Below are 142,078 nucleotides of genomic sequence, written 5' to 3' on the forward strand. Positions count from 1 at the left end.
TCATATAATAAAACTGTAATGGACAGGTCTTCTGCTGGTTCTTTACTTTCTCCCTTCCCAATATATAAATGACCAGTAAAATAATCTTACAGAAAGCATCACTTCGTCCCCCACCCACCCTCCCCTCTTAGGTGTTATTACTTTCCTTTCTTTCAGCACATACATCACTGTTATCACAATTCATACTGGTTTTTATAAATTCATAACATGAGATAGATGTGCTTACAATCAATCCTTCATCTGGAAAGTCAGATCCAAAGTCAGCCTGACGGTCAGCAAAACTTGAAATAGTTTGGTTGGTCTTCATATCAATCTGAGTTGAAAAATGGAATTGTAATGACATCCAGAAAGCAGAATACACATCATCCAGAAAACAAGTATCTACATTCATGTGACACTATCTAAATTATAACAACAAATTTTAAGCAGTTTATCCTCAGGTTCATCTCAGATTTCATGCTCTAAAGTTTGTTTCTTTTTATTCCAACTCTCTCTGCTTTAAAACTTTTCAACTTTAAAAAGTCAACATTTTTTAAAAAGAGTGCAACACACAAACAGCTATACAATGTAGAAAATTAATTTTGACCACAGTATACTTACCACACTCACTTCAGCATTCACAAGGCTATGGAACATGACCATAAGGTTGAGGACTGCAAAAATATACAGACCAGTGATGTGGCCTGGGATTCGACACTCACCCACCATTCTACAAACGTACTGTATGGTTCAGACCTGCAAACAAAATGGAATTTGCAAACACACTAGATTTCACTAATGTCCTATGCAGTGCAGAACTTCAAGCAGGATTTTACTGATATTGGGAGTAAAAAACAAGCTGTATTTTTATTTTAGAGCCAGTTGACTGCATAAAAACACATATAAAATGTATCAATCATTCTACTTGTATACAATAATAAATGCAAAATTTGTAAGGAGCATACTCACACTCCTAAGGAGCATGCTGTTAGTGCTTAAGAACAAGAACAAAACATGGACAGCATACGAGGGATAGGAAAACAAATAATATATGAACTATTAAAAAAATCAACAACCATACTAAATGAAGAATAAAATCAAATACATAAACCACAAAGAGGAAACAAGAGTAATGTTTATACACATTGAGCTTTTCTCGTCTAAAAATTCATAAAATATATATATATATTTTCCACTGATCGAATTTTGCAGAAAATCCACAAAGAAGCTAAGATCATGAATCATTTTTCCCATTAACTTCTTATAAAAACCCGCTAAAGGTGGGGGATTACTGCATATGCTGACTGAGCATTGGGGATGAGCTGGTGCTCTTGTAAGCAGGGCCAGAGCTGTGTCAAAACTACTTTCTCTTTGACCCTTGAGAGTAAAGACACTGGGCGATAAATGTTCAACACATTGACATTAAGCATGGATTTTTTAAGGAGTGGCTTCACCAGGGCATTTTTAAACAAAGACGGGGAAAACACCTGATGACAAGCTGATATTTATAATGTTTGTGATGGAAGGAAGTAAAATATCTAAGCACTCAAGAAAGCCTGTGGGTATTGGGTCTAACTGGTATGTTGTTGGCTTGGCTTTCAGAAAAATCGCCTTTATATCAGTATGAGACTGGTCAAAATTTGATCAGAGAGCATCCAAGAAGAATATCACAGGAGACGCTGGCAGGCACTGATATCAAGTCCAAGAATGACAGAATGTCCGAAATCTTGTTAGCAAAATAGTCACAAAACACTTGCAGCAGCTGTGAAGCAGGATAGGCAGTGGGCAGCGGCATCCAGTCATTCGATAGCATATGTGAAAAAGATTTCTGGAGGAGGTGCAATTATTTATTTGGGCCTGAATGTCTTCACCTTGTTGACACATTTTGCAACGCTTTGCTTGGTGTTCTGATAAATCTCTGTGGATGGCGAGTCCAGTCTTCCACCAAACACGATAAGCTTGCTGGCGAGTACATACAGGTCATGGATCTAAATACGGACCTGTTTTCCTTCCCCCCTCCTCCCCCCGTTTCTTTTTAGTGGAAATGTAAACTGAAAGACTATGTACATAAAGGGAAATGGTTCCCCTTTCACAAGTTTTGCTTCCAGTCTTCATGCAGTAATTTAGGTTGAAAGATTTTAAAATCATTTTTAAATGACACATCGTTTATAAATTGTAAACATAATCATTTCTTGATTAACTGTCACTCTCAAATGACTTACCGCGATCTTTGAACTGTACGGCAAGCCTCTGTTTTTCCTGTCTACTGACAGTTTATCAAGATTGTCTACCGCGTAGTAGTAATGCATTGTATCACTATTATCGTGTGACCTTTCTGATACAAACAACTGCTATAATTGTCATGATTACTTCTGCGTTGCGTTCTCTAGTAATCTTCTGATATCGGTACTACCTGTTACTGTTACCAGTCGACGAAGTCCAAGCAAATCGAATATCACGACAAAATAGTATTAGTAACATCTCAGCGATAGTAACAATAAAGAGTATCACATGCAATGTCACAAAAATGAATTTGAAATGTCCATAAAACCAAGAAAACGAGACGAAAATAAAAACCGGAAGCAAGAAACGTGCAAACAACACGTTAACACAACGGAATCGCAATCTGGACACATTATCATCAGTAGGTATCACCTCAGCGTATTAAATTGACTGTGTTTGAAGCATCTTCTTCAAAAAAAGCTTCTTACCTTTTTATAGCAGGAAGGACGAACCTAATCCTGTGTAGGAGCGATACAGAACAGGTCTTACAGCTCAGACTACGGTGACAAACAGTAAACAGGTTCGACGCCCAGTTAGAAATTGTAGCTCCATGATGGCGGAGACTGTGATCACGTGACCATAACACAGCGACACTATTGGGAGTGCTCTCCCTTTCTTCTTGGCGCGAAGAGTTGTTGTGGTGAGGAGGAGGAGGCAGCTGTTTACATTAAGTGACGTGCGGAACTTATTGTGGGCGTTTTTTAAAATGGTTTCGTCCGTTCGAGGGAAGGTACACATGCTGACTTTTACAAGCGGTCAGTTTTCCCTAATTGCTACCCTGACCCTGAAGCAGGGTGGAGATCACAGGTGGTGTCTACTATATCTTAGCAATAAAACGTCTTTCTCAGCCGAGTACTACTTGCTGTTGGAATTTAGAAAGCTGAGGTGAAACGGTTTACAACTGAACATTCTGTCAGGGTTAGGACCGACAAATGAATGTATTCTCCATAAACTATAGAGAGAGAAAAATAAGGGAGAAAAAGACGAACAGTGGAAATGACACAAACATAAAGACAACTGAATTTTAAAACTTATGTTTCATTGCTTTCGTCGGTCCTTATACGTATATCTTTCTATACTCATAAGGGATGATAATATTCAATATTTTCAGTTTACTCCCCTGCATGGTGACTGACAAAAAGTACACGTACATCTGTTTTTGGGTGCAATGTTCGTACCCAGCGGCGGCGTTTTGGGGGTGGCAAATGGGCCCTCTGGCCCCGCTCTCGAAGGGGCCCCGCGCTTCAGCCCCGAGGTCATCTTTATGACTTATTGCTAGCTGTGTTAAACAAGTTGTGACAAAAAAATTGACGTTCAGAAAACACCTTCTAAGTTCTTATTAAGCAAATTATTGAACCCATGTCTTCACATTAAACCCGACAATAATAACAAGCAGTTTATTAAGTTATCGTCACCTAAAAACCTCTACTGTAACAAATGGTGGGAAAGGTTACGAACAATTAAAACACTAAATTCGTGCATTATTTCGCGAAATGGATCCAGCCTATCTAACTGTATATCAATCAGTGCTTCCAGCTTCATATCAATAGGGATATTGATACACGTACTCCATTACCCCGGCCCCGAGCGGATGGTCTGCCCCAGGCCCCGCGTGTTCCTAACGCCGCCATTACAAATGGGCAACAATTATTCACACCTGTAAAACAGGCCCATTCACCATCTACAATAGCGGCCCCAGGGTCCTTTTTGTGTGTGTGAGCACGATAAGATGATCAGACATTGTAGATCACTTTCACATTCAGTCTCGTGCACCTATAGCTCTTCGCTCCAAGTGAAGATTTCAAAAAATGGGTGGACATGTGCTGATCATCTTTGGTTGTCCTAACGGGCATAATATCGTCTGGATTGTGTAACCGATGTGTGACAGTTATTCGAGATCTGTAAGCGACTTCTGCACCTTGTACGTACCAGAATGTACATCAGGGATTCTCCCCATTCAATATAGAAAATTTGCTAAGTTTGCCAATTTGGGACATGCAAATGATACATTTTTGAGAAAACGGCTGCCACGGATCTGCAGTCGTTGACTTCTTGAAGCACCAGTCTGTCGCAGTTTCGCTTCAAGCAGCACAGTCTCCTCTGACCAAAGGGATCAGTGTGATGACAGATGCAAGGCACGCGCGTGTACTCCTACTTTCCCTCGAACGGGTGAAACCATTTAAAAAAAAAAAAAACGACCACAAGAAGTTCCAGAAAAGTTTGAAGCCCTCTAGTATTACGTACTTTATAGTTACTTCGATCTTTGGTTGTAAAGGGTAGGGATGGAACAGCTCCCAGGACTTCCCTTGTATACTGAATTATGTCTTTGTTTGTAGAGGGTAGGGGTCGACAGCTCGTGTAGCCCAGACCCTTCAATCAGTTGCTCTATTTTTCGCTAATTATAATATTTATTATCATCTGTGTATCATTCCTTTCATTTACGCTATTCAAATGCTTCATCGCCTGGACACAGTATAACATGGTTTCTTGAAAGTAGGAGGGAAATGATCCCATAGGCACAATTTTACTTAACATTTTAATTCATCCAGCTTATTCATTTCAACCTGTATTTTTATAAGAATTGGTGCGCGTATAGTTGGATCATTATTGTAAAGCGCCTTGACCCTTCCTTTGTTGGTGGGGATGGTGCTTATAAATTAACTATTATTATTAAAGGGAGTGTGTATTTTTAGTCTTGACCAAGATTTCAATGTTTGCTTGTTGCAAGATAAGAGGCTACCAAAAATACCCCGCTTTGTTGAATGTTGTTATTTTGTTTTAATTCATTGTATAATAGAGACGTGTTTCACGAAGACTAATTTGTATTTCACTCCCCCAACAGGTTACTGTGCTCTTAGCTTCGACGCCGTCACATTAACTTACAATGATTTATCTGTGTTTTCTGCTGGTTCCGGTTTGTGGACAAATAATTTCGAATACTCGATCTTATGTCCTGTCCGAATTTAAATTTCACGCTATAATTCCGGGTGAGTCATTGTCAAATGGTATCTGAACTTCCCTTTTCCCAGAAGTCACATCCACCACTGTGCATGAAATGAATAATGAAACTAAAAAAAACTACATATACTGGTTTTAAAAAAAAATAGCGAGCACATGGTCCCCCGTCGCCCCACGTACGTGAGCGCCATTGACCTTCTGCACCTTGCAATGAACTTGTTCTACTTTTTTTTTTTTTTACTGTAACTAGAGCACCTTCCCATGTTTAAATTGCCCACTGGGACAATAAAGTTTGTCATTGTCATTGTCATTGCCTTTCTAAGTCCTGTTTCTAATCTCCATTTTCAGTACACATTTGTACAGTGCTGATTTGAGTGGTGCGCTGTACTAAAGTTCTTGGACAGCATACGATACTTCACTCCCTGATACTTCATTCCCAACGACCTGAAAAAGGTTATGGAACGACCTCTACCTTTACATTACATTCATCCACATAATTAAGCCATCTGCCTTTTGCGCCTGCAGTATCACATGTTTGCTGATGATACACAGTTGCTGGCTTCGTTTCCCAGGTCCAGCAGGTCTGCACTACCACATAGCACGCAAAAGATTTTGTGAAAGCTGGGATGGTCATTGGCAAAATAGAACATTGATGACGAAGGAGGTTGGGAGGGGAATCGGTATTTTACGCTGAACCAGCAACTAAAGATATATCATGGCAAGGCAGCCAACCCTGTAAACAGATGTCACATACAGAAAAAGAACTGCGTGCCCGAGACGAGAGCTGAACTCAGGACAGCCAGCCTTTACTGTGTTGCGACACCGGGCACCCGAATGGCGAAGGAGGTCCTTCCAATAGCCTCTGAAAATAAATTGTGTGTGCTGTCCACTACTGCCTTTACTTTCTAAAGAGGTTAATATCTCTCTCTCACACACACACACACAAGCTGGTTTGTCTTCCTTTCTTTTTCCTCCGAGTTCCACACTTGGGTAATCACCTGGAATACAGTCTCGTGACGATCACATGCCCTTACGCGCATTAACGAGATGATAAAGGAAAATCCATCCAAAACACATTAGGAGAGACACTTGGCGGAAGGAGGAAATCTCCTCAAAAAGAAAAAAAAAAACAATCGATGACGTGCGTGAGAAGATCACGCGCTGACGCGTGACTTCATAAATAAATACGTTGTAAGTGCACGTGCCGTCAGGTATCCAAGTCAGCAGTTCCAGATTATAGCCATCTGCCACACTTTTATTGAACGGTTTTCAAAGGGGCTTCTATAAGAGCAAAAGTTTTCATCTGTGGAGGAGGGGGGATAGCAAACATCTTGTTTCAGTCGTGGGAGGGATTGGTGTTTTATGCCGAGCCAGCAACTAAAGCTATATCCCGGCAAGGCAGCGAGCCCTGCAGATGCCACATGCAGAAAAAGAACAGCGTGCCCGAGACGAGAGCTGAACCCAGAACAGCCAACCTTCACAGTATTTGTGACAGGCGCTAACCGTTGCGCCACCAATAACGGACTTGCTCTGCATCCTTTGTGTGTGTGTCCTGTAATGAGGTATTTGCGTGAGCATGACAATTATGTTTTCATTACGGCGATGCTGTGAATCATAACCAGGATACAAATGGCTGACCCCCGCGCACCAGCAAATATTAAACAATAAAAGGTCAAGGTTGTCCGGACCTAACGGTCCTGGGACTGGGAGAAGGAGGTAAGGGAGAGGGGGTGAGGCCTTACTTATCCGGGGATCAGATATTGGAAAAGGGCGGTGTCTATCCTTTCTTCCTTGCTGCATGACCAATCCTCTGCCAGAAACGATGTTCTATTGTTTATGCCTCTGCGGAATGAGGTATCCACTCCACAGCTGAGCCAAATAAAAGTGCAAAACTGCGTCGCATAAGTTTCGAACCGGCTAGTTCGAATGCCGTTGCTCTAGTCACTACGCCATCTGCTGATTGTAAACATGGACGCTCTATCAAAGATGACTCAGCTGTCAAAAATTTGCTTAATCTGAAGTCTTAAAACACGACAGAATAATGGATTTGGCTACTACGAGACTAGTCAACTTTGTTTATAACAATAACAGGATTGCTCGAATAGCTCCGAATCCCAGCGTGTAGCCAGACACTTCGCATTACAAGTAAGCATCAGAAATACACAAATAGATGGCGGGGGAAGGCTCTTCTCAGATGTAGTCTTCTTCTCACTATGACAGAGACAGCGAGACATGAGAGACTCGCACCCACTCAAAGGTGGTGTGTTTGGTGTTCCTAGCGCTAGAACCACTGCATATCCGGGATATGACACACACTTTAATGAAGACAGCAATACTACTCGCTCTCTTTCCTCTCTACATATTATATTTTTACATACGTGATATTTACCGTTTTCCTATTTTGAGTGGTAACATGGATGTGTACAAATTGTTACTGATTGCGAGAGACTGCATGTGCCAGCGTTACGAATTGGATGTAGCTAGTGTACTTTAAAAAAAATAAATTGTCGATATTTTAGCAAAGTCATATTCTCATCTTACCGTTGACGGACAACATTGATTTCCTGGAAATGAATAATTAATAAAGATATTTTGTATTTGTAAGAAAATGGAAGTAGAAAAGAGGTCAATTTACTGTCAGACGTTGATGACGGTAACTAACACTAACTGAAAACGTGCTCAAAATGCCACAGAAATTGAGTGAGTGGAATTTATTAAGAATAATAGAGAATACAGTAATAGAGATTAAGTGTAATCTATAAAGATTAGTTGCCAGATGAAGGACATTTCAATGAGCAGTTTTAACAAACACACAAAAACGTTGAGCACATTATATTGAAAAAAGTAGATTTTATTATTTCTTTTTTTTAAGCACACTGTTACACATGCACACATACCACTCACAACTTTACTCTTACTCAATCCATGAAATTAGTTATCAAAAGCACAGAAATACACCTATGATGTTGAAGGTGTTTATGGAGAGGCTTTTAAAAAAAACAGTCAGCTTGGAACCAAAAAAGATGTAAATCTGTAACGTGTCACAACTGTGACAGATTTCTAGAAAAAAAAATTCAACCAGTTCTCCACAATGCCTATTTATTCTACCAGAGTAACTTCACACCATGCCTCCTTATGTTGTATGCTTGTCCAGATGATCTTTGGCTTCATTAATCTTTGCTGCTAGGTATGGTGAGCCACCTGAAAATAATCAGCTAGATAATTTAAAATGTCCACAGTCAATTAAACAGGTAATATTTTCTCTGCTCCATTTAACAATTGATTTATAACATAAACAAAATATTTACTCAGACTATATTTTTCACAAAAGCAACAAAAGGGAAAATAGAGCCTGGGTGCAATTAAGATCTGAAAAATTATTTCAAACATTTTACACAAGCAAAAATGATAGAAGAAAAACTAAACAGCCATCAAAACATTACAGCTCTTATTCATTGTTATGTTTGTTTACAGTGTTTGTCCACAGATAATCTAATTAGCACTTTAGTTTCTATGACATGCCTGTGAGGCAAAGAAATATTTCTACTTGCCTCTGTCAGGATGATTAAGCAACATTATTCGCTTGTGAGCCTCTTTTATTTTTGTCTTGCTGGCTGAAGGACTGCAAAAAAAAACCAAAAAAACCATTCGTTAAAATGCAGTTTTGTGATAAATCTGGTTATAGCAGGTGCAATAGGATGGATGCAATGTACTAAAACATGATCAGCCAGAAACTGAAGTGGATTGTCATGCAAAGCAACAAGCAGCAAAGTTTAAAACAGATGAGAAGAATACTCTCAATGTAAATCAGCGATGAACAAACAAAAAGTGAGAGAGAGAAAAGAAAAGGCAAACACTCAATATTAAAACATATTTAAATGCAATGCAGATCGCTGCAGCCACCTTTTCCCATTGTATTTAATAAAGAAGGATTTTTTAATAGAGAAAGAATAAAGAAATTAATTAAAAGAGATGGGCAAACCAACACAACTTTAACTCTTTAACAGAATGTAAGAGGATACATACCTCACACCAAGAATAAGGCCTGCTTCACGTTTGCTCATCTTTGGCTCAAACCCACCTTTGTAATATTTACTGAACGCCTGAAATATAATTAGAGATAGCTAAAACTTTAAATTGCGTTTTAATATTACTGAGAAGATTATTATAGAAAATTTCCTTCACAGTGAAATGAGACCTTTATAAAAACAAATTGAAGGAAAAGAAATTGCATTTATTATTATCCACACTTTCAGGTTTTCAAGGCCAATTATCAAAAATGTTAAAACTCATCTTTAAGGGCTTACCCCATTTGAAGGAAGTGCATCGATTTGCTGTCTGAATGCTGTCTGGGCTATTTTTCCATATCGAAGGGCATACCTTCCTGCAGATCAATTTATAAGTGATATAGCACAAGCCTAAAATAAAGTAAGCAGGCAAACACTTTAAAAAACTATAATGTATTGCTTGTTTACAATTTTAGCTCCTCTGTTCAAAAAAGAAACATTACATGACAATAATTTAAATTTGTTTGTGCTTTTATCAAGTTCATAGCTTGCTGACATCCTTGGCGTTCCTGCTCCTAGCAAAAGAATGAAATTAAAAAGTTCTAGGGCAAAGTAATTAAATTACATGTATTAGATGCAACTAAATCCGTCAATTACATACACATACATTTTATGATAACAAAATCTTTGGTCTTGAGAAATCATTTTGCAAATCTTTCAACACTACTCAAGACATACAAGATGAATTAGTCCTCTTACTTTTATAATACAGTCAAATCTCCCTACTATGCCACCTACCGGGACCGAGCAAAAGTGGCATAGTAGCGAGAGTGGCATAATACGGAGGGTTCGTAAAAACGGCTTTATTTGCTCAAGTTACTTGTCAGTCCAAAGCTCTCAAGAATAGTCGGCTGGCGCTAGCTGTCTCCTCTCATTCTCCCCCTCACCTCTTCATCCTCCACTCCTCCCAACCACATCCGCACACCTGCATCCTGTCGCTAGTCGACCCCCTCCCGCTCTCCCTCTGTCACGTGACTGTCACCCGGCCAGCGACCTACCCCCATCGCCACCCTCCACCCTCCCTGTGTGCTTGCTAGGTTCCACCCACCTAACTGCCATGTCCCACACTACCATACAGTATAATAATCAAGCACTGCGCGGAATTTCACAACTTGTGCCTTTTAACAGTCACACAAAAGTGGCATAGTAGCGAGAGTAGGGGTGGCATAGTAATTTTTTTTTTACATTGAATTTATAGTCAGGACCGAGCAAAAGTGGCATAATACCGAGAGTGGCATAGTAGAGGGGTGGCATAGTAGGGAGATTTGACTGTATATGTATAAAAATTGCTCTCTCTCATGCATGCATGCACTCACACACACAGCCTGGTCATGCTTTGTTTACCAGAATTATGGACAGAAGAATGAAACGTCTATTTGCCCTTCAAGTTAATAACCTGGTTACCCAAAGTTTACAACCTGTTAGGAGTAGCTGATAATTGCTGGCTAATACACTAGAGTAATGGCAACGTTTGTTGTCCTCCTACATTCACACAATGTACTCGTGGTTTTCTGCCTCATTCCTGCAACTCTCACACACATTCGCCACCTACACATGTTCCTCACACTTAGACCCCTATATCAACCTACAAAACCACAGTTTATCATGGATTCAATAAGTTTAGTTTTAGTTTAGATTATTCTTTGTTACTTCTTGAGGAGCATATGGTTGCATGGATTGAATAAAGGTGGTGTAAAATGATCTTAAAATCATCGCAATTACATTGGCTAACCATTTCTTTGTATGCATAGACTTGATCTTTATCCAAATGTACACTTACTGTCTATAACATTTCTGTGGTACTTATATTCTGAAACTATTTCAATCTTTGTATCATCAATCATTAGGTCAAGGATAGATGAAGGTTCTTTAAAAAAAATTACCTGCAAATCCAGCAACTGCAAGCCCCAAGCCAGCAAGGATAACCCCAGTGGCCTGCACAAGATCAATACCTTAGTTATTTTACATCAAGAAGCATTCCAAATGCTAATTTTGTAAATATATTATTTAAGTATGCTTGCTTGTAATACCAATGTTTAAATCTTAATGTGTATGATGCAAAAATGTCTTTGGTATTTATGTTTGAATGTTATTTAGGGTTGTGGATTAGGACCTTATACTTTACCAGGCACATTAATTTTTGGTGAGGATAATTGAATGCATTGACAAAATTCTTTCCATAATTTCAGTATTGTGCACAGTCGCTACTGCCATGACAAAACTGTAGAGCAGGAGGCAGAATTATGGTTATTATGTGATGTAACAATTTCAGTCAGTAACTAATCCTATCCTTTGAGGCTGAACTTCCACTGCCTGGCAGCAAAGAATGGTTCAACCCAGAAGAGGGTGGTGAGGGTACTTTTTGGGTCAGGTATTGTATTTACGAAGCAAGGGTAGCTGTTATCCATGGGTAAAATAAATAACAAATATTGACTCCATTTTACTTTACTTCTGGGAACCTTTGCCATTAATAACCATGGTTCCATACAGCAAAATCCATGTAAACTGGACACATCTTTGTAACTCGACAGACAAGACACCTGCTCTTGATGTACTTGGGGATGATGATTTATCTTTGATTCCTAAATATGGCTCCAGGTCAAAGTAAATAGCAAAGCAGGCATGCATGTAATCCTCAAACCTTCCTCCCCCCCACCCCACCGGCCTTAAAAGGATTGAAGCAGTCTTTCCCATTTTACTGCTTTAACCTTATACCATAACCATAAATCCTAACCCTAAACCCTAACTTTAAATAATACCTTGTCAGCTACTTAACGGATAGCTTGTGAATCGTTGTCCATTCTCAGTCATGAGCATCGACGGTGATGCTGTACTTAAATCGCATTAAAAAAAAGTTACAAAGCCGCCTGGAAAAAGTATAAAACGTATGGCGCACTGCTTACATGACCTGTTGTGATAATTAGTGCAATAATGAGGGAAAAGAGCAGAGAACAACTGTTCCAATGAGAAATTTGCTTCAAAGGTTACAAGAAAAATAAATGTGTGCTTCCAAATAATATTTTCACTTACCATTTTGGGCTTCTTTTCGTTTGGATTTGGCGGAGAATCGAAACTTTCCAGTGTGAAATGTATGTAGTTTTCAGTAAATGTTATAAGTAAAAATTAAACTGCCTTTGATCCATTCACGAACTTGTATTAACGTCGGTGATCCATCCGAATGACGAAAGTTCTCGAGTAGTTACCCTTACGGGGAAAAAAAAATACGTTTTAGCAGTACACGTATATTGGTGACGTCACTTTTACTCAATTACTATGCCCATGGAACATTTGCGACTTTATGTTTATATTTCTCTTTATTTGATTATGTCTTTAATCGGCAGACTGTAACCTGCAACATTTTATATTATATCTAGTTCAACACGACGTTGACGTCAGAGATCTGTGGCTATGACCTTACATAGAGCTCTTTAGCTGGAAAGAGCAGTCAAAGATATTAGAGATAAAAGTCATGGCAGCTGTTCGAAAGATATGCTACTTACATAAATGGCAATTGATATGTTATTTTGGTAGACGACACAGTTCTACAGATCAGTTTAAAAAAAATATAAGGGTTCGTTTTGCACCTAGTCCAACAGGCTCTCTGCATCTCGGTGGCCTTCGGACAGCCTTGTACAATTATTTATTTGCAAAATCCCAAAATGGAACTTTCATTTTGAGGATCGAAGATACAGACCAGGTTAGCTAAAATTTGTCATAAAACAAGCATGTATGGGGATGGGAGAGAGAGACACACACACAAAGAAAACAAATGGTTTTAGTCGTCTTTTAGAGGCAGTAACTGCTTGGTGGGTCCACAAGAAGCTATATACCTGTATTTGCAAAAATATAGCATTATGCATCAGGGTTTTTTTTTTTAAAATTAGTTTAGTTTTTATTGCAGAACACTTGGATTGTTATTGTAAAATTAAATGAGTAGATTAAATAATCTGTAAAAAAAAAAAGACTACATGTGTTGGCATGTTTTATAATCACACTACTTCCTGTAGTCTGTAGAGAGATATTTAATGATGAAGATGTACATGCACTGGTTTCAGACCCGCACAGTATCCGGGGCTATAGAAAGGCTTCAGGATATGTTACAGTGGACAGGGATTGTACCCGATGAAGGTTTGTATTAAGCACATCATTATAATGACAAACCCGATGTTTGCGGCAGTGACACAGGGAGAGAGAAAGGAAGATGTTATTTGTTGATGGTTAATAATATAAAACTATATGCCTGATAATTATATTATTTTATTTGAAGTGTGACTTGCAACACCTAGCACAGCATCACAGCACAAAATACATTCAAGTAACAAAATCTGAAATATCACATAAAAATCAAAAGATACAGGACCAAGAGAGAAGGAGAAACAGCCCGCCTATTGTGAAAAGTCTTTACAAAGAAATGTTTCTTATGACCCAGTTTAAGTGTTTGTTGCTTTGTGGCTTTTAAGTTCTAAATGCTGTAAATCATAGGCCTAAAGTTGCTGTTCTAAAGCCTTGGTTTATGGCTTAACTAACAAGGATGCTTGAACAGAGATATAGTGCGCATTATCCTTTTAACACATAGCAACTAAAATTGTTTACAAAATTTAACTACAACCATTTAGTTAGCAGAGTACAACACACCCTGTTCCTGCTAAAGGATTTGTTAGGAGGAAAAATTTAAAATGTGTTTAGCATTTTTCACATACAATGTATATGTGCAGGTCCAAGTCAAGGTGGAAACTATGGACCATATATTCAGGTACATATCAGTGAACACAACCTGATGACACTAGCCCACACAACTAATAGTGTACAAACAGCATGACAGATTATTTAGCCTATACTTTTAACAGACAGGATAGCAATGGTGTTCCAGATTATTTAACCTGCACTATAACTGTTAGGGTTCAAACAGGTTTAACATATTTAGCTATATCATCCAGGTCACATGGGTGGAGACTGTGCTATAACTATGCATACAGTATTTAAGAGTTTTGTAATAAATGTTCAAATTGGGAGTATTTTTGATGCTTTTGGTTAATTTTCTGTTGCTTTTCTTCTACTTTTGTTGCTGCTTATTTTTCTTCATCATTCTGCATGATCTTCTTTTTATGTGCTTTATTAATGAGCAGACAGAAAATATAGATAGGGTAAGCTTGGTACAGAAGTGAACTAATAAAATCAACATAAATTTTTTCTTTTTAGTCTCAAAGACTGGAGCTCTACCGTGAAAACATTAAAACCTTGCTTCAGGTATGGCATATAAAAGCATTCTCTTTTCGCTCCTTTTTCTCTATGTCCATCTACCCTTTCTACCTTTCAGGTGGTATTAGTTTATTCCTTGTTGCTCCTTTGAGGAGCTTAGGGCCGCAACAACACCTTGCCAGCGTACCTGGTTTTGGGCAGCCCCCTTCAGTTGGGCTTCAGGTGGTATGGCATCTACAAACTTTTATCAAGACAGTGAGATTTGGGGGCTGTAGGCTTAGCTGTAGTTTACAGGGCTGGACAATCTTATTATGATGTAGCCCCTCTTGTGACAGCATAAAATGATCATAACCTTCTCATTCTTGCTCTCTCTCACACACACACCTCCCCCTTTCATGCACCATAGGGAGGGTGGTATGTGTAGATGTATGTGCATTTAAGGGAGGCGGGATAAGTAAGTCAGTATGAATTAATGTTACTACTATGAATACTTGATGAAATATTTCAGAATGAGACATCATATTACTGTTTCTGCACACCTTTGCGTCTTGACTTGCTAAGACGAGATGCTGCTCGAAATAGGGAAGTACCAGGCTATGACAACAGGTGTCGACACTTAACAAAAGATGAAGTGCAAGAGAAGCTGGCAAGGAAAACTCCATATGTTATTCGCCTAAAGGCAAGGAAAATTCTGAAAAGTTTTACATCTCTCAAGTGAATTATGACTTCAATTCTGTAATTATTTTGAAGTAATTTTTCTTGTTTATGTCCAGATAAAATTTTAAGTTCTTTAATTAGTTCAGACTGCATGCAAAAGTGTAAGCAGACAACTAGCAGTATTCTAAATGCAGTATTTCTATTATTATTCCATACAGCATGGTTAAAAACAGCTTCAGTCCTAAATGATTGTAGAACTCTGTAACAGGCAGTGTCTAATGCTGGTGTGGAAGCTTTTTAAGTTATCTTTAAGATACCTCTAAACACAGACGTTTTTCTCGCCCCTCCACCTTCTGCTTTTTCATAACTTTTGCGTATTTCTTTATCTGCTTTTTATCTGACAAACTTTGCTCTTCTACAGAAGGAACAACTTTAAGTCACAGGCAATTTCACAAAATTTTGTCACCCAACACATCTTTCCCATACAATGTATCTACACTATTTTCAGCTGGAACCAACCACAGATCCATGGGATGACCTGATCAAAGGGCCAGTGACATCTAACGTTGCAGAGATCGAGGGTGACCCGGTAAGAGCTATATCCCATTATATGTGATTATGGTGGCTCATTGAATGCACAAGTTTGAAAAAAAATCATCACATGATACTTTAAGGCAGCTGTTACCTTTGCTAATGGTGTTGCTGATAAGGGTAATATTTCTGCCTAACCCTAACCCTAACCCTGCATATTCATTTTTGTTTTAAACAGATTGCTTACTGGTACTGATCCTGTCTCATTTAGATTTGGGTATATGGACTCAAGATTATCTCTCTCACTATCTCCCAGTCCTCTCTAGTCATTTCTCTCTTTGGCATGGATATAGCAGGAGGGCATCTGCATGCACACATGTAAATATAAAATCATACATGTTCTTCTATGCACTGCTTCATATGGTGAAATACTTATGCACACTTATCACAGGCCACATAAGTGATCATTTTTCCATGGTTCTTATGACAGTTTGTATTCTTTTAGGTTCTTCTTAAGTCTGATGGGTTCCCCACATACCACTTTGCAAATGTTGTTGATGACCACTACATGGAGGTCACTCATGTTCTTCGTGGTGATGTAAGTGTTATGTTAAAATTAATTTCTTCATAGTTCAATACATTTAATTTGCATACATTTTCTTTGCTTAATCTTTGTAAAGAAAAACAATATTTTCTTTGATCCTTGAACATCTATAGAATATGCACAACACAGAAAATTTGGTGCTTTTGTATGCGTATAGAATTTTTGTGATAGGTAATTAATCACTGAGATATATGTAAATATGCCTTATACATGTACGCTTTGCAGGAGTGGCGAGCTTCCACTCCAAAACACTTGCTCCTGTACAAAGCATTTGGATGGCATCCTCCACAGTTTGGTCATCTTCCACTTATCTTGAATAAGTGAGTTTTAATGTTCTCAGGTCAGGGATACAACACTCTTTCATCTTGTATCTGACTGCTCAGCACACTGCAATAACAACGTAGAAAAATCGAAAGCCATCAGTAATAATATGCAGGCTAACTAAAATACTGAAATTTCAGTAATAATAATAATGAACATTTATATAGTGCTTTTCCAACGATTTGCTCAAAGTGCTTTACATAAATGATATAAAGAAGTAAGCTGAATCACCAACAACTGAGCTCCCATATTAATATTTAAGAGACACACACTTTTCTACTGAAATACCTGCTCATGCACAAAGTAAATAAAGACATGGTGGGCATGCTCATGATCAGGAAATGGTTGCAGTAAAGTCACTGTTCTGAAAAGATGCATCTTAAGTTTAGACTTAGAGGTGGTAAGAGAATCAGAGTGATGAAGGCTGACAGGCAATCTGTTCCATGTTGATGGGGCTTGGTAGGAGAAAGTAATGTGTTATAATTAGAGATGGAAACATCTGTAATTATTGTACAGAGAAGAGTTTTCATTTTATAGAGGTATATTTTAGTGAAAGTCCACCACATAGGTTTAATATCAAAAGAGGTCTTGAAGTTATAGTATATTTCACATGATATGAGATCCAAGATAGATCAGTTGATTATGTTGTGATTTTGTTTTTTTATCTGCAGAGATGGAACAAAGCTTTCTAAAAGACAAGGTGACATCCATGTAGAACATTTTAGGGTAAGATATCTGAAGTCACATTTCATGTCCCTGACATGGGTTCTTTGTTACTGTAGTAGTTATATCAGCAGTTTATCTGATGTCATTTATCTTCATTGTGCTATCTGTTGTGAAAACGCATTATTTGAGCACTGTTGTTATTTTGTTGTATATATTGTTGTAATAGGAGGAGTACCTTCACACCACGGGTGTCAGCATATGGGGAAATATCCATTTTTGTACAAGGAGAGAAAGGTTTCACGTTTTATAGTAATAGGACTAAAGTAATGAGATATGAAGGTAAAATAACTTCAAGATAACTTACATTATCACTTAGAACCTGGGGGTGGTCATCAAGAGTACTAGGAGTGCTTTACGACTGTCACATTACCATTCACAAAAATTTTGACTGTCATTATCTCAGGTTTATTATACTTTGGTGGGTTTGGCAGAATTGTGACCATAAATTAGCTGATCTTATGAACTTGGTCTTCCTTTCTGGGATACCTAATTATCTCTTTTTAACTTGTCATAATTGCAATGACATTTTCAGAACAGTAGATACCTCCCAGAAGCCGTGGTCAGCTATGTGACAACTGTTGGAAGTGGTTTTGGTGTAGACACATCTAGCATGACTCTAGAACAACTAGTGCAACAAGTAGGTATGGCTAACAAGCATCAAATTCCAATAATAATATTTTTAGCTGCCGCATATGTCACAGCTAGGTTTAATATGTAGCTACATGAGTGAATGAAGGTTCTGTGTACAAATTTTGTCCATACATGATGAAGTTACAAAACTTAGCACAAAAGCAAGTAATCAGTTGCTTTTGTTTGCATTGTACTAAAGATTTTCTGCAGATGCAGTCAGTGTTCAACAATCAAAATATAAATAGCTTGGTGACAAACATATTTTTAGATATATATATAAAATTATAGTTATCATTAACTTTTTTTAAAAAGGGAATATGATTTCAGTTCAAGCTAGAAAAAGTGAGACGAAATAACAGCCGTTTGGACCCATTGTTTCTTGAGGAGTCAAATAAAGCCCATCTCAAGAGACTGCTGCATTCATCAAAGAGAAATGACTTGGTTTCTTCTCTTCACAGTATTGTTGCAGAAGCTTATACAAATAGGTAGTGATGTGATGAGTTGTGTCTATGCATGTGTGTTTGTGTAGAAAAAAAAAAACCAAGCCCATCTACACTAGACAATGAATATTTCCATGATTTTTTTTTTTTTATAATGTTGAAGAGCACAGAAATAAGAAAGATATAACTAATCTTGCATCAATGTGACAGTGGCGTGTAAATCATGCTGAAAGTTTGAGAAAGAACACATTCCTGCAAATGAAATAATACATCTGTTGATGAGGTGAGCATGTACTTTATTAATCACAGTGATAAATAGGCCCTCTTTCTTATGTGAAAGGAACCTGTCACTTTTTCTCCACAGGTTAGACAGGTTACATCAGGACGCCTTGAGCGTGGAGTATCTTATGCGCATACTGGACTGGAGCATGACAGAGGTAGCTGTTGAATGATCTGAAGTTAAATCTTTAGTCAGGAGAACTATATTTTTCAACCACGTTTCGCAAAAAACTGAAAACCCATCTGTTTCTTTCAAACCAGTCTTAAACTACCAAGAAACACTTCTGTCTATATTTTTTACTTTCCTGGTGTTTTATATATTTGTTCACTTTATTTTTTCTTCTTTTGTTTTTTTTTCTGCGCAATGAGCATTCTTCGGAATGGATACCTGCGCATTACAAATCGACTTATTATTATTATTACAAGCAGATTATCGATCTGGACTGATTTATATATACTTTTTAAGGTAGTAATAGTGTTTCATTTATATGGCTAATTCTTATGGTGTTGAGTAAATTGAGCAGTCTTTAATTGTTAAAAAAAAATTAAATTGAAAAAGATTGTTAATTTTAGTTCAACCTAGAAGAAATTGTAATGAAAGGAATTTTTTGTCAAATCCACATTATATACTGTGAGAATCGTTTTTAGCAGAACATTTGAGAAGGCAGTTTTAACAAAAGAAGTTTTCTGCTGCAGGACAGGATTTGCAAGCTGACAGATTTGTTGCTGCCCAGCTTTGCTTTCCTGTGGGAGATACCCCAACATAGCTTGCTGCAGTCTTTGCAGGCACAACATCCTCATATTGTACAGGCTCTGGGCTTATGTACACAGAGGCTCCAAGAAATTCCAGATTTTGAAAAAGACACGGTGTCTCAAGTGTTAAAGAGAAGTGCCAAAGAGTCTCAGATCAAATTTAATGTTTATATGCTTCTATTGCGGCAGGTTCTGAGCGGCCTGAAGGTGAGAAATGTTCAATATCTTAAATATACCTTCTTAAAATTACCAGATTACTCATATAGTATGTAACTAGAAATAATAGAAATGTGGATCCTAGATCGTTGGGGGGGAAAAAACCATCAGTAGTAGATTAGTATGATCTTGGTCAAAGAATGTGTATGCACCATATGTACAGTAAAATAGCATTATAAATCAGGAATTATGGAATATGGTCAGCAGAAAATGAAAAGGATTCGAGCTTTTGTTCTTCTCCTTTACTTAATCTGTTCGTTTATTATTCTCATGGTACCATTAACAAACTTTTTTTTTAATGTAAACATCATTTCCACAATATTCCAAAAGCATACGACAGTCTTAACGAAAAAAAGTTATGACACTTGGTATTAACACAGGTATTTGATGTAATTTCTTTATCTTACTTTTTCATCACTAGATCAGCATCTTTCAATACTAAGCAATAATGGTTTATCATGTAAGTCTGATATATCTGCTAGGCCTGGGGGTTTCTTTGATCAGCATACCCTGGTCATCTTTCTCTTTCCTGTGTAAGGCTCCAGAAGCTTGGGTATTGTTTTGTTGTTTTTTTTGTTTTTTTTTGTCGAGGTTGAAAGTTTGAAATTCCTTTTCCCTTTTCCTTTTTGATGTATCATTTGCTGTTTTTGTAAAAACAGGTTTTAAAACATTTCTTCCACCAATTTTTCTGGGAACTTATGCCTAGGTGGAGTTTCTTATCCCCCAACTAATTTTTCTGTGCACAACCTTTCTTGCTCACACTTTGTCTTCATGTATTCGTGTTTTCCTTTCCTGGGTTATTATCAGTGGCGTAGGAAGATGTTCGGCGTTGGGGGGGCAAACTCCCTGCTGACAGTGAACGGCCTTCGCACGGTTGATGACCGTACGTTCCCCTACCTTTCTTCTGTTCTTTGCTCTTTGTGAGGTATTACGTCTCAAATATTGGGGGGCCAAAGGATATTCCTGCCCTCCCTGTATTTTCCTTGGGGGGGCGGCTGCCCCTGCTGCCCCCCTGGTTCCTACGCCACTGATTATTTATTGTAGTACATCATTTGGCAGTTCTACTACAAAAGACCTATTTAAAATCTAGTTTATTGTCGTAAGCACTATCATTCATCTTGTTTTATGGATTTGTATATGGGGAGGTCCATGTCCTAAGGTCCTTTTTCCATTTGCTTCTTAAACCTTTGTCCATTTTACCTATGCAGGAGGGACCCCCTGTTGCAGAAATGATGACACTACTGGGCAGACAAAATACACTGCGGCGCATTGAGTATTCCATCAAACTCATGACGTCTTGTCAAGCTGTACCTTTTGCGGTGTAAAGTCTTCAGAACTCTATGGTTCATTATCCTTATAATTCATTAACTAATGCTGCACAGAGTTGAAAGCTGTTGTACAAGAACACGTGTGAGACCAAAAAAGGCTTTTTTTTTGTCAGAATCACAGTATCCATTCTGGGTTTCAGTCCTAGATCTTACCTTTGTTCCCTTGTAAACTGGAGATAGTCATTTTTTAAAACAAATATAAATAAAAAGGACAAGTGGATGTAAGTCAAAAGTATATTATGTCTCAATACAGAATGATTGTTTTGAATTTATTTTTTTTTTTTTTTTAGTTTTCTTATAAATAGCAGGTTAGCATAGGATTTCGTACAACTGTGAACCAAATAATATCATCACGAGGAATCAAAAATTAAAAGCTCTTTGTTTGCTCCAAATAGAAAACTAAGGAAAACAAAAGGGCAATGCCTCAGATTCAGTATTCATGATGCCATCTCCCTGAATAATCACTAACTTAATGTTAACCAAACGAAGCCAAACAGATAAACTAGCGATCACAAGTTCTGTCATAAGTATTCTGTTTTAGTTTGTTAAACCATCATCTATGCTGGCTTTAGTCTCATAGCAGTACATGCAGAAATTAAACATCTTTCTGAAAACACACACACACACAAACTATTCACATAGACATCACATTTATACACAAAGTCAAATTTGGCACAAGATTCTAACTTTTGAAAGAAATTTATTTTTGATGTTCAACAATTCCCTCCTCTCAAAGTCAACAGCAAAACTTGAAAATGTTCCATCGTGTACACCAGGTCAGTCAAAAATATATTTCTCAGTACCAAACACAAAACCAATGAAAAGTTAGGTACTTTTTCTTAAGTAGTTGGTTACTTCTAAGTAACAATTCATCAGAAGTTTGGTCTAATTAACACTTACCAGCCCATAAATAACTCATTGTTTTGAAAGTTACAGACCATCCATTTGATCCAAAACAGCTTAGTCTAGAGTATAAATCAAAATTTCATTGCTGTCCAGAAATGTACAAGATTTAAACTGTGTAACCCATTTCATTATTGCAAGTATTCTGCGATTTTCATTCTCAGAATGCCACAATATGAGCAGCTGTATGCAAAACAAATGTTTGTTAACTCAAAACAAATTCTGATTTTAAAAAACATTTATCATTGCACAGAAGCCAATGAAATTAAATAATTAAAATGTTTAAAGGTTAGACCTTCCTAAAAAATATAACACCTGAAACTATGTGCACAAGAGTGTGATAAATAACAAAAAAAATCTTAATAATGATAATAAATGCAAAATTTGTAAAACCCAATCTCACACTCCTAAGGAGTATGCTTTTAGCGCTTAACAAGAACGAAACATGGATCACATACGAGGTACAGGAAAACAACACATGAACTATAAAAGAATAAACAACAGTACTAATGAAAAATAAAATCAAATAGAGAAAACACAAAAAGGAACTCAAGAACAAGAGTTGAGAGTAACATGATATTGCAAAAGGGTGTGAAAAACGACTAGCATTATGGAAAAGGTTGTTAGGAGTAATGTTTTCGGAAGAGGTGCGTTTTCAATGCACATTTAAAGGATTCAATAGTGGGTACATGGCGGATACTGAAAGGGAGAGTTCAATTATTTTGCAGCACAATAACTAAAAATCCTTTGGCCTTATGTTGTTTTGGTGACAGGAAGAGTAAGGAGACGATCATCAGACGAGGAGTGGATTGTCTAGCTGGGATGTAAGGGAGAAAGAGCAAGTTCAGAGAAATAATCAGAGCAGGTGCCAGCAAAGAAATGAAAACACAGCATGGCCAGTTTATGCTGGATGCAAGAACAGATGGGAAGCTAGAAAACGAAGTAGAAGGGAGGTGTGGTCCTGTTTCCTAGCTCTAAGCACAAGATGTGTGATGGATTTCTGGAGTTTGTGAAGAAGGTATGCAAGACACCCAGCAAGCAAGGTGTTGCAGTAATCAAGCCTGGATAGATCAAATGCACAGACAATAGTGTTGGTAGCTCACATAGACAGAATTTGATGGCGCTGTGTAGCTCGTAATAGGCAGACTGACAGATGTAGCTTGTTTAGCAAGAGTCGATCGTGTCTGCAGGTTCCTGACAGAAGATGCCAAGAAGATGGTTTCTCCCACCTTGATGTGATTTGGTGGACAAACGAGTGAAGATGGATTTCTTCTTCTCGAACATAAAAGGGCTTCCGTTTTATCATCGCTGAGTTTAAGTTTGTTTGACTTACAGGCTTTAATTCACATTAAATACATAATAAGATTAAACTAAATCCAGAATCTGTTTAATCTCTGATTTACAGAACAACAAACAAATTTCATACAAAAATTCAGACCCTTCATAAAAGACAGTGTGAGAAGATGAACAAGCAATAAGGCTTCTTAAGGCCTTAAAAGAATTATCCAAATGTCTTCTGAATGCTCATATAAGTGTTAAATATGATCTAAAAAAATAAAGACCTTAAGTAACACCATGTGACAGAATAAAGTATTCACTCTTTATACACATAACATACACAAGAAATTTTTTTTAAGGTAATCTATCTTCACCCCAGCTAGTGTAAAGACACAAAAGCAAGTATGGTTTACTAAGAGGTGACGAAAGTAGTTGACTGGTTGACCGTTGGCATCTGCTTAGCAACAGATTCTTTACACTGCAAAATGTTCATAATTTTAAAAGCTAATTTTCTCTGAAAAATTCAAATTTCATATAGCTGGTTTTTTTGCCTTTGGCCCAGTTTTAGGCTGGTCCTCTCGCAGTGATAAATGATGGAACACTGAACATTTTGTTTAGTTGTTCACCAGTTTCAAACATTGTACTCCTATATCGAGTGCATCAAACAGACATGCAAAAGCAAAAGCCTTGTTATGAAGCTGACATTTGAAATTGAGCATCTAGCTACAAAACATATTCTAGCTTCAGTGCTCGCTGCTGGATAACAAAGGTTTAAAAAAAAAAAAAACAAGACTCAAAACACTGTCATAAAACATTTAATAAAATATTAAAGACAGAGATGCTAGCACTTGAATACAAATATAGCACAGACTTATCTCTAGCTAAGGCCAAAACAAACCATTGGTTTATATTCCATACCAAAATGGTCAGTAGATCTGAAACTCTTTCTTAACACAATTCTGCTTCATTTCCTTGTAAAACACTAGATTGTAACATGGAAGCAAAGTGTCAAGTTTTCCCAGCAAGAATACAAGGCAGAGAGGCTACAGGCTAGAAATTAATAAAACAATAAAATGCTGACTTCAACACAGATAAAATCTGACAAACAGCTTTTACAAGGATTTTGATCAGGATACTTCATGAAAACCATGAAAACCATGGGATGATTTACCTAAAGTAAATGCACTCTAAAACCTAATATACTTTTGTTCTCCAAAATTACACCTTCAGCAAGCATTAAGGTGTGATTATGTTTCAAAAACACACTTGTATTTATGTATCATGATCACAAAATAACCTTAATTGCTAAACAAAGTTGAAGTAGCTAAACAAAATGATGCAGCTGTTCTAGCAGAAAATATTAACTGATGATGACGTTGTCATGGTATGATGGTAAAATATTAGCAGCAGGGTACAAATGGCTTTACAATTCAATACAATGCAATGCAGATACCCTGCATTGACGCAAAACTTATATTGGTCATGATTTGAATTGAAAGGATATTCATCTCCATTTTTTGCATGCCACCGTTAACAAATTTAACAAAGAAGAAAACTTTCCTGAACTGCTGGTGAAGCAGCCTGGCTACTTGTGCATATTAAATGATAAATGCAGATTGGCTCTTGTAAAACTGCACTGAAATCTCTAGCACAAAATTTTGCAGACATCACAATAATCTGTACAGTATTTTTTAACAATGCCTACCAAAAATATCACAACAAAACTACACTTGTCTGCATTTGTGATTTGTGTAGATGCAACCAAGCATTCACATATGTGTGCATTCAGGCATTTATTGTAATACATTAATACATGACTATCAAGCTCTTTGAATGGGACACTGTTCATTTCCTCCAAAAAAAGAAACTGTTTCATCTGCCAGGATTTTCAAATCAACTTCATGCATTTTCTGACTGCTCTTGAAAGCACAACTTGAAAAATGAAAGGGATCAAGAAAAGATGAAGATAGCTTGAAAGAATACCTACTTTTTTCCTCAGCATATTACAGAACATCCTAAAAGTCCAAAAAAGATCATTAACTCATAATCAAAGGAGATAATGCTTGTAATTAAAGTCACAATTTCTGCAGGATTTTGGTGAGATGGAAAAACATATTTTCTTACACAAAAATCCCAGAGAATAATATACATTTTATATCAATATCAAAACATTTTAAAAAGAAAAAACATTTAAGGTATATCCTTTTAAACGCCAATCAGAGATTTAAATTGATTCCTTTTTTTTTAAACAGCATTCTTGTTGCTGAATATTCCATGTTGGTTTTTTTTAACCCGCTTTATATCATATCATGCCTTCATGTTACTGAGACAATATGTAAAAAAATGAAGTAATGAGCATATAATACCCAGTAATTCCATCTACATGTACCTTGCTTTTGTCTCCCACAAATTTTGTACCTTAGCCATTGCTTGACCTCTATATTACTTTTTAATTTTGTTGTTGTAACAAGAAATTGTGCATACACACATTTCAAGAGCACACTAAAGGAACTGTCTCAAATCTACACAACAATCTGTGTTACAATGCACTCTGCTAATGTTCATGCACTCTAGACCAAAACTAAGAGGTTTAGGACGTCAAAACTAATTTTGAAGGGGCTGCATATGTAGCACATTTATAAATGATGTACAATCCCAACATAGCTCACTGCCATCTGTTCAACACAAACGTTGGGTGAGAGGCATGGGTTGTGTCTTAAAGAAGTTGTATGACCTGTAAGGGGAAATAGTTCTAGGGTAAATCCATTCTGGAATGAGGCATGGTTAGTGAGATAGTCAACACTGTAAGTACAATATGAGAGCACCATACTTCAAACAATACTTAGGCATGCAGTTCAAAATGTCACATGCTAGGGAAAGAGAAGTGAACTTACAAAAATGTCTAGGTAATACAATAACTGAACACTTTCCAAAATGATGTTAATTATCTACAATGTAATTGAGGTACCATTATATAAAACAATTTGTTCAACTCCATCTACAGCCACTAAATAATGACAGCACAGATTACGTCATGCAAGAGGAAACAAAAATCTTTATATTTCTTCTGCCATCGATTCTACACCAAAGTGTACCCCTTCTTCCCCAGAAAAAAAAAAAATTTAAAAAGCTTTCCCCGCAAAAAAGCAGCTGCCTAAATTTCTGCTTTCAATTCTTGGCTTCTCCTATGTATATCTTCTTGTAGCTCACATCAACCCAACCTACCAGTAAATTGTAGATATCATGCAACTTACTTTCCTTAACACTAACAAAATTTAAAACTTTGTGTCTAATTCAAAATATACATTAAAGCTGCAGATGAAACTATATACAAATGTGGGCCATCACGATGAGTCACTTCATTTGCCCACTGATTTACATCCGTGGTTCCGGAGAAAGTCGAGGCATAGGAGGATCATGTTCACCATCTGATTTCTCTTTGTCATCATCTCGATGGTGATTTGAAGGCCCCTTACAAGGGTTTCTGCAACCACGGCACATGCAATCTGTACATGGGAGATGATTACTATAGCATGGGCATCGCTGTCCAAAGCATGTCAGACGAGAGGGAGCGTTCAGACGGGCACATTTACAAGTTTTTTGTTTCGCGATACGCATTACACTGTCTGATGTAGTCATACTAGATGCAAGGCGTGTTCTTTTACAAGGTGGCTCGAAGTCAATCTCATGCTTAAAGGTTTTTTTTTTTCTCTGGTATTTCCCTTTAATTTTTAATTTTGTCTGCCGCATCAGCAATCCATTTTTCAGCTTAGATTTTGACTTCAGATGAGACTGTCCATTTCCAGTTGTCCTCACACCTGTTAAACCTTTCGGTTTGACAGTCGAGCGCTTAAATGCAACAGTTAAGGGCTTGCTGAAATTCTGACCCCTGCCTCTTCTACTGAGACCTGACCAGGAGCTGTTTCCTTGGAACTCATGGGCTTCTGCTCGCTGTGTCCCAGGCAGTGGAGGAGAAAGTTTTTCTTGTGAATCCATCCCTCTTGTACATGGAGCCAGTAAAGCAGGCATCTTCTCATACTCATCTTCAACCTTTGCCAGCTTCAAAGGCCCATTGCTTGAAGCTGGCTTCTCTTTATCGTGGGCCTTGTGTACCACTTCGTGTGCAAGAGGTGTGGTGCTATCCTTCTCAGAATGGCTGGTCGCAGAGGCTCCGCTGTCACTACGCATGCGCCCACCTGCTGTACGACCCCCGCCGCTACTTGAACCCGGGGTCAAATGACCCCTCGGAAGAGACACAAGTTTTGGTTCTGGGGCCATGCCATAAGTAGGAACGCACGTTGGCATCACCTTGTTATTGATGACGTAATCGTCTTCGAAGGCTGCTGCTTCATCGAGAATTTTAATCAGAGTGTTTGTATGCGCGCCGTTCGTCGCAGATTTACGAATTTCTTGCCCGATTGGACTGCTGTTAATGTACTCACACATTCTTTTAAAACAAAGAATAAGAAGACGCATACCAGGATTTTCGACGAAACCCTCGTGCGTTCGGCACCAACTGCACGCGGGTCGAAGCCGCATTTTGCCGCCGATACACGATGCGCAGACATGATGTAAACAAATGCCATGGCTCGGACCTTTTGGTTTCAGCATGATGTTTCCACAAACACAGCAAGACAGCATCTGTCGCAGACATGGAAGGTAGCCATAGAGGTCAGCCCATGTACTTTTCTTAGATGGATCTGCCAAAAGCACATATTTGCAAGTCGACAAGTAAAATTCGTACGCATTCATGATGGTTTCCTTTTAGCTTTGAGTTGCAATGCGATGTTTGCGCACTTCCGCACGCCATCGATGAAGCTTTGTGATTGGTGGAGACTGAGTCATTGCTGACGCCATAAGCGTCTGCTATGTCTAATCATACAAAACTACAGGTAGTTAGCGTTTAAATCACCAATTGAAAAGAAAAATCTTTTGTTTTCAACAGTATTCATGCACATGAAGCCTGCAAATGTAAAGATTAAAGTCATTATAATAGAGAATAACGTTTTGTTCTTAATCAACACGAGTTATGGATGGGCTGAATACGTCACTGCACTCACATGCTTGCACTGAATGGTAGTGAATGGCAACCATGTGCGCTGCAGGTGATTCGTTGGACGAATTAAGTCGAACTTCTCAACCTTTCTCGATTACTCTTTAATGTTTGTGCTTTGTCTGGTAAGCTCACTGGCAACGATAAAATAAAAAGTTGATTTCCCTACATCTATGGAAGATTAAAGTTTGTAGATCAGTGTTGAACATTAGAGGAAAATAATCGACGTGTTCCTCAAAACTTCTCAAAAGACATTATATGTATACATAAAATTGAAATTATTTTATACCCAACATTTTGCAACTGTAATCAGAAGAGATAGACGTGATACTGAAACTGGGGGTCGTAAAACCCGTAGTATTGCCATACAATGCCCACGATCGATCGAGGTCCTCATAATTAAGGCCGCACGTGCTAATAGATTCTGTGTGTTATTTATAGATGATGATGATATAATAGTTATATATATACATGTATAGGCTACAATTAAGTCTGTCGATCGTTTTTCGGGCATGGCATGTGGTGACCCAAGGAACCCGTAGGCAAGAGGACAACGAGATATAGAAAGGACAAAGATTAAGGAACGGAAAGCATTCGTAGGCGTGGCGAGTTATATTCTTTAAAGTTCATTAATTTCCTAATTAATTGTGATGCCATTTCGATCATACCTTTGGGAGATTAAATGAAAAGGGGATAAACACTTCAGTGGGATAGCGGATGCCAAGAGGCGCCTATTTACGTAGTCTGCCTTCCAGATCCTGATTTATGTTTTAGCTGGCTCCGTCTATCGAATTTTTTCTCTATAGCTATACGTACAATGCATTTTATACTTATACGATTCATTTTATAGTTATACAATTCATTCTATATGTATATAAGATATTCTATATATTATATACATTTCAACTCTATAAGTGTAGATCGAATGCATTCTATATAGTATATACATTTTATTCTGTACTTACAGAATGCATTGCAGCTATACATGTATATATATATAAAAATAGAGAAAAACTCGATCAAAACCAATTGTTTGACCATAGGTGGTCAAAACCTCAAGCAAAGGAAAGGTACGTGCCTCCAAATGTCATTTTACGAAAATGGTGTTTTTCCCTAACATATATTATTCATCTTAAAACGTGACTGTGCACTATATATATATAGCAGATTCGATCGCGGCGCCCTGCCCACCTGCAGCTCGACAACAATTAATTAACTTCCATATCGCTGGGCTGCTATGAACCATATATTGTAAGACTATCGGTTCGAGCTACATCGTCGTCCAGCATCTTCGAGACAGTTTCTTGTGCCGCTGCGCCGGCATGAACCACAAATGAGTGACAGAAAACACGAGAATATGTTCTCTGAGGAGTTCCATCAAATAATCCTCATCCATATTTTAGTAAATTAGTTTTAGTTCGATGTGAAATGTGTTAATCGTTTTCCTGCCCTTTTTGTATTTAGCATCGAAAGATTATTGTGAGCGTGGTTACAATATATTAAGATCCATCCATTCGCGCTTAGCAGACATCCCCAATTAATTGAATTTAAATTCCATTATTGCTGATTAACGTTGGCTAAATAGATAGTATCATAACTGCCTTCCGATAATAGTTGCGAAATTTGTAAACCGATACTTTTTAGACACAATTTTAATTATCAGTTCTCGCTGCTTTTCCTTTACAAAAAACGCGAGATGCAGCAACTATTAAGGGAAAGATAAACAGTCTCTTGAGTATGTAGTTGTCTCCCCTACCTTATAACCAAGATGGCCGCGTCCTTGTGTGTGCGTGCCCGCTATGGTCTTTCTGCACATTTCCTTCGGCTGCGAGGACAATCGGCGTCTTCGCATTCTCAGCAGCTTACTAGTCCTTCACCAGTTCAGAATTCTGTAAACGTTAGCCAAACAGAAAACATCGTTATCCCGCTTAAGAAAAAGCGAAGTGCCACAGCGATACTGCAAGCGCTTGCTTCTACTGTTAAGAGAGACCCGAACAGCCCTCATTACAAGTACATCGATGATCCGTTCTTAATCCCTGCATCAGCTTTGTCAAAACGGACCTATGCTCTGTCAAAGGAATCTGGTCAGAAAGCCGCTCGCTTCGTGCTTGAAAACTATTCGATGTATTTCAACACGAATCCTGCGGAACCACCCATAAAAGATTTCATGCCACCAAAGGTGTCTTACAACTACAATGAACCGAGTGAATCGGCACTTCTAGAACGCATCGAGAGACGTAGAGTTAACGATGCCGTTGATGTATACAAACAGATAAAACAAAAGCGTCTGGATCTCTCAGAAGAAACATGCTTAAAATTTTTAGAGCTCCTGTGTGTCTATAATGCAGAGGACCCACCCAAAATTATGATGCAGGAGGAATTCTTCTTTCGAAGAGAATTGGGATTAGAAAACAAAAAACCAGTCAAGACTTGGAAAGATAATGGCTTAGCAGAGAGGGTCTTTGATGACCTCAAAACAAAAACTCCCCAGTCATATGAACATTTAATACGAGGCATGGCCAGACATCTACAAACGGACAAAGCCTTTCAGTTGTATGATGAAATGAAGGAGAAGAAAATGACCGTTGGTGTGTTAACATACAATGAACTCATATGTGCAGCATCTTTTCATAAAGATACTTATGATACCAAGTGGCAGCAGGTAAGATTTTAGAAAATTTGTTGTCATATGAGATTAGTATTTCTTTAAAGAATTAGGATGGAGGTTTTCTAACACTTCTCAGACCTCTAAATGTTTCAGAGGTGTACAACTTACTTGAACTGTATTGATATAAAGGTTATGCTCCCTAGCTATAAAGTTTGCATTTTATTTAAAAAGATGACTCAGTTTTTAAATACACTGTTGAATAAATTATAAATGTTAAACTATAGCCTACAAATAATAAACCAGCAGGCCAAGATTTTAATAAAATCACAAAATGTGTGCTTAAGTTTTGATGACTAAGTATTTAGCAAGTGAAATTATGGAGAAATTAGTGTAATAATCACCTACACTGTATAATATATTATTCTTTAAAAATAAGGCATCTGTGTTACATAGCTATGTGGGTAGTCTTAAAAATCACATAGTTTATTTTATTCTTTGATGCCACTCTCTTTCAGGTGCAGCATATCCTAATGGACATGCAACTGGCAGGAGTTCGTCCAGATCTTGCCACATTCAATGGTGTTCTATATACTTTAAACCGCATGAATATGTACAACCAGTCTCCCATCCTTGCCATGCAGACACTTTGTGAGATGAGGAAGGTTGGGATTGAACCAAGCCTTGCCTCCTGGAATTACATGCTTTTTCTTTTCTACCCTAAAGAATCATCAGAGTCTAATATGTTGCACAAGATCATGGATGAATTAGAAGGTGATTAGACTGTAATGTAAAAAATTTGATTAATACTATTAACTTCTACAGATGTATTTTAGTACATATATTAGTACATAGTTGCCAAGCGTTTTTAAAAAAAGACAAAAAATCCTGTTTTCTGTGTCTAGTAAGTTCAACATATGTTTTTTCAACTCCCAACTGGTGATCAAGAAAACAGATATGATTTGTGACTTTATTTCGGAGCATGAAACTTTGTCACACCAATGTAGTGATAAGCATTTAATCATCTCTGATGGTTACAGGCATGTATCCTCCCCTCATCTTACTGTAGGTGAAAAAAATATATACAGCCATGTCACTTCTTCTCAGACTCTACCTTTTTTGCATCAGTCTTTTGAGTTTGTGGAAACTACTCCTATATTAGTTTCTGTCCAGTGTTTCCTTGTTTTTACTGACCTCCTCCCAGCCAAGCAAATGAGCAAATGGTTCTTCATCAGTTCAGTACTCACCTCTCTGCTAACAATCCCTTTCAGAAATTTCTTTCAGATTCTGAACAAACCTGCTATTAACTGATTCATGAAAAGTCTCCTTGCTCACCGTCTTGGATGCCTTCACTGCTTCTGACACCACTGACCATTCCATCTTTCTCAGCACACTTCTTTATTCATTTGGCATCACTGACAGCTCTCTCTCTCTTTTGGTCTCTTTCCTACTTTTTCAGTACCTTGCAGACTACAGACTGTTCTCATCCATAACTTGCGGTCTGACCCTTTTCTTTTTGCTCTGTAACCACTCTTTCCTCTGCCATAAATCACTTTGCATCAAATCAGAAACTATCTCTAAGCAGATAACAACTCCAGGACAGTGAAAAACCAGACAGTGTAAAGACACTCTTCACTTGAACATCCACCTGCTATAGACATTAAAAACACAAACACCTGTATGGAGATTAGGAATACGGGAAAATTGTATTTTTCCCTATATGTTGTTTTCTCAATGGGATAATCACAAATGCATATCCTCATGGTGGTACTCTCAGAACACTCAAATGTGCAAAAGATTGAAAAAAAGCAACAACCTTTCCTTCTTCTGGTGACAATTGTAACATGTCCCTTGGTAGTTTATAGTCTTTGCCTGACCATTCAAGTTACCAGTTTTATTTCTTTCAGGCCGCACATTTGAAATGAGAGACCCGAAAGATGAAGAGTTTTTTTTCAATGCCATGAAACGATGCTATCTCAATCTGCATGACCTGGAGCTGGCCTACCGCGTTGACAACCTTGTCAATACTGGCAACAACGCTCAGCTGCTTGGGGACAGTCGACTTCAGAGCTTCTACTATTCCTTCTTCGTGAGGCTAGTCTGCATGTTTGAGACAATGGACAGAGTGATGGAAGTGTACCAGCGCGTGACACCACACCTGTTCACTCCAAATCACCTGGTCCTCCATGAGCTGCTCAAAGCCATAGAGCTGCAGGATGGTTTTCAGCATCTGCCACTCATTTGGACAGACTTCATTTTGTTTGAGTTCATGCAGAACCATGACCTTCTGGAAAAACTGCTGGAGCTGATGGCCAAGCGAAAGCAGGAGGTAAAATTATTTTAGCCTTGATTGATAAGATAACACTTTATTTATCCCAGTGGACAATTTGGGACAAAGTGATGGATTGTGCATTGTTAAGGTCTCAACACATAGCTGAGTGAATGAGTGACTGCATGTCCATGCTTGTACAAGAATCATAGGCTGCTCTAATCCTGATGGTATTGCTGCATAGTGATAAACAAGCACAAACAGCAAGTCATGCAATAACCACATTTGCCCTTTCGTTCTCATAACTATTAATAAACTAGTGATGGGAGAGTTAGGAAAAGCAAGATTTTCTTCTATATTTTTAACATCTGTGGAGAAAGAGAAATGTGAGGCATTGCCTCCCTTTACAGCTTTTTTTAGTAAGTGGCTGCAAAACTACCCACAATGTCAAGCTGACACCCAGCACTCTTAAAACAATGGAAGTGTTAATAAATGTGCTGCTTCTGGTTGCTCAGGATTAGCTTATAGCAGCTTCCAGTTCAGCGCACGATTCTTCCTCCCGAGTTCCATTGATGATGAAATGCTTAGCTTTTCAAGGCTAGAAAAAAGTGCAGTTTAATTTTTACGTAGAAGATTTGTCATAAATTAGACATTAATGTAATTAATGATTTCAAAATTTTTCTAAAAGTCTTGCTCATGGTTTCAGTTGATTGCTGCTCTATATATTTTTTTTTGTTGAAAACTGTAGTTTAAACCAGTGAACATAATTGTGAGCAATTGTGACCGAATGCCTGATTTGTTTTCCAGCCTGAATTGCAGTCTCAGTATGTACACATAGCTGGTCAGTTCATTGAACGCTGGAAAGATGAACAAGAGGAAGGGAGACCAGCATCTCTGTCGACTGCTACGATGATCAGCCATATTATTACCATTGCTGAAAATGGCGACAACCACGACTTGGCATGGGAAGCCTTTGATATTTATCACAACAACAAAAACATGTTTGCTGGTTCTGTGTCTGATGATGCTATTCAAAAACTCGTGAAGTGCTCAATCAAGTTAAACAAAGGCGATCAAGTAGTGACTGCCCTGCAGTTCATGGAGGCAACAGAAATGCCAGGTGTGTCAGATCTCAGTAGCTTTGCTCTAGAAAATGATAAGCTAACGCTTACTCAGTCCCAAAAGGACACTTTGTCGAGGTTTTAAGACAAGAATTTAAAAATATATACATGTTGTGACCAAAGTTTTGTAAAAACAGGCAACAGACTTTTGCTGGATTTCAACATCCTTGGGAATCAGATTCTGCTAAAACATGCCTGGTTTAGCTGTTCATAAAAACCATTGTGACGAATGCCAAAACTTGTAACCTGTGTTAAAAAAATGCATTTCTTAATAGCTACATTGTTCATAAGAAAAAAACTTATGGTGGCATAATTCGATGGTGGTGTTTTGCATAGCATTGTCATAACCCAAACCACAAATACGGAGAAAATAAAGTCAAAACTTTTGAATGCTTGTGTTTTTTTAATTCCAATAAAATGTTGATTGGGATGTCTTACTTAGCTTTGTTTCTGCTTCCTTGTCACACATGGTTTATTGAGATCCAGCACAGGCTTTAGGGATTGAAATCGCAAAAATATTAGTACTTGTACATTGAGATGTACTTTTAAGGGCGCGAAAAAAAATCCAACAATCTGAATCTGAACCTTTCATCTTCCTTTCCACACCAATTTTAAGTGGAGCCCTGACATTTTATCGACGGGAAAACACCAATTCAGCTTTGTGCTTACTTCAGAGCTATCAAAAAAGACTGGCCAGCAGGATTAACCAAAGTCTTTTTCTTCCTGAGATGAGTTCCATCATAGAAAAGTTACCACTTGTGAAAAATTCAATTCTGTAAAGTCAGAATTGGCAGAAAAAGGAAGTTGAATCTAAACCAGTGCTTCAGCTCCACATCTGAGCTGAGGTGAACTGTAGCCAGTTGATTAAATGGGAGAAATAGTCTTCTGACTCAATTCGCTTTCTGTCCAACTCACATTTTTGGCGAGAGACGCATGCGTGGGTATGTTTGGTTGAAGTAGGGTAGGAGGGAATAAAGAGGGTGTGGTGTTCTATTCAGGTTGAGACAACAAATGCATATCAATTTGAGGTCCGTCCGAACATGGCAAGAAAACGAGTTGAATGTGCTGCTTGGCTTTCTCTGCGCTGTTAGTTTTAGCGGTTTTTCAATGACATCTAGCCAAAATCATAGAACAAGAATGTCAATGTTATTACTCTTTACTAATTAAGACTTAAATACAAGGCTAAGCGGCTAAATAAATAAAGATATAGGTGGTTTTTTAATCGTTGATAAAGTCATTATAGATACTAGTCACCAATCTCAGAACCAGGTTTTTTTGTGTGAAAGTAGTGCCCCTCTCTTCGAAGTTACTGCCTTGCCTTCTCCAACCCTCTTCGAAGCTAGCTACCCATTCCACAGCTGGGGTATCGAACCGGCTAATGTGTGAACCTTCGGGTTCGTAGAACTTTGCTGCAACAACTCGGCTGTCCATTCCTAACACTCTTTTACCCTTTACAATGTGAACATCATGCTGTTCAATAAAATTTAAAATTCACAAGATAGCCATTGCGCCAGGAGAAAAAGTCTTCAAGTTAACAATTTACTGGATAAATAAAGAAATAATATAACTGAATTTGATATGCAGCTCAAAATTCTCATAATTTCTTAATTTTGTTTTTTTAGCTGAAACGATCATGACTAGACCCGATACCGTTGTCTAATTATTTTTTCAAAATGTTATACATTCACATTTTCAACTTCATCTTCTAATTGTTATTTAGATAAGAAATTAAAAAAACAGCTTCTGTTGAAACAACCATTAAGCACTGATTATAAGATGAAGCTTGATGGGATAACATTATTGAGAAACTATCCCATTTAAAACAAAAATGGTTTTAAAAAACCTTTATTGGAAAGAATTATATTTGAGCATTTCTTGGTAAACACAGCAACATCCATTTGTAAAAAGCTTTTTCTCGTTAACAACGATTTTTTTAATGTCTTGTACTCTGTACTATGGTATCTATTTATTCTGCTTTCTTGTCTGTTGGTGAAGGATCGGGGTGTGGTGGTTAATGAACCCGTCCATGCGAAACATTTCTTGCACGGAACCTTGTCAATATTTTCGTATTATCAATGTAATCAGAAGCGTGAATGCGCGCACGAGCATAAGTTGTTTGCCATTTCGCTATTTTTTTTTTGTTGCTTCATTTCATATTCATATTTTTGCAAGAGGAAACACGTATTTACCACTTAATTGCTATGTAAGTTCTAAACTATTGATTCATGCACGTCTCACCTTGCAGATCCGTTCTGATTATACAAATAAATATACGGGCTCACCTCTGAAAGCATACACACTTAGAAAAAAATGTCTGCAAAATATTTTAAAACCTAGCTGGTGCTCAAGGGTTTCAAAGAATAATTTCCTCCCTGTAGCACCCACCCCAACCCCTATACTATTATTATCTTAATATACGTCTGGTCTTACGCAGTCTTTATATTTTTAAATCGTAGAATGTGAAGTGAAGAGGGTTATCGAGCTGCCATCTGGGATTTAAGCAGTCAGCCTGATTGCTGGTTCTTGCAGTAACAAAAGTTTGGTGAAACGTTGTTTCTTTCACAGGAAGCCACCAGAATGTAGCGACCATGTCGGTGGACATCTTTGCAGGTCTCGATGGCAAGAAGAGTGGGACATGTGAGGCTCATGCCAATCCGGCTGCTTGCTTGGTTTCTTTGATAGAGCATGCACAATGGCAGACAAATGGGTGGGGGATAAAATCAGGGAAGGGTGAAGACGAGAACCGGAGCATCCAGAGAAGAAAATCTGCCTGTCCTATCAACAGAAGCAGGCGTGCGCGATTTGAACCTCGTTGTAGTGCCGGACCGTCTATAGTACCCACATAACCAACGCAAACTTTAGTCCTGATAGCCTCGCTTTGTTATCCCTAGTCAGGTGTTTAAAAACAAACAAGTAAGTATTTTACTACAACTGATTCTATCTTTAGATTTTCTAGTGTTTGTGGCATGCGAATTTGATTTTCTTTAGCAATGCCCCCAAAATTATTTTTCGATAAATATCGTTTACAAAGATGAAAAAGCACCTGAGATTGTTGCAGGCAGACAATACAAAATAAATATAAGGACACGATCGACTGCTTCACGGCATGGAAGGATCAGTGACTCTAGTGATAGTGTTGTAAATTTGTGTGGGTTTCTTTGGAGAAGCAACTATAGATACGATATTTACACCAGGAAACAACTGACGTGTAATGTGAGTTATCAAGTTTTTAGATATATTGAAAAGGGTTCCCTACTCATTCATCAGGCATTTTATTTGTAGGTTTCAGGGGGGTTTTGTTTTTGTTTTGTTTTTTCCATTGGAACAATGCAATGTCTTCGCGGCTCAATAAAAGGCTTCAGTGAGTGGCAATTGCTCGTTATTGCTACATACAGCTGGTAAACCTTTGATAAACCTTCAAACGTAAAGTGTCAGAAAAGGTGACAAGAGACACTGGAGATTATGGAAAGTACTGCACGTTGCTTAGTTACGCACCTGAACCGTTTCGACGGAAAACATAGTCTTCTTTGACCTCGACCTGTGATCATCACACCCTACCCCGTTCGGAAAGAGAATCATCGGTAATAATCTCTCACCTGCACTTCTCTCATTATCGAGGTGATGAGTTATCAGCGATAAATGGCACGAGCCCATTATTATTTTAACGCTAACATAAAACTGAATGTCGTAGATTGCTCGCGCCAACAAGCAACCATCCTCTCTCTCACCCACACACACACACCCTTATCTCCTACCACCCACCCACCCAAACACACTCACAGAAGTTTGTCAGTCTTTATTCTGCGACTGGTCGCGGAAACAACGAACAATTGATTTTCACGAACCTTGCAAACAACTTTAGAGATACCCTCATAAATATGCAGACAAGTCCTGATGAGCAATAAACAGAGTGGAATATGTCGGACAGAGCATTACCTTCAGAGGATGGAAAACAAAATAAAAAATTTCGTAGAATAATGATGGTGTGGAGAGATCTATAAACAGAACATTGCTTGATCATTCTATGAGATAACCGCTCCAGCGGTACTCCCACCTACCCCTACCCCCAAAAACAACAAAATTCAATGATTCTGTGCCCGACGATTCTAGTGAAAACAGGAATCTGGTCAGAACTGTTAAGAGTATTATGAACTATGAGTGAGTATCTTTCTTCTATATAAGATAACCACCCAAGTCTGGAACTAACAAAGACCTTCTGGTCACTGTAAAAGGAGTACAGGATAGGGTAAAGGTCTGTAGGAACAGGTGCAGACAAAAAGTCAAAAGAGAGGAATGTCTTATCATTCAGCACATCCCAGAGAAAGATTGACAGAGTTGGCGATAATAACATCAGGTGCCCCTATGGCCAATTAATGCAAAAGGACTGATGAGGTTTGATGGCTTTGAGAACTCAAAACTCGTTAGTCACAATTTTTAAAATCCAAGCTTTAAGGTGCTCAAAAATGACTGGGTAAAATTCAGTTGACCTTTTATCTGTTTCCGAAATCAGATTACTAAGTCATTAAAACAAAATTACTCAGTGTCTTTCACGAACTCTCCTTTTCGAGAATCGGGTAATAACTGAAAGTGGTTGTAGGTCTTTTTATCTGCTCTTTTCATTTTTATTAACCAACCCTCAATAACTTTACAACTACAAAATAAGAATCCCAGATGCGCACTCTGTTTAATAACACATTCTAGGCATCTAATATTTCCTCCGTTTTTTTTCTCCTTATCCGACTCCATTCGACCCACATACTCCCGCAAGGCACAGTTTGAAATACAAATATCTGGACAGCGTGTGTTGAAATCTGTTCACAGACTCCTGCAGTGTTGTGTAAGTCCTTGAAGTTCTCACGAAAGTAGTTATAAAGGAAAAGAAAATCTGTCTATTGAAGCCCTTCATATTTCCAGCCAAGGTGCCAGATGTTTAAGCGTACTAAAGAGATGAGGAAGTTAAGTTCCAGTTGCTTCAGCAACAGCATTCTGCCAAAAGTGGCCAAAGTCTGCAGTTTTATCTTTTCTTCAAATCCATGGTGAAAGGTGTCTTCTACACGGCTCTCCATCGTCTGCCAGAGGTACAGATCGAAAGATTGTAAAATATCCTTTTTTTATTTTTAATTTGCTTTTTTGCTTTTTTAAGTTTGGTTGTTTTTTTTTTTTGTTGTTGTTGTTTTTTTTTTTTGGGGGGGGTTCTATTTTTTAAATTACTTTGATTATTTTTAATGATTCTTTCCTTTAATGTTTTTTTTTTTTTGTTTCATTCTTTCATTTTTTCTTCTTTTTTTCTTGTCATTCCTTCTTGATTAACAATTTTTTTTTTATTTCTTTCAAGATTTTGTGCACGATTGTTGATTACTTTTAAGAACAAGTATTTTATCTACGGATTTTCTCCCTTCTAGATTGAACAGTGTTAATGGTCACAACGGGCCGGCAGCAGGGACAGAAAACGAGACACACCGAGAGGAAGAGAGAGAGATCTGTTGACAGAACTGAATAACTGGCAATAACAGAATATCGTCTGTGTCGTTTCATGCCAAATGCCCTCCGTTTGCATTTCAATATATCGAGCAGTATTCTTTGCAGGGGATTTGTTTTAAGAAACGCACATCTTTAAAATTGAAAGAATTAAAACAAACTGAGAAAATTTACGACAAAAGACCACAGCCCAATCCCACATACCACCCACTCTTCCTCCAGAGATGGAAGTCACAAATCCCGCAATAATGACAAAGCTCTTATTGACTTCTGATGAGATAACGGCGATGTATGACGAGGTGACGGACGTCCCAGCAAGTAACGATGTAGAGTCAGAACCGCTTTACCAAGCTTCTGTCTGGCTTTGGAAGATTGGTTTCCCCGTTATCCTGGCGGCTGGCACTTTTGGTAACGTGATGGTCATTGTCATGCACCGCCGCCTGGCGGCCACCCAGGACTCCAGCATTTCCGTCTACTTCACGGCGCTTGCGGTCTCCGACCTCCTGTCTCTCTGGTTCGACCCGGTCTTCTGGTGCTTACAAGCGTTCGGCTTCACCGTCGTCAACGATGGCGTCTGCAAAGTCCGTGTCTTCCTGGCTTACCTGACAGGCCATACTTCTGCCGCCATTTTGGTGGCCATGACCTTCCAGCGCGCGGCCTCCATCTTGTGGCCGCATCGGGTGAATGACATGTGTAACCATGGCACTGCACGGGTTGTCACTTGTCTCGTGTACCTTCTCCTGGTTGTTTTAAACGCTCACATCCTGTTCGGCCACCGGATGGAACCCACGGACACCCAGCCCGAGGCGGTTTGTTTCTACGGTTATGTCGCCTCGGATTATGAAATCTTTTTCCGGCACGTGTGGGGCTGGATCGACACGCTTCTCTGCGCCATCTTGCCTTTCTTCCTTCTCCTGGCTTCCAATGCTGTTCCTCATCCACAAAGTGGCCCAGTCGCTACGAAGAGCTCGAAGCAAGCTCTCCGCCGGCAGTGCCGACCAATTCGGTTCTCGCGAAAAGGCGGTGGTTTCCATGACGATCACCTTGATCAGCATCTCCGTGGCGTTCTTCGTGCTGGTCCTCCCGGTGTCCGTCTACCTGATGCTGGAGGAGACCTTCTCGCAAGGCGCGGAAGAGGACGTCAGCGTGAAGGCAGCCAATGAGCTGGTTATGGCCATGGGCAGCATCCTATGGCACACCAGCAATGCTATCAACTTCTACGTGTACTGCCTGACAGGAGTGAAGTATCGAGAAGAGTTCATGAACTTGGTCTGCCGCAAGCAAAAGGGAAGGTCTCGACCTAAAGTCTTCAGCACCATTTCCACTGTCACTGAATCGGTATAATAATAATAATAATAATAATAATAATAATAATAATAATAATAATAATATAATAATAATAATAATACAGTATTCAGTACCTGGACTAAAAAGTCTCATAGTGTGAAACCACCTCGAGGTGGAAGCACTTTCCCGTTAATGCAAGGAAGCAGCCAATTATTTTTTTCTTCGCTCCAAGCACACCATTATAAAATAATCTAATTCGGGTTTGCTCAATGTACTTGCGACACATATGTTATCACCCTTCCCTCCCAATGCGGTTATTAACACCTGTTTTGAGAGACCTAGATTGGTTCGTTGACTCTGTCGCGCACGTGACAATCGCTCGATGATGACACTATTAAGAAAGCTTATTTATGCTTCCTGTCTGTAAAGGGATGGCATGTGTAAAACTTTTTACAGTGTAGCAGGACCACGTGATCACCTACTATAATGAAAGCGTATGACATTTTTGTTTCAGTAATGCTCCATTCTTTGCCATATTCGTCTTTGATATTAATGAGTTTAAGAGTTAATGTCGATATCTTAGAAAGCTTGCTTCGAGTGGACTCCAGAAACTTAACCACTTATCTGATGTTTTGCTTCTTGTTCACAGGATATTTTGTTAAATCGAAATGAAAGCACCGCTGAAAACGGAATAGATCGCTAATTAGTTTATATTTAGTAACGCTTATGGACGTGCAAAACTTTAGCTTCAGAAATGTGGCGAAAATTATGAAACTGATCTTGTCTTTCCAGACTTCTCCGTCGATTGTACACGGCATCAACAACGTTAACGAATGATGGTGATCATGATGATTATGGTGGTGGTGAGGGTGGTGGTGGTGGCGGCGTTATGATAATCATTATCATGAAAACGAAATAAAAGAACTTAGCTTTACTATTAAATGCACATATATTATGTTAAAAAGTATTATATCACCGCTGTGTTGTGTTTATCAGGAAATATGCTCCCAGAAATTCTTGCCGCTGGGGACACTGCATTGCTGACATTACCTATTACCTCAGATGGTAAAGTTTAACTCGTCCAATCAGAAGCTGGTTTGAGAAAGCGTGTATTAGACTAAAAGATGCATTGTCCTCTGATTTCAAGCCTGCAGTGGGACCTTCTTAGCCGGGCAGTCGCTTGCTCGCCTTAGGAGTCCACTGTCCGGTCCTCGGCTGTGATTTAGGCAAAAGAAGTTTGTTAAATTTCTTTCCCTGAATTGTTGTGATTTGGACTGTTAAACAGTCGCCTTCAAGCTTGTCATCGCACAGTCGCTGATGTATCAAGGTCTCTACGCTTACAATGACCGTTGGCGTTATAATCAAAAAGAGTCGCTTTTGTTTGTTTGTTTGTTTGTTTGTTTGTTTGTTTGTTTGTTTGTTTGTTTTTTGCGCGATATTTCTGTCTGCAAAGTGTAGGTCACTGTAGCAGCTGAGCTTCAGTAGAAACTTCATAATAAGGTTAACATACTTTCAGAAGAACTTTACTAGCTTGTGGGTGATGGCAAGGTTGCAGACTGTATCCGAGTTGATGGCTTCTCATCATCAGTAGTGGCTACGCAATACTTTAATTTTGTGAGAGGAGGAGTAAAACGCTTTTAGCCTGCCTTTGAAGGCAAATTTATTTATATTTATTTATTATCTGGTTCACAATTACTGATTTCCTGGTTGTCGGTGCTAAAACAGAATAATTTTGATTTAAAGAAACTCGTTTAGTAGACACTGTAAAGCGGGTGACGTTTCGGTTACGAATTTTTTATGTTAGGGGAAAAAATTACCCTTGTCCTCCATTGTCTCCATCGTTATGTTTTGCCTGTCGGTTATTCGTGACTAATCACGATCAATTGAAGTGTATAGCCACTTTGATCACTTGCTGGTGCAATAGCTCCGATATAACCAGTGGATGACTGTTTGTTGGTGTGCTAAACATGTATCAGGTCATTACGATAGAATCTATGTACTTAGGGAAGTACTAATCCCCAAAAGTCGAAAAACCTGTTCATTTGTCTAGGTTCCGCCCATTATGTTCTAGGATACTGGCAAAATCTGTCGATTTGTAGGAAATATTATCGTTTTAAAATTTCAGAGTAGCCAGCTCCTGGAGCCGTCGTACAGTGGCTTGATGGTGGTTTCGGATCACCTTCAACATAACTTTACTTGGGTAAAATTAATGATCAGACTCATCCTGCAATAGTTCTTACACTGCTCCACTCTGCTTCTCTTAGGCAGGGGTGCGACTAGTGACTGCGTCCATTCTTGAGCCACTGCTTGCCCAGATCTTCCGATACAATGTGGAACCTTCACTATGTCTTCTTCGCCACCTTTGATCAACTCCGCTGGAGTATTGTCCATCACGAGGGATTTTCCTCCCTTCAGGCTCAAAATAGCCTGGTTGATCCTCTTCACATAGGACTTGCAGGTCTTCTGGGTCAGCGTTCGTTTCGTGCCTGAGGCGTCTTTTTTCGTCCGATTAGGAGATGAAGATAAAATTAGGTGAAGAAAAATATGAGAAGAAACGGCTTGCAACATACTGTCAGGATTAGGAATGCTTCTGTTCTCAATAATAATAATAAAACAGGTAAAGAGAAGCATGCACAAAGCAATGACAAACAAAGCAACTGAATTTTTAAGCTTTATTTTATTTGGTCTCTTTTCCCTTTACCCTTCGTTCTCTAATTTTAAAGCGAGGATAATAATATTGAATATTTTCAGTTCATTGCCTCTGGTGACCGACATACGGTACTCCATCTGGTTTTGGGCATAATGTTCTTACTTTTCAAACGATGCAAATGGACATCAGCCTGTGACACAATGCCATTTACATCGCAAAGCCGATTTTCGTTGCAGCTTTCTACTGCCCCTCCAAAGTGCAACAAAATCTAGCATTTTTCAGAATTGCATGTATATCTTGATTCTGTGGACAAGCTGCCTGTCCATTTCTACGACAGCCGAGCTGTTAAAATATATCCGTAACAAAAGACATACTTGTCTTTTAAAGACGAAGAAGCAAGAAAAGTATTTCATGATAATTTTTGAACTTTGACAACAAAATTATGGTGTAAATACCTGTCTTTTTTCTTCTGGATTAATCATTTCTTGAGCTGTGACAAAAATCTTAATTCTTCTAGTACAGATAGTGGAACTGATAATGCACCAATATCCCCCACCCTAAAAAAAAGGTAATCATCAATTCCATGTCGGTTTGTTGATGAACATGACAAGTTGAAGGACATGGCGGATTACATTCACGCACATTTAATATTTGTGTGTGTGTGTGTGTTTTCCATTGTCACACTCGTGATTTTGGAATGTTACATATCGGTGTAAAGTATATGACAGTGCTTATAGACACTGATATTGAATTTATTATTATTTATTATTTAATTATATTTCTTGCAGTGCAGTTCTTTGTTGTGTGGCTGTGAATGATTCGGTTGGTGTGTGGTAACCTCTGCAAAATAGACCATTATGCGAACAGGTTCATCACAGAAAGAAGCAGGAGTGGAAAGGTCCAACCTACGACTCATACTCTCGACTCTTGATTACCAGGCAAACATAAACATCTTTATGAAAATATCAAGCAGCAATGAAAAATATTACGCGAAAATATCTTTAAATTTTTGTATGTAAAGCTCTTTGAGTCTGGTTGGTGCTGGATAAATTGCTGGATGATCATGGTGATGATTATAATGATTATGATGATTATTATTAAAACAATGAAAATTTACAATGCATTTTTGCCATAAATTTATTCGATTGGGCTGGTTTGCTTGTTTTGCTGCTTAAATGTTTAAGATAACATGCGGGTAATTTCCAGGATATTTTTTACACTTTAAAAGCTATATACATCGCTTTCTATTAATTCATATGTTTAAATCGAGGGTAGATATAAAGTACATACCTCACCGCTTTAGTCATGCATTGGCTACACAAGAATTCATTTCACCTAGATAGCTCTGAGTAGTATATTAGACAACTCTGTGAGCGGCATACTCGCTGTTTATGCTTTCCACTGTCTGTATATCTCGAGTGTCCTGGCTGCTACTCTTCACAGCAGGAGGCGTGTTTTTGTTACTCAAGGCCATAATAACAGCGGCGACAAAAGCGACAACGCAGCCGATGAGATCCAAGGCAAAGCTCCAGGAGAAATGGAAGATGACGGTTCCCTCCTCTTTCGGGGTCTTCCCCACAAAGACGAGCAGCCCGATGAATCCCACGACGCTGGCGATGCAAGCGACCACTTCCGGTATGCGCGAGAAGCTCCAGAGACACGTCAGCAGGACGACAAAGCCAGCGGAAAACGCCAACCCGACCACAGCGAGGCACTGCAGGGCCACCACCGCTTTCAGCCATTCCGGAGGGTCGCCGAGACTAGAGGCGCAGGCCACTGACCCCGCGTGACCGTGGCAGACGTGCCAGAGCCCTCGGTGAATGACGATGGTGTCGTCTACCGTCGTCTTGGAGCCGTACGTCCAGTAAGGAGACACCATCCCCGCCGTCAAGCAGGCAAAGCCGAAGTACAGGAGGACGATGCTGATTTTGTACCACGTGATCTTTCGAACCGGAAGTAACGCCATGATTCTGCGAACACTTTTATGGATTAGAATTTATTTATTATCATGTGATCACTTTGTCAGTAACAGCTGTCAACTATTAATCAAAAGAACTGATTTTTTTTTTTGGAAGGGTAAGGAGGGGGAAACATCATTCTTTTCGTTTTTAGGAAATTTCCATGCCCATGATATGCACTAGAAAATATTACCAGCCCCAAGTATAGGAATGAATACATGTTAAGCATTAAACTGAAGAGGAGAAACTTGTCATTCCACCTGTAACTGAGATTAATGCTCCACTTTGTGATTATAAAGGCTAAAGCAGGAACAAGGGCGAATGGGCGTTGTTAACGGCGAAAGAGAAAAAGGAGGAACCAGTCTGCCTCACGGATAAACAGAACGAAGACAACGTTGTGTTGACAGTATAAACATTATTTACAGTACAGAAACATGCAGTATAACATTCATCAAAAACACTTCCCTTTCTTCTCTCCATTGGCAAAAATCTTGGATAAAATAAACATCTAATACATCAAAAATAAATCCTTTTACACAAATAATCTTATGCTATTCGGGTTCGACTGTTCATGCTATTTATGTTTTCTAGCCACCAAAGAAACATTGCATTTCATCAATGAGAAAGCTAAATATATTTCACTAAAAGATAATGGTAATTTATCAATACGAAAGCATGGCCTTTGGTCAGTGCTGAAACAACATGACTCTCCTGACTGCAATATTTACATCTCAGACAGCTAGATACCAGCTATGAATTGAAAGAATTGACCTACCATATGGTTGCTGCATATGGTCGAGGCAGCTGTAAGTCTTTGTAAGCTGTTGCCTCTTTGTTTTGCTTCGAAGCTCAAGCTTGCAAGTGTCCCTCAGACAGAGGGCAATGACGATGTAGGGCGGTGCAGGCGCCAGCGGCAGAAATCCATGAATTAATGCCGCGGATCGAGACTGGAAAAGCCGGTTTTCGAATTTCCATAAAAATTTCGGTCTCTGCCAGGTAGGCTGTTAAAAACAAAGCAATTAAAAAACTCAATAGTTCTGAGAACACCGCAGCTATAATCGTCGTCCATCTGACAACAACACGGGACATAATGGCAAGTGTTGTTTACGGCGTAGGCATTATGTTTGGGTAGGAACTTTTGTTGGTTTATCACTAAGTTAACAAAGGACGGCATTAACTGTCTACAGTAAATAGTGTACATTAGCCAATAAATGAAATTTAAAGTCCAAGGTAATTTAAAAAAGTTTAATTTCTCAACAAAATTTAATAACAAGAGCTTTTTTTTTCATCGTTAAATTTTAGTTTATTTTGAACCACCCATAATTTTATCTCCAATGTGCACGTATCTAAAATGTGAAAGAGGGTGCATGCTGAGAAGAGGTAAAAATGTTAAGCTGAGTAATTTATGCATTGAATTGACTAGAAATACCCTTTGACTGAAATAATAGCGAGAAAGGCTTGGTGTGTAAAATAAACAAAATCGGCCATAGCACTGACCCCCCGGGTCAAAGGTGTTACTGCTGGTCAACCAATTTGGTCTGAGTTCTACCCAGAATGTAAGACTCCAACCGTGGTAGGGCATAAACAAACGGCAGTGAGACGACAGAACAAGAGTGAATAATGTTGCCAAAGGCTGCTCATTGGCCTGACAAGGCGAGTATCGACACTTGCTCCTTATCCGCTGAACTCAAAATCACATTAATCACTTTCAACAAATCCATTTCTGTGTTGTGGAATGGTCGATAGGCAGACTATTGAGGGATGTTAACTGTTGTTTCAATGCGATTGTTTTCCTACCCTTAGGAGAAGAAGACCAAAATCGAAAACTGGTGACTGTGATTTTTCAAATTGTTTACTCCAAGGGAAGACCTTCGGAAGGGGTCTTGCCATTCCAGTTTTGAAGGAGGTAGAGAACACGCCTGATATTGAATTTTTATTGATGATTTGAGTCATGGACGTGTAGACCAGATCGACACACACAGAAGGTTGGTCGGGATAGGGTCAGTGACCTGTTTTAACCTGAGAACAATGTTCTTAGAATCATTTTGAGACACCGGTCTGATTTGATGAATGCACATTGTGAAAACGGGACACTGTTATGAAAGGGCAACGACTACAACTTTTGCAGAAATCACACTTTGAGATTTCCTCGTATAAAACCGTGGATTTGGCTTTTATATAAGATGCAACTTGGTTGCAGTACGTTTCCCAATATCATAATCTACTTGTAGACAGGCGAGAATTATACCAGGCAGACTCGAACCTGTCGCACTTTGCCTTCAAAAACAAGTCGCTATACCTGATAGATACATGTTCTTTGGTGAGTAGGTATGATTTGAATGATGGTGAATGAATCTGCTAACCCATGTGACGGCCATTTAACACTGATAGCTGTATTCTTGTACAAATTCGTGCATGCGAGTGCCTCAAACCCATTTTTGTTGGTAAGACGCTGTTAAGAGATGAGGACCTGGCAGAGCTGTTAGCCATCTCCTCTCCAGAAGAACTGTCCGAATACTTCTACATTTCCAAACAAAACATGATATTGTAGCTTACATTACTAATTATAATGTGATGATATTACTGTTGACTGGCATCGCTGAAAACATTGCTTTGGTGTGTAAATAATAGCATGTGAGATCACAGCACATGTTTCACTCTTTTGTAAATAAAGACTGTATTATTTCTTGAAAATAAGCATTTAATCATTTATGTAAATGGCCAAAGTGAAATAAAAAAACATTAATTTTGCTCACATTTAGATCTTTATTAAAGGAACAATGATGAGGTGTTGTTATTAGTCAGTTGCTCAAAAAGTGAACCTCTGCATAAATCACACACCTCTGAGGACACATTCATAATATCAGTTTATCATTTAACATTAAAACTGGCGAAAAAAAGCTGGACTAAAATAAAATACAACTACAAACACAATGATCCAAAAATAGCATCTACAAAAAGAATGGCATCTGTGACCATCTTGTGTGCGCATGGAATTATTATATATGTTGTGTGCATGTTCGGCTCTATCCTTACCAACCTTCTGTTTGACTAATACATTCTTGCCTCAGCAAAACCATGTTTTATGATTGTGTGCATGCAAGTGTATTCTATGTACTTTTCTTTCATCTCTTTATCTTCCTTTCCATGTATTATATTGCAGTAAACAAATATGCAAATACTAAACTCGTGACAAATGTAAAAATGAAAGTATGAAACCAGAACAAACTTAAAATTTTAAAGAGCGTGTCCCAAGTCATTTTATTAGGTAAACTGGGAAAAAAATAAGTTACTTGGGCAGAAATGTATCAAACAAATGTACATGCTCAAACAAATATTGCATAACAACATATACTCTTGCATGGAACAGGCTGAGCAATGAAGACAGCTAGCTAAGGTACACAGCTGCTTGTTTAGCTGAATGTTTCATGAAGGAAATAGTCTTTATGAGGTCTTAGCTTCAAGACAGCCCCCTCCCCCAACCCGACTGCAATATAAAATTTACACAGATGTCAATGAAAGAGAGTAATAAATGTGTCATCACATGAGAAATGGACAAAAAACATAACTCTGGTCAGTTGATGTTGTCTCTTGTTCTTTTCAGTGTCTCAAATTTTTTACATGCCTATAGCCTATAAACATGCAAACATGCATAATTATACACTAAGACTTTTTATTGGTTTTTTAATATTAAAGATTCTGATTCCTCTCTCAGTCTCATCATCAAATCCAAAATAATTTAACAAGTTGCAATTTTCATAACAATATTTAATAATAATGTTAATAGCTTTACCCCACCACCATTTGTAACACTAATTAATGCCCATAACACAAAATCACTTAAAGGAAAATGGTTTTCTCAAATTTGAGATCTGCTGTGGCTGTTCATGTCCTGTCTGTTGTAAGCAATGTCCCATCAGGCCATTTCCTCAATGATATTCTAACTCAGATACAAATAACATTCCAAGTTGAACTACTTTATATAATGATGTTAATAAAACCTGCTTATTGTTACACTTTCTACACACCACAACTATTGCAAATATAACAAAGCAGAAACAAGCAGAAACGCTTGCAACATTTCTATGATCTGTTGAGATCCTTGGAATGTATGGCAATTGATCCAAATAATAATAATGGTGTGAGCTTTTATAGCACTGTATCACAGCAAAAGCCAGGCTTTACATACATTACAAACAAAAAAAACACAAGACAGACAAAATCCCCGTGGCTCTGTTAAGTTTACAGGAATGCCAGGTTGTTGTTCTGCTGGATGCAATGTAATGCTTAAAATTATCCAAGAATTATAGGAACATTTTGTATTCCAAGTGGTATTTAACAGCATTAATTCTACTATTTTCACACACAAGTTTTCATAAGACAGGCTATACTGATAGGGACTGATCATTTTGTGGTATTTAACAGCATTAATTCTGTTTCCAACCCAGTATTACAACAAACTGAATTATTCAGCTGAACATTTTGGACAAATGTGATTTATCACATTACGTTAATACTTACATTAATGCTTCTGTGATTACTGGCATCTGTGTACACTATCAAAATTACCAACAGCAAAAAAGTTCATGCTTAAGAAAAAGAGAGAGAGAGAGAGTGTGTGCGCTTCAGACACTATGACAGATGAACAGGAATGAAGACTATGAGGTAAAGAAGAGAAGTACACTAAATATTAAGAATCATTCACCTGGATCAAACGTGTTACATCAAAACAGTTATTTACTTGATATACAAATAAACAAGCAAATCTTGATCTGATATGTAAGTGTTCGTGCTTTCACTTCAAAACCTTAATTTAAAAGAATGTTAGGAAGTGGTAAATACATTAATTAAGCAATTACATTCTGATGTGTAAAGTGCATCAAGAAGTATAAGTTAATATTTACAAAAACTAGTATTTTGACAAACCCACCAGTGCAGTTTCTGAAAAAAACCATATCGACATCTTCACATGTAATTAATTTATAGTCTCTCAAAATTCCCCTGCACTTGTATAAAAACTAAAATGCTGCGGAACCCGCCCCCTCCCCCCACCCAACAGGTGGCCATAGTCCATGAAAGGCGCCAATTAAGTAGTTAGGTAGGCTAATGATCATTACCTATATCATTTGTCCTTCCACAAAAAAGCTGCCACTAATTACATTGGCTGAACCATACCAAATTTTATATTTGAATGTGAGCAGTTTACTAGGATATGTACAATGTTGTCTTTTTTAAATTTTGAAAAGGGACACAAAAGTAGCATGACAATAAGTGTAAGCATTCAGTTTTCTCAAACAAAAACAGAAACCACCTGTTCTTACAACCAACAGATTGTGCTATGATCAATGCAATTCATTTTAAGTGGTAGAAATTCTTCCTAAAAACTCATCATTTCTTCATGTCATTAACCTCCATGCTAAGGCACTTCAACTGTGCCACATCTCAGCTATTTTTAGGAGCTGAAAAAATAATAGATTTTTAGTCTCGAATAAAGTATTTTTAATATTGCTTCAGAAGTTGAAGGAAAAGGATAAAGCTAATGTTTTCAAATTGACAAAAAAACAAATTCAGTTTTTCATCTTGTAAATTAAAAAAAATGCATACTTCTAAAAACTGCATATTTTAGAAAGATGCAAATTTTCAGCATACATGACGTAAAAGTGATTTCAAACTGACCAGAATTATGCTACACTTGAATGTTTAAAGAGGTCTTCAAGAGGATAATGAAATTTCAAATGCTATAAAAATATAACTGGCTGATAGATCAGAGAATATTTGGAAAAATATACTGACATTTTAAGCATTATAATATTACACAATGCATAGAAATTTAAGTTTACAAAAGAAATCACTATACCTGGAATGCATTTTATGAAATGGGTGGACAAAAAATCCACTACTGGGGTGAATACAATTTTTACTAAGTGAACAGATTTAGAAATACACAGCACGTGAAAAAAGTGTTGGATAACTTAAATATTTTAAGATCATCTAAGTAAAAAGAAGTTTATGTCATGTGTTATGCCAAAACAATCAACAGGCCTGTACTTTTAGCCTGTTTTGCATCATTTTTCCATGGTAGCTTACTGGTCACCTTTATCCTGCCTGAGTTTTGTTGTCACAACCATGGTTATATATGGACGTTCACTCCCGTCTCTTGATCCTGTTCACTAGTACTGAAGGTCACTGGCTCCTGGGAGTTGCGGAATAATTTGTATGACCATGCCACATGGCGAAGGTAGCCATTTCTCACTCCCCAGCGAAGGATAATGATGGCAATAGAAACACAGATAACGAGCAGGCCCAGAGAGATTCCCACTGGTAAACCAACTGACATGGCGCTGGAGCCAGATACTATACGAAATTTAGATCCTGCTGAAGAAATTAATATTAAACAGATGAGTTTCCCTGCATGAGTCAATAGCATGCATCCGTAAATATGCAAATATATGGGTGTGTGTAGAAAAAAATTAATCAGCGCTGATTCGAACAGGACATTATACAGGACACTTTATACAGTTTTTAAAAGCGTATTTCCCTAAAATTTAAAATTTACATCACAATTTCTTACAAGTTATTAAAAAAACTGGTTCATGGCAGCTTTATAGTCTGCTAAAATCAAAGCATTTAAAATATACAGTTCACATTCCTATGTTTTAATGCCGAAACATATGCTAGAAGTGGTCATAAGTGGTCTGAAGACAGAATATTTGGCATATTTCTCTTATTCTACTAGCTAGTATGTGGCTAAAATGTTAATTATTTTATCAAATAAATTACTTTTTTCTTTCTCAATTACTATTTCTAAATTCACAAACTTAGTTCCTAAAACTACTAAAATTAGCATGATTATGCAAAAAGGAAATATAAAAGGTTCTCCTACCCTGTGGTCGAAAATAGATATCACGAAAATCAGTGCCATTTGGTTTGGTGATGTTCCCAGACAAATAATACAAATTCCCTGATGGCACCATTGTTGCATGAAACTCAAACCCATCAGATCCAAAAAAGTGTTCACTGGACTGATATGAAGCCTCAGTCCTAAATGTTACCCAGACATCGTCAATAGAAGTGGCTGCCAAAACAAAAATAATTAAAAATGAAGTATATATATGTATACATTCTCTGCTATCTGTGCTATGAAAACTAAAAGCAGTGGTGGGAAGTTCCTTGTTTAAGAAAGTATGTGGTGTATAATTTGTCTTGCCTTGTTTCAATATTTCAAAAATTCCTCATCATCCATGCATACACAGTCTCTTCCTCCCCCCTGCCCCCTCACAACTCTCTCTGTCTTACTGCTAAACAACTACTCAGTATTTTAATCAGTGAGTTAAGTGAAGATCATACCTAACATATCAAAATGAGTACTATTAGCCTTAAATGTAAGTGATGCACCACGATTCCTGTCAGGCTGAACAGAAAGAATCTTTAAACTGCATGCGTAGCTTCTTTCCCTGTATAAGTAGTTGCCGTTCCAATCTGTATAATTAATTAACTGCATCTTCCACAATGGTAGTGACTGCTGTCCGCCTGTATATAAACAGTAAATAATTTCTTTTACACATCACATAATTCTAAATATCACCATAATAATTACTCACTTATTCAACACCCTACATCATCTGATGTCATGAGCTTCTGCACATAAGCTGATCCAAAAACAAATTTACTTTTTACCTTTAAAAGTGAAATAGGCCATGTTGATATAGTTGTGACATAATAAATAAAAGCTCAGTAGATATTATTGAGACATTAAGTGAAAATTCAATTACTCCCAATTATTCTTAGTAGCACTCCCAATTATTCTTCATTACACCAAAAGAATAATTAAAATACTGCAAATATTAACACACAAAAAATAAGAAACTTGCATATGCATGTCACAAGCAGCAATAGTCCTGCCATGTTTGTGGTGCTGGATAAAGGGAAGTGCCATCCACCTGACTTAGCTTCCATCTTCCCAGTGTTGCAGGCAACTACAGAGTACTCAGTTTTGCTTTGTAACAGAACACATACTGATCCGGTAAATGTGAACTTTCGTATTTTGTGATCCAGATTTCTAAAAATAACAGCACATAAAAATCACAAGTTTTATGAGCATTGCCTAAAATATTATGACTCAGGGTTTAAATATTACTACTTAAGCCAAATACATGTACACTCAAATAACATATACAGTACCACAACTTTAGCATCCAATGAATCAATGTAAATTCATAGTTCTTTCCTATTATTATATGTATATATCATGTTATGCGAGTAGAAAGGATCAGGCTGCATCAGACAATGTACATGTCTGATTTATTTTTCACTGGCTACTCCTATTTTTCATCTAACAAGACTGTTTCTGCCACAGTGTCATCTGTTGGCTGACATTTAAGTCTCTAGTATAGTTGAGTGACAGGTAGTTTTGGGTGTGCTGTGCACTGAAATCACCTCCAGATGGGAAAATGGGCTTACAAATTCAGTTCCTATTATCTACACCTGTCACTTTTAAAAACTCTCCATAATATTCCAAAATGCATAACATAAATCTGTTTTACAGTTTTGATGGATATTAATATATGTATGTGAAACTCTGATCCAGAATATTAAAGTGACATTATAAGAGGACATTGCCGGCGTAGCCAAGAGAATTATAGCCAGGTCCTACATGAGAAAGTATCACACAGTTCAGACAGCTGTTTGCTTTCCCTATTGTCTCATACAAACTCCTCCAAAAATCATACTTTAATTAAATTTAGTTAATGTCTTAAGATGATCAATTTAACTGTTTTTGCTGGATAATTATACATGGTTTTATTAATTTCATTATCATTTGTTAGGATTTCACTGCATGGCTAAACCGAGTCTGCCACAAAGGTAACCTGCCATGCTTGACTTTTAATTTTAGGAGTAGAAATTACCTTAGGATGTAAAACGCACTTTTCTACACCGTTTTGAGATGGCTAGTCACACTTTCGCAAACCTGTGCAGGCTGCTTGGTGTTTATGGTTACACGCAGAGTGAAGCAGCCATGCAGACTGAGCAAGTCGTCATTTCTCAGCCTAACCTCCTTTAATTGTAAACTTGATTTTATCGAATATCAACGTATCCGTAATGCATATAAATTACGTTAGGTGAAAATTGTATGGTGCATGGTAGTCCAAATAGTTTTTGCAAATATTTCTTTACAGCCGTTGGCTTCGTCCACTGTGAACGTGCTTTTTTTTTTCTTTTTTTTTAAAATAATAAACGCTCCGCCCGACCGTCTGAGAATCAAGCGATATCGGGACTTAAAAAATATCAGACTAAAACCAAAGTCAGCGCTCAAGCGATAAAAACGATAAATGAAACGTTCAGAACACAATTATAGGGACTGGTCGTCCTCATCGGCTTAAAATTTTGCTTAATGAGTTAATCACTTCCTCTCGTCTTATCAATGGTTGACGGGACGCCGATCGAGCCAGCAACTATAGGCCATCACGAACTTAATTGTATTACTGGACTGCTGCCAGCTCGAGTTTTCTTTTTTACAGTTAGCTACTAAAACGAGGCAGGTGTTACAAAGGCTCCGGTTAAGTCACATTAATAATAATAAATGCAAAATTGTTAAAGCGCATACTCAACACTCCTAAGATCGAGTAAGAATGAAATATGGACAGCATACGAGGGACAGGAAAACAAATAACATATGAGCAATAAAAGAATGAACAACCGTACTAAACGAAGAATAAAATGAAATACGTAACATGTACAAAGAGGAACCAAAGAACAAGAACAAGAGCTGAGAGTAACATATATGATATTGCAAAGGACGACTAGCATTATGGGAAAGGTTGTTACGAGAAATGTTTGGGGAAGAGTTAATTGCACGTTTTCAATGCACGTTTAAAGGATTCAGTAGCGGGTAGGTGGCGGATATGGAGAGGGAGAAAGTTTCATTCTTTCACTTCACAATAACAAAAAATCGTGTGGCCATATGTTAATTGTTGTTTTGGTGACAGGATCGAAGAGTAAGATCGAGACGATCATCAGACGATCAGTTGTCTATAGCCGGGACATTATTAAGACTTTTTTGCTTTTAATTGTTTCCTTGCCTCTGAAATAAATCTGTTTGTGTACTTGCTTCATTTAAAATTCTTGTTCAGTCGTGATAGATGTATCTTCTTTTGTGTGTGTGTTTAACTGTTGCTGCATAAAACGTTGTTTGTTTTGGGAAAGGAGACGATATCATATAAGGAGAGAGCGATCAGTTGTCGAGCCTTAAGGGACATTATATATTAGCTTTTTTGGTTTCCTTAGAGCGGTGGTGCGTGTGTTAAAGATACGCCTGTCATTTCAATTTAACATCTGCCAGAGTCATTAAATCTGTGTCCGTTTCTGCTGTTCTTTCTCTGCGCGATGGCATCTGTTTACAGGGCTGACTGACTCCGTATATAGAGGGTTGCTGACAGCGAGGGAGACGAAAACAACAATTCCCCCCCCCCCCCGCCCACGCCTCTGAATAAATCTGGTTTGTGAGAAAAGTAATATTGCTTCTTAAAATTCTTGTTCCCAACGTGACAAGGCCTTTTTGACGAACCTTTTTTTGCTTTAGTTTTTGTTGAATTTCGTTGCTGCATAAAACGTGTTAATGTTTGTTTCAGCGTTTCTATAGTGATCTGTGCCCTATAGCTCTTTTCCGTTAATTGTTGTACTTATGTGCGTGTGCATTGAAAGATCTCACATGAGTACATTTATAGCGGAATGTAACGTCTGCTGCTCAGTCAAAAACAGAAAATACGTGTGTCCCTCTCCGTGTGTGTGCTAGGTCTAGGATATGACGCCGACGTATAAGCTCACTGTATAATTATTAATGGCTGCCTGACTCCATATTATCTAGGGTTGGAGAAGGTAAGACAGCGAGGAAGACGAGATGGACACACCTAATCCCCCTCGATAATTGTCACTACTGCAGTTAAAGGTCTCGATTTCAAATCTCGTCTCTGTGACACCTGTTCATAGGAATGGGAAGCAAGATCTCATCCTATGAGCGACTATATTCGGAGGATATAGGCAGATTATCTTTCGCCCTCGCTGGCATCACCAATCGGCACAGGCCCGGAATAAAATACCTGGATCTCTAACGTCTTCTGATGAGTCATTGAGAAGTGCAAGCATCCCAACCTCTCCTGTTATAGCTGTCACCCCTGCATCCTCTGATAGTCGACTTTGAACCCCTCGTCCTATAAATAAATGTCTCAGATGGCAATTTAAAGATTTTGTAGCAGCTTCATGGAAGTTCACGACTCCGGGACACTGTTCAGAAACCGAAAAATAGGTTTAGGATTGAGGCTAGGATCACATACTTCTACACTGTTGGACCATATGTGCTCAAGTTTTATTGCGATTTTAGGGTGTATAAGTGACGTCCATAACAATTTGTAATAAATACGTAATCAACGCTCCTGAAGTATGTACAGTTAGTCCAAGATGCCTGTTCCTTTTTCCTCCATGTAACTATATATAATGCACTAAGCCAGGCACAGTTCACAAATCATTACATATGGACAGGTTTGATTTTGCCTCCGTTAAAGAGGCAGATTTTTGAATTTTGAATGTCGCATAATACTGTTAGCTTGGGTATAGGTTCTTGAATGATGGAACTTAGAATATTTTGAAGTCAGTTTTCTGTATGTTCTGCTGCAGCTGTCGCCTGTTTGGATCCCAGGCACTCATCTGTTGTACGCAATGTCTGCCGTCAGCACTTGACGACATTACGATTCTTCAGCAATACACTGCAACACAAAATACCAAGTCTATTTTATTGGCAAGTAGTGGGAAAGGAGATGTAATCAATCGCAGAGCAATAACTGGTGTCCACATCAATCTGCGCGCACACGCATTCTTCCATATGCAAGTGTGCATGAGGTTCCCTTCCATCCCTCCTATAAGCTCTGCTGTTTCCAGACAATGTATTTTTTAAACATCAGCTGCTTCAAGTCTGCTTCCTTTCCATCCAAACCCACGCCATTTTTTTTGAAAAAAAAGCAAATTTAATGCAATCCACCCAAAATACAAAATGACTAAATGCGTATGCATTAAACTACACACTTACCAGAATGATCCACACTATCACCCAAGGCCAGAAGAAAAGAGAGATTATCAAATGAAGAGCATGGTTAACCCCTTTACTGCAGAGAAAAAGGGAAAAATGTTATTTAAAATGTAGCCTAATGAACTTCTATGTGGAGCGTGCATCAACACTTTACATGTCATTGCCTTTTGTTAGATGATAACACTTATGGATAGCAGATAATATCACGCGCACATAAGAACCTATTTTTCATGAGTAGTGTATGTGAACACAATGGAGATTAGAGTCGTCTGAACAAAATTACAAACGTTTGTGAACTTCTGTTGGGCTTTTCTGTATCTTGAATCTTACATTTTTTTTTATTTCTGATCATGTGGACCCAATGGTGGTCGTTATGTGTTTATCTTTTCTAAGATCTCCCAGTAACCCCGGCCAACATTTTCGCAACGCAACTTACTTTTGTTGAACGACTGTCGTAGGTTGTTGGGTCCCAACCATCACTACATTCGGCATCTGCAGATGGGAGGTAGTTCTTAATTATCATTAGCTCATGTATACTGTCGGATTAAAAAGGGCATGACCTTTATCATCTTACTTAATGAAACTGCTTGCGATTTTTTGTTTGAAGTGAGCGAATGACTGTCACTAATCACCCAACGGAAAGTTATTCAATATCTTTTAAAAGTGCAGCAAGTGAACTGACAAACCAAGGGGGCGCTGACAGTCTAATGGTTAAAACACTTGCTTGTAACCGCTGTGGTTTGAGGCTCTGGGTTCAGATCTCGTCTCGATACACCATCTTTATGCGACAGGCTATTCGCAGAGCTTCTTCTATCTGCCCGAAGCATAGGGCATGCGTGAGGCCCTCGACGCCACGGTTTTTTCAACAGCGCGATGCCCAAGATGACTATCAAAAGCGCGGGACCCCAGGGAGATGCTTCGCCTGCTTGCCCAAGGGTCCTGCTTGTGGATGTTAGACTTCAAATTTTCCCAAATTACAAGGGACCCTAATCCCCCAAAACTTACCGGTTGTCCAGCAACGTAGCCAGGTTGAGGTGGTGGGTATGCTCCAGGAGGATAGCCACCCTGTGGCTGACTGTAGCCGGCTGGGGGATAGCCTGGCGGTGGTGGAGCGTAGCCACCTTGATAGCCTGGCTGGGGCGGGGGATAGCCCCCAGCAGCAGGATAGACGGCGCCTGCTGGTGTTGGCTGCACGACGTATGCTGGTGGTGGCTGCACCAAGGTGGCCGGCTCATGTTTTCCGTGCACCGGCTCGATCCCGCTGATGACACATTAATTATTTGTGATTCTTTTGCTATAAAAACGCGTCCAACAGGTTTTTTCAGTCTTTTCTTGTTACCACCGTTATTATAGCCACCCCTACTTATATCAAAATCAACGGAGACATGTCTGAACCAGCGCGCTGTGATATAACCTCCGTTGCTTGAGTAGTTATAACAATAACAATAATAAAAATAAAATCAACCAGCCAACCTACTCCCCGCTTTTTTTTTTCTTTGTGCATGCGAAAAAAATATAACACACCACTTTTCAGTTCACAGTCACCAAGAAATGTCCCTTCTAACCTGTCAGCCATCGTGTGCAGAAAAGTTCTCCGTGGGTCTGTAAGAGAAAGTTGTTAAAGAGCTGTCGGCTGGACTCAGGCTCAGTAGACGCCGCTCATCTTGCTGTCACAACTACCGGTGAGACTAAAGATTTCCGACAGACGCATCTGCCTAAATCACAGCTCCTCCTGCTTGACCCTCTACCCCTGCAAATGACCCGGAGTCAGACGGTGACGATTGTCATGTCATACCTGCTGCACTTGCAGGATGCCGCGGGACCGGAACACGGATGCTGTTTGCAGCGCGGGAACAGGACGCAACAAGTCCACGGAAGCCCAAGCGGCTGGCAGGTCACCGGTTTTGAGTGGGAATGTCAACGGAATCTCGTCTTCCACGCACTGTACCTTCGGAACAATGAACGTCATAGCGACCCGGACGTCTAGCCAATCTTACCTCCGGCACTTGATTGCCGCTTACGTCGAAGCGTCCGGCACGAACCCTCTTGTACTTAGTCCCTATGTGTGTGCAGTTCACAGTAAAGACAAATTACTCTTAAATTCAATATATAATTGAGAAATTTGATATTTCAATTCTGATGGCCACTCCATCTCTTATCTACTTCGTTTTTCTTCACCAGTCTTTTTGTTTCAATGGTAAATTAGACCAAAATGCATTTTTTTAAACAGAAAATTTTTTCATTAAATGACACACATGAAAAAGACGAGTGTCTTTGGAAGTGTGAACCAAGAAACTTTCATACTTAACAAACTTTATGACCATCATTTGGTCCAAAGAATCAAAGAGCTCAAAAATAATAAACTACTTGACTGAAATACCTGACAGAACAACAGAAACACTCAAAGACAAGTACAATTTCCACTCCCTTACCCCACTCTGTCCATCACAAACACGAAGAAACTTAAAAACACTTTTTCCCTTTCTTTCCAAACTGGTACAATGAAAGTATGATACAGATCATCGAGTACATAACTTCATACTACTGTTACTGGGGGACTAATATAATTTATCTGTATTAACAACAGCAGGATATGTAAAGCCATGTCATGCTAAGAAACCATTATGTGATCTTAACCTAATGACAATAGTTTGATATTTATATATTTACAGACATTATCAATGTATGGGGCTGTACAATTTTGTGGTGCATGCAAATGTATGTGTAACACTATTTTAGTCAGTAATGATTTGCTGAAAATCTGTTCTCTTGCTGTAGACAACAATGCAAATAGTGAACGATCTGCACAGGTTAAAAGATAATTTCATTTCACAAACAGGATCTGGATACAACCTATGACATGCATCACCTTATACAGCAAATGTTTATATAAAACTCATCCACATATATGCTTACATAGATGTTTCAGAGCAGCTTCAATAAAGTCTCACCAATGGTGATCCAACATGAAACATAATTGTGAGTTCATGTGATAACATAACTGGATCGTATATTTATAATACATGATGATACTAAGGCTTGGACACAAATATGTGGTTAACTCACCCTGATGTAATTCCTAACCTTGTCAAAGGGTTAAGAGGTCTTCGACACATGTCAAGAGATTACACTCCTAAAAAATTATCTTTTTAGCACAATGCATTTTTAAATGTCAAAAACATATTAAACTGTGATATATAGAAAATGTGTTATTTATTGTTACTGCCAGCTGATAAAAGATTCCCTGACAAAAATAGTGAAACTCGGTGCCATTTTTATTATGTACACATTTTTCAAGGGTTTCAATAATGCAAAAAAGATTATGTACATATCTTTACATAGTATAGAAAAACAAAGGACTGTACACATATATACAAGTGACTTAACCCTCAACTTAACTCTTGACTGTAGGAAGTAGGGGTGTACAACTCATGTACTTCAAAATTTTGACAAAGGAAAATAAGCAGGCAAGTATAGAAATAAACTACTATTAGTCTAGTTTTCTCAGAATTTCACCCCAACACAAACCTTTTTTGATCACTCCAATAGTAACATAAACTCTAAAAGCAGTGTTTCCACTGCTTACGGTTGAACAAATAAACTCAAGTGACAATTTTCCAGTCAAGACCCAAGAGTAGGAACAGGGCATAAATGATGACAATTGTAAATAACAAATAATATTCTTATAAACAGTAGAAAGCAGCTGTTTTGCAGTCATAAATTTCATCTTCATCAATGCTTGTTCATTTATCTCTTACCAGGCTAAATTAATGTTCACATTATTTTGGTAAATAAAGACTTTTGATTCTTCACTTGTTCTCTCTGCTCAAGCAAAATAAAAGTTTCAAAGAAATTCAAAGCAAAATGTGATTAGAAAGAAAACAATGGTCTGAGGTAAAGAATTTCAAAGTTGTAAAAGAATCTGAGATGCATCAAAACCAGCTGAAAGGCTGTAGTCAGTGGCATTATGTACAGTCTTCAGGCAAACACGGAGCAGTGAATTTATCAAAGGGCAATCCATGATGAGAGCGGCCAAAATCAAGCCAGTAGCAACTGTTGCTGTCTTATCGTTTCGAAGAGAGATGATTGGTAGATAGATAAATGTGATATTTGGCACACTTATAATGATAGTTTGCTGGAATCCACACCCACTACTGCCATTAAGCTGAGTTTTCATGTACCTTCATTTGATCATCAAAGAAATTTCAGCATGCTTTTCAAAAACAGATTCAAGCAGTTTTCAAACTCTGACCAGCTTGAAAAGGTTTTGTTCAAATGTTTGTTCACATTTTTGTTCTGATAATCACTAACAACTAGATATATTAAAAATTAAATAATTTTTGGCAACAACAGTCATTACAGACAGAAAGTGACAAAACCACACAACCAAACAGGATGCGCCAGCATTTAGTATTATAATACCTTACATAACAAATGTGTACAAGATCAACCTCAAACAACCTGAGTCCAGTACAGAAGGTAACAACACATATGAACAACCATTGTATTTTAAAAGAATATGTGATGGTTCTCTCATATGACACCAACAGAAACACCTCGCTGTATGTCATAACGAGAATTTAAGCCATGGGCTACACTCAGTGGTCCCCATCTGATGATCACTACTCATCAATTCTGTACAACACAGTTTCCCACACTGGCTGGGCTGGCAGTGTCAGTGAAGACAACAGAATATCTTCACCTGCTTCAATCCATCAAATGATCACAAGTATTTGCTAGCTGAGCGGGCACCCATCGTAGCATACTTATGTGTTCCCTTGCCAACAGGAGTCAGTGGGTATTGCATTGGTGAACTCTCCTCCTGAATGAGATACAAAAATTTCTTTGAAGTCTAAGGCTTATCCACATAGACAAAAAAAAAAAAAAGAAAAAGAAAAAAAAAAAAAAAAAAAACAGCATGAAAATGAAAACACCAATGTTGTACTTCAAAATAACAGGTTCCTTTGATTTGAGCCAAAGATTTCCCAACAAAAATAAATTTATTTTTGAAAAATGCATAATTACTCAAAAAATGTGAATAGCAATGTGTGGGAGTGGTTGTTGTGCCATTGTGATGTACATATGTATTCATTTTGACCCCAGGAAATTCTGTCCATTTTACCAAGGATTCATTCTACACATAATTACAAGAATTCCTATATGACTCAAATTTATTATTACTGAAAAGAAAATTAGGCAAGAAAGGTATTTCTTGTGTTGGTCGTTCTCAATAGTTTCAAATAAATTCAGTGCTGAGGAAAACATTTAACAACAATATGTAACAGCTATAAAGTCTAATATTTGAAAGTGCACTTTCTACCACTTACACTGACCTCCATCTTCCATTTTCTCAATAGAGAAAGAACAAAAAAAACACCCCTCCAACTCTTTACCCTGTTTAAAATTCTAATTCAAGGTACATTGTGGAATGACTTTTATCTGTGGAGGCAACTAAGGAAAATCTGAAAAGCACATGCATGTTTTCAGAGCTTTTGCTGCAGTCATGTCAACAAAGTTTATTTAATATTGTTGTATCTACCTGAAGAGAGTAGGCCCCCAGGCTGATGCAGTCACTATCCTCAAAGTGAGATGTTCCAGAAACAGAAGTTTCCTGTGAAAAGTCATAGATTGCAAACTTTACATAAATAATGTCTTACACAGCAGTATGTCACAAACATAACACCCCTGAAAATAGACTTCCAAACAACGATTAAGGTGGAAGATGCTCTTATAACTCTTTTTTCTTAGCCTTGGCACCTAGCAAAAAAAAAAAAGGTGATATTTGCACAAGCAAATTGTGTACACAAATTACCCTCTGCACAAAACATTTAGGGGAAAACAAAAAAGTAGGTAAAGATCTGCTCACTGTCAAGTCAAGAGTGCTAGCCAGGCGCCTGCCCTGCAAGTCCCCTGATGAGTCTCGCATGAATGGGCTGAAGACGTGTGACACAGCACGTTTTAATTTCAGGGGAGTGCGGTTCATTGAAAATGCCCTGCTGACTCGCTTTCCGAATCTGTCAAAATAAACCCTGAACTTGTTGCATATTACATGTTAATTCAACATAATGCATACTTTTCTTTGATGTTGACATTTGAGGTCTTGCACATGTAATTAGAAGAGAGTTATTTTCTCACTCATTTGTAAATACCTTGCAGTCAACATAATCAAGAAATTGAAAAAAATCTTATGTAATCCTTTGGCTGTCTTTCAGGATTGTATACTCATGTAAAATTACAGCCAGACTAGTTTCACTTCATGCCTATCTTATTACTAACATCACATATTTAGAGCCATGTAAATCAAACGCCCACTACTTGATGTGAATAAGTGAATATCACACAATATTCTTATTTAAGCAAAATAAAAAACCACGAAAGTTACCCTTTACCACTGTGTTTGACCAATGAGTTTTAAATGTAAGGTGTTATAAACATAAAAGAGAATAATCTTCATGAAGATAGAAGACTTAAAGAGATGAACACGACCCAGTTTTCAAAACAAAGATACCATTATAAGTATTTTTCTAAAGACATAAACAGGATAACACTATTTTGAGTAATTACAAAATCTAAACAAGCTTATTCCTCATCACTTACTTGGCTGCCTTACTGAGACGATGATGTAGTTCTCGTGTTGTTATTCCCAGTTCCTCTCCTCTCACAGGAGCAAGAAATGACTCCTAAAAATGAACCAACCCCCAAGAGTTGATAATATGTCACAGGAACTTCAAATAGCCACAAGTAATGCTTAATTTTTTTTTTCTCTAATCATGACCATCACTGCTACTCATGTAGACTGCTATCCTTTATAAAGTAACCTAAGTTTACCTACCATTCTGTCAGTCTTTGGCACATTGCTTGACCCTTCCTACTTATATATATTCCCTTTTTAAGTTCCTGTTTTTAGCCCTGTTTCCAGCCTTCCGGAGGTGCTTTACATGTTATGGTCAAGAACCTGCAGGGTTTTAGAGGAGGTATCTTTAAACAATTTTGCCTCAACATTATTTTGATTCATATTTCCACTCTCTGATCTTTTGGCATTACCTACAGTGTCTTTCTGGGGTTGATCAAAACATTTCAGATGCAACATCTTCCAGAGGCATTTGTCCACAAAATATTTCATCCTGTGGGAGCTAGACAGGATTCCACACCATGTTTCTAAGCTTCTTGTATTTGAAGACAGACTTACCTATATTCTAATATAATCACATGGCTATAAAGACAGTGTGTAATCATGAACCAGAGGGCCAGATAAAGATTATGTAAAGCCAGATAAGGGTAATAATGAAGCAATTGTCTGAGATGAAAAAAAATTAAACAAAACAAAATATTTAAAAAAACCCTTACGAAATCTGTTCGACAGACAGCATTAGCAATGTTCTTGCAGAGTCAGTGAGCATATCTGATTTGCACATATCCCCAGCGTCCATCATGAAGGCAAGAAGTTTTTCATTTGCTTGCCCTTTCTCTCGGTAGATCAAGCCAAATGCAAGCATGCAATCTGAAAACAATTAACAGTGATAACTGAACAAAAAACTCTTCTAAAAGGTTTAGCAGCCACAAGTTTCTTCAGCTAAACTCGCATTATTTATCACCAAAAATTACAACAGTTCAAGTCTAAGTTTTACAATTATAAACAGTATCTTTATGGTGTAAATCAGACCTTTTTAGAATTAAAACATGTTTTTAATGACTGCAGCTGTGATAATGGTCACGGCCTGATCAAAATAAGCAGATTAAGCATACATTTTGTAGACAGGCAATTATTAAGTGCATTTTTCAACTCAGCTCAGTGTGTTTAACATCTTACTATTTGCATGTCAACAAGCACACTCTTTCAAAGTGCTGTCAACAATTGGTCAGTAAGATGACATGGGACAAACAAGCACACCCATTCAAAGTGCTGTCAAAGTTTAGTTAATAAAATAACATGAGACAAACAAGACTCACAAAAGCGATTCAATATTTTCAATTTCCAATGCTGTGCTTCCATGAAAATATGGCTATACTTTTGTTTTTGCCATACAAAAAAAAAAAAAAGTTGATTAACTGTTAGTTTTGTAACTTGATTTTTGATTTATTCTTACTAAGAATGAAATTATTTAAAAAAAAAAAAAATTCAGCTCAACACCATTCCAACTGTCAACATACCTTCTGTTTCAGCAAAATCAATCACGCGTTTGATGGCTGTCAGGGGCAGAACTTCCACATGCTTATATGCCTTTTGTGGTGTCTTGTGGGGGGTAAGACCTTTGGCACCTGCCAAAACCTTTGTTCTTCTCTTGCAGATCTGGAAGTGAAGGATTGTGTGTTACTGCAGCTAAAATAATTCGTGTTTTGGGTTTTTCTTCATGAAAATGGAAATCATTCATTAACAATATGTACTTCACAATGTAATAAGTATTCTTACCTCCATGCTATCACTGAAAACAAACATTGACAAAGGGTCACCACGATGAGAGAGGCTGTTTGATAACTCTATAGCATCAACTTTGTACAGGAAGCTGCGGTGGGAAGATAGCAGAGTGGCCTGAAGAAAAAAAACAGCAAAATCTTAGGGAATCAGCAGAAGCAAATACTGACAGAAAAATATTGTACAAACATGCCAAGATCACAAACATTTTGACACACAAAAAAAACACTCCAAAAGCCCCCAAAACAAAAAACAAAACCCAAGCAGCCTTGTTTTTCTACTTGTTGAATCAAGCTTATTTTCCATCAGTACACTGTTTATTGTATTGATAAGACTGTTTATCCCAGATGGTAATTGGTAGCTGCTCTATAAGGAAGTAAATGCTAGAAGTACACAGCACAACATCAACACACGTTAAATACACAGTACACAAGCAGTTGAATATCAATAGAAATGAAGAACAGAGAAAGAGTTGAAAGCTCCATGTGTGGCACATCTTACTGGACAATTGTCTATGTCATTCACTATGTCAAACATGACCATCTGGCCTTCCGTTTTCTTTTGTCTTCATTGATATGCCTGAAATGATAAAGAAATCCACAACTGTAATACAAATTAAATGAAATAACTCATGACTTCAAGGTCCCATCTCAAGTCATGATAAAACAACCTTATCTTGATATTAAAACATCCCAGGATAGTCGAATGAATAGCTCAGAGAATGGACACCTGATCACAAATCCTTCTAAGGCACCCTATCACGATACAAAAAATAAATATATACATATATAAATCTATGCATACTAAAGTACCAGGACAATAGTCTGAAATAAAAATCAAAACAGGACAATAAAGCATAAGGAAACTGTAAAAATGACAAATCAGATGTTCTGTTTTTTTTTTTTGTTTGTTTCTTCAAAAAAGTGGCATGAAATAGAAGTAAAATAAACAGAATGGATACGCACGTAAGGACATTTTTCAAACAATCAATTGCTTCTTCGAGGTTTGTTTTATCTCTATGTGTTGCAGGGGTCTGTTTCAGGATATCTGAAAATAGAATGAGTTTAGTTTAAGACCAAGAACCAAATGTATATCCAAAATTACTTAAATCTGTATGCATCTTTTGGTTTTATTTAAGATCACATATCTTATTTCCACATCTGTATTCAGTCTAGTTACCATCTACCTGCAATTCATGCAAAGAAAAAATATTATTTTATTTAAAGTATTTTTTCTCACTTCAAACAAAAATATTTTACAATAAAACAAGAACTAGATATTCATTCCTTAATTCTTTATATGGAATAATTTAGGAGAAAAAATGCTAAGCAATTCACCTCCTAACAGCAATATCACACTAGGCAACCTTGCACTGGACGGATAAGAAGTTCTTGTAATGTCTGTCTTCCACATTCTGGCTTTGTTTGACATACCTGGAAAGAAAAGAATGGCTGACAAGTGTTCCTCTAATGACTTGCATTTTTTTTTTTAAAATTCCTCTTTTCCAGTATACTTCTCCAGTCAAGTGTTTTCCCATCTTTTCTATGCCCAAAACCCCTAGAAAATGTTTGTACCCCTAAAAATTAAAGTGATATTAAAAGTCTAATTTTTGATTCTAGAGCGACGAACTGAACTTATTTGGAGATTTCAGAGATAGTTCTTTGCAGAAAATAAGCAATGACAATAATAGTTACCTTCAAAAATGCATGAAATCGTGGGTTAGACTGATCACACCTTGTAATAGTTTCCTTGGTGTTCTCAAAAAAGTTTACGAAGTTTGGATATGCCTTCATGAAACCATCAGCCTGGAAGGTTAACAAAAAACAGATCAACTTTATAAAACAGAAATTATATCAGAGCTTTATTCTCATAAAGTATTCACAGGAAATTAAACAAACAGCAAAAAAAAAAACCCAAGACATGATACTTACATGTTTCAAAATAATTTCCCCAACACTTGCATCTCCAGACCAATCTTCTACAAGACGACTTAGATCCTCCTTCAGCTTAACATGAACTTCATAAATGGGAGGGATGTTACCAAAGATAGTCTTTGTATCTTGCATTGCCAACAGAGGTCCATTATACTGATCTGGTTTCTCAATCTGGTCCTTGAATGTCTGTAAGAAGAAAACTATTACAAGCTGTCACAATTACTAAAATAAGCTACAGGTTAACTACTAGGAAGGAACTGCTAGGAGGAAAGAACCCTATCTAGCACAAGAAGATAAATCAAGATATATGGAAGACGGAGATGGTAGATATGTGTACTTGAGTCCTGTGTACAGTAGCAAGTAAATGTGCATCTGCATGCGCATGCTCATCAGTTTACTTTTAATGTGTACACTTGTGTGCGCGCAGGATTGTTTTTGCTAAAGCAATTTAAATATTCTTAGTTTTCTGCAAAACTTACATGCAATAGTGTATGCAGGATGGTAACATAGTTAGTCTCCGTGTGAAGCAGTTCCATGACCACTTGCTGGCGTTTTGAGAGCTTGACTGGTGCAGGCTGTGGTTGGTTCTCATCATTCTCTATAGCCTCTGACAGTCATAGTTTTGAAAATCATGAATGCTTGCATTAAAAAACAGAGCTGAAATACCCTTATCCTTTTCAATTGTAAATACCTCTTTTCTCAAAAAGATACAGAAGCAAGGGAAAGCATAATCTATAATCCTGAATTAAATCTTGCAAGATGAACCACACCTATCATCCAGTTAGAATTTTTAATGGTGGTCTGAAAAAAATCATTCAGATTTCACAAAATGTTAGCAGGCTGTCTAGCACTCATACTAAATATTTAGGACATAGATGAAATATCGACTATTGGTAGATAAAATGTTACTTTTAAAAATCAATTTATCACTGCTATGACTCTAAAAATTACCAACCATCAGATCTGTCAGGTGTTCGAGAAGCATCTAAAAATGAATTGGGACTTATGGAGATTCCTGATAGCTGCTCACTGGATCGTCGTTTGATAACATGAAATGGAGAGTCTACCTCACCCTCTACAGCCAATTGTTTCAAACGCTTCCTCTTTCGTGATTTTGACCCTAGACTGCTTGATGATGTCATTCTGTGTGCTTGTGTTGCCTTAGACATAAAATATAAGCAACCATGTACTTATTGTAATTTTCTTCTTGGTGACATTTTATTTAAAGAAAGATTGCATGCACAAACGTACACATACAGGCTTTTGAGGATGAAACAAAGAATTCATTAAGGGAATAGATACACAAAATAAAAATGAAAACAAAATGTGTTTTGCCTTCAAACAAAACCATGAAGTTGTTTACAAAGTAACATTTTTTCTGTTACCGAAAGTTTTAATATATATATGTGTGAGAGAGACTAACAATAGGGCAGACCTATTCCCTACCTTCTGGAACTGATATAGTCCTTCATCAGCACATGCTGCCATCTGAATGCAGCCCCAGAACCACTGAAATATGACAATTAAAATTATTATACACAATCAGCAAACTCACAGCTTAGGCTAATCTTATTTTTTCAACCTATATCACATTTCTGCACAATCTGTAAAATTCTACTGGAGTTAAAAAACAATAGATAATTCACTCCTCTGAGGTGTCCAAAACATGCTTTTTACAAAAAATACATAAGTTGGGTGTGTGATAGAAGTAAAAATGACTTGCTTCTCCGCGGACAATGAAGTGAGGTAGACACAGATCAGATGGCAATTCTTTCAAAGCCAGCTCATTAACCACAAGATGTGTGGCTTCCGCATCTCCAGAAGGCACATACCTTCCTCCTAAAGAGCGTGAGACAAAACAAGTGTTACACCAGCTAAGTTAAGATTAAAAAAAAAAAAACAACAAAAACAACAAAAAACAAACAAAACCATTGTCATCAAGGCCAGGAACTGAGAGTAGCAAATTTTTTTTGACAGTCACACAAAAATTGTGAAATACAGAAATCAGACATGTGGTTCTGTGTAATACATCTGCTAAAGACAAGTCATTTAAGGAGGAAAATAATTGTTTACCATTAGATAATGTAAGTTCTTCCATGTGCTTCTGTTCTTCTGGTGCAAATCCCAGAAAACTGAGAGAGCACTGGAAAAATGGCTTCACTTTATATTCCATCTGAAAGAGATACCGAGAACCTCACAACAGGCACATCTTTCCATGACAAAGAAAAACTGCTCCTTACATGTCCATGTTGTCAGAAATGCAGATTTAAATGAATAGCTATGCAATCAAGCACACTATAAAACAGTTCTCATCTGGTTACCTATGTATTTTCATCAAACTACACTTAAAATGAAGCAAATACTCAAATACGTCAAAATAAACCAACCATAATTTCTGAATCAGCCTTGATGTCTAGATTGTGCCGCTTTTCCCAAAGCTGACGAATCCACTCTTCTGCCATAATAGGCATTCCCATTGTCATTGCATACTGTCATGCAATCAACAGTCATTTTCAGAAATTTCAAACAAAACAATTTCTAACCACACAAGAATTATATATGCAGAATACTATATTCTCAAACATCAGAAACACAGAAATCTTTCATCTAAGCAAATGTTCTCTTCTTCCTCTATGATTGGAAAAGGCATAAATTATAGAAATAAAATGTTTCACTAGTTTATATAGTGCAGATCAATGATGCCTAAACCTTTAACTAAAATTATAAAACTAGAAATCTTTAATACAGACTTTCTAACAGTTTCATCATAAAATGCATGGGAATTTCCAATTGCTGCACATGTATTTTAAATGTTTAGATTACAAAACAAAAAACTCCCAGTATCAAGGAAACTAGCGTAAAAGTATGGCTTAAAAAAATGGTATACCAGTACTGCTTACCTTGTATTTGTCTCCACCTGTACAATTGGCTACCAGGTGTGTTACTTTAACTGTCATTTCTTTGCGAACACTGCCACCCATATGATGAACCAGGTCAACAAGACGAGACTGTCAGTGCAAAAGTACATTCATATTAATTACATAAGCTGAATGAGCTAAACTCTTTTTATCCACAATGCTGTAAATATAAAGAAAATATAAAGGGTGGCAAATATGGTTGCAGGGTGAACAACACTGCAGATGGATGAGGACATGGTTGTCATGGGTATAGATAGCAGATGTAATATGCATTACAAAGGTATTAAGATAAAAAAAACAAAAAACTTGCAGCCCACAGGACAGCTGGACATGCACGTGGTCTTTAGAGAAAACATACTTACAACACAATGTTGTGTCAGTACTAAAAAAACGCTTAAAAGTTAAGAATTCTCTTTGGGCAGCACTACTTTTGTGTGTTAAGACACATAACAATTATTCATAATCTATCCTTCAGGTATCACTAAATAAAAACCATCAAATTTTAGTCTAGCAGGTTGAAAAAGGAGCATCAATTGACAGGTTACTGCATACCAGCTTCTCCCTCTGCTTGAAGCCTGTGAAACATGTCACTATGCCCAGCATAGATGTACAGTACAACGGTCTTGTGGTGTAAGGCAAGTGCTGTAAGACAAAGTATATGAATACATAAGATTTCCTTGGTGTTATGGAGAGAAAGACATTTATTTGTCATTCCAAAAACACAGTATTAGACAGTTAAATGTTTTGGGTACTTTGCTGCATAATAATGATGACTTGTACTTCACACCAATGTGCTCAATGCACTTAGAATGTAATATGAAGAGAAAGAGATCAGCATCTCATTACACACAAAAACCACTCGTGAACATAAAAGGCATTCAGAAACAAGACAGAGACAGAGAAAGAGAGAGACTAAAATTTTACAACTGTAGAAATCAGGAAGCACTGTACCTGGCCTTTATTTTTGAGGCTAAGAATAACAGAAGGACCAACAATACGAGCCTCTGCTCTGTGCAACTTGTGATAAACTTCTCCTTCAAAACTGGCAAGAACAAACACAGTCTCGTACTCAGAGGCTGTTTGCACAAACTCTAGTCCATCATCTGATGTCAGCACACTGCTAGCCAGAACAGCCTATAAAATACAAAAACATTTTAAAATAAACAATAACATAATTGGATTTTTAAATAGTTTTTATGTATACTCTGGGTACCTCCCATCTAAAGTAAAAGAAAACCTGTTCTGTGTTGGTTCTGAATCCTTGTTTTTGAAAGGAGTTGGAATGGGTAGGCTACATATTTGTTGGACATTCTTGCTGCTATCCTATTTTCCTCCAGGTTTGAGATCAGGGTTTCTCTTGCAGTTGCCTGATCTTGACCAGAAAGTGTGCATAGATACTCTAATGAATGGCTTGTTTTTGCTGGTGAAAGTGACCCAGTGCCCTGTGTGCATGTGGTTTGCTTTCTTTGTTTTTTCACTCCTATGATGTTGAATACTGTATTTTTCATGTGTATTATCTGTATATTAGGTATATATAAAGTGCATGTACATTTCCTAAATCAGTCTGTGATTGGCTATTGTCAAATTGTTTCGCAGCATTTTTATATTCATTCTACTGTAGACAATACAATCTGGTAATTTTGCCTGATTGTTACAAACAGATTTAAAATTTGAGCATCAGCATAAAAGTTCCACATCTACCTTTGCTGCAGAAACGAGCTCTTTGTTTTCACTGCATTCTTTACCCACTAGCACAATACGCAGTTCTTTGTCTTCTGAAATCAATAAAAATAAGTAAATAAACAAATAGAAATTCCAGCTAAAACAGTCATTTCTTCTAATAAGAAAGAATGTTTCACCCCGTTTAAGACCACAATCATCAGATAATAATACCAAAGAAAACCATTGTACTACATAAAAGTAAACACTCATGAAAGACCAGGAAAATGTATTTTTACGTTCAATGCTATGAACAAAACAATATCTCCTTATTCTATGGATAATACTGGTCAATATAAAAACTGTGCATACTCCTTTTTTTTTAAACTCCATATACTTAGAGATGGCAAAAAGTTTTTAAAATTTTCACTAATCCTAGTTTGAAATTTTAAATGACGTGCTATAATTCAAGTTACTCTCCAACTAGAAAATTACCTTTATTTAACCCATGTTGAGAAGTGTTAATAAAATAAAATTCCAGGTAAATCAAAGAGAAAAATCTTGTGCACTTTCTTCATTAACATTTGTGTCTGAATACTTTCTGTCCTCTCATATTAGTGTTATTAGTATATTTCAACCATCATTCTTAGACCAATAGATGTTAGCAGAATAATTACTTTCATCAAGCATTATCTTTGTAACTAGTTAACAAAAAAACCAGCAAGTGTCTTTTATAAAAACATTACTTCATGATACATTCACTGCATTTTCATGGCAACATAGGTCAATACCAGTCATTTAATGATGCTGTAAATACTTGTGCCAATTATTAATTAAAGAGTGCCCACAAATGTGCTACTAAATATGATCACATGCAAAGCAAACACACAATATGTGAACCTCATCATAAGGATCATTGTAACAAGAAACCTGCTTTTGCCAAGATGAATCCTCTATTCTTGTGACAATACAGTTAGTTGGTTTTTTTGTGTGATAGTAGGCATCAATGTTTACAAGAATGATGGAACAGGGCAGGAAAGCACTACATCTCTGACCATATAAGCTGGTTACACTGGTTTAAAGCCCGTTGTTTTCTAAAATTACCATCTAATCAAACTTACATTATTATCGAAATCTATCCCTCAAAAAGCAAGAAGCATTATGTTGTACCGAGAAAGGATGGCAAGAAATTACCAAAGCCTGTTGTGTAGGCAATATTCAAATGTCATACTAATAAATCTTTTTCTCAACACATCTATCAACATTTAAAATTTACACCTTCACTTTTCACCAACTCTGATTCACCAAAAGCATGATGAAAATGTACACCTGTTTAAAACCATTTCATAAGCCAATGTCTGGTGTTAATAAATGTAGATATTAGAATGCAATAAAACTTTATATCATTAACTTTTGAAAAAAGAATATTACTTATTTGAAGATAATAATGATTAAGCAGTTATTAGTAACAACATATTCAGTGACTAGCTAAACACTGTTATTCCCAGTTAATAAGAAAAAAAACCCTGCAGTTATTTTATTAAGAATAGCGCTGATCTGGTGTTTTAGATAGATTAAAACAATGGATACTGGATGAAAGCTATTGTACAGCAGTGAGAAGAAACAATGAAAGTGAAAACGCTTTGGTCAAAGCATTCACTACCTTCTTCTGAATCACTAGAAGACAAATAAAGTCTAGGGGTTGTGAGAGACTGAGAACGAGGCCAGAGCTGTACTTGACTGCCGCATTCCAATGCTCGAAAATCTGCTCTATATGCTGGAAGTAACAACACAGCAAAAAAAAAAAAAAAAAAAACCACAAACTATACAACCAAACCAGCTTCGTGCAAACAACATTCATGTAATATTGGTTTAAAATTGATCAAGTCAAAGCACTGCATGCAAATCGTGAATGATAACAGATAATCATGCTAACCAAACATCAAAACAACATGCCAAAAAAATTAACACTTTTGAATGCACTGCATTAATTACTAAAAGTGGAGGACATTGGTGGTAGTGGAAACAGTGTCTATACTAATGAAGATCTTATGCTTGGTTCCTTTGAAATAAATGTCTTTCTCTCCATAAAACAGGGAAAGGGCACAAAACTGACTTCACTTTAAAGAGCATAGGCTCTTTAATTTGTTTCTGTCAATGTGATCGCTGCCCAAAAAAAAAAAAGACTCAACCTTAGACCATAGTGAGATGAACTGATAAGCAAACAAGAAATATCCATGTAACAGAAATCTTTCCTGCTCTGTATGCACTCCTACTATCTACAGGATGAGGGTTAAATGTAACCCCCCAAAAAAAGCCTAAAATCATTTGAATACATGATTCTAATTTTATATTCTTTATACTTTGTTCTTCAAAGCTATAGCAGAATAGATGCTTGAAATCAGGTTCAGACTTGTAGCATTAGGCGTCACAGCAATCCTTAGTACCCCAAAGCATCTATCTTCGTTGTATCATTTTCTGCTGAAGATTATTGCAGTGTTTCACCAATGTCTTGGCTGGCAGATTTTTGGTTGGTTCTCTCCCACAGGTCTATATTGGAGATCTTGTGGCGCAGACATCTGTTGGCAAATGTCTGAATCGTGTTGGTGATGGTGTTTGTCACACGCCATGTCTCAAATCCACATAGGATTGGCTTTACATGTGGTGTTCACTTGGAGCTGCTTGGTGCCTGGGGCAATGTCCAAATGGTTGGTGGTGGTGGCTGGTTCAGTATTCCTTCAAAATGTTCAGCCCAGTGAGATCTTTGTCTGCACCTCCCGTAATGGAACTGCCATTCTTATTCTTTACTGGCCTGCAGGCATTAGTGTTTTTCCTTCCTGTCAGAATTTTTGAAATTTCATATAGTCTCTTTGTGTTATTTTGCCCAGCTGTTTGTTCTGCCTCTTCTGCCTTTCAGTGTGCGAACTGTCTCTTGTTGCCTCTTGCAAGTTTAATGTATTATTATGTGAAAACAACTGTGATGTATAGTAGTCATAGAATCCTTGAAGGATTCCGTGATGCCTCAAACCTTGGTCAAACTTACTGTGGTCAAATTTTGTTTTAATACACGACACAAGAGCTTGATCAATTATGAAAATAGTGTCCTATTTTTCATCCTCATTTTTGGCAGTTCACAAATAAAACACAAATGAGGTGGAGTCACTGGTCTTCTTTGCTGCTAATAAAGGGTCCCAAAGGAAAAATAACTCACAGGCAGTTGTCAGAGTTTTTAGTAGTATTACCTTAAATTTCAAAATTAGCATTTTCGAGTTTAATACATATTCTATAGTCACAGAAAACTGCAAGAAATTAAGGGGGACCTTTCCCCAAAAAAAGACAGCATCATTCAGAATGACAGCAGACAAGTAACAATTTTATCAGACCTTTCTTTTCTTCCACTTTTGCTGAAAAGAAATGAAAACAATAGTACGCCTGAAAATATTATGTTCTTTTACAGCTAAGAAAGAAAATATTATTTGGCGGGCTGGGAGCGATTACACAAAAGGGTATAACACAAAGTTAAATTATGAATATATCTCAATATATATACATGTATATAATCTCGAAGTAAACAGATCTTGTCTAAATCGAGGATGAAAGTGGCATGAAAAAATTCCATCGAAAGGTTATGAAAATACAAAATTTGGATATCATGTCTGAAGGACAATTCTTAAGTTCAACAGAACTGACGTCTTAATGGAAACTGTTTATGACTGCACTGTTACAGTAACTGAGAAATCATTCTGATCCAATGCGTCAGTGATAGAGGAATGTTTTCAAAAAGTAACCATACATGAAAATAATTTCAGTACCTCATAACTGCAACTTCAAACCTTTAAAATTATCTTAGATTCCTAATATTCATCGAAAATATTATGCGATTTCGCAAATAAGCTCATTCAAAGCCAATTTAGGAGAACTTACTATTTTCCTGTACTGTACCAAGCACCTGATGCGCTGCCATGTTTTCGCTTCAAATTTGGCGGTGGTCTTTGCAACAATTTTTCCGATTGGTCCAAATGAACATCCGGTCGATGCGTAGACGACAAATCAGCTTGACCGTTTAAACTGCCACACGACCGTCTGCTGCAGCCACGCTGCTACGCCGCTGGGCAACTGAAAACATGTATAAAAGCTTGTGCTAGATATGCATACTGAAATTGATATGAGTACGATGTAAAATTTGGTCAGAAAGTACTAGTGATTTGATCCGAGGCTGTTTGAAAACAATAATACCTGAGGTCGTTTAGTATTTCATTTTAAAGCATTCTTTTGTGTGGATGCAGACGACAGAAAATCGGGAAGATTCGGAACAGTTTAGACTTTCCGCCAATCTGCGTTGTTTTCGGCACGTCTACGCAGGGAATCAAAGGTAAACATTTTTTTCAGATAACCGAGCAGAGAACTTATCATATATGTACAGTTCGTCTGCCTGCAAATAGTTTCAGATATTTTCTCAAATGCATTTCCTTAAAAAAATAAATCCAGAGTCGAAGATGTATCCCCAAACACGTAAATTGCCTTTAATTGATGTATTTGTGTGCGCTGGATTTGATCAAAAACTGTGCAGTTTGAATGTCATCATGAAAGCAATAATTACTAACATATATGGTTGTCGCGCTCATCTGTGCGAGTAGTAACTGCAATTGTCCGATTAACTGAATGGTGATTTAGTGAACGATCCTGTTTATGACGGTACTTATAGTTTTTACTGAGACGTTATAACGTCTCTGGTTTTTACTATTCCAGCATTTGCGTCTCTTGTCCATTGTAGTTTATTTTTTAATCAATGATAGATTGAAGCACTCTGAAGATTCACATTTCCAGTAGTTCATATACTCATTTCTTTGTTAAGTAGCTGTGCTTATTTTTTTCAAAGACACGTTTTACAGTGTAAAAATATATTTTGCATTCATGTTTGGTTTTTTTTCCTTTTAAGATTATTTCAGATTTTTTTTTTTTTCACTTTCTTGCTTTCACTATCCTCAGAATATGGCAAACTCTTTATGCCATACCACCTACCAAGCTCATTACCCGATAAAAGAATTTATGTGGAGGACATCGGAATTAACTTCTTGCCAAAGTTCATTTTCATGCTAAAAAGAAGTTTCTAGATAAATTGTCTTCAAAGTTTGTCACCATATGTCATTAGTCTGGTAGCAAATATTGCCAAATAAAGATAATACAGTATACATAAGTATAGTCTGTGATACAAAAGGCTAGAAGTGAAACACCAGTCATGAATAGATAAGAACTGTTGACTAATCACAACTTCATTGTAGGTCTGCCAAGATGCAGTTCTTCACTAAGTAACCGATTTTTTTTTTTATGGAATTCAAACTGTAGTTGGGGGAAAGACATGCATAGTTGGTTGTTGGCAGAGAAGACTACATGTTTTGTCACATGCACTTCAGATGTGGAACATAACCAGAGACGAATAGAATTTGAAATGCAGCATTGATAAGATCTGTCACTTGAATTGTAGAGAGAATAGATAAGACAACCTATGGTAATCCTATTAGTCATCTCATTTTAATATATGATTTAATATTAATAATTATAATAATGAATATTTATGACATACATACCTCCCTACTAGGTGGAGGAACTCATTGCATTTCTGAAAAAATGTTAATGTCCATATACACAAATAAAATCCATTATATACATCTGTCTTATTGCCATTCAAACATTAATAGCAGTTTTACTGGGAAAGGAAGGAGAAGTTCACTGTCAAGACTGGCACAGTTATATTTGGTTTTAAGCTGGCTGTCTGAGGGTTCACAGTTCAAAGTGCTTCAGATTTGTTAAGATTTATATCATAGAACACAGGCTTGTTATTATGGATATGTATAATATAATCTCAGGTTTGGAGCAAATGTTATAAGCACATTTTTTTATTAAGATCTGTCCTTTATTCTCCAATATCCTTGCAACTTCATTTTTTTTAATAATAAATCAGTGTTGGTTTATTCAGTAGCAAGATATTTTACATCTTATGATAAATGAGAACTTCTATTCCTCCTGTTAACAGAGTAATGTAGTGCACTGATATGCATCTCAGCTGTAACCTTGAATGTCATGGTAACCCAGTGAGTAAACATCTTTAATTAGGTCATTTGAAAAATGGGGTCAGCATTCACTGTACTTCAAGCTGCAAGACGTAATTAGGACCTTACACAAGTACATGCATGTATATACATATGTGCATGTGCACTGACATGCATTCATGCACACACACACACGCAAACACAACAATCATAATAAGCAAAAAAAGCTTGCTGTGCTAGATAAATAACCCTGCTGTTTTTTTAATCTTATTTATATCAGCACACACGAATGCAGGGCAGCAAAGGGCCTTTGCTGTTGACATGTTAGGAACATGCGTAGTTGTCTGCTTAGTGTAGGTAACATCTGCAGTAGAGGTTAAAAGGTTCATGAACGATTTTTAAAATGTAGGCTTCACTGGTGTTAGCCTAGGAGATTTATTTCTATTATGCTGACCGGTGGAGTATAATTTGTTGTAAGTTATTCAATCTTTCTTAAAGGAGGATGCAAATTTGATAACTTGATTTACATAATGGGATAATAATATATATTAAATCACCATTTTCTCTAAAACATTGCAAGGTGTATTAGGTATGTAGAAAACAGTATTTTCTACTTTGAACTATGTTTGATTAAAGTTGATTAGAGTAGGGACAATTGGCCTCCGACTGTCGCGACAACCGTCTAACTACCTGATTCAGCACCGGTGTCCAGTTGGGGGCAGCGAAAACATACACCACCCTGCGATTCCCAGGGGAGATAAACAGCTGTACCCCTTTTTGTCCAGCTCCAAGCCGGGTATTGCCCCAGGTCGGCCACCGCCCCTCTTTAGCAATGTCTTTAGTATTAGCTTCAGGCCGTGCTTACATGTCCAAGGTAAAAAAAAAGGTGACCAGATACACCCACAGGAAGGCAGAGACAACCCAGTCTCGTACAGAAAAAGAAACTTCTCACTTTTCCGGGTGGCAAGCTGGCTGTTGGAGGTCCATCTTAAAGAGACGTAGGATAAAGTGTCTGTGGGACTTAGCAAATGTATAGTGTACTAGAAGCCTACACAAGCTCAACTGAGGGGTGCTGCCCAAAACCAGGTCCACTGGCGAGGTGTTGTTGTGACCCTATGCTCATCAAGGAGTAACAAGGAATAAACTGAAATGAATTTTTGTTTAGTGAATGTGTCCTTCACTACTATTTTGAATGAGTAGTGATAACATTTATTAAACTTAAACCTTTTGACTTTTCCCCAGGATCACATCTGCACATTTTGATTTCTCGCTTTATAATATTAATTAATCTTGTTTTAATTTTTGGAATTAAAGGGATCGTATGCATGATAAAATTTTCTCATAATTTTTATAGCTTATGTGCTTCAACTTTATTTTCAGATCCTCCAGCAAGCTGAACAAAGTGTTTGATTGAAATGGCCCAGCAAGTGACAAGACCTATCATCAATGTGATAAATTTGGGTCGTATGGGCTTCCTTCAGGCTTATGATGTTCAACTACGTTATGCTAAACAACATCTTGACAAGCTGGCTGGCCGAACCGGAGTGAATGGCCATGATACACTTCTTCTTGTTGAACATAATCCTGTCTACACAGTTGGACTTCGAACTGAAGATTATGGAGAGGTGTGGTGATAGTGAAGAAGCTAGCTTTTACCTTGTTTGAAGGGTGTAATTAAGATGAAATTTTTTTTAATAATTCATCTGGTTTTCTGAGTTTCTTGTAAAGCCTGACTATTCAAAGACATTAAAACAATTGCCAAATACGGATAAGAATAATAAAGATTTGTTGAAAAAGTTATTGATAAAAACACTAATGTTGCATTAAGTTACATCAACACTAATGGCTAATTTCAGATGAATTGCAGTTTTTGATTAAATGTTAAGACTCCATGGGATTATTCATTTAAAATTGGAGGAATATTTGTATTTATGATCCAGCTAAATGCTAAATGAGAAAAAAGTTTTACTTCAATTGATTTGATATTTAACATATTGATTTATATGAATGTATATAGTTTAAAAAATTAGTATACCTGATCCTGATGGGCTCTGAAACTTTCAGATGCTATGCAAATAACTGACACTTTCATCTGGAGAAGTAGCCAAGGGGTAACCAAGGCAACCAAGATGCTAATTAATTAGATTTTGATGCAGATATTTTATTTCTTTGCTCTCTAAAGAAGCACTTTTTACTCGCAGGTTGAAGAATTGAGGCTGAAAAAACTTGGAGCTGAATTTTTTAAAACAAATCGTGGAGGACTCATAACCTTCCATGGGCCTGGCCAATTGGTGGCTTACCCTATTTTAAATCTGAGGCACTTCCAGAAGAGCTTGAAGAGCTATGTGGCCACACTTGAACAGACACTGATCAACACATGTCGGCGGTTTGGAATCCAGGCACGGACCACAGAACATACTGGTGTTTGGGTTAAAGACAAAAAAATTGCTGCCATAGGTATGTTCATGGCAAAACTGCCGATATTGTATGAATTTCAAATGTCCTTAGTCAGTTGACAATAAACAAGGCTTATTTTCACTGTTTCATAGCAATAAAGCAGCAAAGATGTAATATCACAATCTGCAAATCTTCTGCAAGAAGAACATGTAAAAGTACTGATGTCCTCAATTAATGCTGTCAGATTGTCACATACTCTTATTTGGTACAAAATAAGTGCTGGTTATTGTTGAGTTTAAAGAATATCTTTTTTGTTCTTAAATTAGGTGTTCATTGCAGTCGTTACATCACAACTCATGGAATCTCACTGAACTGTGACACGGATCTGATGTGGTTTCGACATATTGTTCCTTGTGGCATTCCTGGTAAAGATGTTACCAGTCTGACACGAGAACTAGGGAAGCCTACTTCCATCCGAGATACCATTTCCCCTTTCCTGCAAGCTTTTGAAGAGGAATTTGGGTGTGAACTCAATCTCACTATGTTTGATGAAGAAGATTCCAGTCTTCTCAAGACTGAAAACAGGTCAAAATCACCACCTTCTGGAAGAGGTGGCTTAGCAGAGCCAACTGGTTTGCCAAACACACAGTACAGCGTGAGGCAGGTGTCAACGTCTGCAACTGATCGGGCCCCAGGTAATCGTATTCCAATGTGGTAAGAGCAAACTGACATACAAAGCAGAGCAAGAGTTAATATACCAGGTGTATATGAACTGAAATGCTGTTTGTTTTTTTAAAACTAACGAAAACCTTAAAACCTTATTTTTCCCTTTTCTACTATCAAGCAAATGTTTGCTTGTGTTCCTCGCTATCATAAGAAAAAGGTATATTTTGGGGCTCTTCTTTATGGTTGTTTCTTATTTTGCTATTAGAAACATGGGATACTGAAAAATAGTTTATCAAATAAAGTTTGATATTCTAAAATTGTGCAAAAAGATTGATTGTTCATTATTGTTTCTTGGTTGAATTATAAGGTAGTTTGGTTAATGCCATGAATATGCTATTGGAGCAGATACTGCTGTAAATAATCATGAAGCTGCTGCATTTTGAACTTCAGACCAAAGCCATTAGCATATTTACCTATGTGCATACAGTTGCAAACTCTTCCTTGACATGTCTTGGTAATATGGTAAGTGGTATTTAGCTCTTCTTCCTCTAAGGAAATCTTTCTCTCCAAACTGCTTATGGAACTTTGTGCTGAAGAACATCATTTAAGAATTTACATCTCAAAGGAGATATACCACATGGGCATTTCATGAGCATGTTCGTAACTTTTTAGTGTTACAGGTTTTTGGCAGATTCAGATGTTTCAGCAAAATTGTGTGTGTGTGTGTGTGATATTCAGTTTTTAGTTGGATTATGCAGTATTACTGATCTGAAACATGTTTATACACATACAATGTACTGTTAAAACATAAAATTGTTAAAAAAAAAACACACACATATATCTCAGTACTATCACTGTTCAAGTGAAAGCATTGATTTTTTTCCACATTACAATTAATGTTCCTGCTGACTACTCATTTGTCATTTGAAGCACAACAGTAGTCTTTTATGAAAATGGTTAAAATTGGTTGCCTTCTCTAGTGACTGCTTGTCCTGAAGCTCTGACTTCTTTTTCCGTTTATGTCAAAGGCATCATATTTTTGTTTCCTTTCATTAGTTGGCTCTTGTGCATATACTTAGGAACATTAAAATTATTTTTTTTAGAATGTCATCTTGGTTTTTATACTTTGTTTACACATAAAAGCATGCTTTAGAAAGGAGCTCATTGTCTGAAATTTGGGTTTCTATTGTTTGTTTTTCAATTTGTGATTATACATTGGCTGTAGCAAAGATATCAACTGTATATCACTTTTAAGAAAACCTTAAAGCAGGAAACAGCTTGAGAAATGCTGCAACCCCTGAAGCACATAATGTGCCTGTAAGTAAATCTTTTTATTAATGTTGTCATACAATGACAGTACTGTTTTTATCCGAATGTATTCTAAGTTTAGGATTGTTTCAAATTTGTTATTCATAATTTGCATACAAAACTTACATATCATTATAGTTTTATAAACCTAAGGGAAAAAGGTTTTCAAATGCATAGTAAATGTGCTTTAAGTGATGTAACTATGGATAAAAAATATAAATCTATGGTCATTTGTAAATGACTCGATTCCATTTCTGGTAATAAAGTTGTACTTTTCATTGGTAATCATGTTTTATTTCAATGATGGGATTTACTCCACATTGTGAGCTCAATGCACCTTTATAAGATACAAGGGTCAGTAACTAATGTGCTGTTTGATAGAGCAGGACATCATAATCTGGCAAACACACACACACATGCACAGTGAACATTGCCAGGGACATCAAGCAATACTACAATAGCAAAGCACAGAGATCTTAAATATGATGCAAGCCTGAACTGACACCTAGTGCAGAAGCAGAGTGGTGATATAGCATTCTGGTTTCAGAATACAATTTGAGCTGCATTGTTCTGAGCTCTCTGGGGCTTGTTAATAAGGTCAAATATCTGTATCAAACTGAGAAGTGCATGTTAATATTTACAAATGATCATAGAGCAGCCTGCATATTAACAGTTCAATATGAGATCTGAAGTCTTGTTAGAGGAACACAGTTTATTTTCAAGATGTAGATAAATATTTAACCTGCTGTTTTCCATCAGAAGAAAAAGCATAAATTTGAGGAGTCACTAAATGCCATCATTATTAAATGCATGTGGACATAATACTCTCCACCATCTTGAATGCCAAATAAATCAAGAAAAACATGCATGCTTAAGACACGCATACTTTCACAGCTGAAAACGACTTTCAAAAGCAAACTTGAAAAATGTTTGTTATGCTTGTCTTAATAATGCGTAGATAGGCTTAGTGTGATAGCTGCTTTACATTAAGGCATAATAAAGGGATTGGCAATAATGCATCAGGAATAAATGCTACATAACATTTACAAGTAAATAATAAGTTGTCAAATTGCACTGGCATGCATAATAGAAAAACTGAATTCATGCATGTTTAAAAACTTTCAATGGGCTCAATAACCTAAAAAGAGAGAAGAAAAGAAAAGAGACCTGAAAACCGAAAAGTGCAGAAGGAAAAAAAAATGTAAGGGATATGGGAAGTGCATTTTCATGATTTCGATGAGAAAAAACTAGATATGCTCTTCATTCCTCGGACATCCACTTTGCTTAGCTTCTTTTGGGCTGCTGTCTGTCTTCCTCCAGCCTGGACACACAAAAAAACCAGAAAACATAAAACAATAGAAGAGAAGATCCCACAAAAACTTTGAACTATGAAAAGCCTTACAATGTAAAAAGAAAAAGGGGTGAGGTTAGGCTGGAAATTGCATTTTCACAATTTGGCTGAAAAACTGAACTAGATACACCCTTCAAAGATAAAAACAAGTTACAAATATTACCATACAATTTTGTTTTGTATTAATTAGTGTTCCCTTCTTAACCTCAGAGGTCCCTTCCCTACCCACAATCTTCTGCCAACTGTTACTACCTCCAAGCACCTACCGCTGATGTCTGTTTTTTTGAGTCTTGTCCAAAGAATCGTGAGTAGTCTTCTGTTGGAGTAACTGTTCCTTGATTCTCTGATAACTTCACTTTCTGCAACGTATAAACTAGCTTTATGCACTCATTTTAAGGTAATGAACAAGGGCAAAGCAACCATTCTCTTGAAACTTTGTGTTTTTTTTGGTTTTTTTTTAAACTCTCACCTTGTTTGGAGGTTCCACAGGTGATCTGTCCTCAACAGCTTCTGTAATGCTGCAAAATATGAAACACCAACCTTGCCAGTCTTCTGCACATAACAGTATGTGAATTCACAAAAAGGTCTTTCATCAATAAACTACAAATTAACAGATTTACTGGCTGACTCAAAAATTAGTTTATATATGAACAGATCCTGTACAACATTCTGTTGTATGTCAATTATTATAGTTTATCATGAAACAGAGTAACTGGTTGTGTTTAGAGAAACTAACTTTTTAGATGTCTGGAGCTAAAGTGAATACATTTTAGACCTTATTTACAAGGAGATAATGCAACCTATACACCTCATCAACCTCAATATGAACTACTTATAACAAAATATGTCAAATAATATACAGAAAATAGATATCTGTGTTACTAACCCTAGATAATCTTTGAGACTGGTTACTAGTTCCAAGGGTATATAATCTGATACTAATCCACATGCATATTTCAAGTAGCCATCTGAAAAAAAAAATCTTTTTTAAAAAGATGTCCAGTTTAGAGTATCTGATGCCTGTTGCATCACTTTCATTTGTCCTTAGTACTGTAGGCCTTCCATGATGATTCTGTCACAACATATATGTAGCAGTTAAAATTATTACAGTCTTATAACTGGAGAACTTAAAAAGAGACATCCTGCATCTGCATTACTTGAAACGTCAATTTTAAAAAAATAACTGGTTTGTCATTAAAACCAGTCTTTATGATATGGTGCCAATTTATCTTTAATAAACAAGCAGACATAAAAATGCTTGGAAAAGAAACTGATGAAGAAATACAAGACCCTGCTCTGGAAAAAGTCAAAATAAATTCTATTGCATGATCTAAGGTAGCATTACAAAAATAAGAAAGAGACAAGTTTAAAGTCATTTGCACATTATGGCTACAGAAACTGATAAAACAAATGTGCTGTGAAAAGATACATGGCAAGAGTTCAAGCAATGTGGAGCAGATGAAAACCTACATCAGCTTTTGTGAACAAATTAAGTTTTTTGTTTTACTTACTTTCATCTCCACTGGAAGTTTTTTTACTTCTAATAAACAAAGCACTTTGGGCCCCTGATTCATTCATGTCAACACCACTAGATCTTAAGGCTTCCAAAACATTATCTGTCTGAAAAGATAATAACAAAACCATAGGAAGCTTTGCAGCAAATCAATACATTTTTGGCTAAATAAAAAAAAAGAAAAAAAGAAAAAAGGAAATACAAAGCAACATTCTCAGCCCTAAACAAAGGAAGGAGAAAAATACTTCTGCAAGCTACTTTTTCAGTTTTGGGTCTGGGTTTCATCAAGTTATCTTATCCATATAAATATAATAAATTCATGTTTTTATCCATGAACATTTTACATACCTTTAGGCGAAGCCATGATAAAGTTTTTTCGCTGTTGTATCTGTAAGCTTTAAAGTCTCCTGCACCTATGAAATTTTTTTTTTAAAAACATGTCAGTTTGATCAGAGGTAGAGCTAATACATCAAAAAAAAATCTAAATTTCAAACTTGAATAGCATTATCTTTTGCACGTATGGTTGTTAAAAGACAGAAGGAATAAATATTTGTTTAACAAAATAAATTTACTAAAAAATAAACACAAGATAAGAATTGCTAGCAACAATGATGTAGCAATTTAGAGAAAAAAGTTGTAAAAAAAACAACAAAGATACAATAAGAAGTTTTTAACCTTTCATATCTGCCACATAGTCAAGAGAATCAAAGTCTAAACATGCCAGCAAGTTGCTGACATCTGGAAACTCCTCATCATGAACAATCTGGTCTACTGTCATGTACTTCCCTGACTGCAAAAGATTAAATAACAGATTCCTATATCAAGAAATAGCTCTAGTACAGACCTGGGCAAAGGCCGGCCTGCCTCTTGTCTCTGACCGGCCCGCCCGCTGGCTCCCCCCGCCAGTTTATATACTCTATATACAGTATTGGGTAAAACTGAGTTAACTATATTAGTCCGGCCCTCTAAAACCATCCCAATTTCTCATGCGGCCCTTGGGAAAATTAATTTTGTCATTTTATAGACATGACATTTACATGCTATGTTGCACATGTCTGCATAAGTGTTCTTCTATTATTCTCTGTGTTTATATATTTTGTAAAGCACCTTGAGCTAAAATTTGATCGTGGGATAAAGTGCTATATAAATTAACTTTATTATTATTATTTGAGATATTAACTAACCTTGGCAGCATTGATAAGGTAAGGCAGCACAAGAAATAGCGGATCTACAGGGGTTGTCATGAGGATACTACCATCTGCAAACAAAAGGAATCTTCAGATTTGAATTGGATGTTATATTTCCATCAAGTCAGTCACTGAAAACAAAAGTGCAAGACCTGGAACCACATGCAGATTTGCATGAAAGTGCATGCACACTGAATTATGACCAAATTTATAAGGTGTTAAGTCCAATAATCTAAACCCAGTCACCTTAAAAGCTCAAAGAAAAAAAAAGATCAAACATAATGCACACACTGATAAATCACTTCATGAAAACTCACGACACTTTGAAAAGTCTACTTACCTGCATCATAATGTATTATGTATGTTTTAAACTATTTACACTATACTATTAAAAGTGACCTAATACTCTAGCACTTGCATTTGCAAGTTATGCAGGCAATCAGCCATTGTTTGGTATCAAACTGCAAAAAGCCCTTTGAATATAATTATCTCCTTAATCTTTTTAAACCAAAGTATTACACTTTACACTTAACAACCATACTGTCTTTAAGTTCTGTCATAAAATTGCAAAATTCACCAAAACCTGGAAAATTTTGAAAAAATGCTGATTAGTTTTACCTTTTTGCACACTGTCACCAATCAACCATGATCCACAAGATGACTCAAATTTCATTATCTCTGATATCTGCTGGCCTCCATTGGATATCAGGTAGAAGGTAGCTTTATCTAACAGAAATGGTAAGCAGACAATTCATTTTACTTTACTGCTGTCAGTCCTCCAAACATCATAAGTTCTCTTAAATGAAAATTCACAGACATAATAACACAAAAATAATTTGATAACTGCACTTCCATTTAATGCTAGGCTTTTAAAAAATTATATTAACTAAATATGAAAGCAAATGTTTTTCAACTAACTGTAATAAACATCAATCAAAATACATATCAAACTATTTATTAGTTTGTTTTTTACATTATTTCTTTCTCCTTTACTTCTTACATAGTTTGTGGCTATCTTGTCCGAGTCAATGAAATGCTGTACAACAGCTAAACCTGCACAGTACTACTGGATAACCAAATGGGGGCTTTCTTTCACCCTATCACATGTGCTGTTCAACATCATCTTGGAGAATATCATGTTTGAAACCTTCCATGACCATCACACTTTTATTTCCACCAGTGGAAGATCTATATGCAACCTACACTACAGACAATATCAATCTGATAGCAGGCCATGACAGTGAACTGCAAGACCTTACCAACAGATTGACAGACAGTTTTAACCATACAGAACAGAAACCAGTCCTAACAAAAGTAATGGTTATTGGCTGATATCTACATAAACAGAGTACAAATCAAAGAGGTAAACAGCTTTAAGTACTTGGAAGCTACCCTTTCCAAAAACAGCAGCTCCATCTTAAAAACCTTTTTTTGACAATTCTGCAAATTATACCTTATTAATCACTTTATCCCAAATTCCATAAAACAACAGATCAGCCAAGTAATTTACCGTTCAAAAGACAAAACAGTAAAATATTTGAAATGAATATTTCAATACAAACTGAGATGGACATGCAAAAATATTTTACCTGTCTTAGGATGACGTAGCTTGTGCATGGAGATATTATCCATGTCATTGCCATAATTATCAAAAATCTTTTCTGTAAATGTAAAAACAAAACTATTGTAGCTATTTGTTACACACATAAATTATAAAAGAAAAAAACCAACTGCAGTAAATTAACATTACATCGAATCTAGAACTACAAGTCAGAAACGCATATTGCAAAAGTATTTCAAACATGTGACCTTAGACAATCTTAACAGCTGATCATAGGCTGAAGATTGAAAGATTATCAGTTTTTTATTGTATGTAAACTCATGTTTTCTACTTTAAAAGATTATTCATCTAAGCCTATGAGCTTCAGCATGCAAGAACAAGCAAACGGAAAGATTAGAGGGGGAAAATAATCAAAATACAGAATGTAACTGCCAGTGAATCTATCATAAGTATATATTACAGCCAAGAGATCACTGTCTTGAGGGATTTGGGAGAGGGGTGTAAGTATTAGGTTTGCTGAGGAATTCTCAGAAAATTATCACTTTGTAAGGTCATAAGGAATTTGACAATGAGTATGCCATGAAATGTTTTGTGTTGTATCTGTCCCGTCTGATATTATGTCATGCCATTCCATGTCACATATGAGTTTTGCTGATGATACACAGCTGTATCAGTCAGTTCCACTTACTGAACTCTCTAAATTACTGACAAAGACAGAGGAATGCAATAGCTGTCATGGTTGCTGCAAACAGACAGCAACCATTTAGATTAAACTGCTACTTATTTGTCCAAAGAAATTTCTCTCCCTCAGTCTCTGTCTATAAACAACTCAACTATTCCTTTCTCTTCCTCTCTCTGCGATTTGGGTGTCATTCTCGATCAGTTTGACTTTTCATCCGCATTTTTCTCATGGCTGCAGAATTGCTTACCTTTAATTTTGTATATAAGCGTGTTGCGGAAGTGAGCGTCTGTGATATGCGAATATGGCTGCATGGTTGTTGATGATTCAATCTATTATTGATGTAAAGCAAACCTTTGGAAAAACGCTATATACATCATTATTATTATTATCATCCCTCTTTAGTACAACTATCCTTGTGCAAATATTATCTACCCCTTCCTCGCATCTGTCTTTCGTGGCAGTAGTCATTGTGGATTATTATTACCTTCAGTTATCATAACCCACTGATTCTGAGGTGCATCTTGCGATGAAATCTTCTTGCCAGTTGTTTGTTGCAACGGTAGACGAGGCATTGATTCTGTAAACTTAGTAACCTCCCAAACTGATGGCGCGAAATTTCATTCTGCTGCTGGAGCAGTGGGTATTGAGCAGAAAAATGTACAGCACAGTCCTTACATGAAAAACAGCCTCTAATTAAATCTCTCAAATTTCAAACTTCGTATTGTTAAAATAATTTAAATTCAAATGTTAAATAACTTTATCATTGGTTCAGATACGAAACCAACAAGACATTACTTTAGAGTACCGTCCCTTGCAAGCATGGCTTCTCCAGTTGCACCCACAGTATCCTCTGGAAGCACCTTAAGATTGAAAAGTAAAAAAGAGAAGGAAGCAAAGTCGTCTGCAAAGAAAAGTGAGGGTCGACGATTAACAAAGAAAAATATTCTTTGCAGTCCATATCATCTGGCATGGTAGGTCTTTTTTCAATTTCGTCTGTTGACTGTAGTGTACTTTTCATACTAAGTAGCAGTAGTAGGGACTGGCTATAACTGCCTAGGTCTTATGGCCTTTTCATGTCCCCTCATTATACCTCTCATTAATGGTTTTTTTTTTTTTAGGTCTCAGCCTTACTTTAGTTTTCATCAAAGCTATAAAACAGATTCATGAATCACAAAAGAACATGCGTTTGTTAAACTTCAGTCTCTCACATAGCACATCTGTATTGATTGTAAGAGAAAATTACTTAGGCCACAAGTGCTTTATACAATCATAGATTATCAGATACTTAAGCAAGGGTCTGGTTTATCAGAAAAGCTAGGAGCTAATTATAAGTTTTGTTAGTGCAGCTACTTTTGCCATCAGCATTCATGCGAATAGATCATAGAAAAGCATGACAATTTTTTGACTGAGATTCTTAGTTGTTGTCAATAGCCACATTTTGTTTAATTTTTAATGCAGGCCAAAGGTGGAAGCAAGTACTGAGGAGAAAATAATGGACTGCCTTCTTAGGTAATATCAATGTCTGTTTTTAAATGAATTATGAAAGATCATATCATTTCACTAATAAAGTTTTAGTATTGTATAAATAAATGGAATATATCAAGGTTAATTCAAAGTTTATTTTAACATGTTCAGACTTTATTTAAAAACTGGTTTTGCTATATAAATTAAGCTAATTATCACTGAAAGCTACATCAATTGATTTAAATGCTCCATGTCCATTTATGGAACTGGTCACATGACACTTGATAGACAAAGCTTTATTGTCTAGCTTTGCTGTACTCATATTGATTTTGGTTCTGATGAAATGCATATAGTTTTATCTCCTTATGTTTTTAAACATAGTACTCTGAACAAGTTTCCCAGGCTGTGTCCTGAAGTACAAAAAGGAGCACCAGGCTTTTCCAGTTCATCAATTAAAATAAAGGAAAAATCAAATCTCATAGATGAAGATATAATACGAAAAAAAATAAGGTACACTTCTTACTTGTTAATATCTCCAAAGTCACAGTGCTACAAGTTGTACGATTAATAGGCTCAGTAATTAGTACTGTAATTTACTGCTTCCAATAATGATAATAATGGTTGCTTATAGGGCAGTGTTTACTGATTGCTGACAGCACTTTACAAAAGAATTGCACATACATGATGGTACTCGGAACCGATGGCATAGTGTAGTTGCGGCTCTATGCTCCACTGGGTGCGTAAAGGAATAAATAGGAGAATGGTACATTCATCGTGACAACATTCTGCATTACCTCAACAACCAAGCACATGAGCACTCATAGCCTATCAGCCAAAAGCAGAACAGTGTCCTTAGCTGCTAATTAATGCTGCAACAATCATGCATGTCTCAGCAGGAAGGGAAGTGTGTTCTAGACAGCTGGGACAGTGCCCACCAAATCTTTTGAATTTATCTAAGGGGCAGCTTTTCTAGTGACCTAGAAGGAAAATAGGTGGACAGAGTTTCAAAAAGATAGGCTGGAAGTGTGCCCTAGAAATGACAAAGAAAGGTAATCAAGTTGTAATTTTGTACTCTTCATTGGCACATTTTATCATTCCTGTATGTCAATAGTTTTTAATCTGCACAATGTTTTAGCGGTTTATTAAGATATCAGTTGATGAGTCTCAATTGTCTTCTATGTCTTGTTTATTATTGTCATTAATTTTTTAAGTTTCTTTGCTCAAACTACTTATTTGTTTTAGTTTTATTTCTGTGGCCATTATTTGTGTATAGTGTATAATTTTGTTAGTACACAAATTTTTCTTATTCCTTTCCACCCCCAGTGGAGCATAGGCCATAACTACACCATGCCATCGGATCCAGCTCTGGGCGTCCCTTCCCAGTTGGGTTCATGTCCATATGCACAAATTAATTGGTACTAAATTGCAACAACATGTGATACAACATTAATGCCTCAGCATTATCTAATTTTTTTCGTTTAATAAGACATTATGGTTATTAAATAGCAAATTTCTTTTATAATAAATATGGTAACTTTTGTAACAGAGCTCAGCTGGCCATAGGACACAGAGAAGCATCCAAGTGTTTGGAGAGAGACCAACTCGCTCTTCTTCTTGTTTGGAAGGATGCAGAGCCATCCATCATAACAAAATGTCTTATTCCATTGGCAGCTACTCGTTTATGTCCAGCCCTTTGTTTACAATCTCTGGGACCAAAACTTTCACAAGCTACAGGTTTGACAAGTGCTGTAGCTGTTGGTTTTAAGGTGTGTATGACATTTGTTGTATGAATACCGAAAAAGGAACTTCTAACTTAAATAAGACTTGTTCACGAGCATAGACTTTTCCCCTAATGAGCAGACCACACTATCGCTTGATATATCAAAATAGTTCAAGCAGTTGAAATGGATTGTGGATTGCCTCTACGTGGCAGAGGTTTAAAAAGTCTGAGGGGAGGTTTAAGCTAGTAGTTCGATTCCAGCAGCTATTTAATACTTCTCTATATTTGATACTTCATAGTTATGTGTTCACATGTTAGGCATACATGTCAAGTCTTTTTTTTTTTTTAAGAATTTAAATCATTGGTTTCTTTATGCAGTGACCAAGGTGAATTTTTCCTTTGTCTTGCTATATCCAGAGGATGCATTATGTCTAATTTATTAAAGCGTATAAAATTTAATTTATTAACTTCTGAGCTTGTGTGATAAAAATATTGTTAAAACTTTAAACAAATATTTATTGTAGATAAAATAGCTTCAGACAAGAAGACAAAGTCAGTATGCCTGTGTATTTATCAAAACCTTTTGTTTGTCAGAAAATACAAGCTGGCCTGAACGACTTTAAAGATTTTGTGACCTTGGCAGCTAGTCTGGCTCCACAACTAACTGTGCCTTGGATGAAAGCAGATGAAAAGGGAGACAATCAAGAACTGGAGACAGATATTACAGAGGATACAAGGACAGCAAAAGAAAGAAATAGCTCAACAGAGAAAACCGTGATGGAAGGAGAAAGAAATCCTGTTGAATCTGCTGGTGCAACAAGTAAACAAAATGACCTCTTTCCTTGTTACGTGAATGGAGATGATTGGTAAGTCTTAAATCGTATTTTTGGAGAATATATAAAGCAGTTTGTTTTTGTCTCCTTCACTCTTAAGCATAGATGCAAAACTGTTAGGCTAATGGCAAAAGCACGTAAAGAGTTTACTGCCATTAGTTTATTGATATATGTAAGTATGCATACTAGAAAAATGTTGTTGGTTTGCATTTTGTTATTAACTTCTATTATTTTCCTCATAGTGCTTTTCCCTAAAAAGCATGATTATTAATCATTTTGTCATTTAAGAATTAATCTTCATTTCACAGGCCAATGGTTGAAGAGGATGTTGAAGAAAAAGTTGTAGGAAAACTTATCTGGTAATTATTTTCACAATCTTTACCTTGATTGTACATGTATCATTTTTATCTGTGTACTGAAAAAAAAAGAGTTGTTAGCGTTTTTTGGTAGCACTGGATGAAATGATACTGTGTAAAAGAAATTCCAACATGTGTGTACTTATGCATAACAAAGTGGAGGGCATGGTACCAATGGGGGAGAGAACTACAGAGGGAAGGATCAGAGTCACTGAAAGAAAGAGACAGAGAATGGGGGGCAAGCATGTCTGATAGTACTACAGCAGATTTTATCTCATCAGACATCAAGAGGAGAACTTCCTCACTGTTTTACTACACTGATGCTGCATATGAATGGCGTTGATCCTTGACTCAAATTAAGCAATAGATCAAATGTTGATAATGACAGAGCAGCAGAAATCAGTTATTTCTGATCATTTGAATCAGTTTGAACCACTGCTGCGTTAATAACGGCAAGTGAAGATATTGTTGTTGGCACCATGAGGTGTCTGAGTCAAGAAAAGTGCTTTAATTGTATGTGTTAACACTTTTTTTTTTTTCTTTTTTTTTTTTTTTTTTTTTTTTTTGTGTCTTTAGTCTCCTCACACAATACAAATCTGTGTTTAAAAAGCCAAAAACCAAGCTGAGAACTGATGAATGGAAAAGAAAGCAAAATGTTATCAGGTAACAAATACATTTTAATTACTTTCTTGTATATATTTTTATCTTGTTATTGATTATAAGACTTTCTTGAAACAGAAAACCTATGCAAATTTAGTTGAGAAAAAATGTGAATGTCGTGAGAAAAAAGAAATGCACCAAAATTAAAACTTTGAATTGAAAGCTCAGATTCCAGGAATGAAAGCTTAAATTTGTAAAGTTATTGCAATGTACATAACATTAAAACTAATTTTGAAAAATTATGTTTGTGTATGTGCGTTTTCAGGAATCACCTCCTGACAGATGCTTCTGCCATCAGAGACGCTGCTAAAAATGGGAAGTTGTGTCTGCTTCTTGTGCAAAAAGAGCAGATAATCCATCCCAGTGTTGCTGCAGCAACAATGTATGCCACCAGAAGCTGTTGTCCAGTCCTTGTTATAAGACGACTTAGACAGCAGCTGTCTCCAGTGATTAGAAATCCACTATTGCCCATGCTGGCTTTTAAGGTTTGTATTTGTGACCTGTAGATAAAGACTAGTCTTGCGTACACAGGTGGTGTTATGAAAGAACATGGGATAGTCAATAATCAAGGGGCGTCTAGCACTGACTCTTATTTCAGTTATATATAGGCCAACGCGGGTCATGAATTCCAGAGGCTGGGTGACTGTAAATGTCTTGCACTAGCAATGATGCTTGATTGGTTGTAGCAAATCGTGCACAGGTTATGTTGGCATGGATGACGGAATAGTCAGGTGTAGTTAACAAGGTTTTAACTATAAGTTTCCTTCCGTCACACATACCTAATAACCTTTAGGTTAGCAGTGCATGGGTCAGAGTTGAACATGTGGGAAGTGTTTTCTTGTGAAGAAGCAGACTGCCATTAAAAAATCTTTTTATTGGGTCCTTTTCTTTTCCAGAAATGTGACAAAGAAACATTATCTGCTGAATTCTCGGAATTTATCACCTTTGCTAGTCAGCACACTTTGTCAGATCTTCAGCTCCTTTTCCCAGCAAGAAGGATGCATCCAAAGAAGAAGCACCATCATCCACAAGTGCACCTGACTTGCAAAGACAGACACCTAAAAAGCGACCTGCCCCTGTGTATAATGTCTCACACCTGTATGTGTACAAAAATGACAGCTCCAAGCCTCCAGAAAATGTGGGAGGTACTGCCGCTTCTGTCAGCCCAACAAATACAAAGGTGACACAGGATGGAGAGAGAACTATCAAGGAAAAGGTGGAAGATTTTATTTCTTTGTCATCCGAACCAATAGTACAGGTACTAGGCCAACACCCCACAGGAGAAAATATTTCCCCTGACATCTTTCTGGACAAGAAAAAAGTTGCTTTGAAAAAGCCTGATTCAACTGTCAAAGCACAGCATCATGAAAATGTTGCAACGGAATCTTTCTCAGGAATTTTGGGATTGGATGCTGCTGATCTTGCAACTTTGCCTACACCACCTGTTCATTGTCCCAGACAAGCCAAAACCAAAGCAACACTGAAAAGAAAGTTGAAGAACATGGAGGAGGAGGAGGAGTATCTGTCCTTTTCTTTCTACCCAACAAACATTCGAACATCAATATCCAACCCCAATAAAAACAAGAAAAAGAAGAAATAAGAGAGGCAGAGTGCTTAAAAATAATAATGCAAAATTTGTAAAGCACATACACTCGGAGTATGCTCTTACAGTAGTGTGTAGCCAACACATATTTATTCACAAATGGTACAAATTTTTTTGGCACGTGCTGTGGTATTTGGATCTCTCATTTCATGTGAGAAACAGTGAGGCATGGGACATGTGCTTTGATTTTAATAATAATAGTTTAGTTCCTTTAAAGTGAGAAATACTCAGATTTCTGAGAACTGTGTATGTCAGAAAACTCAGCTTGCCCTGGACGACTTGAAGGATTTTTGTGACCATAGCACCTAGTTATTGCATTTAATTGATTTATTTGATTGCACTGGATATCAAAACGTGTGCAGTTTGAATGTCATTATGAATTTAAAGCAATGATTACTTACATATACAGTTGTCTCGTTCATCTGTGCAAGAAGTAACTGCAACTGTCTGATCAGCTGAATGGTGACTTAGTGAACGATCCTGTTTGTTTATGACAGTACCTGGTGTTCGCTGTGCCAGCATTTGCGTCTCTTGTCCATTGTAGAAAGTTTATTTTCTATTCAACTATGGAATGAAGCACTTTGAAGATTCACATTTCCAGTAGTTCATACACATCGTCTTTGTCTTTCACCAGCTTGTTTGGGTTAATGTTCCTGCCTGATGGAATTCATGTTATTTCCTATAGTCTCTTCATGTTTCCCTGTATAGCTGCTGTCTCTGCTTCCTCTGTCAGTTCATGGGTGAAGCATCTCTTGTCCTCCCAGATGGATCTCTTTGCTTGGCGGTTGGCTTTCCGATATTCAGCTCTGAGACCCTCTCTTGATGGTCTTAACACTAGTTGAGCTTTTGTTTCAGTTCTTTTCTTGATTCGTTCTTTGCCCAGGTCTCTGAAGTCATCCATTCCTTGTGTTTTCTTTCCTTCTTCTCCAGAACATCTGTACAGGTTGTCTTCCAAATGCTCTTGTTAACCAGCGTTCTTCCACTGATTCTTCTGTCAGTCCCGAAAGGGCCTCATACTTATTCCTGACAATAGTTATAAATTTCCCTTGATATGTGAGAGAGAGAAAAAAAAGTTGGAGAGAGTATGCATGCCATGTATTTTTTTAAAGGTGGGAATAGTTGTTTAAAAACCAGATAACAAATGTAGAACTCACATTTCACTGGACGTCATGAGCCTGACCTGCCGGGCCTAATTCTAAGGGATACAAAAATAAAAATTATCATCACTGTTTATCAAAGGCAGTGCAATAACAGAACACAACTCCCCAATGCACGCTTTTCTCACGTGTGTTCAGCTTCACTCTTCCCCTTTCCCCTCCCCAGCGGTCCGGTGGCGCAACGGTTAGCGCCTGTCACCAATACAGTGAAGGTTGGCTGCCCAGAGTTCATTTCTCGTCTCGGGCACGCTGTTCTTTCTCTGCACGTGGCGTCTGTTTACAGGGCTGGCTGCTTGCCGTAATATAGCCTCAGTTGCTGACACGGCGTAAGACACCAAATCCCTTTCCTCCCCCCCCCCACAATCCGTCCAGTAGACTGGTTCGCAAACATGGCGTGGCACGCACTTAAAACTAGATTTGTACTTAAACCATGGCAGGATAAAATCACTCCGGTAGAGGAACAGGTAGGTAGCAAATGGGAGGGTTTTATTATTATGTTAGCAAATCCTGATGAAGCCTTTGTATTCCCCACTCTTTTTTCACACACACACACACACAATATCTTACATCAGTAACCAGTCTGTTGAGGATGATTTCTGATTCCAGGTTAAGTCAGTTCCCCTGCAGACAAGGCAATTACTTAGCATGCCCCCGCTTGTAATAACAGGTCATTAAGAACAAAGTGTGATAAACACTATCACGAGACAAGCACGGTCAGACAAGGCTTTGACAAAGCCGTTGCGGCTCCAGAGTAGTCCTCTATGTATCTGTACAAAGAAAGAGTATCGATTACATGGGAACTTGCTGGTCCTTGGAGAAATAAGACTGTGAAAGCTTGGATACGAGTAGAGGGGGTGGGGACTGAACGAAAGGTCTCTGTCAGTTGGCAGTGAAGCATCTTACGAGAAACATTTTCACGCGCAGGTATTAGGTACGATTAGATTGTCAAAGCTGTTTTTGTCCCCACCTTATCCATTATACCCGATTTATGATTCCTCTTACAGAGGGACCGGCCTATATTTGCACACCAGTCAAGGACACGTCGTGACTAAATAAAAATATAAACAATTTTGCAGCGCGCTGAACGTAGTCGAGCACTGTGTATTTTTCAGTTTTCAGTCGGGAGATTCCACTTTTCCAAACCCACTCCAAAATGTCATTTCCAACCACGTAAAAACATAAAATTCTTAACGTGCATCGATCGGCGTTTCAGACTGATCGACGCTGCTACCTGAGAACTCGTCACTCAAAACCCAGGTGCCCCCATTCCCCCAAGCTCCCAGCCTATGGCCATCTGGTTGCCACGGAGCAAGCGATTGTTATATCGTGGGTTTGGCGAACTACAGCACTCCCTTTGTCGTTAATGCTAGTGTTATGGTTATTTAGGGGAAAACAATCTCTGCATCGAATACCTGTTTTAATATCCTTCAGCTTTGCGGACGAGAGCAAAGAAAGAAATTGGCTTCCAGTGTAAATGGAGGCAAGTTTGTTTTGGTACAGGAGGGGAAAATGGAACCTAAAAGATGCCCACAAATTTGCAAATGCGTTTACTTTACTCTCTTGCTCTTGAAGTGCCGCAGTAGCTGGAATGGTTTTGCACAGCGACAGTTACAGCATAAAAGATGGTTGTACATTTTTTTTTCTCCCCAGAACTCTAACAAGCTGTCAGCTAAATTCTTCACTGTACCACTTTCACTAATCGTCAGATCTTCAGCACCTGAAATTAATTCAACGGAGCATGGCTAACTACAAATGATTGTTCTCGATTACTCCTACTGATTCCATTTAGCTCAGCCAGCCTCTGATCTTCAATCAATATAATATTCGTTTTATTTCTTCTCAAACGAAAGACATGCAAAAACAACTCGTTAAGTGCAGTAAACAACTTCGGCTCAACCCGAGGCAGAGATGGAGGAATGTTCCACTGTGCGTTTTCTGCAAGCTGTTGTTAAAAAAGACACATCAACACATCTGTTCCCCTGTTTGCGTCGACAAAAGAGGTGAACTACATGCATCCGGCATGCACAAAAATAGAAAGATATAACGGGGTGTGCCGGAAATGTTAAAGACAGATTGCGGGTTCCACGGTGAAATATTGATGAGTGTAGTGAAGAGTGGAATATAGACTGGTTCTACAGCACGCGTCGTTTAGCGACAAGTTACTTTCAGACTGGATATTATGTTTGGCAATAATAATAATAATAATAAAATAAATAAAAAAAATAAAACAGGATAGAAGCATCACATTCGTGGTGCCGCAAACTTGACCCCAGCAGTGTCATTGCTGCTGACGGTTTGGAGAGTGGACTCGCCAATATGAAGAGACGATAATCTTGTTACATCACAAGCTTGCTTGGTCTGATGGTAGATTATATCAGATCCTGTTGATTATGCTACTTTTTTCATACAGTCCTTCTCTCTCTACACACTGTACAAGCGCTGGATGAGAACAACGGGCAGTATTCTACACAATTTACAGCCTCCGGTGTACCCATAGTTTTCAAAAACTTCATCACAAAACTGTTGTCTAGCCACATCACGAACTGAGCTCGCTCATATATTCATCAGTCTTCTCTATATTATATTCTACCATCTGTACTAAGCTATAGTATGATATTAGTCGACTTTGTGTTTATCATCAGCACGTCCTCTACTGTCCCTGTATAGTCCGATCTTCACCATTTCTACTCAGGCTATAATTATTCATTAGTTTTGTCTCGAGTATTTAAATACCAATTTTACATACGTTAGTCATTCGTCTTATGAAATTATTAAGCACCATATCTACGCGGGTTAATAATCAATCAGTCTTCTTGGCAATTTTATCAGCGTCATGTATGTCCTACTACACAGTCTGACATTCATCAGCCTTACCCATCATCGCTGGTTAAGATAGAACCGATAACTACAGAAGAATAGGGCGATGTGCTGATGGGTGAGGTGGTGATGGTGGGTCTGTTTGAGAATTATTCAAGAGGCCACAGTTTTCCCGATCCTTATCAGATTTGGCAGGGATATTCTTTTATCTATGGGAAGGACGTGGGCTATGTTTTGGTTTCTGTATCCTGCTCCTGATCATTTTATTTTTTGATCTATGATGTTGCCGGTGGCTCTACAAAAAAATCTACTGCGCGGAATATGTTTACTAAGCAGAGCCAACTTGGACAACGCCTATGATGGCACAACCACGGATGTGTATATATGTAGGTTCCTGTCAGCCGAGATCAACGCTTAACTCTTGCTTCTTCGCTGTTAGTCTCGGCGAGCGTAAACCGGAAGCTTGTGTACAAACCTGCCTCGTTTTAGTAGTTAATCTGAACTGTGAATAAATCGGAAGCTTTGTACACACCTGTTTCGTTTTAGTAGTTAACTGGAAAAACGTCTGCCAGCAGTCCAGTAATACAAGTTCGTGGTACAGACTTAGAGATGGCGGCTTCACTATAACATATGTCACGCCTCCATATGCTCACTCTTCACAGAGAAATGGGCACTGTCTGAATTTGTTAAAGTTACAACCAAACTTTTCATCTCTGTTTCTACTGCATCTTTAATTTTAATCTAGTTTTCATAGTCGCTGTTAAGAGATAAACATCTTTCGAAAGCGTACTTTTATTAGATCAGGGGCAATCAATCCTTTTCAACTCATGCTACTACCTTTACTTTCCCTAACTACGGAAGCACATGCAAAATCTGAAGGGGGAAAAAAAAACCTATAAACCTTCAGGAAATACGAGATTCAAGGATCCTTCCCTCAACGACCAGCTTTAAAGGGTTTTAGACCTTCTGTGGATGGGATGTATACGTGGCTCTACCTAAGGTGACGTCGATTACCTTACCACAACTTTTAACTACCGAGGTGGTGGGGCACACTTCGAATCTTGCCGTTTCCTTCACCTTTCGCCAACTGTGGACTTTTTACTAACTCCGTTATTGATTGATGATTCCTTTGTTGTCATTACTGGCGACTCACATTCATGTAATTAGTGCTTGATGAAGTGCGTCATGAAATTGCAAGTTAGAAGTTTTAACTGATAGAGAACCCTTCATCACAATGTATGACCGCACTTCGTTCTCTCCCACGAAGAAGACAAAACGAGTTATATAGAAGCTAGTCATCAGGCGCATAATGCTCCTACGTGGGATTATATAAATTGCACATTTGTATTTATCATTATGCCACATATTTGATTTGGATAGGAAGCAAGGACACCACCATACCTAGCTCGACATCAAGCAGACCGAGCATGGCCACTGATCGTAAGGATTTCGCAGTTCATGCGTTTGTGGGACCGACAGCAGTCGATAATTGAGGAGTTTTTGTTATTTTTCCAACAGAGGTAGAAGAGCAATATTTTGGTCTACCGACCGCCATTTTCACATCAATTGTCTTTTGCATGCGTCGTCTCCTGACCTTATCAGGCCGTTGGGGACTAACTTTGTGTGAAGATGGCGCCCATCCCCTCTCCCTCGCTCCCTTACCATCCTCAATAGAGTGAGGTACTCATTCTCGCCAGCTGGATTGACTGGGGAAAGTTTGCTGCGCTACACGGGTATCGAACCGACAAGCCTCTTAGTTCGCACGCCAGCGCCACTAGGCTACTTTATCAACAGGGCAAGAATGTCAAAGGGAAGCAAGCTAGCTCAACCGATTCACAAAGAGCCCCCACCCCCCTTATCGGCTCTTGCCCTTGATCATAAAGGAGTCTGAATGCTTATTTTAATTTTTTTTTAGTTGTATGGACTCAGTGAACAGATTTTAATTTTGATTAGAAGAAAATGCAACATTCACACAAACAGCTTTTAAATTTTACATACTAGCTAACACAATTTCTGTTAGATTTTTGTCATGGCCTATTTTACATGAATGTTCCCAGCCCGTCAATAGATTGCGAGTTAGTTTGGTTAGGTTTACTTCATGTAGACAATAGAAATTTCAAGCTCGAAGAAATGCTTATATTTTACAAAAGCTCTTTAAAAATTTGCACAAATCATGTTTATGTCAGTTGAAATACTCAAGATACATGTATACAGATTTAACGATAACATTTAACTGGTGCAAATGCACAAAATTGAGGTAGTTATGAAGAACATAATCTTAAGGCAAGCACTTTGCACCTGATCAAAAGTATGTCGTCCAGCTATAACCTTTCAGTCTTAAGCCATTGTCTTCAAATGTCCCCCTACTCCCATTTTTAGCTATTTTTCATTTTAATTGAAAAGAATGCTCCAAATTACTACACATTTATTTAGTTTAAAGAGGTTTATCATTAAGAATCAGAGCTTTTTATAGCATGTGTAACAAAGCATGTTCATCATTGGATTTTTTACAAGTGACCAGAAACTGTCTTTCCTGTATTATAAGCATAATCAAATGTATGAGAATCTTTTATTCTAAGTGAACGGAAGGCCTTAAGTTCATCAACCAACAATAGGAAGAAAAAAATGGAGTGCCACATAAATGAAAAATGAAACTTGTCATTTCAGCAACAGCATGAAAATAACTCTTGGCAAAAGTATAAATGTGAAACAAAAGAACAAATGTAAATGACAGTTTTGTCAAGAAGTGGTTTTGTTTATTGTACCTAGTTTTATACTATTGTTTAAACTCTCTGTCATGAAAGACCAGATGGTAAGCATACAAAGGAGTTCAGAAAGTTCCAAGAATTAATTAATTTTTTCAGTGCAGCAGGATTTTTGCTTTAGCTGGACCTTGGTGTTTATGTTATCAACACCTTAACACAAGATTGGGCAAGAACTTCAGCAAAAAATATCTCTGCTGTAATTTGCTTTGATTTTTTTTAAAGCTTTTCATCCTCCCCTCCAGTACAATACGCCTTTATACAAGTTTATTCCAGCTTGTCTCATGATGTCAAAATAAGCTAGAGCAGGAATGCTTTCAATGTTATTCTCTACTGCTACCCTTTTAACTTGGCACATAAAGATCATTCCGTGAACATAAAAATGTGCATATCACTATCTTTGTCGAGACACACAAGTTCATACAATGATCAATCAGTCCCAATAACACACACCCATTTTTTATCGATACACATGCACGCCATTTATTCATCCATACACATTTATGCTTGTGCCACCCCTACCCCTTTCTCTTACTACAATACAAAAATTGACAGCATATAGAGTACGGCAACCCATTGCTCCAGTTAAAAATGTCAGGTGTCAGAAGGGATAGTTTTATTTCTACATTATCATTCTTTACCTTGAAACATTACTATTATTTTTCAAAAGCATTTTCTTAATTCTTTATTACATTATTGTATTTGTTGCTGGCTTTGTTATTTTGACTGTTTTTGATATGGACCCATATTAAATAAAAAAAACAACAACTAATATCATCATGCAGTTACCATTTTGATATTTTGATTTGTCATGTGTTTCATGCCATCCAAAATCCACAATACTTCCATCCATCTGCATGCTGGCACACACACACACACTCTCTCACACATATGCACATACACTTGTCTGACATCCAGAGCCAGTAAAAAGGCAGGGCAAAGAAGAAAAAACAACCAACCAGATAAACTTGTAATGACCCGTAACAACAGTCATTATATAAGGTAAACTACCCACAAGTCACCCTTTAGTCTTGTGCTTAACAAGCCAAGATATAACAGGGTCAGGTAAGTTCATTAAAATAATAATGGCTGCCTTGCTTTGGGGTCAAGAATTAGAATGATGCAGTAGCATCTCTAGGTGAAAGACTTCAGGTTTGTACAAGCTCACCCACACAACAGGGTGTCTTTGTTCCGTAAACATGATGACTGCATTACAATATCCAAGTCTTCTTAGTCTTGTTACGACTGTTCAGTTTGTTCACCTTGAAGGAGAGCACAGGTTTCGAAGTGGTCCACCTGCAGACCAGCTGAACAATATGCTCAGATGGTGCTGCATTCATTAATTTTGAGAGAAAATAACACAAAATGGCATGCAGCACAGGTAAATGAAACTGTGCAAAATGTCACATATTCAGCTGGGGAAAAATTCACCTCAGGTATCAAGTTGTTTGCACTCTTCCATTGCACACATTATGCTGAAAAAAAAAAAAGAGTTTGTAGATCTTATACTTTCTTGGTTAGTGAACACTTAGACTTAACACAGAATACCAGCAGGTCAGTACCTGCTAGCACATTTTATCACAGCTTTTTTTTCTCCCAGTAATGCGAACAGTGCAGGTGGCTAAGCTTGTTTTTCTTCCTCTTGGCTTCTCTCATCCTGTGAATTCCCTGAACAAACCTGCACACAGACTGGCCATATCTTGTAATATCCTCTGAATAACTTACCATGTGGCCCTCGTTTAATTATCAGTATGCACCAACATCCATGAATTATGTCACCTTACTGATCCTGAAGTGAAAGTCAACTTTGCTTGCTTATTTTTGCTGTCTCCTTTCAAAAGTGACTCCTCGAACTGTTTTAACAGAGTAATGAGAGATTTCCGCTTGAAACGCATTGCTTCCTGAATGATGTCTCTCACAAAAGCACACCGGGTGTGCAAGTTTCCTTGCACAGTACCCAAGTACTTGAAAAGCATGTTGAAATCTGGTAAAACCAAAGAAACAAAAATCCACACTTAAATAAGCATGTATATGTAAACTGACAAAATGATGAGCAATTAAATAAACTGGAAATTAAACTTATTTTGTTTAAACATTGCACAGAATGGTCTAAACACACAAATTCCAGTCCTGCTGGCATATCCTTTGTTAGCAATCTTCTCAGTCCTCCTGTCACTAAAACTGAAAAACTTTTCCAGTGGCAGATCTGCTTACACAGATGAGTATTCTATTTTACAGAAATCTCAAGAAAACATAATGTCCAGATGCAATCTCACTAGCGTACGTTGGTTGAAGTTATTGTTTTGACAGCAGGCTCAAATTGAATCCAAACACAATTTCTCTCAATTTTAAAATCATTAAAAAAACAATTATTAACTGTACACTGCAAGGTATGTCAATCTGAGCATTTGAATACAAGGAAATATACCCTGCCAAATTAGTTCAGATACTTGTGTGTAGGCTGTGATGCATGTAGACCATTCAGTACAAGTTGCAAAATGAGGCAACTCACCAGTTATGAGCTCTTTTTAAAGTCTCTAAATCTAAATTCTAACCTTTCAGGTTACCTACATATGATTTCAAAACAGAAGTTAACTTTTTTATATTTAAATCTAACAAATCCTGATATGAGATATAATATGAAGATAGACATATACAGTCATCCTCATGTATAAAACAACTGGGATTTCTAAAACTAATCAATGATCACTTAAAAAAAACACATCCCCATAAGTCTCTCATAAATCCCAATCACAGAAAAAAATAGAAAAGAAAAAGGAAATCACATCTTGGAATGGATAAAACTTTAGTGCATGCAAGATAATGCTTACTAAACCCCTAACACCCAGCTACCAATTTTAACATTAATTAAAGGTAATTGCCATGCACAACAACATGCCACAAAACAGATCACACAGATCCAAACTTGAGCACAATAATGTAAAAGAACAGTAAAGCAATTTTACTGGAATTAAAATGCAAAAAGAACTTGCTACAACTAAAAGATCATACTGTATTAAGTGAAGACTACAAAGACAACTGCTCACACTATGTACGTGATTCAAGTTCAACAATATCTTGGGTTTTACCCTCTTGACATCCATTCGCCACACACCCCTTTAACTTTACCTGCCAAAACTATTTATTTAACCACTGTGTACATAAGATTTTCAACCATAATAATTGACTGAAATGCAGAGAGTTAATAAGATCAAGAAATTTCCTGTGTTACAGGGAACAGCCTCATGAGGCAGCAATGAAGAACGCTAAGTCAGGAAGGAGGGTGAAAGACTCAAATGAAAGATACACTCTCTTCCATACAGGATAAGTTTGTTATAACTGGTTGGTGTGGGTGGGTGGGAAAACTACCCAAAAACAAATCACACATTAAAAAACTTGCAGTACAACGAACTTGCAACAACAGTCAAGAAATGCACAAGTTTATAGAAAGAGGGAAAAAAGCCATGCAGCAAGAGAAAACCCATTTCAATATAAGAAATATAAATTATTTTGCACCAAATGTATCAAAGTTATAATATTAGTAACGATATGATCTTTGGTCACTGGTGATTCAAACGAGCAATCATAGCTCAATTTTAACATGATCTTACCAAACCTGTTAAGTTTCAAAACTGTAAATCTTTAAGAATAGAGGAAAGAATAAGCTATCAGTTAATAAAAGCAAGCATACTAGAACAACAACTTCCCTGTCTTAGCAACCTTGTTGTCACAGAATATTAATCAGATTATGAAATAAATGTTGGAGAATAAAGCTATATTTGCTTGCACACAAAAGAGCCAGTTGCCAAGAGAGCAGTGTGAAAACTACACAATTCTAGGCTTGTTTCTTCTCACTCTCCTTTCGTTTCCCAAATTTTAAAAATCAGAAGCTCATTCCCCATACATAGTTTTAAACAAATTTATAATTTAAAAAAACAAAACCACTTCAAAATACCTCACAAAATTGTATTAGAAATGATCTCTACACTAACTGATATACTCTAATGGTACCACAATAATTTTATCATAGTTATGTGATACATGCACACACATAAAAGTAAGCATCATGTCATGTATCAGAACTGCATAAGATGTTAGCATGCTTAAGGTAAAGAAGAGAAAATATGGCCACAAAGATCCCTGACACCACAAGCACTCACCTCTTCCAGGCTTTTTCACCTCCTTACAGATTTTGGTCTTAAGTTTACAATTGAAATTCCAAATCTCCAGCATTCTATTGTTGTAGGATATGCTGTTATTTTTGTTGTTTGTCACAGAGTTAGCACTTCCTGCACCACTGGCATATTTGTTTGTGCTCCCTGCTACACAGGTTCCCTTCAGATCCCCATCTGAAGAAATGTTGTTGGACATGACATGTGAACGCAGCTCCTGGTCACTCTCATCCCCACTCCTGCTGATGTGGTTGTGGTTGGAGATGACGTGATTAGACACAGGTGTAGTCACATGATTACTGGCTATCACAGATGGCAACTGTGTACTTGTTGCTGCTGGTGATGGCACTGTTGCTGCTGGTTTGGGTGCAAGTTCTGGAGCTAGTGTTGCTGCTGTTGGTGCTGGCGATGATGGGGATTCAGAATCACTGCTGAACTCACCACATTCAGAGCCTTCTTCGTCTGTGTCTTCATCAATCACAATTGACAGTGGGCTCTCATCTGTAACAGTTAATACAAAAACCATAAAGCAACAAAGCATGATTGTGAAACAGTAAATAAGGGTGTGTTGTATATATATGTAAGGCACAAAGGTGAGTAGACTCGCACCAATGGATGAAATAAAATGCTATATACTAAAATGGGGCAAAATACATTTTAATATTTTTTATGCATGTCATGGTTTGATGGTGACTTCTCTGACAATAACTGAACAAATGTGACACGATAACTGAATTTGTAGATCATATTTCCTAACAAAGGTGGGAGCAGTACGCCATGCATGAAAGATCAAAAATAAACTAACAGTCAACCATACAGCAAAAGAAACACAAATGTCAGCATACAGGTGACACTACTGAAAACACGAACAAAGTGCTGGGGTGAAGATGGTGAACTGAGAAGCAAGAGTTCACTTGAAGCAAATGGAGAATAAAGCTACACTTATCTGCATATAAAACATGAGAAAAACTGTACAGCTCTTCCATCCTCTCAAAATCACAAGATGATAATCTTATCCAATTATCTAATAAACACCACTCTCACCTTCTGAAAGCACAGATGCATTATCATCAGACATGGACCAAGCAGGTGATGCAGGTGGGGTGCGGACTGGTGATGCCAGCACTCGATATGGAACATTCCTTGGCAACGGACCTGGAACACAAAAGAAGCATGATCGCTACATTTCTGTTTTGCACTACCAGACAATATGACCTTAGTTTAACCTGGTTAACCTACCATCAAAAAATTAAATACTTACAGTTTGGCCAAAAGAAACCAATTTCAGAGATATTAAAAATAGACAAAATTCTTTCTTGTGTAAATTACTCTGAACAACCGTTATGTAAACTCACGCATATGATGCATGTGCATCCACATGTATAAAACGTATGACAAATTGCTTTGTGCTGTATGCTCTAAAACTCACCAGGCTTCCTTTTACGTCCAGGTCCAAGTGATGTTTGGCTATCAACAATTTTTCGTTTAGGTGATTGATTTCCAAACACAACTGCATCTTCAGCCTCATCAATCATTAACATGTTCTGGGGTAAAAAAAAAGCCTTTGTAAGGGTAGATTTTGGAAGGTAACAAAATGAAATGAACAAATATGATGGAGAAATAGACAAATTAATAAAATTTTTGTTCTTCCCACATCTTACCTCAATTTTAGAAAATCATAAACTAAAGTACCATCTTCACCTGTTTGTTAACCTTGAAAGGATTTCCAAATGTGTGCAAGCGAATGGGTTGGTTGTCTATAGGCCTAAGTGGTGGCGGCTGCTTCTTCAGCTGTTCCTGGTAATTACCCATTTGCTGAACTGGTACACTATGGCTCTCCTCTGTCAGCAAGTGAATATAAAACACGTTATAAAGTGGACTGAAAAGAATAGCAAGTCAGCAGAAACAGACCACCACAATGCACAGCATTGGAAAATAATAAACTGCTCTTGACATGGGGCAAAAACACGAGATTGCCATTTTCATGTTGCGTAGATGTGGAGTTGGATATGCAAAACCAAAAAACCTTAAATGAGCCATATGCATTTATATAAATTACCCTTATAAATGGATCATTAAACATCCTAAATTATTACATATAAAAATTGTCTAGCATTACAAACCCTGCTCCATTAATGTCTGTGCCATGTGCGAAGTTTGCAGCAGATTTTTCCTCATACGAGTCACCTGATCCAGCAGGTTCTTGCGAGGAATGTCATAAGGATTTCTGCAATAAAAATACAACGTATAAACATTACCAAACATAAAACATTCAAACCTGGAAATTTTTTACTTTGTACATCAATATACAAGTCTTTATAAAAAGATCAAAAACAAAAATAAACAAACAAAGCTATAAACTATAGGTTTAACATAAGAAAAACAAGTTCTTGCCAAGAAATGTCTGGAGCAATTAGTTATAACAACTAAAGGGTCAAACAGTGCTTTAGAATTACTTCTAGTTTCAGTATGGACAGACAAAAACGAACTTTTTCTTATTAATAATAATAAAAAGATTAATTTGCTAATATGGTAATATTCTTCTACCAACCTGTAGCACTGGGGTCGAAGAGAAGGGTCAGGGACAGCAATACGGAATGACGAGTAATCTGTCATTAGCTCCTGCTTCAGTATGGAGATATTTCCTCCTAGGCTGGCCAGCAGCTGAGAGAAATCTCGTCTTTGCAAGACTGATGTTTTTGTCCTAATGCAATATGAGACAGGAAAAAGTTTACCAAGCCATTAGTGCTTTTTAACCCAACAATTCCATGCAAGTCTCACAGTTTTACATTTAATCATCCTTACAATACTGGTCCTCCATTCTGGTCTATATTTGCTTTTCCCCCCCATAAATTTCTTATTAAGATAGCAACATTAAATTAATCCCAGCAAGCAGCTAGTTTTTTTTATGCACTCTGCTCTATTTAAATTCAATTATTCAAAAAAGAAAAAAAAAGCCTAAAGTACCAGGCATATGTGTCTCCATGTAAAATTGTAATTTTTGAAGCTTCTACTAACCAACGATGGAGTCAGAAAATAATCCTACAAAGAATTTATCAAAGATGTACGTTTTCCTGTTACTCTACACTGTCAGTTCATTCAAGAAAACAGGAAAAAGCTATCATTCAAGCAAAAGTGTAATTTTGAACAAGTAAAATATGAAACTGTAAGCATACGGACAAACCTTGAATCCACGTTAATTCCTTCATTAAGAGGCACTTTCTGCCCCACAGATGCATTCAGCCGGTCCATTTCAACTTTGGCCTTTACAAAAAAAAGAAAATTTTGGATTAATTTATTGAAGCCGACCTACTTAAATATGATGGTCTTTCTTCCCGATCCTAAAACTGGTTCTTAAAGTACAGTAAAACTCTTTGGGTAAGGCTCAGTGCAAAATACTGTTTCCCCAAGTTTGTATGACTATCCCCTTTCCATTCTTAGCTCTTTCTGTTCACAGCAGCAAAAATTCCTGCCCACAAAATCATTCTTGATATGGCAGGGTGAAATTTTTACCGATATTTTAAAAAATGTAAATCTATTAACCGACAGTACAGGCAACTATCTGTGGAACACTGATTTAAAGTGCATTTTGAAACCATTTACATGGTGTGAATTTTAAGAAATAAAGGTTTTGTTTTCTTGTAGTAAAATCAAATGAAAGATTGTAACTGTATGGAAAATTCACAAATCAGGAAATAGGTCAAAAGTTAGAAAGTAACAAAAATTATTTATACAATATATACAACCACAAAGTGTCAAACATATTTTTATTAGAATTTAAACATTACTTACTGTTTTCTTCTCATTTTTGGTTGAGTACAAATCCATGTTGAATTGAGTAACTAGCAACCGACTTCAATGTGGTGCTTGATCAACTGAACCTTGTGCCTACTTTCAAACATAACGAAATACCTGACTGACTTTTTTACCCCCAGCTGTTAAAGGGAAGTAATCCATAGTGGAACAATTTCTAAAGGTTCCAATCATTTCCTTCCTTATGTATTCATTCATCTCTGCATGTGTGTTATGGTGCTACCCCTACTTTTGAGCATTTAGTAACCGGTGTTACTACCCGAAATGAAAGACCTCTTGAAAGCGGGTAGCAATGTCGGTTACTACTTAGAATGAGTTATTTTAATTGAGATACACACCTACAAAAGCATTACCAGGAACAAAAATGTTAGCACCACAGATAAGAGCATACTCCTTAGGAGTGTAAGTATGTGCTTTCCAAATTTTGCATTTATTATTATTAAAAGAACTCAAACTATGTTAAGAGCTTTGGATCCAATAAGTGTTAGCATAAATTATCATAAATTATATATTAAAACTTACATGCATTGTGCATATATGAGATATGGATTCACACTTGTAAACATAAAAATGAAATGATATTCAAGACGCCTACTCACCTGGTTCTTCAGTTTCTTCAGGTAAGTAATGACTGAGTAGCTTAGACAGTTGTCTAAATTGTCTGGGACAAGGTTTGGTGCCCCCATTCTGACTAATGCTCGCCTCAGTGGCTATGTTCATGACACATCAAAAACAGCATCTCAATAAGTGTGAATTTCTTAAGGTCCACAAACTGATCTGAAGAATACATTTTTCTTGATATATTGCTGAAGTAACATATTTCTTCCTTACAACTAGCATCTAAAGGTAAATTTGCCAGACTATACATATCTGCTAATTTTCATTTCACTCTTTTTCAACTGAGCCATTTCTGAAATTCACCCTAAAATGTTTCATTGATGTCTGATGGGCAACTGATGTATTATTACACCTTAGCCTCTGTTGTATTCCTTTTTTCCCACACAAAAGGCAGACATCCACAGATAGGTAGAGAATTATAAACCATTCAGATTCTAATTAAGATTTTGCTATGGACTTTAGAATCTGGTGTATGGCTAATGGACATATAGCCTCAAAACTTACTCCTGCATAGTATCCTGGCATAGACTTGAGGTACTTGTCAAACTGTTGCCTCCATGTTTGAGTTGGTTTCAGCTTGTGAACCTTGAACAATTCATCTGGTGTAAACAAAATTTATGTTTAAATAGTGCACAACAACAGCAGTTTGAAATTATAATCAGCAGCTACCAAGCAATTTGTCATGAGAAAGATATGTATGCAACAATATAAAAACGAAAGAACAAGTAACAACATTTGATTGTCCAAAAAAACAAACAAACCAAAAAACAAAAAATCAAGCAACCGTTTAAATAAGTAGTCTACATGCATGGCAACGGTTTATAGGTTACACTAAAATGAACCCCCCCTCTCTCTAGTTAGCAACCTACCTAACAGTGGCAGAAGAACAGGATAGTTGTAAGGCATTACAAAAAGGTTGACAGTAGTCAGTGCACTGCTCGCCTTAAGATAGCCAAAGGGGTGACCCATGTCTCCATACTTTGCACTGTTGGCCACAAATATCTGACAGGCATACATAAAAAAAACTCATCAAACTCAGATCTTCATCATATCTACATGTAAAAAAATCACAATTTTTCCTATCAATCTCTTGACTCCTGATTTGATCCAACTGCTGCACAACCGACAAATTTACTGATGTCCCATTCAATTTACAAACAAGTGAAAAAAGTTCTTGTAGGACCCCCAAATGAAGACTTATCATTATGTGTAAATGTTAAACCCTAATTGCAGCCATAAACAACATTTATTACAACCAAAATAATTCTACTAAGCTTACACCCCTCCCCCACCATCACACACACATGCAATCATACATTGATACTTTACAATTAATCCAAAATGACAGCAGTCATGTGCCACATGACATTTAGGACAATTTTTTAATGCTATTGCTTATTGACACAGCAAACATGATCTAATGCATTACTTGCATGATTGCAGAGAAACTAGTGTAAACAAACATATTGCATTGCTAGAAGCATAAAATTATAATGCATACATTTATGTACAGTACGAAAGAGTTGATGATATTTATAATCAAACAGAAACCCAACACAAAAATCACAAAACTGATTTTACAATTTTAAATTGAAAATTAATATGTTAGCACCAATAAATTTTTAAAGAGTTTTTTACTCAACTCTTTAACAAATATGGGGTTTTAATTTTACCTCACGCGTTAGTAAAAAGTTAACTGAACGCAGAGACACAATATGGACAACAAACGCTCCACTCTAAAGACAATTTCACTGGAGCAAAAAAGAACTGACAGACAACATTTCATTTTGACTAAAAGGTGGCCTAAATATCTAGCTAAAATTGACCAAAAAGAAAATAATAAGTTGAGACTGAAGCAAATGTTAACATAACAATCAGTACCTGCCAGCAAATATTGGGCTGTCTTCTCTCCAGAATGTACTGGGTTAGAGGTGAAGGCTCCAGTTCATACTTGTCAAAAGGAAGGTTCTCTATCACCATTGGTTCACATGGCGTACAAGAGAAGCGCACTACTGGATGTGCTGTTCTGGGAGGCTGAAGGAAAAACGAAGTATAAATCAGCAAAGACACACTTTGACATATATGACATTCAAATCAACAACTTATTGCAAAGGTGTAGTGTATTATTTACATGCTATCAAAACATATTTCTTCCATTATGTAAGAATGCCATTGGCTAAATGACAAAACTCCTCCTAAGAGGACCTTGCTACCCAAGACATCGACTCCAAACTGACATACAACACATAACAGTTCTGATTTAACTTGAAACTGCAATTCTCACTGACCAGTGTAGGATTGCTCATATCAGGCCAAAAGGCCTCCGGGATGGGCCAGTGACCGACAGAATATCCTTTTTGAGCAGACCTTGGCACATATATCAGACGTCTGCAGCACTGCCAATTAATGTTGTTCAGCTGCTGAGAAGGATGCTGCAGTTGCTGTGGAGGCACAGGTATGATGGACTTCTTGTCCTCCAAAACATCTTCTATAATTTGCTTGTTCACATCCTGATTCTCTGCAAACCAAAATCCTCATTTGCTGAATCTTAATCACAAATACTGGTCACACTCTATAACTAGGAGCAAGGTAACAAAGTAATAAATAATAAATTTACCTTTTGCATTTCCATTTGAGTCTGATCCATTTTCTGATTTCAGCCCTGGACAATTAAGAAAACAAATTATCAACAATAAACAAAGGAATATCATTTACTGATGACATCATGAGATCAAAATATCTTCCTCCCTCTCATGAAAACTTCAAGATCTCAAAGTAAATTTACAGTTTAAGAAATGGATGACAAAACAAAAGCCAATAAAAACCTTCCAGAGGAGGAGGAGGAGGATCAGGCCCAAACTTTTCAAAACTGATGACCACACCACTCTGCACTTTCTGGACAAGCGATTCCAATGCTGCATTTATCATCTTCTGACTGTACACAGCATATGATCGACCTGCAAGCAAACAGATTAGACATCAGACATTTACATCTTCAGAAGATGGGCCTCCAGACATGTTGAAAATCTTTCATACCTTATTTTCAGCTGATAATTTAAAACAAATTACCATCCATATATTTAACACTATTATGTCGAGTTGGGAAAGTTCTTGCATTATTCAAAAAAGAGGTGGATGAGTATGCCAAACTTTTTAAGCTAGCAAACATGCATTACCATTTTTTACAGTTCCGTTTCTTGTCAATCCAGAAAATAAATATGGTCTTTTAATTATAAATAATCAACAATTGTAAAGAGCTGATAATATGAATGAAATGTCTTGTCTTTTTCTCACTACTTTTGACTTCCTTTTCCCCTTTAGAACTTTGTGGAATTTCAACTCCCCCTCCCCCTACTTCCAGACATACTCCCTCTTTCCCAACTGCTTCAAGTCCCTATTTCTCAACAGTCTGCTCTTTCATAAATACTCCACTTTTACTGTCACAGCTGGCTGAATTTTGAAGCCTTAATAGCTCTAACTTTCCCTTCATATTGTACAGATCCTGATTTCTTCCAACTACAAATTTACAAGTCAATCTTAAGCACATACAGTTTTATTAACTTACTTATACTCTTCAATCACTAAGCAGGAGCTGTACACATTCCCCGACTTCCCCAGACACTGGACACAGTTTAGCTGATTTCACTTGTACAGTTTTCACAAGCCAGCACAGATCATACTCTGTATTCTTACTGAGATTACTGGGAATGAACTATCTGAACTATCTGAGCCAAGTACTCTGCTTTTCAAACTAAAGGTTAGACATAACTATAATTCACGGGAGAAATTTAATTTAAGTCGGTAAAATAATCCTTGAACTGTCTGCCATCCTTTTAATGTTTTCTTACTGCTGCCTCTGTAAAGCCTGATACAACTCCATCCAACCTCATTTCAACTTGTAATGAAGAATACTAATAATCTGATGTGTGAATAATCTACTGGAAATTAAAAAATACACAATATTGCAAAGTTGCAAGCACACATCACAAAGATATGAATCATGTAAAATGATTTCTAACCTCCTGTGACCTCACACATGACGTCAATAGAACTATTGTCTGCTGATGGGATGAATGGAAAGTTTGTTACATCAGGAGGTACACTGCCAGGTAGACGAAGAACAAGGCCAAATATGCGCTGGTCCCATCTGAATGGTTCTTTAGTCAGTTCTGACCCTGGTACCACAGTGTTCATAGGCAAGTTGAGCTGTTGATTGAAAGGAAAAAAAAACCACTGCTGCAAGTGCTCAACAGACCATAGAAGTGCTTACTCATTTGAAGGAAACAACTATTTATTACAACTCATCTTAATTTCTGTGAAAGTCTTTTTTATTATTATTATCTGAACAAAATCAAATATTTACCCCAGATTTCCAAAATGAGAAAAAGAACAAATTAAATTATTGCTTTCCCAGATCTCTTATAAAGATAATGTTTATAAATACTATTCTACATTAGGAATAAAATCATCTGGAATAGTTACAAACTTCTCACCAAATCTGCAATAAAACATCTGAATTCCTCTACTATTCCCACTCAAAAGTGAAGCATCAGATCAGTCAAAACCACCTATGTACAATGTGAACATTCATCATCATCACATACTTAGCAAAACTGTGATAACTGACAAGCAGACAAAGTAAACACAAACCTCATTTTGCACACTACTGGGTGTAGTGAGAGCTCCTCCATCAGAAATGACTATGATTACAGCTGGCTCCAAATAGAATGGACTGCGACCCTGCAATCAACCAAACTTTCAAAGATTGAACATGGTTAAGCCCCCATCCCCACACACACACATCTGAGTCCACAGGAATTCCAACAGATGTGTGTGTCAACTGCAGCCTTATATTTATTTTATCCTTTACATGCACATTCCAAGATTTCAAATGGTTGGATAAGACACTCCACTTAGTTCAAATTAAGTGAATGACATGCTGTCATTAAGTGCTATAATGCTGATTCTAGCAATGGCAGCACAAAAACCTTCCAGTTTTGTCCTTAAGTTTTTGACAAATAATATTTCCTATATAGTTCAATGCTTCTGTTATTTTAGTGACAAGCTGCCTTTGATCCTTTTATGTTTGATGAAGCTATTTTCTTAACTTAAAACATGACCAATCTATCGCCATCTTTACCATATAACAATTGCATTGTAAGCTGGCCTTTATTATATACTTTTGTGGCCAAATGACACAAAGGAATTTTTCTTTAACACACGGTATGAAAGAAACCTAGTCTTCCTGCCATCTTCCTCCACTCTTAAAAAAACTATTGACAGTACACAACCTTGATAAAGCCTTAATTAGGTCTGTATACTACGGTTTTCTGTCTTTCACACCATGTTTACATTTTCAACAACACTTCTAGCTTTACTAAGCTTACTTTGTAACATAATCTGATACCCCACAATCGCCTCTGGTGAGATAGTAAGTTAGCATTCAATGATCACTGATCTTCCCGCGGGAATGATATTCTAGGTTCAGTTCCATCATCTTTTTGTTGACTGTTTTAAAAAGAACAAGAAATGTCCTGGCAATACATTACCTGTCCATAGGTGTCTATTCCAGTCTGCATCCGATTCAGGTTGAGCAGATCAAAGGCATTTTTTAAAGATGGACCCATTGTGGTCAGACCTCCAGCTTTTAGGTTCTTCAGTTCTGTTGCAAAAGTTGCATGGCTTTCCTTCCATCCAGCCTGCAGACAAGTGTGGGTGGCATGTGAATATCAAAATATAATGAATGCAACGTTGCAAGAACAGGGTCTGGAAAAAGAAACAAGCAGGAAACAAATGGCCTCTTCCAAGGACTGTTCTTTTCTGTTTATCACCATAGTAAGGTGCAGTTATGCCTTTCTGCCCTTTACAGGTTTTTGTGTTCTGTATATATTTTAGATGTCATTTCCAGTTTTTTTTCTATGTTGTTATTTGCCCAGCTTTCTTTGTTGATGTCAATATGTTTTTTCCCAGATCAAATACATGAGTGCATGACAATAAGTGTGATAATGCACCATATGCTAGCTATTTATAGGTTATAGTCATATATTATTATTCCTCCACTTTTCCCTATAACATTCAGCATGCTAGACTCTTCAAAACTGATCAGCATCACCACCTTCTTTTTTTTATCTTTGCTGCTCATGCCACAGTTGTTTCTTAGTCTTACCCTTGTTTTTTTCTGCATTGCATCATGTGTTCAGATTGTACAACTGCTTTTACCAGTGCAACAGCATACTGTCATTGTACACATTTCTCCATCAAAACCCAAAATAAATCCCGATGCCCTTTCTTGTTTAACCCCCTTCCCCCTAACCATCACTATTTGTTTACATGGGCAATATTACCTCCCATCACCTCCCATTTTTCTGAGAAACACCAGCCATCAATACAAAATTTATTGTTTCTTCTGACAAACAACTTGCAAATGCCGAGTATGTGGAGTAGAACAGTTTATCAAAAGAGCCTTCTGATATATGAAGTATAACAACATTAACATATCAGGTCTCTTGCAGACAGCTGCAGTTTAAATAACCCATTTAGCTTCAAACAATGTCACAATTTAGGTGGTAGATGATGATTGAGCTCTACAAGATGAGGTCATTCACAAACATGTAACAGGCATATCATCTCTGATTTTATCATCTGGCACAAGTGGCTTTAAGGATTTGCAAAGCTCCCATGGACCATGTTACAAAATATGTGGCTGGCTAAACATTATTGCAGGAATGGCAAATCTCCTGTCCCCAGAAAGTCAGAAGCATAGATTCTCTTGGGCAGAATAAATCTGTATAAAACTTGTTACTATACATCCTCTTAAAAACATTTGTTTATTTTTTTGTAATGGTCTCAGCAAACAGGTTTGTTGAGTAGCTAAATGTCCATTCCTGAGATACCAGATGTCATGTGACATTAGACTCAGCTGCAGACTGGGTCACTAAAAGGTAAATTAAAAGGATGGCTGGCTACCCTATGATAGGCAAGTTGGGGTAGGATGGGTAGACCGATAATATTTCACAGCACTATCCAAAGGTATCAATATTACATCTTCACAATCTCCTATAAACTGTTCACCTTCTTTGTTCTTTTTTTTTTTTACTTAATCTATACCATTAGGATCTTGTGTACCTTTTTCTGTACAGCAAAAATTGCAAATTTTCCGTTCTGAGAACAGAAAAAGATAAAAAAAAAAAAAAAAAGGAAGCAGAATGATGTAGGAAGCTAAAAAACTAACCAAATACTTCAGTTGCGATGCACATATATTTTAAAGTCTTTTCATGTTCCCTGTAGCTTCTCACATCCCTCTTAAGGGTTGTCAAATTTTGTAAAGAAACCTCTGAAGGCCACATGCTTGATGTGGGTTGCTTACACATTGGCATCCTTTATAAGTGTCCAGAGATTTGCACCTGTAAATTTAAAGGCAATTTTATCAATGGAAAAGAGATGCAAAAGCTTTTGCTAGCCATCTCTATCTGCTTTGTAAACTTGTTTTAACAAAACAAGCGACCACATCAGGTGCAGTCTTTGTCCAAGTTGCTTTACTTTTTTTGGAGTAGCACCGACACGGCATTTCACAGATTGATGAGCTGATATTGTCGTAAACTTGGGAGAATTTACGAAGCGATCGAAATATGTTCATTAAATTGTATATAAGCTTTTCTGTCATCTTGGTTGGTTGACTGCAAGTCTTGTAACCAGTCCAGTATACAAAGGGAAGCAACTTCTTGAATTTTAAAAAAAAAAATCGTAGTGAGGGGCTGTTTCGTGCAACTGTAATATAAGAGAACCAAGATTTGCACATGTTTCACAAAATATTTGTAGAAGTTTTGTGGAAATGTATTGTCTGTTTACCTTCGTAAGACGCCCACTACCCCCATTTCAGTCACTTGCTTTCAAGTTTGACTAAAACATACTGCTCACGATTAGCCTTAACTCCAAATATCAAACTCCCGATTTTTTAATCAGCATTATTAAGTTAAGTTTGTGTAACTACAGAACTGGTTCGTTCAAAAGGCAAAAAAAAAAAAACCTGATGAGACATGTAAACTGAACGGGCGAACTATATTCTATTTTTCATGTATTAATCTTGATTTGATAAAAAGTTTGTTTCATCGTTGCTCTCCTTATTGTTTTAATTTTGTAAGCGACAGTGCACTTAATTTTACGCATTATTTACTCATTTTGTTGCTTTTTTAAAATCAAGAAACATTGTTCTTGACACAGTTTTTCCTCCAAGTACTCAATGTTGAGATACGACCTTTTAATCCGTTCCTATGCAAATGTAACCCGGTTGCTGGGTTAGATTTTTTTTCCTTTCCCACAATTCCTTGTCAGACCGGGAAAGAAAATGGCGGGTGAGAGTCGCAAATAACGGCCTCCGCGAAAAATATTCATCTCACGGTACCCAAAGGTGTTCACGGGTGCATTTTGTTCTGCGAGCAACCAACAAGTTGGATAAAATTGGAAAGGACTACTTCGAGCGGCTGATTGCACCGCATTTGTTTTATTTACCTTCACATTCGCTGGAGGATCTTCGAATGTCAGAAGCATGTATCTGTCCCATCGGCTATTCGGATCGCGGGCCCTAATCTGAATAAAGAAACAACGAGAAACATTAAACTCTATATGTAGATACTTTTCGCTGGTACGACTCCTACCAAAATACTGTCCGACAAAAATAAACTCGCACGTTTTTGTTACCTTCATAAATGTCTCAACCGCAGCCTTTGCTACATCGATCAATGTGGTTCCCAGATATGTGCGTTGATTCATGGACGCACTAGTGTCAACAAGAAAAAGTATGATAGTCATTTTGACACCTAAACACCAATTTGTCTGTATATGAAGCCACCGGCCGCGAAAAACGGCGGTTTAATGTGGAAATCTCCGACAATCTCCTCCCCTTCGAACAATGGCGCACTACTGGTGGCTGCTCCACCAGCAGCCTGCACGCCACGAAATCTGTCCACGTGACCTGAGCGCCATTAGATTTTGATTGGACAAGTGTGATGTACAGGGACCAGTCATTGTACGGTAGTGCAAACATGGTATAAACAATAGAGGAAAGGCCGTTTTGGGTTAATTGCTACTGTTAACCACTTTTGCAGTGTATTAGACGTTTCTCTCATAGCGTACACTTTCATTTATCAAGAGAACATTTAACTTTTGTAACGCTATACTCTCACGCAAACCCTTAGTTTCAGACACGAGAGTTTTCCGATGGCATAGCCCTAAATTCCTACGATCGATGTTGGACTGTTTTCAGTTTCACACACTAGTAAAGCTCAGTCGCGTCAAGTCAGCGTGTGAACTATGCCAGGTTGTTGGGAAGTGGTAAAAGCGAGGCGGAAGATTCTTACAGACAAGTCAGAATGGCAGAAATAAAGCATTCTCATCTGATAATGGAAAACACATAAATCAGAAAGTTGTAAAGTACGAGTTTTTGCGACAGCAGCTGATTAAGAATAAAGATCTACTCAATAGTTATTATTTAAAATAAAAATGTTTAATCAGTGATTACCAAGCAAATAGATTGACCCGTAAAAATGTCATAAACTTTCCAAGGGCCGTTGGAAATACCATACTAATTTTTCTCAGGGAAAATATGCTACTAGAACTTACAATAAAGATTGTCCTCATTAGAAGCGATGATGTTAAAATAAAATTGTTAGACTGAATAAGAACATAATTTGAGTTGACAACAATTTATCTGGGAAATTGACACTATGTTTTACTGTACAAAAATTGTTAAAAATATTCAAGAACAATTTCCAAGCCTGCTTATCTTTCTCCATCGGGCACTCCGTTCTTTCTGTGTACACAGCAGGCTGCCTTACTGTGATATAGCCTTAATTGCTGGCTTGGCATATATATTTAATGTACAGTCATTGTCAATACCAGAAGGCAAGGAATGTAGAGATTCATTCAAAGAGGAATGTTTAAGTGTTATGGGAGAGGAAACAATATTATCTACTGTTAAATATCTTTGGTGTTATCACAAACAACAGATGGGCATATGGCCCGTTGTTGCAACAGTTATCGCCTGTCACCAATACAGTCAGGATTTTCTATCCTGGGTTCATGTCTTGTTTGCGGTCATGCTATTCTTTCTCTGCATGTGGTATCTGTTTACAAGGTATTTTTTTCTTTTAGTATTTTAGATTTTGTAACAATGTGGTATTTGAAGATAACTCACCAGAGCAGCCACATATGGTAACCGGATTTTAGTTACTGTGCTGCAAAATATCTTCTATATCCACCGTCTTCCTACCAACAAATCCTAAAAACACATCTGTTCCAGAAGCTTTACTCCATAACACCAATCAATACAGCTGTCAATAGTTGTGATTATAGCCAATTGTCTATGGTCAGCTCATCTTTCTCTGTCAGGCACTGTTAATCTTTCTGTTTATACAGCTGGCTGTCTTACTGTGATAGCCTTAGTTGCTGGCTTGGCATAAAACTCCCTAACACACCCTATCTTTCTCTGCAGATTTATGACACTCTCCATCCTTATTATTTGTTACCTGATTCTTCTTTGTGTCTTCTATCTTTGTCTTTTATTGTCTGCATAGTTGCTTCTTGTCCTTCATATTTTGTCCTCCTAGTTCTCTTAAGTGTGGAGAGTATATGCTCCTTTGTGAGTGTGATTGTGCACTACATAAATCACACATTTATTATTATTAGGTAGCACCATTTAATCCTTACATTGTGAACGAGTAAATTTTGCAACATGAGCTTTAACACAAACTTTAACTTTTCCTTTGTATACAAAGGCATGCGTATGCACACAGACACAAGCAGAAATCAGCCTTCCATGCTGCCATGGGCAGATTGTTTTAGTCTGTAGAACTAGTTCAAGCTTTAACTGATGGGCCATGATGTCTATGTCAGCATATTTTTTCTCATTTTTTGGTTATTATGTATTACTTAAAATAAGAAGCATATACCACCACCACCACCATCTCCCATGGTACTGCTGCTTAGGCAAGTTTTATAAATAGAGTTTAAAAATAAGTATGACAATGCATCTATGCTTACATAATTTTATACACTCAATATGGTGCAACAATAAAAAGATGCATTCAGGGTAGATGCCTATGATGTAGATAAAGCAGTGTCAGAAATAGATTTCAGCAGAAAAGCTGTACAGTTAACTGCTACCCTTGTCATTTGAGTAATACGCTACATGCCCTAGATGATTTTGTGTCCAGCCAGCACATCGATCATTACTAAGCCTAGATGTCAAACATGGTTTTTGCAGATATCTATTCCATTATTCATAAAGTCATAGTCGGTCATACTCTCAGCAGATTTCGTGATCAAGAATACATATTGTCAAAAATATTAACTCGACATTTATTGTACGAAATCGATTGTTTCGTCTGCTACGCCCCTCACGCTTGACGATGATTTCACTGTATTTATCAAACCAAAGACCATGTAAGTACTATGTGTTGCGCTATACCATAACCTTCACAGGCTCCGACCAAGCTGAACAAAAAATATGAAATATTTAGTAACTTTGGTTGAACCACGGACGCGCTGAACGACAAAGTTTGAGAGTAGTAAAGGAGAGTGACTTCCCCTACAGTTCGACAAAAGTAAGCGAAGTCGTTGTTCACACACATGTGGATGCGTTTCGTACAGTGCATAATCCTCTTATCCGTTACAACCATCACCCATTTCGCGCAAAAATCTGAAAGGCTTGTTGTGATGACAAGGTTAAAGCCTGGACGGAGTTTGCACTGGTAACTGTAACACACACCATTCAGACTAAACTTGACGAGTTGTTGCTGAGTGATAACTGGCATGAACCACTGACCAAGCATCTTCCCTTTCACCACTGAATTAGGTATACGGGAAAAAATTACGTAAGGCAAAGATAGTGAGCTAACGCTACACAAGATGCAATTTCGGTGTCAATTATTGTTTCGCTTTTCCTTGTTACTTGATAATTGACCGAAGTTCTTGTTATTTGGCGTACATACAGGGCTTCTGCTAAAGCTAAATTCTTTGGGGTCCCAGGGACCTCTTCTTCAGATTTTTAAGGGGTCCCTGTTCTTTGCCCAAATTTGAAGGGGACCCCATTGACGAAAATTGAAGGGGTTCTCCGAACTTTTAATGCGTACTGTACGCAGTTTTTTGCGTAAGCAGAAGCCCGGGTACATTCATATCACACTTGAATTTACAGGTTCATTACTTTTCAGCGATTTTGTTAAAAGCTAGAAAATATAAAGTACACAAGACTGCAAGAAAAATATTCTCATAATTGAAAGATCTGTATAATTACCATTGACAAGTTGATTGTAGTGTGCAATGAAAGCAAAGTTTTATAATTTGTGCATACTATAATTGCTTTATGATTAGAATCATAATTAGGGACATAGGAAAGTGGTTTACCCAACAACAACCAAACTATCCCATATATTTAGTTTATTAGACTTGTTGATAAACATAATACATCCTGCCAAATCTAAATTCTAGGTCACATAACCTAGGTTATCTCAACGTTTTGACTGCAGCATGGATATTGATATCCTAAACTATTTACATGTTAATAGACCTTTACAAATAAGTTATTTATTTATTTTTTCAGATGCTGGAAATGAAAAAGTGCAAGTTTATCGTATTCAGTGGTAGAGGTCATACAAAACAAATTTTTATGGTTGTCACTTGCTTCATTTTGGATTTGGTTGCGCAGTGCCCACCTCCCTGTGAGTGTAATCTAGGCATTGCTGACTGTTCAGCCAGAAGACTTACTTCACTCCCACCACTGCCAACAAGAAGCATTCTTGTTGTAAATGCCAGTTTTAATTACTTGTCATCATTTTCTTGCAGCAAAGATCAAATGTCAGGACTGAAAGTGCTTGATCTTAGTCACAACCAGATCTCTGCGATTCCAGCAAGCACATTTTCTTTTGTGTCATGTTTACATCTAGACGTTTTAAACCTTACTGGAAATAACTTGAGAAGTTTGGCATTTGAACTACCATCATCCCTAAAGGTTTTGAAACTTAGCCACAATCAGTTTCAGAAGTTTTCATTGTCTACTGTAAGAAATCTAACAGAGCTTGAGACATTACATCTTTCCTACAATAACATCACTATGATGATCAGTAGACTGGAAAATCACAAATTTTCAAATGGTTGCCCATTTGAACCATTCCAGAAGCTAATTGAAGTTTCTCTTCAAGGAAACAAACTAACAATGCTTGATGCTCATGTTTTTCAGTGTTTTCAGAAAGTAGTCTACATGTCTTTGGCAGATAATAGAATTGATTCTATTCCAGCACAATTGTTCAGCTCATTCCAGCAGTTAAGATTCTTGATTTATCAAGAAACAGTTTGACATTTATTCCTGCTGGAACATTCAGTAAATGTCAAGCATGAAGTATTTATCTCTTGCCAACAATCATCTAGAAACAGTGCAGTTAATCTGCCCATGATGGAATGGCTTGATCTGTCAAACAATAGTATCAATGCAGTGGCAGAGGAGCAGAAGACTGACTTGTATCCACAGTTAGAAATTTATTCGCATCATATTTTCATTATTTTATGACTAATGTCTCATTCATTAACACTGGTAACATTTTTTAATGAGAATCACTTTTCTTGTTATCTGTATATGTAATGAAGGAAACATAAATGAAGAAAAGTATTTTCTATAATTCCTGTGTTCTTTTGCCTAGAATATACATTGAGGTCACTATATACAGATAAAGGACAAATTTACTGACACCACAAATGTACATGGATGCAGTGCAAGTCAGAGAGCTAATATGGTAACAAAAGCATGCCTTTCAGATATGATATTCACTCTTCAAAGTATGACTCCATATGCAGATTCATTGTTTTTACCTCTATGTGCATGATTGTGGGCTTATGTCGCAGACTGTGTCAATGGTATTTTGTACTTGGCCTGATCACATGAAAAAATTGCACTTTTGTAAATACTTGGGAAAGGGTTTGAGCCCCAGACATGTAAGCATTATGCTTTAACTACAGGTAAACATTCTTATTAAATGCAGCAGCTTAGAGCGCTTAAGTTTCTCATGTCTGCAAAAGTTTTTTTTTCATTTGACCATGCTGAATTCAGTAAAAGATGTTCTTTTCATTTTCTCCTCATCAAATGCACCAGTGATGGTACTTAGCATGGAGTAAAATGTGCATAAAGAGAGGGTTGAGCTCCATCTTCTTATCCAGACACATCTCTGCCACAAGGGTAAGGAGCTTTATTTTTATTTATAACATTTTCTTTTTTAAACTGTGAATGTTGCTCATTTCAGGAGGATTTTTGATTGGAAGGAATCCTCTGCATTGTGACTGTGGACTCTTGTGGTTGAAAGAACTGTTTGATTCGAGAAGTATTTGCTAAAGTACATCCATGTGGATAAGGAGAGTTTGTGCCTACCTGTTCCACCCTGCACACATTGCTGGGATTTTATGGGATGTTCTTGAAGATGAAGTTTTGGTTGCAAGGATAAAGCCAGCAAGGAAATGATGTCACCATGACCATGACAACAACTGCTGATTCATTTGGAGAATTTGTCCATCAGGGTTAGTGATGTAGGGCATACACATGTATCCCTTGAATGGGACCCCTTAAATCTGATGACAGTGGATAAAGCCTATGCTGCAAGTTTGGGAACCAAAGCTTATGTTAGCTATCACCAGTTTGGTAAGAAGACACAATTTTCCGTGCCATTCATCTCATAACTGGAAGCTACTTTGAATGGCCTTCGTCAAGCACTGCATACATAATCTGCATGTCTTTGGGAGATCCTATGTTGAAAAGTCCCATGTTAAAGTTGCTGGAGAAGATTGTGTAGAAATTACTACAGAAAAGGAAAAGAAGATGCAAACCTTTTTGGCAGATGGCTATTGTCTGTTCTTACTATATTACTCATGTGTGGACTGTTGATGATTTTATGTTATTGTTTAAGATATTTTTATCAGAAGAAAAAAGAGAATGATGAAAAATGTTCTTTAGCTTACCTAACCTTCTTCAGTGTTCTTTAACCCTGACTAAAGTTGAGAGCAAAATATTGAAGTGGCTATTAGATCTGATGAAGAGGTGACCATACAGACAATTCATTCTGTTGACAGATCAGGAAGTGCAAGACTACACATGAAAATTTATTACTTAAAATGATATATACATGCGGATGATATTAAAAAAAAGATTAAACTATAAATATGCTTACACTGTATTTTTAATTAGGAAAGTGACTAGCTGTTCCTCTATATACCTGTTGATTACAAAGGCTAAACAGCTGTTTTTAATATTATCTATTAGTACCATAACACACCCAACCCATTTAGCAGTATCTGTATAATAAAACTTTTAAACTGAGGTTGTTTGTGTACAGCCTTAAGATACACTTCTCCGCATCCTTTCACTATGATATAATTGTAATCTGGTTAGCTATGCAACAACTTGAAGTGAAACTGTAAATCCACCATTCAAGTTTCTTACCATGTTTAATTAAGATGCAATTTTATTGACTTTCATCCTGTCTAATTCTAACCTTTAACTGTTAACAAATGGTTATGATGCAGCATTTAAGTCATAAAGAAAAATTTTCAGGAAGCAACTTAAATCTATTTTCCCATGAAATATGTTCCAAATAGAAAATGCAAGTCATGCAAGCTGTTTTTAAAACATAAGACACTACATCCATGACAATGACAATGATCAACTTTATTGTCCCAGTGGGCAATTTGAACATGGGAAGGTGCTCTAGGTTACAGTAAGTTAAAAATAAAAGTAAAATAGAACAAGTTAGTGCAAGATGTAATAAGCATGTGAAAGGAAGGCAATTTATATATATACTACAGTCAAATCTCCCTACTATGCCACCTACCGGACCGAGCAAAAGTGGCATAGTAGCGAGAGTGGCATAGTAGAGAGGTTCGTAAAAACGGCTTTATTTGCTCAGGTTACCCGTCAGTCCAAAGCAGGGTGGGCAATTAATTTCCCAAGGGCCGCATGAGAAATTGGGATGTTTTAGAGGGCCGGACTAATATAGTTAACTCAGTTTTACCCAATACTGATGTATATATACTGGCGGGCGGTCGGTCAAGACAGGAGGCTTTGCAGGTCTGGTCCAAAGCTCTCAAGAATCGTGGGCTTCGCTAGCTGTCTCCTCTCATTCTCCCCTCACCTCTTCATCCTCACCCTCCCAACCACATCGCGCACCTGCATCCTGTCGCTAGTCGACCCCCTCACACCTTCCCTCAGTCACGTGGTGTCACCCGGCCAGGACCACCCCCCCACATTGCCAGCCTCCACCCTCCCTGTGTGCGTGCTATGTTCCATGCCCACTAACTGCGATGTCTCACACTGCCATACAGTATAATAGTCAAGCTCTGCGCGGAATTTCACAACTTGTGTCTTTTAACAGTCACAAAAAAGTGGCATAGTAGCGAGAGTAGGGGTGGCATAGTAATTTTTTTTTTTTTACATTGAATTTATAGTCGGGACCGAGCAAAAGTGGCATAGTACCGAGAGTGGCATAGTAGAGGGGTGGCATAGTAGGGAGATTTGACTGTATAAACAAACAACAACTTGCATCAAGAATAATCATATGCTTATCTACAACATCACACACACACCATTGACACTTCATCTGACATTGAGCAGCTGGACCGCAGGTGGCCCAAATGATTTCAGGTGTCTGTTACTTTTGCATATTGGAATGGAATATCATTTACATGAGCTTAATAATACAAATTCTCTTGATAGTACATGTTCAGGTATAGACAAAATGTGTGATGCTGTCCTAACTGTTGATCACAAAAAGAAGCTAAATCCCTCTGTCCAACACCAATTAGAACAGATGTGGACAATATCATGGACAGAGAGATTGAAAAACCAGCAGACAAATGAAAAGGATAAAAGACTCAATAAACAACTGGTAGAAATGGCATAAGATTGCTTGACTAACTGAAAAACTATTGAGCTTACGAAAAAGGTACATTCTTTGTTGGCCACGTTTAACAATATATTAAGTGTTTAAATTCCATTTGAGCTGGCAATCAAAAATAGTTTCCAGGTACTTGAAAGAGTTAACAATTTCAACAGGTTTAATGTGTATCACACTGGGAGCAACAAAATCCTCTTTGATTCTCCTAAAGTCTGCAAAAGAGTTAACAATGCAGTGTCATCAGAGAACTTAATGAGGAAGTTGCTCCCCTCTGTACTTCTGTAGTTGTCAGTGTACATGATAAATCTCTCAGTTATATCACAGTGGAAGGAAGATATGTAAGATGATGGGATAAATGGGTAAGTGTAAGCTTATGAGATTATAAACATTATTAATATAAGCAAGGTTAAGGTAAGCATTTAAGAAAATTTCATGCGTTATTTGTCTTGTGCCCTTAATTTAATTAACATCCATCACTTATTGGGTACACTATTTGAAAAAAAAAGGTCTTTCACATTCATTTTCAAGTTATAAATAACTCTGGTCTTTAAAAAAGATTAAATGGGTAGGAACTGCAAGATTTGCAGGTCAATACATAATGGATTCGTCAAGTTACATGAACTTATCTTACTTAAACCTTCACGTAATACTTATTATAATACCCAATAAAATTTGACAAAACGTTTTACTGTCCCTCACATCAGCTTTTAGTAAGACATCATGCCTAAGAAAATTGAAAACTTGATATTTATACATCAAAACCCTAGCTTAATCAAAAAAGAAACATTTTTTCACATAGATTTATGCATAAATATACAAACATGGATTCAATATCCACATAGACATATATACACCTACATATGCATATATATTTTAAATGACATTGTAATGATAAAGTTTAACAATCAACACAGAGGTGTTGAGGCAAATGAGCTGTAGTGCAGCTGTGCAGGTTTATTGATGTGAACTACATAGGAAGAGTTCAATTTGCAGTACACGAATAATAAAACTGGTTCAGATAGGGAGGAAAGCATTTACTAGAAACCCTAACAAACATTTATTAAAAAAATCTTCAACAAAAGAAACAGAAAGTAATGTTACCAAAAAAGTGATTTCCTCAGCGTCAGATGAAGTGAAACAAATGAAACTACATGAAAATGACTGAAGACTTCACTGTATCTTCTTGACAGCAGAAATCTTACATCTACTAAACCCCAGGCACTCTTTTAAAAAACCTCAAAGTTCTTGAACTAAACTCTTCACTAAAACTGTCTTCCTGATGAAATGTGCATGTGTAAAAATGGCTCATATTGACCTGCAGAAGACATCTACTTTTACTCTCTTCAAGAACCATCACATCAAAGTACTTTCACCCAAGCTCCCCACCAACATCAGACTCAAAGTCTTCCTCGCTGTCACACGATTCTGTCTCAAAATACGTTCTCATCTTCAGGAATGATTCCGAAGTCCTAGTCTTATTCTCAGAATAGTTGGAGCTGCCAACGACCCTGGTCGGCGAACTGGAGGTTAGAGGACCGAGGGATCAAAGTCCGCTTGGCAGATGCAGTGACATAAGGTGCTGCACGTTTGAAAGCAAGAATGCAGTGCAGGTTGCCTCCAACTTTCCTAGTGTTGCGTGTTTGCAGGCCTTTCCAGGTGCGACGAATGTCAAGATATTCTGGATTCTGACAATTGAGATCGATGCAAATATCCTGCCACCTGGTAAAAGATTAATGCCAGGGTTAGTAAAAGCTAGTTTTCTGCACAGGTACTACTGTAGTAATAGGACTTTTAATTACCGAGTTCTTTAGTTGTTGACTTGAAAAAAAAGTAAATGAAATATATACTTGTACATAATAAAAATATTTCTTCCATCATGGCACATGTACATAAACACATGCACAGAAGCACTCTCAAACTAGTCCATGTGCACACAATGAGATGCATGCATACCAAGAACACAATCTTGCAATGTGAGAAGGAATGGAAAATGTTCACACTAGCCAAGTATTTAAAATTATTCATTATCTTAGCAGGAACTTTTATCTTCCTAAAAAAATGTATGCAGGAAAACAAACTTGCCTCTTGCAATGGATTGAAGGGTGACAGCGACTGGTATCACCAATTAGGATCCATGTGTCCACCTCATTTTGTGGGAGGATGCCACTATGTCATGAACATGACCACATGTACATAAGTACAAATGCATCCACGCCACACACAGAAGTGAAAAGCAACAAGAAGCTTAATCATAGACTATATTCATCAGTTGATAAGACTAACGACAAAATAACTACTCAAGACACAGACAATAATCACTATTTTTTAATATTTCTTTTTCTTGTAGTTTGTCAATGAGCATACCTGTAAGCCTCGGTACAATTGAATGGCACATCTTCATAGCCAATAGGGCAGAAATAATGATTCTGGCAATGGTAGATGAATGCAGAATTTGATTCTTGGAGACCTTGTTTCAGCTTGCTCAGTGCACCTTCTGAGGTCAAGCCAGATGTCTTGTTCCTTCCATGAGGTTTGTACATATAGTAGCAGTGGCCTCTCACTTTGAAGTGTTCATTCAGTTGTCTGAACCACCTGTAAACAAAAAAAGTTATTCACTTATACAAAGATTTTACTCATTAATTTATGGTAATTGATATATGAGTTTCCTTTAGAAAATTAACTGCAGTTTTTCAATTATGTGCAAGAAAAGGTTTCATACGCAGTGCCAAGAGGGGAATTTTCTATAATTTTTTCTCAGATTATAGACAATTTCCCCCCTTGGTGCCTCATAGCTGCAGCATCTCTTATTTAATAACAGCAGAGACAGTTAATTATTTTTCTGCAACTCTTTGTAAGTAAAGGCCATATTCAAGCTTCACAGTCAATGAGCATTAATGATCCTGGAAATCTGATAATTAGCAGTATGATGCTTTTAAAAATTTTGTATGTACTCTAATGCAGTCAGTTCTCACATTATTTTGCTGTGAGGAAATGCAATGAAGATGTGAAAGCAGAAGAAAAATACAGAAACAAGGGTCATAAATTTTTAGACAAAACCACATGAATGCAATAAGAAATATATTTTAACCAGAATAAGCTATCTTACTTGAGTAAAGTCATATTTCCCGTGAAAGGACCAAAGCGAATTTGAGCAAATGGTGGCTGAAATCCCAAGATCTCCAAAGCCTGTTCTTGAGTAATAGGATTCAAGCTGTTGAAAAACAAGAAAGTATGCAGCGATGTAAGTTAAAGGTCATCTCCTAACCTTTTCAGATAATGGAGGGGGGAAGGGGTGAGGTGTTAAAGACCTTACTTTTCTCAAGGCCAGCTATGCATGAGGTGATGCCCATCTCATCTCCCTTGCTGCCCTACCTCCCCCAACTTTATGGAGTCAGGTACCCATTCCCGTAAGCTGGGTTGACTGGGGAAAAGTTTTCTGCGCTAACTGAGCACTGAGCCAGCACGCTCTCAGTTCGGACACCAGCGCTCTAACCACACAGCTGTCTGCTTCCCATTCAGTGATGCACACATCTATGGAGGGATTCCAAAGAAAATATATCTACATGTAATGCAAAATTTCTAACAAACATCTCTTCATTAGCATCTTTCAATCTCATGGCACCTTGCAAGGTGAAGGCAAGTGTCAAGGCCACCATCTTTGAGACTACTAGCTAATTTCAAAAGTACACAAAGATTACAAAGTTCACAATTGTTCAAGTTAACTGCACCTTTTAGATCATCTCCACAACTGACTGTGAAGTATCAGTGCAACAGGAGGAAGAATCCCTGATAACATTTTTGTACCCTGTGTTACTTTGTCACTGACTGGAAATACCATGCTTGCAATAACACTGGAGATAAGCTTAAAGTTGTCTGCAATACTGTGTGTGAAGCCATCCTAAAGTCAATGCCATCTGCTGGGCATCTTGGTGCAGTGAATAAGAGATGAAACAGTGACTGTACATCTACAAATCATGAAGAACTGGCTGTGCATTGAGAAGAGTTAGAAAGACTGCCTGTGAAGCTACACACAGTGATAGAGATAAAGCAACCTGCTTTTCCTGTGTACTTTCACGGGCTGTTGATGCTCTTAGAGTGGACCTGATGGCTGACTGCTTCAAGTAATGCCTGGCAGCAATATGCTTCCAGTCGGTGCTGAGGTGCACCCCCTGCCACCCTTCTACTCTGCAAGCACAGGCAAACTATTAACATGAAACTACTACACTGGCATGCTGACAAAGGATGAGACATTCTTAAAACTAAAAAGCTTTTACCTGCCATGACCAAGTCTGCTAAATAAATAGTTCCAGCAGGACACAACTGAAGAGATGCCACAGGATGCTTTGTACTGAGGTCGGCACATGCACAGCCTATCACATACAAACATTAAAAGATTAGTGGGGTTCAATTTGTATTCTAATGATTGGGTAAAGGTGAGATACTGTTTTCACAAGTTTGGGTGAACACCCTCTTCCATTGTCAGGATATATATATATTTTCATAACTATGACCTCTTTGTGTGCATGGCAATATTTGTAGCTGTGTTTTTCTATAATCAAATCTGACCTGGTCCATATATATTCAGAACTATAAAAATAAATGTGAATGCAACAGTCATTAGCAATTATTTTGATAGGGATCCTTGAGCTGTACCATGTAGGTAAAGTTACAACCTTTTCAGGACCAATTAGCAACCCAGCAGTTTGCAATAATCTTGTAGTTGTGTTAGCCATGTCAAAGGTCACCTTTTCACTTCCAAATAAGTGATCATTACCCATTGCAAAGTACTCAGCTTTCTTTTTTAACCAAAACACATTTATACAATGCAAGTGATGAGGCAATGTTAAAATAATACAAAAAAAGACAGGAGAAAAACAATTGCATACCATCTTCTCAAATCAAGGACCTTCCTCTGAGAAACTGCTTCTGTAAAAGCACACTGTGCAGAGATCAGCGGTATCACTTGTGATCCACTGTCCTCTGAAGATGTTGATGTTGAAGATAATGCACTCAATGAAGAAGAGGAGCTAGGAATAGGTGAAGTTTGAATCTGTACTGCAATGAAAAATGCTAATTTTTGAATCTCTGTGAGAGAGTGAAATGAAGTGTGTGAATTAAAAAGAGAGAGTGAGTAAAGAAAAATGTGAGTGAATAAGAGATAGTGGGTGGGTAAACAAGTGAAAAAGAGAAAGTGTGTGAATGAGTGAAATAAAGAAGGAGAAGATACTTGAACACATGTGCACCAAATTAGAACTAGTGTCTAATGGCATTTATTGGAATACCCATTTATGTCCTTGCACTCATCAACACAGATCTAATTTTCCTAATGGTGTTTACAAAGGCGCTACTTAAATGTTGCTGTGCCTTTGTACAAATATTTGAATAAATTGAATCAATAAGCATACTTGTTTCTTTCTGTACGTTTTTCACATGACCAGCAACATCAGAAATGTTCACTTCCCATGCAAGCTCCTCGTCTTTTTCAGATTTTGAGTCTTCTCTCCATAAAGAACTCTCAGACTTGTCAGATATAAGAAAATTCATTTTTTCTTTGGTCTCAGTAGCAGCAGCAGCCTCAAAACACAATGCAGGTGATGGAGAAGGTAAGCTGTGTCTGCTTGGAGATGGACTTCTTTTAAAGGTAGGAATTCCTGACTTTGCTGAGGATCTGACCTGCTGAACCTTCGAACATTCTTCCTGTCTGACAAAAACTTGTCTGACAAAGTCTTTGTCAGTGTGTTCATCGCTGGTTTTGTCAGAAAAGATTTCCTGTTCCAGCTGGCGTATGATCTCTTCTTCATTGTATTCATCCTGGATAGTAACAGAAGGTTGTTCACCGATAATCAGAGTCTCTCTCACATTTTCTTGTGTTCCATCTGATTGTTCTTGCAATGGAGTTGGTGCAGAAACTTCCACACCTGCTGGAAAGATTCTGTTGGGCTCATTCTGTTCATCTGTTCACGAAGAAAACCAATGCATAAAGAACCTTTGAGACTGAAATAGTAAAATGTGGTATAGCAAAGTGTGAGCAGGGGAAGAAAATTGCTAAGATTTGCAGAAAAGAGGACTCAAGAACTTCCTGTTATTATGGTTTATCTTAGCCTTGCAGACATACTTAGTTGCTTCCCCTGACCAGTGAACATTTTCTGCTCAATTCAGAATTGAAAGGGATAATGCATAAAATAAGACATTTCCACCTGCTCAAAGAAATGTGGTTAGCACTGAGATCATACACCCAAACAGGAATCTGCAATATGATGGATTCACAGAACTGAATTGTTTTGACCTTGAATGTTTTATTCAGTAATAAAATAATCTTTGGAAAATGGTGTGCCTTGGATACATTTTTTGGTATGCTGCATTCAAATAAACACAAGCTAGCTAGAAAAAAATATAAGAAATTACCTCGTCCACCCCCAATGCCACACGACTGAAGAAACATGGCGGCCGAGTGAGCAGCTTGGTAGTCCTGGTTGCTCAAGTGTGACAAAAGCTCTTCAACTTGCCCAATCAGTCTGCTCATCATATTCGCATCCACCAATAAATTTTGCATATTTTCCTCTGGTTCCACCTGACTGCTTTCTTTGGTTAAATATGTTGAGGCTTCTCTCTCTGGAGCATTTTCCACATCATTCTCCTCTTCTTCGTCCTCCTCAAAAGATTGCATTTCTGTCTCTGGTGCAGTGTCATAGTTGATTTCATCATCAGAACTAGCCTCGTCGATGATGTATGGCTGAGATTGTGGCAGCCTGTTACCCATGTTGTGGCATACAGTAGACTGTCACTGAGAAAGACATACAGAGAAACATCAAAATAAAAAAAAAGGATAAAAACAAAGCAAACAAAAAAAAGCTCAACATCTCTCTTAAACAAAAGGAAAAATATTTGAGTTTCATGTAATAAAGGCATCTGATTACTTAGTCCATCTGCTCAACACATTTCTGATTCGATGATGTTTTGGACACTTTCCTGTTCAAGTTATGTCAGGACAGATGGTTACACACAGAGGACCCCCCCCCCACCCCAAAAAAAATAATATTCATAATGTGTTTTTGAGCTTAGTATGCTCTCCATAACTAGAAGTATTAAAACAATACACAAACCACAGCTGACAAAGGATGTAAGTCAACAATACTTGCAGCTGTGTGCAGATATGCTACAAAACTTAAATGGTGATCATACCATCTTCTTCAAACAAACTAGTGAAAAAAGTATTTCTTATGAAACAGTTACTCTGATTAGTGTAAAAAAAAAAGTGACTCTGATTAGTGTATAGTCCAGCCATGATGGTTCTACAAATGCCTAGTAAACTCTACTCGCATGAAAAAGAAGCATTTAATCTCCCTTGTGAAACTTACCAGTTCCACTTTGATTTCAATAAACAATCCAACATCAAATTTTATGCAAAATGCAGAGATGAAACAGTAAACCGATCACCCTGCACTGGCCAGCACTTGGCGGAGAAGGAATGGGGGAGAAAATTAAAGTAAAGTGAAATGAATCAGGAATATCTCAAAGATACATTCAAGATGGTGGAGAAATGAATAACAGCTGGCACATTGATCTGTCTGCCTCCTGCGAAAGCTGCACACGCAAGCTGGCTTACAGAGTAAGACAGGAGACATTCCTGTCATATTTCTAAACAATCCTTGCCAAGCTGTCACCAATAGCTCACCACCAGAACCTGATCAACACAGTACTCTGTACTGTTGCTGAAAACTAGCTGACTGGTTATCTTTCCATTAGTTAAGGGACTGCTGGCATCCTTTGATGACTACATCATCACCATCATAATGATTGTTATTATACAAACTTCCTTCAGACCTAAAAGACCTAAAATTATTGTTCTGTGTCAAAAGAACTGTCCAAAATTTTAAAAAAGCGTTATAATACAAAACTAAAGTGAGCTGACTATTTCATTCAAAAAAAATATCATACATTAAAACAAAATTGCTACCACAGAACACATACATTCAGCTAAATATGACCCAGTCCTGTTTAAAACTTCTTCCTTTGAATGATAGCGTAGTTTGCCACTGTCTTGGCATAAGCAGATTAAACTGCGTGTGCCTCTTCTCACCCTGTCTAGAAGCTGCCCCACGGGATGAGGTCAGGTGCTCAGCTGCAGTGTACCTACGTCACTGTGACCCGGAGCCAGGTGACCGTCTGCTGCTCGCCGTCCGATCAGCGTTATGAGTCAGCGCTGTACGTAACTCGCGGCTGGCCTGGTGATGTGCGGTGATCAGGCTTTCAAATAACCAAGATGATGCAGAGGGAGGAGGGTAAGGGTGGGGTGGTGGTGCATCGGTGCAGCCAGCGTTCATGCCCTCCTCCTTACTGGATGCTGCTGCTGCTACCGAGCACAGCTATGTCCTTAGGGGATTTCTGTCCGCTGTGTTAACACGAACGCTGACGACATGAACAGGTAACACAAATGCACAGGTAACACAAATGCGTGCACTCGCTTAAATCTCGACGACAGTTCGTCACCAAAGACACTGCATACGACGACAGTCCGTTAGTGTAGAACGATGGCGCTACCAGTAGCGACTATGCCTCTACCGCAACCTTACCAACCCTTCCTCACGATCGGAAACTAAATCCTATAGACTATAGTCCATCTATTGTCGAAAATCTGCAAAGGTATTTTTGTCTGCCTCTGGGGACCTAAATATTCCACACACGCACGCACGCGCGCAAGCAGATTATAATCTATTCTTCTGCCATAAAACAACCGATTTCATGCCTACCCTGAGTCAGGAGTATCAGTTACAAGCCCCTCTGTCTGTCTACAAAACATCAAAAAGACGAAAGACTTGAGAAGACTGGCTTCAAGTCCTCTCAGCCACAGACCCTGTGACTAATAAAAGACGATTTTTTTCAGCAGGCCGTGTGTAGGTGAGTAGGTGCATGCGCTCACTGACAACATCTGGATGGAACAAACGTGCTATCCACTTCAGGTTTAAAAAAATTAACAATTTTTATGCTTCTACCAAATCTGATTTGGATTCCTCTCCACAAGCAGCCAGATAGAATAAAACGGAGCAATGAATGACCTCACATTTGTTCCCCTGATTGAATTTATAATTAAAATATTTTGTCTTTAGTCCCATGGTCCTAGGGCAGGGGTGGGCAATTAATTTTCCCAAGGGGCCGGATGAGAAACTGGAATGGTTCTAGAGGGCCGGATGAGAAACTGGGATGGTTCTAGAGGGCCGGACTAATATAGTTAACTCAGTTTTATCCAATACTGTATATATAGTATATTTACTGGTGGGCGGCCAGCGGGCGGGCCGGTCAGAGACAGGAGGCGGGCCGGATCCGGCCCGCGGGCCGGCGTTTGCCCAGGTCTGTCCTAGGGGATGTTTTTCTAGCTTTACAAAATCAATTTTCATTCTGTCATTCTGTCACAGTTAGTCACAAAAGACACATCAAAATGTAAATCTCAAGATTAGTCATATCGGCTTAAAAAGATTAGCTGGAAATTGGAATTACATACCGACACTAAGCTGGTATTATTCAGCTGTTACTGAAGCGATACTAACAGACAATATCCAGTACTCAGAAACTGAGACAGAGTACTTGTGTTTTAAAAATAAAATCTTTTCATAAATGAAAGTGGGTGATGCACAGCTGTTGAACAGAAGTACTGGTGTGTTTGTTGCCTTTGGCAAAAAAAGAAAGGATCTATATTTTGACAACCTTCTGCTCATAATGGTCACTATACACACTATGCACAGTCCCTTAACTCTGTTTTATCAATTTATCTGATGGCTGAAATTGTTACAAACACTGTAATTTTGAAATGTGATAATAGCTCCACTGTTACCTGATTCCTCTTTGCATCTTCTACATTTGTCTTTTTTAGTTATCAGTATTGTTGTTTTCCTTTCATCTTTCATATGCTATCCATGTCTCATTCTAGTCTCAAGAACTGAGAGCATGCTCCTTCATGAGCATAATCATGCACTCTATAAATTGTCTGTTTCTTTATTATTATGTGAGAAGAAATTTGAAAACTTTCAAGATTAATGATGCACAGCCCACTAAAACTGCATAAAAGCATGTCCTTGACCATTGTCTAGAAGACCAGGCAGGTTTAAAAAATGTGAACAAATCCAAAGGAACTCACATGATCAAAGGGCATGTTTCATCATAATGCTGGCTTCACCAAAAAGAGGGACAACAATCAGACTGCAGGGCTGGCACAATGAATCTGTCAATCAACAATGCATTGTCAGCTGCTGTCTACATCACTGGTCATTTGGTTCCTGTTGGCCCTCTGAAGCTGTCAGTTCCTGAAAGCATACATAAAGAAACATCTCTGCAGTTAGCATAAGAACAATGTCATATTGTGCATGCTCATACTGAAGCCTAAGTTTATAGCTTGTAATATTATTGTATGACTGATGATGGCATATGGGTTATGTATTTAAATCCTTTCTACTGCTAGTTTCACATCCTGTAGGACATAATATTTACAACAACAAAAAACTTGCTATGTGGACTTTTTGACCAATGGACACCTTCCATGCTAGGTGATTTTGGTCCACCTGAATTGGTTTTCAACACAACATGATTGCTAGTAAAAGGACCCTTGCTAAATGCAGCTGCTGTGTATAGAGATTTTAGGGCCAAAAAATTTGTCAGGGTCAGACAGTTTTTCCTTTCATTCCAGTGTTACTTATTTGCAAATGGTCAAGCAGTGCAACATGATTGTTTATCCCGTTTGGTGTGGCCTGGGGTTTTGTTTTTCAGTTTTAGTACACATGTGAATTTGTTGCAAGTGTCCATTTGCAGTGACTTCTGTTTCTAAAATGAAGTGAAAGTGTGGTCACATCAAAGAAAACAAGTCTTGAAAGTCTCCTCCTGGAGACCAGAAAACTTAATATAAAAAGTACAATTAAATTTCATCACAATTCATCTAATGAATCTTGATTAGCTAAAAATTACATTTGTAATATGTCATGCACAAACGCTCCTTTGCCGCCAATGAAGAAAAATTAAAATGTTTACATAAATTGCCTGAACTTTAATTGCCACTAGATGGAAAGGTATGTGATGTTGCTAAGAGAACAGAAAAGACAGTCATGGTCTGTCTAGCTTAAGTCTAGGGTCACCAGGTTCTCTTGTTTTGTGACTTGTAGAACATTAACTTGCTATGACATTATCATATCCCTTTATTATTAACCCCATCCCACCTTTCCAGCTTACATAGGAATGCATTGACATGAAACTGTTATTCACTTAATTGCTGTCTTGATTTCACATACTCAAAAATAGAGAAATGGAATTATGCTGAAGACTATGTTTCTATTATCTTTATTGTACATTTCATATGTTTAAGACAATAATTTTCTGTATACAGCTATGTTTTAAAAAGTACATAACTTTTTAATACTGATTTCGCATAGATTGTTTTTTTTTTTTTTTTTTTTTTTTTTTTTTTTTTAATAACATTTATTTTCCATTAACACATTGCATTACATGACAAAATCATCCAAATCATATTCCTTGAATTATAACGAGCATACATAACAATATCACAAACTTAAATAGTGCAGACATTTTTGCCCCAACATTTTTGTGCAGGACTCTGATTTAAAGTAATTTCAATATACTATCTAGTATCTAACAATTAAACTAGCTTCTTTTAACATATAAACATTTATTTTTTTCCTTATTATTATTCGCACATTATTTTATTTTTTATTTTTGAATATACAAACATTATTCTTCATTTACCTATTAATCATATGGCATTTCTATGTTTAAGCCATTCACTCCATTGCACTATACCATATATAACAATATAAAAGACATATAAGGTAGTGTATATCAACATGTATAAAGTCTAGTCACTGCTTAAGTTTTGGTCAACAAGTTGCATATAAGGTAGCCAAAGTTGTACAACTTTTTCTTCTTTCATTTCCAGGCGTGCATTAAAATTTCAATTTTTATCTATATTGCAGGTTCTGAATGAATGGTTTCAACTGAGGTGTGGTTTTTTGAATCTGCAAGAGTATATGTATAATTTAGCAAGTAGTAAGATTAAATCCAGTCATCATCATTGTCTTAAAGTTATTACTGCATCCAAATAAAACCAGGTGTTTCACTTAATATCATCCTTGTCATAATCCGCACATTTCGTTTGACACTATAATTTTGAAAGTTTATGCCAGAAATCTTGTAACACCTTTACATTTCCAAAAAATATGTTGAATGTTTTCTTTTTCACATCTACAATAGTTCGCTACAAAAATTCATCCATATTCTAGACCCTATTAATAAAGCTATTTTTGTCCCCAATATTCTCGCGCTCTGATTTTGGAGCCAATTTTATATTTAATATCTTAATCGTTGGTTACTTTCCTGAAGATAAATGTGCCCCATCTATCATTTCCTATTTAGTCTTGTATCCCATTTTGAGCAACAGTTAGGCACATGTCGTATTTAGCTACCATGTTATCAACGTACAGTCTTGCACCTTTCTGTACAGATTGAATTACACTAAGAGTTTTATTCTGTATCATAGGCAAGCGGTGATGGATCAGTTGCATTCTTCTGTCTTGATGGCATAATATGTCCTTTATGGCTTTCTATGCAACCATTAGAGAGACAAATTAATGTTTACATCATATATCCTTTTAACATCTTGACATGATAGAAATTTCACTCTTTTCATGCCAGCAAGTTTTATTAAATATATCTTTGTCTACCCAACTTCTATACCAGAAATGGTTTTATTCCCAATCTTATTTTATTGTTACAAGAAATAGGCCTGATTATAATCTCTTCAATATGTTCACACAACGCATTTTCTCCAAATATCTCATACGCTTTTAAAAATCCGTCCAGAAGACTATTATTTCAGTTACAATAAGAGCCAACTGCTGGGGCCAAGTCTTGTCTAAGGTATATTTAACATTTTATGTGAGGACATAAATATTTTCCAGCTATGACGGGTTTCTTTATGTGCCGCAATCCACTGTTTAGTTTTAAGGCATTTCATATAAGTTTCTAACATCAGGTATGTTACAATCCCCCTTATTATACTTTTTTATAGACACTTTTCTGCTAATTTTATTTTTTTTTTTGCCAACCCACAAACTGAAATATGAGATTTTTGAATGTTGTTACAATATTATCTGGGGGGTGCATTATGGAGCTTTGGGCGTGCAATAACCACAAGTGTGTTAACTTTGACAAGATTAAGGAGCTGAGTATTGCTACTCTCCTAATGGAGTTAACTGTCTTTTCCAGCAACTATCTTGTACAATGTTCTAATTTCGGCTAGCTTACTAATCATAGATTTTTTAACATGCTTTTAGATTATTAGTAAACCGAAATACAAGAATTTCTTGAACTTCTCCTGGTTCCACTGCATCTGTAAATGGGGTAAATACTTAGCTGTTGAATTTGCTTTGCTTTCCCAGCCATATTGCACTTGATTTTTGTTCAGGTGTTTCAGAACTAAACCAGATATTTTTTCGAACAGTTTTTAATGTATTTCATGTGATTCCTTCAAAAGAGACTGTCTATCACCCCTCTAAAGTCAATTCTGTGTCATCTGCATATTTGTACAATTTTAGTTTCGCTATTTTGGATTTTATACCTTTTATGTACCTGTATTTTTTTTAATCATATAGCTAGAATTTCTATACAATAAGATGAATATTATAGGAGGCGAAATTGGGTCCCCCCCTGCGGGCACTCTTTCTATTTGACATAGAACCGATTTCAGACAATGTGCCATTAACTGACCACTAGACTTGATATTTGTATAGGAAAGTGTTATCCACTTACAAAACTGTGAACTAAAAACTCAAAAAAATTTAAAACTTTCAGCATAAAGCTCCTCCCTGATACTATCGAACGCTTTTTTTT

The 142,078-nt window shown here is 37.3% G+C and overlaps 13 protein-coding genes and 1 long non-coding RNA gene across 21 annotated transcripts in view; 4 read left to right on the forward strand and 10 right to left on the reverse strand.

The window, feature by feature from the left end:
- Nucleotides 1-2,847, reverse strand: part of LOC112555058 (E3 ubiquitin-protein ligase RNF13-like) — a 16,316-nt gene extending 13,469 nt beyond the window's left edge. The window contains exons 1-3 of one of the 2 annotated variants that reach the window (XM_025223214.1): nt 2,691-2,847; nt 601-735; nt 227-313 (exon numbers count right to left, since the gene is read on the reverse strand). In XM_025223214.1, coding sequence (XP_025078999.1) covers nt 227-313; nt 601-708 — 195 coding nt within the window. In that variant the 5' untranslated portion in view covers nt 709-735; nt 2,691-2,847. The remainder of the gene's footprint in view (nt 1-226; nt 314-600; nt 736-2,690) is intronic. The other variant, XM_025223213.1, reaches the window with a different exon arrangement.
- A 5,203-nt stretch (nt 2,848-8,050) lies between these two features.
- LOC112555140 (mitochondrial import inner membrane translocase subunit TIM14-like) lies at nt 8,051-12,512 on the reverse strand. Its single transcript, XM_025223364.1, has 6 exons — nt 12,318-12,512; nt 11,171-11,222; nt 9,528-9,604; nt 9,247-9,323; nt 8,772-8,842; nt 8,051-8,421 (listed from the first exon to the last, which is right to left on the reverse strand). Exons 1-6 carry the CDS (start codon nt 12,318-12,320, stop codon nt 8,354-8,356), a joined length of 348 nt encoding a protein of 115 aa, XP_025079149.1. The 5' UTR covers nt 12,321-12,512; the 3' UTR covers nt 8,051-8,353.
- Nucleotides 12,513-12,739: 227 nt separating this feature from the next.
- On the forward strand, nt 12,740-21,203 carry LOC112555138 (probable glutamate--tRNA ligase, mitochondrial). The gene is made up of 14 exons (XM_025223362.1): nt 12,740-12,984; nt 13,343-13,415; nt 14,003-14,040; nt 14,487-14,534; nt 14,995-15,165; nt 15,652-15,732; nt 16,180-16,272; nt 16,504-16,598; nt 17,271-17,325; nt 17,858-17,962; nt 18,283-18,440; nt 18,760-18,832; nt 19,371-19,634; nt 20,852-21,203. The coding sequence occupies exons 1-14, from the start codon at nt 12,757-12,759 to the stop codon at nt 20,966-20,968; spliced, it is 1,599 nt and encodes a 532-aa protein (XP_025079147.1). The 5' UTR covers nt 12,740-12,756; the 3' UTR covers nt 20,969-21,203.
- A 451-nt stretch (nt 21,204-21,654) lies between these two features.
- On the reverse strand, nt 21,655-28,122 carry LOC112555139 (E3 ubiquitin-protein ligase MSL2-like). Its single transcript, XM_025223363.1, has one exon. It carries the CDS (start codon nt 27,902-27,904, stop codon nt 26,528-26,530), a length of 1,377 nt encoding a protein of 458 aa, XP_025079148.1. The 5' UTR covers nt 27,905-28,122; the 3' UTR covers nt 21,655-26,527.
- A 1,817-nt stretch (nt 28,123-29,939) lies between these two features.
- LOC112555621 (protein PTCD3 homolog, mitochondrial-like) lies at nt 29,940-34,630 on the forward strand. The gene is made up of 4 exons (XM_025224051.1): nt 29,940-30,867; nt 31,329-31,584; nt 32,718-33,139; nt 33,887-34,630. The coding sequence occupies exons 1-4, from the start codon at nt 29,974-29,976 to the stop codon at nt 34,283-34,285; spliced, it is 1,971 nt and encodes a 656-aa protein (XP_025079836.1). The 5' UTR covers nt 29,940-29,973; the 3' UTR covers nt 34,286-34,630.
- An 8,993-nt stretch (nt 34,631-43,623) lies between these two features.
- On the reverse strand, nt 43,624-46,571 carry LOC112555929. The gene is made up of 2 exons (XR_003097563.1): nt 46,349-46,571; nt 43,624-45,594 (listed from the first exon to the last, which is right to left on the reverse strand). It is a non-coding gene; the product is annotated as an uncharacterized LOC112555929 (long non-coding RNA).
- Nucleotides 46,572-49,149: 2,578 nt separating this feature from the next.
- LOC112555283 lies at nt 49,150-55,222 on the reverse strand. 4 transcript variants are annotated; one of them, XM_025223620.1, is made up of 5 exons: nt 54,480-55,222; nt 53,445-53,569; nt 52,921-53,103; nt 52,457-52,648; nt 49,150-51,945 (listed from the first exon to the last, which is right to left on the reverse strand). In XM_025223620.1, the coding sequence occupies exons 2-5, from the start codon at nt 53,527-53,529 to the stop codon at nt 51,704-51,706; spliced, it is 702 nt and encodes a 233-aa protein (XP_025079405.1). In that variant the 5' UTR covers nt 53,530-53,569; nt 54,480-55,222; the 3' UTR covers nt 49,150-51,703. The 4 variants fall into 4 exon arrangements, with proteins under 4 accessions (XP_025079405.1, XP_025079404.1, XP_025079402.1 ...); XM_025223619.1 differs by having other exon boundaries at nt 49,150-51,948; nt 53,445-53,632; nt 54,480-55,215; XM_025223617.1 differs by having other exon boundaries at nt 49,150-51,948; nt 54,480-55,210.
- Nucleotides 55,223-56,637: 1,415 nt separating this feature from the next.
- Nucleotides 56,638-59,228, reverse strand: LOC112554814 (cysteine-rich and transmembrane domain-containing protein WIH2-like). Its single transcript, XM_025222866.1, has 3 exons — nt 59,218-59,228; nt 58,658-58,913; nt 56,638-56,853 (listed from the first exon to the last, which is right to left on the reverse strand). Exons 1-3 carry the CDS (start codon nt 59,226-59,228, stop codon nt 56,638-56,640), a joined length of 483 nt encoding a protein of 160 aa, XP_025078651.1.
- Nucleotides 56,917-76,571, reverse strand: LOC112554815 (protein ECT2-like). The gene is given in 30 exon segments (XM_025222867.1): nt 56,917-57,332; nt 57,653-57,728; nt 58,089-58,144; nt 58,658-58,913; nt 59,218-62,474; nt 63,192-63,263; nt 63,519-63,666; nt 65,000-65,153; nt 65,804-65,942; nt 66,063-66,182; nt 66,567-66,625; nt 66,628-66,644; nt 67,031-67,112; nt 67,403-67,435; nt 67,438-67,498; nt 67,760-67,870; nt 67,997-68,185; nt 68,479-68,606; nt 68,955-69,159; nt 69,446-69,508; nt 69,723-69,838; nt 70,073-70,172; nt 70,387-70,488; nt 70,900-71,007; nt 71,470-71,559; nt 71,869-72,051; nt 72,619-72,692; nt 74,240-74,353; nt 75,960-75,980; nt 76,501-76,571. Coding segments are annotated over 26 exon segments (2,628 nt in total). The 5' UTR covers nt 76,541-76,571; the 3' UTR covers nt 56,917-57,332; nt 57,653-57,728; nt 58,089-58,144; nt 58,658-58,913; nt 59,218-62,375.
- A 23-nt stretch (nt 76,572-76,594) lies between these two features.
- On the forward strand, nt 76,595-83,275 carry LOC112554971 (putative lipoyltransferase 2, mitochondrial). Of its 3 annotated transcripts, XM_025223053.1 has the most exons (5): nt 76,595-76,702; nt 76,863-76,948; nt 80,007-80,251; nt 80,828-81,083; nt 81,350-83,275. In XM_025223053.1, the coding sequence occupies exons 3-5, from the start codon at nt 80,042-80,044 to the stop codon at nt 81,739-81,741; spliced, it is 858 nt and encodes a 285-aa protein (XP_025078838.1). In that variant the 5' UTR covers nt 76,595-76,702; nt 76,863-76,948; nt 80,007-80,041; the 3' UTR covers nt 81,742-83,275. The 3 variants fall into 3 exon arrangements, with proteins under 3 accessions (XP_025078838.1, XP_025078837.1, XP_025078839.1); XM_025223052.1 differs by having other exon boundaries at nt 76,673-76,948; XM_025223054.1 differs by lacking the exons at nt 76,595-76,702; nt 76,863-76,948 and adding an exon at nt 78,948-79,099.
- LOC112554970 (ribonuclease H2 subunit B-like) lies at nt 83,063-89,907 on the reverse strand. Its single transcript, XM_025223051.1, has 11 exons — nt 89,776-89,907; nt 88,638-88,709; nt 87,667-87,774; nt 87,046-87,119; nt 86,537-86,651; nt 86,210-86,274; nt 85,860-85,968; nt 85,235-85,316; nt 84,818-84,866; nt 84,615-84,707; nt 83,063-84,318 (listed from the first exon to the last, which is right to left on the reverse strand). The coding sequence occupies exons 1-11, from the start codon at nt 89,861-89,863 to the stop codon at nt 84,223-84,225; spliced, it is 951 nt and encodes a 316-aa protein (XP_025078836.1). The 5' UTR covers nt 89,864-89,907; the 3' UTR covers nt 83,063-84,222.
- Nucleotides 89,908-90,035: 128 nt separating this feature from the next.
- Nucleotides 90,036-96,329, forward strand: LOC112554969. Its single transcript, XM_025223050.1, has 9 exons — nt 90,036-90,262; nt 90,750-90,800; nt 91,137-91,265; nt 92,302-92,521; nt 93,070-93,341; nt 93,617-93,667; nt 94,241-94,327; nt 94,590-94,809; nt 95,221-96,329. The coding sequence occupies exons 1-9, from the start codon at nt 90,036-90,038 to the stop codon at nt 95,506-95,508; spliced, it is 1,545 nt and encodes a 514-aa protein (XP_025078835.1). The 3' UTR covers nt 95,509-96,329.
- Nucleotides 96,330-102,453: 6,124 nt separating this feature from the next.
- LOC112555245 (integrator complex subunit 6-like) lies at nt 102,454-120,643 on the reverse strand. 2 transcript variants are annotated; one of them, XM_025223553.1, is made up of 21 exons: nt 119,964-120,643; nt 119,775-119,852; nt 116,816-116,965; nt 115,917-116,006; nt 115,286-115,472; nt 114,092-114,223; nt 113,884-113,928; nt 113,555-113,784; nt 113,148-113,300; nt 112,136-112,268; nt 111,771-111,865; nt 111,248-111,358; nt 110,020-110,099; nt 109,387-109,539; nt 108,959-109,062; nt 108,537-108,676; nt 108,265-108,379; nt 107,880-107,990; nt 106,824-107,336; nt 106,275-106,303; nt 104,510-104,647 (listed from the first exon to the last, which is right to left on the reverse strand). In XM_025223553.1, exons 1-20 carry the CDS (start codon nt 120,072-120,074, stop codon nt 106,290-106,292), a joined length of 2,745 nt encoding a protein of 914 aa, XP_025079338.1. In that variant the 5' UTR covers nt 120,075-120,643; the 3' UTR covers nt 104,510-104,647; nt 106,275-106,289. The 2 variants fall into 2 exon arrangements, with proteins under 2 accessions (XP_025079337.1, XP_025079338.1); XM_025223552.1 differs by lacking the exon at nt 106,275-106,303 and having other exon boundaries at nt 102,454-104,647; nt 119,964-120,636.
- Nucleotides 120,644-129,672: 9,029 nt separating this feature from the next.
- LOC112554816 (basic immunoglobulin-like variable motif-containing protein) overlaps nt 129,673-142,078 on the reverse strand; it is a 38,741-nt gene continuing 26,335 nt past the window's right edge. The window contains exons 2-10 of the mRNA XM_025222868.1: nt 138,324-138,489; nt 134,597-134,975; nt 133,597-134,145; nt 133,078-133,246; nt 132,466-132,561; nt 131,298-131,402; nt 130,556-130,783; nt 130,274-130,357; nt 129,673-129,910 (exon numbers count right to left, since the gene is read on the reverse strand). Coding sequence (XP_025078653.1) covers nt 129,673-129,910; nt 130,274-130,357; nt 130,556-130,783; nt 131,298-131,402; nt 132,466-132,561; nt 133,078-133,246; nt 133,597-134,145; nt 134,597-134,951 — 1,824 coding nt within the window. The 5' untranslated portion in view covers nt 134,952-134,975; nt 138,324-138,489. The remainder of the gene's footprint in view (nt 129,911-130,273; nt 130,358-130,555; nt 130,784-131,297; nt 131,403-132,465; nt 132,562-133,077; nt 133,247-133,596; nt 134,146-134,596; nt 134,976-138,323; nt 138,490-142,078) is intronic.

Source organism: Pomacea canaliculata, linkage group LG14 (genome assembly GCF_003073045.1).
Source record: "Pomacea canaliculata isolate SZHN2017 linkage group LG14, ASM307304v1, whole genome shotgun sequence".
NCBI classification, from domain to species: Eukaryota; Metazoa; Mollusca; class Gastropoda; order Architaenioglossa; family Ampullariidae; genus Pomacea; species Pomacea canaliculata.

Coding starts and splice junctions, on each gene's coding strand:
- LOC112555283 (XM_025223619.1), bottom strand. CDS start 53,529: ATGGAAGCTAAGTCAGGTGGATGGCACTTCCCTTTATCCAGCACCACA. Junction 53,104..53,444: donor GCTGCTTGTGACATGCATAT/GCAAGTTTCTTA, acceptor GTTTATATACAG/GCGGACAGCAGTCACTACCA. Junction 51,949..52,456: donor TATCTATTTTCGACCACAGG/GTAGGAGAACCT, acceptor TAATTTCTTCAG/CAGGATCTAAATTTCGTATA.
- LOC112554814 (XM_025222866.1), bottom strand. Junction 56,854..58,657: donor GCTACGTTGCTGGACAACCG/GTAAGTTTTGGG, acceptor GTTTCTGAACAG/TGTCCCGGAGTCGTGAACTT.
- LOC112555245 (XM_025223552.1), bottom strand. CDS start 120,074: ATGACTATCATACTTTTTCTTGTTGACACTAGTGCGTCCATGAATCAA. Junction 112,269..113,147: donor AGCCCAATATTTGCTGGCAG/GTACTGATTGTT, acceptor TATGCCTGTCAG/ATATTTGTGGCCAACAGTGC. Junction 107,337..107,879: donor TGCATCTGTGCTTTCAGAAG/GTGAGAGTGGTG, acceptor TAACTGTTACAG/ATGAGAGCCCACTGTCAATT.
- LOC112555621 (XM_025224051.1), top strand. CDS start 29,974: ATGGCCGCGTCCTTGTGTGTGCGTGCCCGCTATGGTCTTTCTGCACAT. Junction 30,868..31,328: donor ATGATACCAAGTGGCAGCAG/GTAAGATTTTAG, acceptor ACTCTCTTTCAG/GTGCAGCATATCCTAATGGA. Junction 31,585..32,717: donor GATCATGGATGAATTAGAAG/GTGATTAGACTG, acceptor TATTTCTTTCAG/GCCGCACATTTGAAATGAGA.
- LOC112555139 (XM_025223363.1), bottom strand. CDS start 27,904: ATGAATGCGTACGAATTTTACTTGTCGACTTGCAAATATGTGCTTTTG.
- LOC112554969 (XM_025223050.1), top strand. CDS start 90,036: ATGTTAAATAACTTTATCATTGGTTCAGATACGAAACCAACAAGACAT. Junction 90,801..91,136: donor ATAATGGACTGCCTTCTTAG/GTAATATCAATG, acceptor TTTTAAACATAG/TACTCTGAACAAGTTTCCCA. Junction 94,810..95,220: donor TGCCCATGCTGGCTTTTAAG/GTTTGTATTTGT, acceptor TTTCTTTTCCAG/AAATGTGACAAAGAAACATT.
- LOC112555140 (XM_025223364.1), bottom strand. Junction 9,605..11,170: donor TGCAGTTGCTGGATTTGCAG/GTAATTTTTTTT, acceptor ATTGATCTGCAG/GAAGGTATGCCCTTCGATAT. Junction 9,324..9,527: donor ATGCACTTCCTTCAAATGGG/GTAAGCCCTTAA, acceptor ATTATATTTCAG/GCGTTCAGTAAATATTACAA.
- LOC112554971 (XM_025223053.1), top strand. CDS start 80,042: ATGGCCCAGCAAGTGACAAGACCTATCATCAATGTGATAAATTTGGGT. Junction 80,252..80,827: donor GAACTGAAGATTATGGAGAG/GTGTGGTGATAG, acceptor TTTTACTCGCAG/GTTGAAGAATTGAGGCTGAA. Junction 81,084..81,349: donor CAAAAAAATTGCTGCCATAG/GTATGTTCATGG, acceptor TTCTTAAATTAG/GTGTTCATTGCAGTCGTTAC.
- LOC112554970 (XM_025223051.1), bottom strand. CDS start 89,863: ATGCCTCGTCTACCGTTGCAACAAACAACTGGCAAGAAGATTTCATCG. Junction 87,775..88,637: donor GCTACGTCATCCTAAGACAG/GTAAAATATTTT, acceptor CATTTCTGTTAG/ATAAAGCTACCTTCTACCTG. Junction 86,652..87,045: donor ACCTTATCAATGCTGCCAAG/GTTAGTTAATAT, acceptor AATCTTTTGCAG/TCAGGGAAGTACATGACAGT.
- LOC112555138 (XM_025223362.1), top strand. CDS start 12,757: ATGGCAGCTGTTCGAAAGATATGCTACTTACATAAATGGCAATTGATA. Junction 15,166..15,651: donor CATATGTTATTCGCCTAAAG/GCAAGGAAAATT, acceptor CACTATTTTCAG/CTGGAACCAACCACAGATCC. Junction 18,833..19,370: donor TGGACTGGAGCATGACAGAG/GTAGCTGTTGAA, acceptor TTTCTGCTGCAG/GACAGGATTTGCAAGCTGAC.